The 143,682-nt window shown below is 46.0% G+C and overlaps 2 protein-coding genes and 1 non-coding gene across 7 annotated transcripts; 1 reads left to right on the forward strand and 2 right to left on the reverse strand.

Moving 5' to 3' along the window:
• Positions 1 to 10,674: 10,674 nt before the first annotated feature.
• On the reverse strand, positions 10,675 to 43,485 carry TAF5L (TATA-box binding protein associated factor 5 like). 5 transcript variants are annotated; one of them, XM_090263407.1, is made up of 5 exons: positions 43,268 to 43,479; positions 31,493 to 31,637; positions 27,812 to 27,916; positions 20,536 to 21,260; positions 10,675 to 14,437 (listed from the first exon to the last, which is right to left on the reverse strand). In XM_090263407.1, exons 2-5 carry the CDS (start codon positions 31,632 to 31,634, stop codon positions 13,640 to 13,642), a joined length of 1,770 nt encoding a protein of 589 aa, XP_090119533.1. In that variant the 5' UTR covers positions 31,635 to 31,637; positions 43,268 to 43,479; the 3' UTR covers positions 10,675 to 13,639. The 5 variants fall into 5 exon arrangements, with proteins under 5 accessions (XP_090119533.1, XP_090119535.1, XP_090119534.1 ...); XM_090263409.1 differs by lacking the exon at positions 43,268 to 43,479 and adding an exon at positions 42,977 to 43,046; XM_090263408.1 differs by lacking the exon at positions 43,268 to 43,479 and adding an exon at positions 42,470 to 42,962.
• On the reverse strand, positions 33,362 to 33,528 carry LOC149992458 (U1 spliceosomal RNA). The gene has a single exon (XR_016508349.1). It is a non-coding gene; the product is annotated as a U1 spliceosomal RNA (small nuclear RNA).
• A 116-nt stretch (positions 43,486 to 43,601) lies between the features above and the next one.
• URB2 (URB2 ribosome biogenesis homolog) lies at positions 43,602 to 68,691 on the forward strand. Its single transcript, XM_090263395.1, has 10 exons — positions 43,602 to 43,885; positions 45,590 to 45,728; positions 47,543 to 47,719; positions 49,397 to 52,721; positions 55,545 to 55,705; positions 57,793 to 57,903; positions 59,880 to 60,122; positions 62,781 to 62,868; positions 65,796 to 65,935; positions 68,233 to 68,691. Exons 2-10 carry the CDS (start codon positions 45,603 to 45,605, stop codon positions 68,428 to 68,430), a joined length of 4,569 nt encoding a protein of 1,522 aa, XP_090119521.1. The 5' UTR covers positions 43,602 to 43,885; positions 45,590 to 45,602; the 3' UTR covers positions 68,431 to 68,691.
• Positions 68,692 to 143,682: the final 74,991 nt, after the last annotated feature.

Here is a 143,682-nt window from a genome sequence, read left to right on the forward strand (position 1 = left end):
AATTATCATGTTTTATGATTTATAACAGGTTCTGTGTTAAGTAATTTATGCACATGATTACAGAACTTCTTGAATGTTTTTTTTGTGGGGAGGCGGTTGTTTTTAAACAAATGAAGAAGCTGTAGCCCAGAGCTGTAAAGCAGTTTACTCAAGATCATTTACATTGTAAGTGATGCACCAAGATTTGAATTCTGGCAATCGGTTTCTAGAGCATGTGTCTAACAGCCAAGTCAGTTCCTTTACACGAATTTATTGATCTAACATAATTCCAACTAAACACTCAAAGGATTTCTTTTTTTTAATGTACTGAAGTGAATCTAGAATCTAAGAAAATAAAGAAGCTTCCCATACATGCTCCCAAAAGTGTATGGAGTAACAGAAAGAACAAATAAAACCATACCTATAACATAATTACACACCTCAAGTTACCAGTAAATAGAAAAACAAATACCAGTTTCTACCAGAGCTCTCTTTCCAGCTTCTGCCACAAGACTTTAAACAGAACTGGGGAAGGACTCCAGAAAAACTGAAAAAAATAAAAGAGGGGATAATAGGGAGAGGTGTTCTAAAATTCACCTAAAGTCACAAGAGACAGAAGAACTTCAATGAAAATATGTTTTGTTTTGTTTTTAAGAGCTCTAGTGGATCAAAACACTGACTACAGGGACATTAAAAATGAACTGGACTCAAGGTAATTGCCCCAAAATGAAAAAAGGGGAAGATGGAAAAGGACTGTAAAAAGCAAGGATAAGTTTTTTTGGAGATTGAGTGGTACACAGAAGAGGGAAATAAAAGGAATTTAGGATCCTGTAATTACCAAAATCAAAGATCATACAATCTTTTCCCACTCCCTTCAGAAATAAGACATCCATTAATTAAATTGCACTTGACTACTCCGACCAAAGAGGGCACTCTTGACTTAGCAATCTTGCAACCTAACCCTAAACCACCAACACTCCACAGAGAGTTTTCATCAACAGGAGAAACTATTGTAAGTAGGAAATAGAAAGGGGAAATAAAAACATATCAGCTGATAAAAATTTCTCCCCCTCCAAATGAACACAAAGCAGAAAATAATTGTAATGCAATACACAAAATTAAATTGAGTATCTCCAAACAAGCATTTGGGATATGAAAAACACATTGAATCAGAAATTAATAAACAAAGAACCAAATAGATTTTTAAAAAATAGTAAGAAAGGAAATGCATTGATTGAACTTAAAAAAAAATTGGAAAAAAAATCATGTCAGAATTGAAGACTTAAATGATAAAGTGCCCAAGGAAGAATAGTTTCAAATAAAAAATTCAATAAGCAGCAGTGAAAAGAAGCAGGAAAACAACTAAAAGAATAAAAATGAGAAAGAAAAAGAAAAAAGGCCAGAGTGTAAGCAACTGAAATGAAAAATAGGTAAAGAAGGTCCAGAATTATTATAATTGGAGAAGCAATCAAAACAATAGACCAGAACTAATATGTCGGCCTATAATCCAAGAAAACATTCCAGAACTAAACACAATCTGAATCTACTATTTAAAGAGCCCACAGCTACTTGAGAAAACAGACACAGAATGAGAATGAGTAATTCTAAGACATACGGTAAAATGACCCCATGAAGCAGGACTCACTTCAGTGGGGCTCTGGGGCCCGCCAAGTTGGTTCTTTAGGTGTGTCATTTGTGCTACTGGGAGGGCGATGCTCTAGCATGGTCTGAAGCAGTCACCAGGTGTGTTGTTCCTGGGACCCCGTGGGAGGGGCTCTGGTGCAGGCCAAGGTCACTTGCTGCGTGCGCCTGACCCAGGGCCACTGGTGGGAGCTACGAAGTAATCTGCAGTGGGCTGCTGCTTGTGCTGAGCTTGGCGGTGCCAGAGAGAGAGGCTGTGAACCGATTAAGGAAAATATTTTGCCATGCCAATTTCCTGGCTTTATTTGGGACAAAGTCATCAGATCAGACAACGTAGAATAAGACAAAAATAAGAGTTGAGTTTTACAGAAACTTGAAATTTGCCATTTTACTTGATTTTGAGCATTATTTTAAATAAATTGAGTTTAAAAAAGAAAGAATTTTTTTTGATAAGCTATATCTATAGCATTAATGTTCATAGGAATTTCTTGAACTGTTAAGCACATTTACCAAAAAAGAAAACAAATGACTTGACAGGTAGGCTTAGCAGATATTTAAATAAATTGGAGGAAGGCCAGGAGTTAATTTTCCTTCTCTTTTTCTCTATTTTTGGACTTATTCTCCCAGGGCCTTCGACTTTGATGACATAGTTCTTACAGCCAATGGTTAGCCTGTTTTTTTTTTTTTTTAGATTTTCCCTGGCTCCCCTACCCCTCCACCTTCTTGGGAATGATGAAGAAGTGAACCATGAAGGGTGAATCCCTTGAGGAGGAGGAAGGAGTTTTTCCTCTTCTCCGCCAGTTTTGAATAATAGGTACTCACAAGACTGGCTTCTCTGTTTACTGAAAAATGGAGGTACCAGGTGAACAAATCTGAAGGGTAAAATATTTACATCACCCAGTCCTTATAACTTCCTCTAAAAGTGGATGTTCCCTACAAACAGAGAGGGCTTAGTTGAAGTTGTGCTAAATGTAGTGGGACATTTTATATTATCTTTAATTTTTTTTCAACTTTTATTTATTGATTTTAGTGAGAGGAACATTGATTTGTTGTTCCACATATTTATGCATTCATTGATTGATTCCCGCCCCCCATTGGTTGATTCTTGTATGTGTCCTGACCGGGGACTGAACCTGCAAACTTGGCATATGGAAATGACACTCTAAGCAACTGAGCTACCTGGCCAGGGCTTATGTTATCTTGAAATTCCTGGACTACATTAGCGTCATGCTCTTGAGCTTGTAGAATACCATATCAACAGATAAGTGCTACCTACACTGCATCACCTCAACTGATCTGCTAGAAATATTTTAGGTGTTTGTTTTTTGTTAACAGGCTAGATCTATGCTATTAATGTTCATAGGAATTTCTTGAACTTACCAGAAGCAGACAGATCTTAAGCAAACAATGGTGATATTCAGCCTACAAGCCAATATTTCAATTCAATGACATCTGAGTACTTACTGTGAGTAAGGCCTATTAATTGAAGAATGGAGGTGGCAGTGGAACACCATCTCTAATTTGTCACCTAATGTCTGGCATCTAGCATACGCCTGACACCAAGTATCTATTCTATAACTGGCAACTCTTATTGGTATCACTGCTGCCTTCTTTTATTTACCCCTGCCTTTTACCCCCAAATGTCCCAGAGACCACCACCACCAGCAACAAAGGCCCAGAAGAGTCTCTTAATATTTTACCATATAGCTTAGTTTTGGCTTAATATTGATTAGAACGGAAGTGCCAACCCTGCTGCTGTACTGCGGGCCGCACTGAAAAGAGAAGAGGAAAAACTCCTTCCTCCTCCTCAAGGGACTCACCCTTCATGGTTCACTTCATCATTCACAAGAAGGTGGAGAGGTAGGGGAGCCAGGGAAAACCTACAGGACATTAAAAAAACAAAAACAGGCTAATGACTGGCTGTAAGAACGATGTCATCAAAACCGAAGGCCTTGGGAGAAGAAGTGCAAAACTAGAGAAAAGGAGACAGAAAAATTAACTTCTGGTCTGCTTCCAGTTCATCTAAATATTGCTGCCGAGGTTGATGAGACTCTGGCGTCCTTACCGAGGGGCTGTTTTGGCTAGTGGCAGGATGCGCAATGCACACAGACAGAAAGAAGCCCACGTCAGGACCCCCCAGCTGCCGTCAGCGAGCAGGCCTCCGGGTGCTCTGGCTGCGGCGGGTGCAAAGCTCACGGCAGTGCCGCGCTCGGTGTTCGGGACTCAGGAGCACTGACTGTGCTGGCAGACCCAACCCGAAGTCCCTGTTAGGAGCCGCACGCCCCAGCCCTGTGCTCTGGGGGCAGGATCTCACCCTTCTCAGCCTCAAGTCAGACACTAAGCGATGGTCATGTTTGGGGAACTCTTAGCACGGAGAGAAAAGGCATGAGGCTTAAAACCCCTGCGGGAGCTGGCAGAGAAGAGAGAGGGAGAGAAGGGGCGAAGAGGGCTTTTCAATGAGGGAGCCGAACGAGGGGGTGACAGATTCTCAGTAACAGTGCACGCGACGGGTCTGAAACTTTTTTAATTAATAAGAAATGTTCCAATTAAGGAAACGGTAAAGGTAGGCTTTTGACTTCTCTGTTTTATATAACTAGCCTGTAACAAAGATGGTGGCTGTGAGGGAGGTTAAGTGCACAGCACATTGACTTAGAACCTGGTGTCTCCCCAAATCACTTAATTTTATTCTTCTTTGGTAAAATATAAGTTCACTTTCCTAAGATGCAGATGTTAGACGCGCGCCCCCACACAATGGAGTGGAACTTGTGGAAATCACTGCTGAGATGTTTGATTATAAATCCAAGTGCTTCCATACCGACAGATTAGATAATCTTTTGCATGTTATGTTTCAAAATGTTTCACGTAGTATACTATTTTATTTAAAAAAAAAAAAAAAAAGCAAGCGAACTCATGCATTAGTGTCTGTGGCTCTCCTCCTTGGCGGTCTTGCAGGTAATGGAGTTGAGGCCTTCAAGTCCAAAGGACTTGAGGAAACTATTGTTTTCTCCCACGCCTGGCTATGCGTTCATTTACTCATTCATTCAATAACATTCGAGCGCCAAATGTAGGCCAGTGACATTATTTGGAGGCAGTACCCCACCTTGGAGTTTGTTTTGGTAACAGCTTTATTGGGATTTCATTTGCATATCACACAATTCGCCCACTTAAAGTGCCCACCCCAATGATAGTATATTCACAGAGTTGAGCAGCTATCACCACGGTCAGTTTTCATCACCTCATTTTACTTTTTGATTTTAATTTTGATTTCTTTAGGCGAACTCGTTGGCTTGTCCCTATTTTTGGTAAGAGATATGCTAATTTTTCACTTAATATTTCTATGTACATATTATGGCACCATTTGACTATTAAAATTTAAGTGTTTTAATGTTACTTCTCTTCCATGTTCAATTCTTTTTCCCATATTCACAGAGGAGCCAATAGGCTCAGAGAAGCCAAGTAACTCCCCATGGCTAGTGCACCTCACCGGCGGGCCTCGCCGCTCCGGGCCTCCGTGGTCCACATTCTGCAGCTAAACCCTGGGCCCCTCACCCTGGACCAGCCAGACTAAGCAAGTCAACCTTCTTTCACTCGAAAAGGCGCAGGTTTCTTTCTTACAGGTCTACACATCTCATAGTGTCTGAATTCAGTGTCTGCTCCATGGCGGGGAGTAACTGTACAGCCTACCTCTTCTCCCCAAAATCAGACTGGAGCAAGGCTGCTGGGCTAGAGGAGACTCCAGTCCAGCCGCAGGGTCAGGATTACCGGGACTGTATGTACCTAGACAAAACGGCCAGCATCAGCTGAATTCTCTAGTCCCCACCACCACCCATGTTTTGAAAGAACAATCTCAAGTTCAGAAAGGCTAAGCAACTGTTCCGGTCAGCATGTCTACTGTCAAAGCTGTGTTGTGAACAAAACCCAATGCAGAAATATTACTCCAAGTGAACGGAAATAAATCATATTGGTTTATAAGCTCGTGCTTTGATTTAGCACCTTCCTCTTTTTCCCTTTCCTTTCCTTCCTCCTGCCTGTAAGCCTTGAGAAAGGGTCAGCCCCCAGGACTTCTGACCTTAGGCCCCCACCATGTCCTGTCCACTGGCCATGACCTTTGTCTGTACTCCACCCACTCAGGACTCCTCTCAGCGGCATTCAGACGAGCCCCCGTGCAGCAACATCCAGTTGGCATGTAATGGCCTCACCAGTGCCCCTGAAACTAACCCGTGGGTTGTGACTAGTTAACTATAATACTATGAGAAATTATGTACCCCAGTATATCACACATGGAAATCTTTTTTCTTTATTTTTATGCACTACCCTCTTGAGTCTCACATGTAATTATAAGTGTTTCTGGGCATTTCAGGAGTAAGGGGAGGGGAGGACTTACAACGGAATGACGCCTTGCACCTGCTCCTGTCCGGCAGTAGCTGACACTGAAGTGAGTTGTTAGTCCAGATGTACTCCATCCCTGCAACCACTCACTGTTTCGCCCAGCAAAAACTATTTAAGGGCCATTTAAGGAAGAAACAAGAAGCCTAGTTATTTTCTGAAAGTCTTCTGTGGGCACCTAAGATAAAGAAGGTGCCAACATCAAACCTTGCTGAATGGATGTCCGTGGCTTGGGAGAAAAGCCTGGAGATAATTTCAAAATGCTTCATCACACGTGCATTTGAGGGCACAGAGAAAAAAACTTAGATACCGACTCAAACACTTGGACTCAGTGTAAATGTTTTAGGAACACCAATACAATGAACTTCACTCACGTTATAAAAAGTATTTAAGTCTAAATAAGCAAAATAAAATAGAATGTCCAAGCAACAAGAAAGCATGTTCATCATTTGATGACAGTTTAAAAAAAGGTATGTAAAGTAATGGTGCCCCTTATAATCACTGAGTCTTGGATTCAATATAACGTAATCTATGTGCATACTGGGTCACATATACTGTTGGTTGAATTCTAAAAGTTTGAAAGCCCCTGCTTTTGGAACTTTCATTAAAACAAACAAAAACACAGCAAACAGGCCCACAAAACAAATATTTCTTGATTCCACATGTCTCAATCCCTGGTCTTTCAAGTGTTTCAAGATGTGTCTGTACAGCGAGCTTCACCTCCCACTTCCTCAGCAACTTTTTACTTTAAGAAACATTTAATCACAGTGATATAAAACTTCTTTGTAAGACCTAGCAAAGTTCTCAAGTTCAAATGGATAACACCCCTGGCCTCCTGTCCGGGTCAGGAACCTCTCTCCCCCGTAGAGTTTTGTTGTCTCTGGACACATACTGAAATACAAAGTTAGTTTTAATTTGAACTCTAAATGAAATCATTCTGTAGGAATAATTTGTTTCTCTTCACTCAACACTGAAGGTCCCTCCTTAATTTCAAATGCACAAAAGCAGCTGCAAAACTATTGCCTGGGGAGCGTTGGAGATCTTGCTCCCCTGGCACGTGTCGTCAGTTTGGCTCAAACTCTCATAAACATTCTCGGCAAAGCAAAACACTGAAGGTACATCCATGTCGTTGCATGTAGCTCTAATCTGTCCATTTCTCTTGTAGAGTTTACCATGCTATGACTATTCAATAACGTATTTATCCTTTCAGGTGCATTTAGTTTGGTTCCAGCGTTGGGAAATAATGGACCGCGTTGCCGTGGACATTTTTGTATGTGTATCCTGGCGGATGTCAGCATGCGTTTCTGGCCCCACGCAGGGATTGCTGGTAGTAACAGAGGATCCCTTTGTTCCACTTTGCTGTGTGCCACCAGACTGCTTCTCGGGACAGGTTACAAGTTTACATCCTCACCTCTGTAGGACGGTCCTGATGGACTAGCACTTGGCTTTGTCAGGCTCTTGCAACGTTGTTGGTCTGATGGGTGTAAAATGGCATCTCATTGTTTTAAATTTGTGTTTCCTCAAGTCATACCAGGTTAAGTGATTTTTGTTTGTTGGCGATTTGGGTTTTTGTGAAAGGTTTCCCTTTAATACTTTTGCCTTTTCCCTACTGACTCACTGATTCGTGCTGCTTCACGTGTTTTAGAATTCTGGAGTTGGCTAGACACTAGTCTCGTGCGGTTCGAACTAAATGAACAAAATTTAAAAATTCAGTTCCTCAGTTACGTTATCCATGTTTCAAATGCTCAGTAGCTACATGTGGCTGGCAGCTGTCTTACTGGACAGCAGAGAACACCTGCACTGCACAGCCGGTTCTAACGTACAGCTCTGCTCTAGACATTTGTTGCTCAAGTGTTACGTGTATCTCCTCACATCCATAGCCTGCCCGGTACTTCTTTCTGTGGTTCTTTTGATGAATGGATGCTTTTGAATTAATCTCCCCTTTTGGTTAGGGCTTTTCGTTTCTTTAGCAATGTCTTCCAATCCCAAGGTCAGGAGGATTTTTTAAATGGTTTATATGTCTGCCTTTCACATTGAGGACTTAAATTTACCTGAAATTTACTTTTGTGTGTACTGAGGTAGGGGCCCAATTTCATTTTCTTCGTCTGGATAGCCAGTTGTCTTAGCACTATAGTAAAAAGTCTGTCCTTCCTTCACTACTGTAGGTCACCTATTACAAATGAAGTATCCAGATCTATTTACCTTTCCACTTTTCCTTCCCTTCTGTGCACTTTCTGCTTCCATTACTCAAGCAGAAGTGCTCCTGCTAAGTGTTTTTGGCCACCACCCCACTAAATCTAATGGGTATTCTTTGATCCTTACCTTACTTGGATTCTTGGTGTATCAGCACAGCTGACCGCTCCTATTTTGAAGTGCTCTCTCCTCTTGGCTCTGGGGACAGTACCCTCTCATTTTCTCTTTGTTGTCTGGCTGCTCCTTATCGCTGTCCTGAACTGCTAGAGCACTTCAAGATATAGTCTTCTAAAAATTTTTTAAAAAGATTTTAATTATGTATTTTCAGAGTGAGGGGAAGGGAGGAAGAAAGAGGGAAACATTGATGTGGGAGAGAAACATCAGTTGATTGCCTCTTACGTGCCCCCAACTGGGTACTTGGCCCACAACCCAGGCACGTGCCCTGTCTGGGAATCGAACTGGTGACCTTTTGGTTCACAGGCCAGTGCTCAATCCACTGAGCCACACCAGCCAGGGCATCAAGGTATGGTCTTGAAGTCACAACTCTCACTGTATGTTTTTATCCTTGGTAATGCCATCTATTTGCAAGGTTTCTAATTCCAACTGCATGCCACTGACTCTTGTGGTGATTACCAGGCCTAATCCAAGCTGGAGAGGTTCGATGAGGTTTCTAGACCCACCCCTACCCCCAGCCTTGCTCTTAAGACTGAGGAGTAGAAAGTGGTAAGCTCACACCCCCCACTAGGCATGAATGAAGAGTGTCTGGCCCTTGTTGCCTTCAGTGGTCCCTGCACCACCACAGGAAAAGCATGCCTGTGATAAACCCAATCCCGTGATGGAGCAGAGTGGAAGCTCAGGACCAAGGGGACCTTCCTAGTGAGTCGCACATGAAGCCCACCTGACCTCTACTTCGGTACATGAACCAGATTCCTCGTCTTCAAAACCACTTGGAGTCAGATTTCTGTCCCTAGCAGCATAAAGTGCCGTAAAGAACACAACTCCCTAAATAGCATGTCAGCCCAGACCTCTCCACTGAGCTGCAGGCATGACTCCACATGCCACTCAACATCTTTCCCTTGCTTCTCACGAAGCACCTTAAAGTTAAGAGCCCCAACGCTGAACTCTTGACCTTCCATCCGAACCTCTTCTTCCTCTAGTATTTTCATCACAATAAATGGCAACCTACCCACCGAACTGTTCACGCCAGAAACACACAGGTCATCTACGATTCCGTTCCTCCCCACCCCACCCAATGTAAGCCTGGCCAAACCCACCCCTAACACAGTCCTAGATTCGTCCACTTCTCTCCACTTCCACGGTGGCCAGTCTAGCCCATGTCACCCTCATCCCTCCCCTGGACAACTGCTGTGGTCACACTGGTGTCAATTCTCACTGTTACACCCGCCAGAGATTCCTTACAGCTGCCAGCGATTAAGAAAAGCAATCAGTAAGTATTTCGTGTCCTATAATGTGGCAGTTAAAAGGACAGACTATGAGTAGGACAGATGGGCTAATTACCTTTTGTTACATGAGGAATTAACTCTAAACTTTAATGGCTCAAAACATCATTGAATGCCTCCCAGTTTCTGTGAGTTGGGAATCCAGGCAGACTCCGCTAGACGCCTGTCACAAGCCCATCGAGACGTTGGCCAGGGCTGTAGTCTTATATGAAGGCCTGACCGGGGCAGATGCATCCAGGCTCATTCGTGTGGTTGCGGGCAGGATGCAGGTCCTCACATGTTGGTGGGAGGCCACTTCCAGTTCATGGCCCCAGGGATCAGTCTATAGAGGCTCGCCACATGGCAGCTGGCTTCCATCATTCAGCTGCGCCCTGACGTGCTTGGCAGACTGGGTGCAGGAGCTGCTTAGTTATCCTTATGATGAAGTGCAATTCTAGGTCTATGTCCTCCTGTGGCCAGTGACATCAATGTGGGAATCGGACTGCATCACTTCCCTATGCTACATTCTTCAATGGCTTCCATCCCTCCTGGGATAAAAATCACGCTCTGGACAGTGCCCTGAGCCCTGCCAGTTACCCAAGCCCCTGTCATGCTGTTCTGTTCCTGCTCACACTGCTCAGCCCCACTGGACTTCTCTGAGTGCACAGGGTCTTCCCACTTGGGGGTCTGGACCATTCCTTCCTTAACTGTGCATGGCTAACTCCTGTTCACCCTCCAGGTCTATTATTTCTTCGGGGGAGGCCTTCTTTGAATGCTTAATCTAAATTACATCCCTGGATATAGTCTTCCATAGCATCCAGTATAGCATACTCACTGGTGTTTTGAAATTATATATTCATGTTCACGGTATTATTTCATTAGTATCTGCCTCCATCTCTATAAACTATAAACTCAATCCATGGACTGTATCAGGTTTGCTAACCACTGTTTTTCCACCCACTAACACACTGTCTGAGGGCATGACACTCACATATTTAATATAAAAATACTTTTTAGGCATTTCAGACAATCATACTGAAGTATCAAAGTTGTCCTTTAATAGAGCAAATTGACAAGGAACAGCTTGAATCCTTAAATTCTATAATGAAGACTTTGTTTACCACAGGCAGCTTCAGAGTTATCTGGCTGTTACGTAGGTGTGATAATGAGGATTTCTGGTGTGGGCTGAGCATAGATTTAATAGACACTTTTCTAAAACATGCAACTGAAAGCCAAGTTGAAGTACAGACTAAGTTTTTAATCCATATACTTAAATACCAATCTGGGCAATAGCAAAATGAGAAGCCTACATAACTCAAATATTTTTTATACAACCAAGACATTTTTAATACATTAATAAAACAAATGAAAAGCTAGTAATCATATCCTTAGTAGCTGGACCTTGAATTTAAAAACTTTAAATTGTTTCCTGTTTTGTCTCTATTCATTACTTTCCTTTATCCTAATTTCCTCTTTGTTTTGACCAGTCTACTGCTAAGTTAAAATTACAGTCAGATTTTTCTGAGCCTGACAATCTAAAAAATTTCAGCTGTTCCCCCCACGCCCCACCTTATACACATTGCAGAGATTTATCATTGTGGTTCAAAATAACTGAATATTCTAAAGTTTCTTTATTCCAAAAATAAATAATATAGCTTTTCTCAGCTTTAGGTATTTCAAATACAAAATGGTGACATCACCAGGCCTGTCCACACCACAGGGTTGCTCTGAAGATAAAGCAAGAGCAACCTGAGCAGTGCAACCATGTCCTCCGGGCATCTGTGGACACAGTCACACATGCACATCCCTTACAACCGCTCCTAAGATCTTGGGGGAGTTGTGACAGGCATTCTATAAAGTTCAATGACCCCACATTAAAGTTAGCTCACAAAAGAAAAAAGAAAAAAGCCAAATACACAGATCTTTAAGCGCTTCAATTGAAATCACAAAGTATATACATGATCGATAATGTGAAGAATGACCAACCTAATACATTTCTGTGTTTAATTAAAGAAATTCTGCATTAAAAGACAAACACAAAATATTCCAAATCAGTGATATTTCCACTTCTGAGAATGATTCAGTCCAATTTATAAATTTCATTATTTCTAGCAAATACACCATACAATCTAACTGAAGAATCCTCTTATTACAGCTAAGAATACATTTGAATTCTAGGCTTTTCCTGTAGACCGTGTGGAAGGTGATACTGTCTGGCTAAGTTGCCAAAGGATCCTTCTTACAATGTCTCAAATACATATTTTTATCTATAAGAAACATTTCCTATTATTTAGCACCTTAGGCTCAAGTAAAAAAAGATTTTTGGCACAAAATTCTAGAATCTTCCTATTTAATTTCCTGATAATTCTGGTGTCCTTGCAGAATATTATGTATTGAAATGCATTTTTAAAATTCTGGCATCATTTAAATCTTTGAATGAGTCCATTATCTGGAATTGTTCAATAAATAGTATGAATTAAATAACACAGTTCTTATGCCCCTTAGCGATTTCATAATGTGGTCTTTCAAGAAAACTGGAAGTAGAATCTTACAAAATAACTCTTGATGGCAAAATATATCTCGTCTCCGGTCAGCAACTGGCAATCTTGGATGTACACATAATATTAAATATTAATAATCCATATGAATGCCAAGAGAATCATGATTCAGAGTCAGCTGAACGGACTACAAAGCAGGTAAGAATGCCCCTCCTTCAGGGTTCGTCTGACCTACATAACTGCTGTAACCCAGAAGGGGCGACCACGCACCCCCTCTCCTCACAGTTTAAATGAGATGCCAACACTTTTTTTTTTTGAAACTAAATACATTTTAATAGAAAACAAAATACAAAATAACTCTTTTCAGAAAACAGAAATATTTAATCCTTTTCCCACAAATTAGAGCTTGCTTCACCCTCAGAGTTTTATATGCATTCATTCATCCTCACGATTTTTCACAAAGGGCTTATTAAACCGTTATTGCAGGAGGTGGGAGCTGATGAGCTCCAGGAGAAAAAGACTGAAAAAAGCCACACTTCGGAGTAAATCCTTATTTGGAAAGTCAACATTTTCTCATTCTATCTTTTGACTTACCGCCTCAAATTATTTTCATTTCTTTATGACAATATGTGGCCTTTCAGGGAAAACGGTTCATAGAAGCGCAGCCACGAAGAGAATCTTTCTTCCCCACCATCACTTCAAGAGCCCAAGACTTTCTCGATCAGTCCACCCACCCACTGCTAGACACACGTCAGCTGCAGTGACCAAGCTGCCACCCAGAAACTGTCCCTTTTCTCACAATTCACTGTGCTACGAAATTCTCTGAATTCCCTGAACCTCAAAAATTCCAAGTATCACAGCCAGTGTCAGGAGCCAAACCTGAAAGATGGGAGCAGAGCAGAGCCCTCTGCCAGTGCTAGGGTTTCTCTTCTCAATAATAATAATAATTACTATAATTATAATAACAATAATAAAAAAAAAATCCTGTTCTCTGTAAGGATGCGAAAGGAAGGACTCTTTCCAGGATGGTCCTGGCCTCCTTTCCTCGCCCCCACCCCTGCATCTTTACACAGGTGCAGGTCCCCTTCCGTCGGTGACCGATGACACGCGACCCTGCAGCACTGCTCCACCTGGGAGCCCTCTGCGACCGTCCTCGGGCCACGCACAGCACCCGGCCAGTCAGCAGCATCGTGGTCTCACAGGGGAAATGAGACGGACACGAAGGTGCTCGCACGAGGATGCAGTGGCATCTCTGTAAGAACTTGCCCTCTGACCTCCAGAGCATCCTGACTCTTGATCTCAGGTCCGCCAATCACCATCTGTCCTCCCCCCGTCCTTTGACACTTGGGGGGCTGAGTGGAGGGGCGATGTGCTCAGGACGTCTGCACAGGAGAAGGGGGGGAAGCGGGGAGTCTTTCACAGTCAGTGATTCAATCATAAGACTTGCAATGCAGAGGCCCTCTACTCCACGACTGCCTCAGTCCGTCACGATGACGACGACAGTTAATGTTCCTGATTTTCCTGTGTGATTCCAGTCACCAGAAGGAGGTTGCAGGCCATGAACTGCACACTCAGCACATTGCTCATCTGCCCGGTGTACACGCCCACGAGCTCGCCCGAGGAGCCGTCGGCCGCCGCGCTGCAGTAGGTGTTCCTGATGTCCCAGACGCGCACGGAGTTGTCCATGGACGCAGAGGCGATCAGACTGCTGTCCGGACTGAAGGTGAGGCTGGTGATGTTGTCCGTGTGGCCTCTCAGTTCTTTGTAAAGGGTCCCAGAGGCCAAGTCCCAGAGCTTCAGCCGCTGGTCCTCGCCGGCCGATGCCAAGTACTTACCGTTGGGAGAAAAGGCGAGAGAAAGCACAGGGCCGCGGTGGCCCGTGAAGAGCCTCACCGAGTTCCCCTGCTGAGCACTCCACAGCCGGACAGTCTTGTCGGTCGAGCCGGTAGCTAAGTAGTTTGAGTTCGGGTGGAATTTGACGCAGTCCACGTCTGCCAGGTGTCCTGCATATATTCTCAGCGGGTACGTCCGATCAAATGACCACAGCCTTGCGGTGCGGTCGTGGGACCCGCTGGCGAAGTACAGGCTGTATGGGCTGATGTCCAGGTCCCACACAGGGTAGGCATGTCCTTGGTACAACACAGTGTTGGTGAAACTCCCGAGGTCCCAGTACCTGATGGACATGTCTTCGGAGCAAGAGAGCAACCCTGAGCTGTCTGCGAGGAACCTCGTGCTGTACACTGGCCCGCAGTGTCCCCGCAGTATCCTCATCTCCGTGCCCGCAGAGTCGTCCTCATCCTCCTGGGGACGCCGGCAGGGGGTGCGAAAGAGACACAGAAGAAACATGTTTAGTGGTTTGCACGGAAAGCCAAACCTTCGAGGGTGGGGAGACACTGCTCAGGAAGCAGCATCTACCCAGTAAATGACGGTCGTCTTGCCCTTACGGGCGACCCCAGGGAACCTACAGCTCACAACCGCGTAACTGAAGACAAAGACCCTTCCGGCTTACAGACCGCTTTCCTTAAATTCATTTTGCAGCCAAGAATATATCAGATCAACAGATACAGTGATGACTGTGGATCTTACTCTTAGGTTGAGGATAACAGATTTCACAAGCTGGTTAAAAGGCAGCCATCCTATGGTAACTTCCATTGCCAATTCTGATATCTGCCACTCAAAGGTTACTTTTGCATTTATGTTCAGTTCTTAAGATTCTTTTATTCTATGGGCTGGCCAGGTTTAGCTGCTTTATAAGCCACACTGCTCTCCACTGGCGGCTCCCACACCCGGGGTGGTCAAGGGTGAAGAGGGTGAAGGCGGATGTGGTCTCAGTTCATGATTAATGCAGAACCACGGTAGGAGTTTAGACAAGATCAAACCTGGACATACTCGATCAGTAAGCCAGAAAGGTGCAGTTATCAATAAATTACACTCCCTCCCTGTGACCAGGTATAAACTATTGGTGTCTAAAAAAGAAATAAAGATCAAGTTTGAAAACCATGACTCTCTGGAGGGTCTCAAACATTTCCCCAAAGTAACCAAACAAGGCTGGATTCAGAACTGCTTTAAAGCCAAGTGACTCATGTGATTCTTGGAAATGATTCCTGTGTGTGGGGACAGAAGAGGAGACAGCTGCTCATGGTACTGGGGCTGAAAGCCCCCTTCCTCATCCTCTTCCTCACACTATCTGTGTTCCACATCCATCTGCCCTTCGCCCTCTCACAAGCAAGCTCCTTAAAACTACAGCTGCCGCCTCCTGGAATCAGAAGTTAAAATGGGTTTTCATTAAATACTGGAAGAATGAGAACTAAGATGAAGATTCTTAAATCAACTGACTTTGTTGGCTTAGAAATAAATATCTTTGTGAGCTTTAGTTTCTCGTCCAGGAAAATGGCATCCTTTTAACTTCTACTTGAAAAATATTAAATTCAAAATAAAACAAATGCCTCCAATGTGTACATATCTGAGAGAAAGTTAAGAGAAAATAAACGTGGATGTCCATGAATACTCAAAATGGCTATTTCAGACACTCAACACTAAAAATACATAAACATTTGGGAGCTTAAGGTTCTACTGAGTGTTACCAAGAATATTCATAGTTTTCCCTTCCAAAGAGGTTACAACAACTCTTTCAAATTTCAAGAATGACTCATTGCCCTACATCAGAAAGTTTATTAAGAACTAACTGTAGGAGCAAAGAACAACCCCGGATGGATTCCACAAAGATCCTCTGAAAGTTTACAGTGGAGTGAGGGGCACATTGTATCTCTGGGGCTTAAACAGCCTTCATCTGGAGCAGGAGGTTATGGGAAGTGGTCACTGCCCCCTTAGCGGGGACCTACGTGGCACGCTCAGAGATGGGGAGAGTGCACCAGGATTCAAGGAGTCAGGCTGGCACTTCCCAAGGGTCTTTCTTTTTCTTTTTTAAATAAGGAATTAAAAAAAAAATTATTGATTTTGAGAGAGAGACGGAGAGAAACATTGAGTTGCCCTTTCACTTATTTATGCCTCACGGGTGGGTCGATTCCTGTATGTGCCCTGAGTGGGAATCAAACCCACAACCCTGGTGCATCAGGACGACGCTCCTACTACCAACTGAGCCACCTGGGCAGGGACCCCAAGGGTCCTGATGACTGGTGTCACCAGCCCATGGAGAGGTGCCTGGTTGACTCTACAGAGCGAGGAATGGGGAGACCAGAATGCTCCTGCTGGCTATCGCTATCAGCTCTTTGCCAGGACCACAGCTTAAAACAACCAGCCTCGTTTTCTTCTGTGGCTCAGTTCAGTCCCCATCCCACAAGGGCCTCCCTCGGCAGAGCCGAGATGAAACCCTGACCTGGCGCTGATTCTCACATGCCCAGCCCACAGATTCTCTCCCTCCTTCCTCTCATCTAACAGGACTACACCCCAAACTCCCTGCAACTGACCGGACCCTTTGCAGTAAATGGGCATGCATCCTAAATAGGAGTTTTTAATATATAAAGTGCACTTGTGTAATAATAAACTATAAAATTTAATTATAAAACATGCATAAAAGAGAAAAAACAGAGAAGTAAACAGATCTTTAAATGCTGCCTGACACGCCCCTGGGCCCTAGTGTGCTGACCCCAGCTTTAAACCATGTAGTCCCTAAAATCTCAGACTAGTTATGGGTGTCTGCTTCTGTATACTAGGGGGTTCCAGGGGCCTCAGCTTGCACTCCAGTCTCTCCCAGATCAGGAGTACTGGGGAGGGGGTGGTGGTGGTGGTGGTGGTGGTGGTGTGTGTCTGGTATTTAGCCTTGGGCTGTTCTCCAATTAGTTGCCACTGGAACTGAAACAAATTAAATGTGGCTGGGTCTGGAAGCCAGCTAAGACTTGGAAGCCAGCGAGGTGCTGAGTCTACGTGCGAGATGACAGCAGCCTGAACTTGGTCAGAAACGGTGGCCATGGTTAGCGTGAATGGACGTGTGCTCTAAGTGTGAAATACACACCAGATTTCCAAGGCAGAAAGGGAGGAAGTACCAGGTTTCATGAATAATTTCTTAATACACCTTACATGTTAAATAATAATACTTCCCCCAACTAGATTAAGTAAAATACATTATTAAAATTAATTTTGACTACTTTTTGTTACTGTTTTAATGTAGCTAGTAGAAAAATTTAAATTACATATATGGCTTGCATTATAATCCCACTGGTCAACATAGATCTAAGTGACAGTTTTACATGTAAATTACAGAACTGAGTGTTATTGACGACACGGAGTTCTGTATTTTCCAAAGTTAAAGATTATACCAGATCGGGGAAAGAACGTGCAACATTACCCGTAGGTGTTGTGCTGTTAGGCCAGGTGGGCGGGAGCTGGCAGTCGTGTACAGGTAACTGAGAGGAGAGCAAACCTTGATTTGGGAGCTGTGGCTTTGTCATGTTGCTCACGCATTAAAAACATGCAGCTCCCAATCAATGATGACAAAGGCTGGGTACTGTTCCTACCTGCAGCCGTGTCAAGGGTGGGAGCGCGGGCCTTGGTCTCCACTCTGAGTGTCTGAAGAAGGGGCTGCTGGTCCTGGGGGTGAGGACTGCTACGCCCCTTAACACATTTTCAAACGTTAGTCTAGATTACCTTCAAGCTGGAGATAACTGAAACTACAGGGCAGTGCGGTAAATCCAGTTCTATTTGGCAAAATTAACAGGTTTTTTATGTTTATGGGACCTTTTGGTTCCTGTTTGATTCTTTTAAAAAACCGAGATGTAATTCATGCTATTAAATTCACTCTTTTAAAGTGTACAATTCAAAGGTTTTTAGTATATTCACAGAGTTGGGCAACTATCACCACCATCCAGGGATGGACCATTTTCATCACCTCCAAAAGAAACCCTGGACCCATTAGCAGTCACTTCCCATTCTCCTGTCCCCGGCTCCTGACAAGAACTGATCTACTTTCTATGTCTATGGATGAGCCTATTCTGGATATTTCCTAGAAATGGAACCATACAACACGTGGTTCTTTGCGACTGGCATCTTTCCCTAGCATAATGTTGACAAGGTTCATCCATATTACAGCACATTATGATATATCATGTATCTTTATTCCTTTTCATGGCCGAATAATATTCCACCGTATGGATATACCACCTTTGTTTACCCATTAATAGCTGATGGACATTTGGGTTGTCTCTTGCTTCACAAAGATTAGGGCAGAGATTGCAAACTGGCTTTTTAAGCTGGTATGCGTGGTGCTGTCTAACTTCCTACCATCTCTTTGGTCCAGGTGGCTTGACCATTTATTTTTACCTGCTTGGCTTCCACAGGTATGTGAGTTTGTGGCCTTTGCATTAAGAGCCTTGACTTTAATGGTGAATTCTTCAAGGAAAACAGGAAGTCAAAATTCTCACAGAAGAAACATTAAAAGCCAATTATCGGAACTAATTTATCCCTTGCTTTGCCACAAAATTCTAGACAGAAACCAAAAAGAAAACTTCTGCTAACTGCTGTGACAAAATGGGTGGGGGTGTAGAAATCACAAACAGGAAACCCCTCAAAAACAAGAGGAGGGCCTCAACTTTTAGTTCTAAAGTTTAAAATAAAAATTGTTCTCAAGGCAAGCAGACGCTAGAATCTTCACTACTTTCAATACGGATAATGATGAGTACACCAGAAAGACACGTGAGATGACAAACCGCTCCTCCGATGCCCTTTGCTCTCTGCCAGGTGGACAGCACCTTCCACCACGCACTCAGCTGCACACGGATGTCATCCTTGACCCTTCCGTCTCCGCAGCCCCTCTGCCCAGTGACTGCGCTCCTGTCTAACCCATCCGCTGCGCTTCTTTCCACCTCCGGTCACTGCCCCAGTCTGGGCTACCATAAGCTCCCGAACACAGTGGCACCACACTGCTTCCTGTTTTGTCCCTCCCAACTGCAGCCATAAATAATTTCTTTCAGTTCCTGGAATTCATCATGTTCTTCACCTCGGGGTCATCAAATACCTGCCCATTGATGCCTGGAAGCCTTCAGAGAACAAGTCACAGAACCAGGGGAGAATCTTAAAATTTTTTATTTTAGTCTAATGCTTTTTCCATCTTTGTATCTATCTTTGCTATCTTCCTTTATATTAATTTTTAATGCCTAGAGTATTCCCTAATTCAGTAACATCAGAACTAATAAGCCAGTAAAATAAAATTTTTGTATTTACAGAGAAATGTAAGAAAATGGGGACAGTATTCCTCAGTTGCCTGTGAAGAGCCCCCAAGAGGCTAGAACTGTCTCCAAGGGAAAGAGAAATCTGGAAAAATCAATACATGTGCAATAAAAAAGAAAAAAGGATTTTAGGGAGTGGGAGTACTATAAAATCCTAGAAATCAAAGTTAGTACATTAGAACTTAGATTCTTTCTTCATCATAACAAACTCCTCTAATTATATATACTGTCTCAGTTTAAGAAACAAAATTCCAAAGGACATACTATTAACTGGAAGGTGACTAAGAAAACAGGAACTGGAAAAAAGAGCTTAATTTGTGCATCCAATATTAATATCCTATCAGCAACTGCAAATGAACTCAAGTAATTTAAAAAATAAAAAATCCTTCATTTCTCAACCCCATGCAAAGACGTTTCCATCCAAAGCAAGCGAGCAGGGCCATGTGCGTTTCAGTGGGGACGTGACAGAAATATTCTAGCCTTCAACTTGTGTGGGCCACTCTCAGGGAAAGTCAACTCTGTGAGGGACCATCTCTATCTCCCTGCGCCCACGGGTTTTCTAAGGCAATTCTCAGTGACCCAAAACTCAGGCCACTTGGCCTGCCCCTTTCAATGCCCATCTGCACACACAAAGCAGACAAGATCATTACGCTGACCGATGGGCGAAACGCCAACTATCCTTTCTGCGCACTTTTCAGAATGCAGTTTGGAACAGCCTGGGCCATGAAGCCGGAGGGCTCGCACGGCCTCGGAAAGGCTGCCAGCGCCTGGTGGTGGCGGGAGCACAGAAGCCAGGGTTCGCATTTACTGTTGATGAGACTGGAAAATGGCACACTGTTTATCGCCATTTAAAATGCATGTACTGGTAATTGTTTACGTTTGCACAAATGCACGTGCCCATGAGCTTACTGTAAATCTCAGTATTAGCCGAAGGCCTTTAATTAGGCTTAGCAATGTTATCCACATCTCAGATTGTAACCTATTCTGACCATTCATTAGTAATATTCAGTTAATGCTGTTAAAAATAGTTTTGATCTTTTCCCAGGCTAGGCATGAGCAGGAATTCAATGGCTACAGGTTACATGGCATTAGTTTGGCTTTAGCTATAGGATGAGGGAAATAGAGAAGTCCATTCTCCATCAGATCAGTCAAGTTTGGAAAGAACATTTTAAGCAAATTAGCAAGGCAGGTATAGGGAAGAAAAAATGATATTCATACCTCCTCTTCCAGAATATCACATGCCAAGTGGATGCGGGACACGTCTACTTGATGGGGTTCTGATTTTAACTTCTTGGATCGCAAACTCCATAGCTTAATACAGGAGTTGTCAAACCCAGCAGCAAGCAGCTTGCTGTCTGGGGAGATTTCTGCAGTGTTCAACAGCTGCTCTGTGTTATAGAAGGCATAGAAACAGATGGTGGTGAGCGAGGGAGGGCCATCCTTGACGCGCTTGATGCTCTCCTGCAAGACCTCCAGGGCAGCCTCGTTCTGCAGAATCGGGGCAGGCATGTCAGTAGGCTCTAAGCCGTTGCCCTCACTTCGGGAGGAGCTGCCGCTGGCGTAGAGTTGGTAATCTGTTCTCTTGGCAGACTGCACGTCCAGATGGATGTGCAAGGTGAGGACTTTGCACAGGGCGGCGTTGTTGTCACTTTGGAGGTAGCGGATAAGGTAGTTGTAGCTGTCTTCTTGGAGACGGACCACGTACTTATGATCTAGGAATGCTCGAAGCTTGAAGTTGGACAGGATGTCTTGGATGGTTTGAGTGGTCTGGAGCTGCTCAATGACATCCTTCTGGCTGGCATTCTGCAGAAACATTCCATGGAAGCGACTGTAAAAGCTTTCCACTGTGCTCTTCGGACTGTTCTGGACCAGGTTGAGATGGAGGTAGACAAAGAGAGGGTAGAGGAGAGGCATCACTTCGTGGCTATGCTGGGAATCAGAATCTATAATGAAAAAAAGCGAGGGCTTTAAAATCAGTATAATCTCCAAGAATAACAAGACCCTCCTAGGCAGCCCACCACTACACACTTTCTCGCCAGGATCCTACTTTCTGAGGCTAATGACTGAAATATAAGCCTAACAAAGAATTCTGGAAACTCCAAAGTCCAAGCCTTTTGACTGAAGAAAGGAACAGCGTGGGCTCTGACGTCCAGCAAACTTGGTGGTGACGTTGGTCACGAAGCAGGAATGTGATGTTCAGAGATGTTAAGTGACCTGCCTAAGTTCTCACAACATTCCAGTAGCTTCTACCCAGATCCTCAAGCGTTAGTGTTTTTTCCCCTCTGAAGGTCTGCAGATGTATTCTTGGGAGACTATGAATTCTTCACAGAAACCTTTTCACTTGATAGTTTAAAAAACAATGAACCACAAGTATATTCAGAATTATCTGGATGGCCACTTAACAAGTAAGAATTGACGTAAGACTTTAGTGCTCTATTTCGTTTTGTGATTACTTCTGGCATCCATCACCTACCGGAATATTAGATACCGAAGTACTTATTTGAGTGGGTTCATTATTATGCCTGGCTACCCAGGCTGGCATGTCCTAATGCTAAGATGACAACATTCAATCACAATTGTCCCATATCTGGAAATGTGCTCCTTTTGATTTTGGTGGTGAACAAGTAAAACTTCTCTTCCGCAGTGATCAGTTACAAACCAGCTATTTCCAGGTCAGTAAGCCTAAACCATGGGCCAACCTAAGACTTGAACATCATGAAAACTATGTCACAGAGCATGTTCAAAAAAGTGTAGAGCTTTCATTGTCATGGGCTAATGAGAAAAGCACAGAGGTCTATCTGACGCTGAAACAAGTGGCAGAGAGCAGGGCCAGCGCAGGGCACAGCTGAGTCGGTTCTGGCAAAATCCATCCACCACACTCAGTCACTGTTAACTTGAACTTTAGCCTTTGTGGGTTTTGCTTATATTTCATTTGTAAGAGTTTAAGTTTCCTACAGAAATATAGTAAACATTAAAGGTTTTATATCTAGTGTAATGTTTGCACATATTTAAATAAATTAATAAAAGGTGATCTGTCAACACTTAGCACTTCTGCTAGTTTTTTTTTTTTTTTTTTTTTTTCATGAAAAGAAATCTACACATCGTTCAAGATTTAAGAACTCTGCGTTAGGGAATCCTGCCTCCCTAATTTGATGATAAATGATACCACCATACTCTCTTTGCTTAATACTCTATTTTATTTTATCACAGGTGAATTATAAAATATATGCATTTTAGAATAAAAGTGTCCCTACCTAAATACATACTTAGAAAATGAACTTTAATAGTGATTCCATTGAACTGGAAGTTAAGACTGTCACCTGGCCACTTGGGACTCCTATGCACCTTCATCAACAGGCAAAGGAGGGGTTACTGTGCTGGCTGGGGTGACCGATCCTGACCACCAAGGGGAAGCTGGACCGCAGTTCCACAGGCAAGGCAAGAAGGGGTGCGTCTGAAATACAGGCGATCCCTAAGGTGTTTCTTAGCCATTAATGTGCCCTGTGGTTAAGGCCCATGGAAACTACAACAACCCAATCCAGGCAGGACTAGCAATGGCCTGACCCTTCCGGAAGGAAGGCTGGGTCACCCCACCAGGTAAAGAACCGGGACCAGCTGAGGTGCCTGCAGAAGGCAAAGGGAATACAGAATACATAATGGAAGAAAGTAGTTATAAATAACATCCAGACCATGTGACCAGTTACAGAAATGAGGATTGTAATGGTCATGAGTGGTCCTCCTCCTTTTGTTAAATGTTTTTGTGTATATCCAGGTATCTTTGTTTCTTTCCTCCTCTTATCCCCTTATCATGTAACATAAGTTATATTGACTTGATATTATAGTATGTAAGTACTGTTAACTTCCCAGTGAGGGGAATCAGGAGAAGAGTAAGCAGCACCCAGGGACTTGGCTCCTCTGGGGAAGGGGTTAGTGCGCTTCCAGCCGTGCTCGGGAGAGCTGTCTTCCCTTAGGCGGAATCACAGCCTTGCTAGGTGTCCTTACTTCCAGGTTAAGTGTGGTTCCAGGAGAGGAACTTGGGTGCCAGGCTGGCAGGGGGTGGCCTTGTGATGGTTAATTTTATGTCTCAACTTGGCTGGGCCACAGTGCCCAGGTACTTGGTCAAACATTATTCTAGGTGTTTCTGTGAAGGAACTTTTAGATGAGATTAACATTTAAAGGAGCAATCTGAGTAAAGCAGATTACCCTCCATCATAATGTGAATGGGGCCTATCCAAAGAATGACCTCCCTGGAAGAAGAGGGAATCCTGCCACCCCCCCACCCCTCCCTTGCCCTTGGATTTGAACTGCAACTCCTCCCTGGGTCTCCAGCCTGCAGATTTGGGAGCTGATAAACTGAACAATCCCAAGAGCCGATTCCTTAAAATAAATCTTTGTTTCTCTGGAGAACAATGTCTAATACAGATTCTGATATTTCTCTATATACTCTATAATTCTTTAGAAGACCTCTGAAAAATTTCTTTCCCAAATACTAATTAAAAGAAAAAAAAGAAAGAAAAAAAAAGAAAAAAAAAAAAAAAAAAGAAAAAAAAGAAAGATTCCATCCTTACTGATTAGACTTCCTATATATCCTATTGGGTTGATGGATTGTTCTCAACACCTTAAAATCTTTAATTTAGGCTTATTTTCCAAATGAGAGGCTTTTTAATTTGGAGAAGTTTAGGAAAAAACCTAGCCATCAAGACAGGGAGGCACTGCCTTAAAAATGTACTGAAATTCACTGCTGTTTCAGCTCATAGTTTCAAAACTGCTTAATTTTCTCTCCTGTCTGAAGAGAGCAGCGTGTTAGATATAAAATAAATTTCAATCACCATGTTCTCTATGTGGGACAAAGTGAAACTCACTTAACTCTCATTTTCACTCCTGCTTAAAGTGCGTATTTTTGTTCTTATTACAAAGTAATAGCCTCTGAAAAGTGTGCTTTTTCTTCCTTCCATACAAGCAGACACTGAATATGTAATGAATGTCTACTTGGCGCTCTACTCGGCTGGTGGTAAACACGAGACAAATGGAGTTTTTCATGGAGTGTGCAGAAATTTGCAGTGGAAAGGACACTCAGTTAAACAAAAACGGAGCTTGTCCGCCCTCATCCTCTCTCGCTTCTCTGCAGCCTTGGACCCCACAGACCAGGACATCCCTGTCCTTCCTTCTAATACCCACCACACTCCTGGCTTGACCTTTCACCTTCCCCGCCTCCACCGCTTCACTTTTGGGCTCCTTTTCACTTTAAAGAATTAGCACTGGGTGTGTGCCCACCTCCTAGGAGCCAGACACTTTACATCCATAGGGGTCTTACACCCTCTCTTCAATATACTTCTGCTCCCCTCACTGGAGCCTGAGGCAGGCTCGGCTCTCCTTCCTCCTTTACTCCCGAGCCTTGGGAGATTCCACCTTGGTCAATTTAAAGATGAAATCAAAACCCTGCTTTCCATTTCCACAACACTGCTGAGTTCTTCCTGGTCCTTACTCACCTCCCTTCTCAGTACAGTATTCCCTCACCTGTCGCCGGTATTATGTTCTAGATGCCCCCACGATAGGTGAAAATTCGCGAGGTAGGAACATTTATTTTAGTATTTTTATATATTTTAAGGCTTTATAAACCCTTCCCACACACTTATAAACTATTACCAGCCCCTTATTAACCTTTTCCACACTTTTATAAACACTACTTATGTTCTTATAAACATATTCTACACTCTTAAACCTACGTAACTTTAACAACATATGTACACAGTACTGCAAAACCCCACGATATAGCGAAAAATCGTGATAAGTAATTAAATATAATATTTTAGAAAATCCCACGATACAGCGAGGCCGTGATATAGAGAGGGACTCCTGTCCTGCAGTGGGTGTTAGGGCGACTTCCTGGTCACCCCTCTTACAAACCACTTGCACATTAATAGACATGTCCGTGGTTGTCCCCATCACACAGGATGAGGTTCAGACTCCAGTGTGTCTGATTAGCTCCCCAATCTGAAAGGCCCATTCTCAACAAAGACGGTTCCTCTATTGTTCCTGCACAAAGGATGCCCCCTTTGCCATCCTGCACTTCTGCTCACGTCTTTCCAGGTACCGGAGTTCTCTTACTCCTCCTTCCAGTTTACGGAAAGCCGGCCCATGTTCCGAGCGCTAACTTCAACCCTCCCTCCTACTTAGTAAGGCCTTCTCGGGTTCCTTCCAATAAAATCATTTTCTCCTTCCCTTCTGAATGCGATTCCTCTATGTACAACATTCAGCAACTGATTTCACACTGGTCTGTGAAAACACTGTATGTTCAAACTTAAACTCAATTGAAAACTTTTACTCTTAGACTTCTTATGTTAGGGTTAGCTTCCCACTTAGATGAGTGACTACGTGTTATACTTTATCTCGGTGGTCAGGAAATACTTGTTCATTTGATTGGGTTGACTGCTCTTCAGAGACCCGAGGGTAGAGAAAAATGTTCCAGGAAAAGCAGTCTGTAAGGAAAAACATATATATTCACCCATTCCAAATAACGTGTGACCAATGGATTAAAGAATTAAAGTATAGAGACTATAACAGACAACTTTCTCAGTTTTTAAACAAGACATGAAATTGCAAAGAAAAAGGCTGACATTACCATATATTGAAATGTAAAGTTCTGGGCAAGGGAGACTAAGAGATAAGAACAAAGAAGGTACCACACATTAGGACAAATGCCGCTGCACCATCAAATACAAGGGGTGGACAGCTATTCTACTTCAAGAGCTCTGAAAAATATTTAAGAAAATCATCAAGAGCCCCAAAAGAGGTAAATATGAACAGAAAACTCTGCGTCAGGATAAATCACGTTAGTGATCAATATACTTAATTGCAATACGTAGCCTGGCATGTAGTCAGTGCTTGACATAAACACAGGCTGAGCGAATAACAGAAGGCCAGGCCTCTCTAGGCTCTCCCCTTCTCGGTCAGCTTCCCTCCACTGGAGTGGTGAGGCAACTCTATCACAGAGACATAATGATCATTTTTTAAAAACCAAGTAAATTAGCTCTCTAAAAACTGATTTAAAAATTTAAAAACTGCTTAAAGCTTTAAAAACCAACGTCAATGATTAAAAGTAACTCATTATTTTCAAGTTCTTGCTTACCTCTGAATGAAATCCTTCTTATAAATTCAATTTTTCTTTTTTTATCCTTAGTGGAGATGGAAAGCAGCTGACCACTGTTCTGAGATATTTAATATTCATATGATATAAGGATCTTAATGGAATTTCCTCCTTTCCAGTTAAACATAATAGACTCTTTTTACCAAATCTTTAACCTCTACGATTTTTCCACTTTCGTAGCTATTTAACAGCCTAGTCTTTACTTATGAACTTCATCACTTAACTGTGAGACCTGAAAGATAACCCTCTCTCGGGTTTTATTCTGTAAACTTTATTTTCTGTAACACTCTGGCCATTTCCCCCAACCACAGAATGCAGGAAATGTGGATTCTTTCCTTTAAAATACTAACCATTAGGAGGGCTACATAAAACCAGGACAACTCTAAGCGTGTGTAAAACTCGGTGTATTATTTTGGTTTACATATTGACACCTTATATACATCTTTGCCATTAAAAATTATAAATATAAGGATTATTCAAATAAGGAAAGAAACATAAGAAAACTAAGTAGTTCAACTATAATTTCCCACTAACCAACATATGCTAATTATCCTTAATCCTTTGAGAGCAGAGAATGCTTTGTATTTCTTACACAGCAAATTGTTTTATATAAAGAAAGTACTCAAAAGACAGACTTTGATTGATAACTAGAGTCAACAGGGTCTCTCTTACTGCAATCATCTTTCCAAGATTAAAGTGATAATCAGGCATTTTAGGACTGGATGGAATCATTTGGCTTCTCCTTGGAAGTGCCTTCTTCATTTCACATACGAGGAAGCAAAGGCCCCAGAGAGGCTGAGTGACTCTGTTTTTTAAAATAAGTGATTAAAAAGTCACACAGTGATCAGAAGAACCGATCTGAACTCCTAGCTACTGATTTTGTGGTCCAGTGGTCATTACACCACCACCAAACTGATCTAAATTACAATTTCTAATTTTTTTTGTCTTGCTGATTCATGAAGGCGATTATCTTACACTTCTGGAAATAAGGGGAGAGACCACTGTGACATGTCCTAGATTATTAGTGATATCAATGGACATTTCAAACCTGCTGCATTTAAATACACTTCTCTACATGGCTGATTTAGCTTTCACTTACTTAACACAAGTCAGAGCCCCTGTGAAGGCCATGGATAAAACAGTAAATAAAAGCCCTAGCCCTTGCAAATTTTAACCTTGCGATTTAACTATCTGAAATTCCAAGGGACTATAAGTCTGAGGCAAGCACTGAGAAAATTACCTTTGAATCTCTAGTACCTGAACAAATACCTGGAATATAACAGGTTCTGAAGGAAATTGGCATTATCCTTTCTCAGTAAGAAAAGGTTCCTAGCGCTGAGTACTTACCGGTGAGAAAATTCCGCAGTCGTCCAAACTGTACTTCATATTGCTGGGACTCTGTCTGACAAGGGGCGGCAGACACTATGTTGACACACCCAGATTCTGATTGGACTGAGGAGGAAAAGACACACAGACAGGGATGGAGAGAGAATTATTAACCCCGTATGTGGCAGGCGGGATGGGTGTGGGGGTTGAGTCTGCATTAACAGCAACTGACATTTCAGTAAATTTTCAAAGTATGTTCGGCTTCCGGTTCAATATGTCATACTGTGACACACGTCTGTCTCCTCTCCCTCCTGATACCCGATGAAATGACAGCAGGGGAGGGAAAGGTATAAACCATGGAATAAACTAGCTGAACGAGAGAGGGTAGGTCCATAATTCATGAGAGACGTATCTAGAAGCGTCTGACCCCATGCTCCAACATTTGACAATAATGGACCTCGATGTGGGTCTATTTTCAACCACTGTGCTGGGCATTTACGTGGCCCTTTCAGTCTGGAAATCATGTCCTTCAGTTCTGAAAATTTTTCCTGAATCATTTCATTAATTCTCTTGTTTTCTTTTTCTGGCACTCCCACCTCTTCCAGGTTAGATTTCCTGAACTGACCCTTTAATCTTCTCTCCCATATTCCACTCGTTTTTCTGCTCTGCTTTCTGGGAGGCTTCCTCAACTTTCAACTCTTCTGATTTTTCAGTTCTACTATTATCTATTTAAATTTATAATTAGGTTTCGCTCTATGAACATTCTTTGTTTTTTAAAAATAGCATTCCCTCCTTGTTTCAAGGCTACGAATGAGGGTATTTTTGAAGTCCTCTTCTCTCTGCTGTTTGCTTTCTTCAAGTTGCTTTTCACGGTTTCTTTCCATCTCTATTTTCCACACTAAGTGGATTGGGCTCTCCCAGGGCCTGATGGTCCCAGGCTGTCGGCACGTAGCTGCAAGGCACCACGGAGCTGATAGAACTCCGTGCCTGCGCTCATCGCCCAGGATGACCTGGATGAGCCATTTCCCAAAGTCAGTGTCTTTAGGTCTCTTCTCTCAGGCAGGTCAGATTCACCAGGGAAGACTCTTTCGACACCCTTCCTGAAGGATATGTGCCTGGCTGCGAGTGTGGGGCAGAGGACTGGGGGGAAAAGGCTGGAGTCTCAATATCCAGTACCTACACAGGCACGTAATCTCCGTTGTGAGAGTTTATGCTTTCTGAAAGGGAAAACAGGGAGGGGAGCACTGGGACTGAGAGAAGCCAGTTTCAATAACAATCTGGATGAAACACGAATACATTTCAGAGGATGCAATGTGGGTGCAGGAATGGCAATCAGCGCAACAGGACTGAGGAAGCCATAATCTACTGGGGGATACTGAGGAGAAGCCCGTGTACTTTTCTAGAGCACAGACGGACAGACAGACAGCCGATGCAGGAGGATTTGCTGGAAGGCTGAGACGGGAAGAAGGGAACTCCCTCTCTTTCCTGCCTTCGCTGCCTGAGTCAATCAATCACCAAGTCCTCTAGTCTGAACCTCTCCCCTCTCCATTGCCATGACCATTTCCGTAACTCAGTCTGCCCTCCCTTCCAGCTCCCTTCTCCTTACCCGGGCCTTCCCCAGCCAGCACGGCCGCCATCACACCGGAAAAACCTGGGATGCCCTCCTGCAACCTGCAGCTCTCCCCCCGCCACCTGTTCAACATCTAATGATTCCTCTATTTACTGACCCCTGACTGTATGCGAGGACCCACGAGACCTTTTGGGAGGCCTTCCTTGACCTGTAGACTAATTTAGATGATCTTCTTTGTTTTTACAGAATCCGAGGCAACGCCCTGCACTGAACGCAGTCGCACACCCTTCCATAATGGCTGATTTGTCTGCCTCATTTCGGAAAGTCACGTTAAGCTATTCAGGAGCTGGGACACATTTTAGCTATCTCTAGAACTTTTCAGCACGGCCTACAGCAGATGTCCAATAATTATCTGCTGAATGAAGACATAATTATTCAGATTAGTCAATTAACAGAAAGACCTAGGACAAGATGTTATGATACATTTCCTGGTGGTTTTCCAGGAACAACAGCGGCTCTCCTAATAAGCCATTCTATCGAACGAAGACAACTCAGAAGAGGGAAGTTCTGGATGTTTCTTCAACAGCACTGGCTTCATTTCCTATCAACAGCACAGCATTACTGTCCCCAGGTTCCAATGAGCACAGGGCAGTAAGAGATTATTCGTGCACATGAAAGGCTGTGATGGCAGGTTTAGAAGGAATTACTCTGGCCCTGTAAACTGGCTATCTTATTAGAAACCATAAGGCAATTATGAATTTACCGAAGCCCACCATCCGACCACGTTTGTGTCAAGCACGAACCAATGGAGTCTGAAGAAAAGGGAGAATGAGGTCGCCTCAGTGCTGAAGGATAAGGCAGATGCCTGGCTGAGCTTCTTACCTGGTCTCAGAGGGGTGGGGAACCGTTCTTCTGAGGACAGCCTCAGGCCCTCACTGCCCGGACTCTTTTCTACAGGCATGGTAATACACCTTTAAAGCAAGAAAGGTCGGGCTCCTTGGCTCGGAAGGTAACAAGAGGTAGCTGAGGTAGCTGTTGCTACCAGTATGAAGGCTGAAACCACTAAGAGATGCAGTAGGTGGTGAGATACTTAGAAAAGCAGAAGGAAGTACAGGTACAGAGAACAGCCCAGCGGGAGCAGGTAAGAGGAACCAGGGCTGAGCTGGAGAAAGCACAGCTAACTCAACTCCACACATTCCCACTCAAGTTCACAATCACCCTAAAAGCATTGCAGTGAATTTTTTTCCCCAAATCTCCAGCGCACAAATTCAATACAGGAAAATTATATCCACATGAAAATTATATCCTCACAAAATAGCGAAGTAACAATTACCTGTTACTCCAGAGCAGCGATTTCCAGCCGGTGTACTGAGGCACAATGGTGTGCCGTGAGAATTTTGAAACCACGCAATACCTGACTACTTAGTCAGGGGCACTGACCTCTTTTCCCTTCGACTGTCAAATAAAAAAATGACAACAGCCAAAACAACAATAGCCACCCAGTGTGAACAAATAAAAATTATACCAATTTTTTTATCAGATTGGCAAAAAATATATTCTTTTGGTGTGCCACAGAATTTTATTAATTCGTTTATGTGTCCCACAAGATGAAAAATGTTGAAAATCACTGCTCCAGATGAATTAAATGCAAATTTTTCAAAAAAAGAATCTAAGTTCCAAACAAAAACAAAATCCCCAGATTAAAAAAAAAAATCTCAGGAACAGCATCGACGTTGCCAATAGGCCCACCACTGGTCCCGAGGTACTCATTCGCCGAGCAAACCCGACTCCACGGGCGAGGCTCTGGGCTCCAGGAGAAGCGACCCATGCACGAAGGGGACAGAGACCCTGGCCCCGTCAGCCTTGCCGGGTAAGAGTGGATAGAAGGAAAAGGCTGCACATGACATCAGCTAGAGGTACAATTAATTCTCCAGCACTCTGAGGGGAGCTACGTTACGACAGAGGTTTGGAAAAGTGGCCTTGGAGCACGGCTGGGAAGGACAGACAGCGTCTGGGAGGCTGCTGGACAGTCTGCTCTCTAGGGTGAGAGCTCCGGCAGGGAAGTCATGGCTCGTGGACCTTGACAGCAGTCCTCCTCCTCCGGCTTGCCCAGCAGCAGCCCCCACGCTTACCTGTCAGGCTGGCTGCCATCTCCTCAGCAGTCTGTGACAGCCGCAGTCCTTGCTTCAGGGGACCGTCCGAGTCCACGTATTGCCGGCGTTTGAGGTAGCAGGACACTGCCATCTGAATCTGTTCAGTGCGCACTCGTTTCATGACCTGGGGGGGCGGAGACCACAGAACATAGAACTATAAGAGATCACGTGCAGAGTTCAGATGCAAAACTAAGTTCCTTAATGATCAACCTGGTGCCCTCTTCCATTGTATCTATTTTCCCAATGACAATATAGCCAAGGTCAACTATGGAAAAGAGAAATATCATAAGTAACCCCCAGAGCACCCCCAACTCCATTTAATGCCAAGATTTCAGTCAGCCCCACTGAACTTTTCATTAGAGATACTATCAAAGAGCAAACACGACCAGTCGAATTCCAGGGCCTTTAATTTCTCCTGCTTCCTCTCTCTGTAAGACAGGTATTAATTAGCAGCGAGCCAGCCAAAAAAGCAGGCAGGAGGCAGTACCAAATCAAAGACCAGAGAAATTCAGAAACTGGGTAAATAGATGTTGAGAAAGCGAGAAGTTAATAATGGGAAAGGGAATGCTGTGTTATCTCTTACTAGTCAGGAAAAGGCTGCCAGCACGAAGTGAAGGATTTGAGCAGTGCGTTCCATTTTTAATCGTATTATTTACCTCTTGCACTCTATTTGTAACTGTAAGTACAAAAAGCATCAAAACAGTAAGAGGGTGTGTATGTGTTAGAACATGTTTCATGAATTATTTTTTTTAAAGTCCTCACCCAAGGATGTTTATTGATTTTAGAGAGAGGGGAAGAGAGACAGACAGGCAGACAGATAGACAGACAGACAGAGAAGGAGAGGGAGAGGACCAGTGATGTGATAGAGAAACATGGATCGGCTGCGTCCCATATGCATCCTGACCAGGGATGGGACCTGCAACCTGCTGGTGTATGGGACGGATGTTCCAGCCAACTGAGCCACCTTGCCAAGGGTGTCTCATGATTTTTTTTAAGAAAGAAGGAAAATGGTGGGAAGTGTTCAATGAGGGTAAATTACTTTTCAGAGTTGAAGCTAATTTGAGGGTTCCCCTGGCAACACAACTATTTTCCTTGACTACTAAGTTTATTATCACGAGTGACAGGAATCCCTGACATTGCCAAGGGCCTTAAACAGAGCGCTGCAGTCCAGATGACCTTCCTAGGTTCACTTCTATCATGTAAAGCTATCTTCCACTTCAAGATCAAAATATGGTGTCCACTTCGGAATGCACGCAACATTATCCACATGCATGTGATTGTCCCCAGCAAGGCAGCCTTCTTCAAGCAAGGGTTTCCAATTTTGGGGGGTGGTAGATCTGTTTTTCATAATCTTATTTGGATGTATTTAACTTTTCAGTTTCACTTACGTGTACTGGCCTTTTTCTTTGTGAGCGCCTTCATTTTTTTTAAAGCTTTAATTCCCACATTTCCAGAAATCTAATTTTTTCTTTAAGCTTTTTAGAAAAATATATCTGTATCTAATTTTTATCCATCTGCAACATCTTTAGTGCAGGAAGTACGGTGAGGAGCCAAATAAACGTTCTCCCCAGATACTGCAGCAAATAAACTGTTCCAAAATCATTTGCAAATAATCTTTCTGACCTGATCTGTGGTGGCCCCTTTAAAATATACTCTGCAGATCTACTTTCCAATCCCCTAAAAGTCATTCACTAGAGTAAACAGTGAAGGCTGGATACCCACACCTCCCCCCACACCACACACAATATTACATAAGATGTTAGGAGATGTTAGGACATCATAAATATGTTGTTTTAAACTATGTGTATAGAAAGATTATATTACCTATGCATTTCATTTCTGGATTAAGAGAGTATGAAATAGCCCCCCCCTCACCCCATCACCACAAATGATGCAGTCAAGTTTCCCACATTTGGGGAAACCGCAGGGGTCAGCACATCCGGAGTGCAATGGATAAGCCTCGCCCTGGGAAAACCACCTTTGTGATCATGGTATCTCCCCTGCCAGGTAAGTATGAAATATTTGTTTTAAGACACAATGAACACAGCAATAAGTTTCCCAGTTCTAAACTATCTTTTCACTATGCATTTGTACCACTTGGTTATGGCGTATTAATTTTCCACTGTATTGATAACATTATTTTTAATAAAGATTATTTAATTGCTAAATAAGGATTCTGATACTTTGAAAGTGGGGATCCCTGCTCTGAGCATTCACCTGTCCATCAATGAAGACAGTTCGGATGCAGCAGTGATCCTCCATGGCCTCTAACCTGGCTCCACATAAGAATCTAACGCGTGTGTGTGCGTGTGTGTCTGTGTGAATAATTTCAGCCTGAGATCCTAATTCAATGTTATATTTACAGGAAAAAAAATACATACTGAGACTAACAATATTGCCCTTTCTCAGTTTGGCCCAAAGTCAGGACTACTCAATCCACCAGCTTTGCTGTCTCCCACCCCCACAGGTAAAGGTGCTTTTAATCGAACTTCAAGAGCTCTTGATCTCCAAACTCTTCCAAAGCAGCCTGATTCCGTATTTTAGCTGAGACTAAAGCTCATCCAGATTTTCTACTGCCAATCTCTTGTTGTCACAGGAAGGTATGCCCGTGTCAACGTGCCCCTCCATGGTCCCAATAAGATGGGAGTAAGCCTTCACTTCTCTAATCAAAGGCAGGAAAACCGACAGAGAACAGACCCTGCAATGACAATGTCCTTATGGCAGGACAATGTGCACACACGTCCGAGGACAAAGACGGGAACGTCACAAGAGTAAGGAGAAAAGAGTGAAAATGAATGGCAGCGAAAACTGGCCATATTTGGGATTGCTAGAAAGTAGTTCGGAAATACTAACAAATTTGCCCAAATTAGTTGTCCCAAATAGCAGTTTCTCTGGACCAAACCACCATTTATAACAGGGATCTTCCCGGGGGTCGGGGGGGGGGGGGAGGCGAGCCAGCAGCAGGAATGCTGGGGTCGACTCTCTTTTACAGCCGCGCTCAAGGAAAACACCAGACACCTGCTCCAGCTCAGGAAACTGCACTGGATTCCAATGCACACACATCTCAAGTGGAAGGAGTAATCAGTGAGAAGAGCTCTGCAGAGGGTGTCCTGGAACGGGGTCGCCCTGAGAGAGGGGGAGAGAGGGGCCTCGGCCTTGGGAAGCCTCAGGGCTCAAGGGCCCTTGCTCAGGTATTCTCAGGTACTAAGAATTCTTATGGGCCTGCCTGAGGAGGAATTGCCCCCAGGGCACTCAGCAGTCCCACGGGGACACAGTCAGGACCGGCTCATCCGGGAGAGGGTGCACAGAAAGGCTGCTCTTTCCTAGAAGTTTATTCAGACTCTACAGATCTCAAAATTCACACGAAAAACCCTGCCTGAGGCCAGCAAGGACCATCACTGTCAGCCTCCCACTTATAACTAAGATGGCCAAAATAAGGATCCTTTGATACTTGTAAATTAACCTTTTGCATGCACAATTAGAAAAAGCCAGCTTTAAAATTAAGCAGAATGATTGGAAAAAAAATAGTTAACCAGTCTCTTGAAGCTTCAAAAGAGGATTTAGATAAATGGACCAGCCTGTAGGTGAGGTGGCAACCCAATTCTTTGAGGTATTAAAAATGGCTGTCCTTATTTTAAAAGGGAAAGGTCATTTGAAACTTGACTTGACAGGGGCAGATGTAAACTGTAAATGCCTCCAGGGCAAAATCTGTATCCTATTGTTGTTTTATAAACCTGAGCTCCCAGGAGACAAAAGACTTTAAAGGTCACTTGATTACTACCTGGACATTCCGTTCATGGGAAATGACATCAAATAAAAGACACTCTCCAACCTCACTGGAAGGGACCTAACCACAAATGGACATCTACCCCTGTCTATTGACATCACAGACGCCAGGTTGAAAAGGCTATGATTGATACTGAACTCAGAATCCATTGTTTGATTGTCTTTACCTGTCTGTTGCCCCTGGCTGGTTTGGCTCAGTGGATTGAGCGTCGGCCTGCGAGCTAAGTGTCGCTGGTTCGATCTTCCAGTCAGGGCACATCAGAGAAGGAAAACTCTGACTCCAAAAAACCTCCACTGCCTTGCGGCATACCTCTTCAGGGGAAAGGCTAAGGGAGTAAACCCCGACAGAAAATCCGGAGCCGGAGTCCCTAAGGCGGTTTGACGTTGTAGTCAACACCACCGGCAACTCCTGCGGCGCACCTGAAGCCAAGCTGTATTGACTCCGTCTTTCCCTTGGACCCTTCAGCTGCGAAGAGACGGGGGGTCTGCTGCATGGGCAACAGCAGACCCTCCATATCACCCTGCCCAGGCTCTGTAGCTTCAGCTTCACTGGAGAGGACACTCCAGCGTCATCGCAAGATGTCGATTCAACACGGGAGGAGACAGATACCGTGTCACTCCCGAGTCGGACTGCACAGCCATTCTCGGCGGTGCAGATAGACTCTTAAGAAGCTACACCATCGTCTCTCGAGACGGACGGCTGCCGACGACCCGTCTGTTAATGATATTACTCATAACAAGTTATACTTGTCCTTTGCGTTTTTCTACATAGTCCAACTATTTATAATTACTGAACATGTATAAGATAATTGTTAATATTCTTTTTGTGGCTTATGTAAATGTAATACTAGATGCCAAGTAACAAAAAATGAGCCAGAGGCAAAACTCAGATCATGAGAGTTCACAGTATAGAAATGATCCAGTCATCCTCCCCTGCCCTCATGAAAGCCATAAGACCTGACTGCATTCCACCTACCAGCCCTTCCCATTTTGGAAAAACTGAGCCTCAATTCAGACCCCAAGGTTATGGTATCGTCCCATCCCCAATGCTCCATAGGATGACGTGAATACTGAGACTTCTTAGGAATGAGCCTTCCTAGTGTCGAGACCACAGTATCTGACCAAAAGGTTGTTCATCAGCGTACCCTTCAGATCAATTTATGAGCAAAAGGGGGAACTGTGGACAGAAAGATAAAGAAGGGTTCTACAGAAAGTAACCTCATGGGTGATCTGATCATAAATTCCTAACTGGACAGGTCACGGTGGGTTGTCATGCTCCAGGCCCAACTTCTTTAGAGAAAGATGTTAAGCCAGTTCTGTCCACTGTGGGTGTGCGTCTAGGTTAACACAGCTTCGAAATACCAGAGGTGAGATATAGCCCTTGATGCAGGTATAGTCAGCCTCCTGAGAAGCCTTCATCTTGTTACCTAGCCTGTGTTTCCATTCTTGCCTTGCCTTCTCCCACTCCCATGTGACCTTCCTTACACCCCCTTCTTCATTTCAAATGCATAAAAGAAGCTACAAAAATGGTTATTCTCCAGAGCATTTGAGATCTTGTTCTCCTGGCATATGTTGTCAGTTTGGCTCAAATAAACTCATAAAAACTGTCAAAAAAAAAAAAAAAATCTGCTGAGAAGTCGGGTCCCCTCCTCCAACTGGCTTCCATACTACTAATATTGATAAGTGGACACATTAATAAAAAACTCCTTAAAACAGACCTTTTGATAGGCTCAGACATGAAACAAATACTGCAATGTCAAGTTACCTGCTTAGCTTTTCAATTATGAAAATATTTTAAATTTAAATTGAGTTTGATATAATTACATCTTTCTTAAAATTTCAGGACTTTCCATAATTTTCAATTTACATAAAATATCAACATTTAAAGGAAAGAATAGATGATCACATACCTTTTCTCTTTATGTCACACTATCAGTATTTCTGGAATTGAAAATGAGGATTTGACACAATATGCATCTCTTTCTCATGTATCAATAGTTGCCTACTGTGTAATACTTCAACAAAGTTGCTATATCAAATCAGGACATGATGAGTTTCCTGTTTCACAGGAACAACTATGAAGGAAAAACCATAGCCACACTCTTCCTCTTCACTGCACCATGACCCCACCTGCATGTTCAGGTGTAGAGGACGTGGCTGGTGGAGCGGTGTTTGGAGAGACACCAGGTGGTCAGCAGCTCACCACCTCCACGGCTAAGTACCACCCGATTCCACTGAATGTCAATAGAGTACTATCTGGACGGCACCGGCCAGACAGAAGGTGGCAGCTTTGAGTACGAACAAGTTCAAAGCCGGTCCAGCAACCTCCCCACCACCATCCTGAATCAGCCCCCACACCTCAGTGTACTGACAAGAAGCCAGGGGTGGTTTTGGTGGTTGGTGGTTTTTTAAGTAAATATATTTTTTCAATGGTAAATTTATGCTTAAAAACAGATTAAAATTATTTTGTACTTTTTGTTAAATGAGATGTCATGGGAAGTGCCTATGAGACACTGAAATACTAGTTCTCTGCTTTTTACTTGTAGTAGTCCAAATGGCTGAAATAGCTATCAAAAGGTCGTTCTAAGTAGGACCTGGAAAGCTAAGCTTTTGCATCAATCTTCATGATGAAGTGTATTCAATTAGTTCTGTGAAAATATAAATCACGGGGAAAACTAAATGAGCCACACTACTCTCAGTTTCAGTCACACCCCATATAATTTTAAAATTATGATGGCCTTTTATATTCAATCTTCACTCAGACACAGAATGACACGAATACACGTGTCCTAAGATATAAATGGCGCATGAATAAGGCTCAGAGTTGGGGGCTCAGGATGCAATGTCGAACCTGAAGGGTTTTTCAGGGGGTGGAGAGCATAGGGGGAGCAGAAACCATGCAACCAGGCAGGCAGATGCCACTAGAAACCGATTTTCTCCAACATCAGCTGGGCCCTCTGTGATATCCCAGTAGAGACTTCCTGCCAATTTCTTTCTTTCCCTACAGCTTCCCATCGGAGGTACTCCAAACCCGTACGTCTCCTTACCCAGCCAGCTGACGCCCTTTCCTGCCTCAGTGGGCCACTTACTAATAACTGAGATTCCTAAACTCTTGCCAAATCTGACAAACACTTCTCCTCACTAGCCTACAGGCCTCCTTCCTTGAAACTCCCTCTTCTGGCTCCTCCTTCCATTCTTGGCCTGATCCTCATTCTTCACATTCCCTTAATCATTGCATTCCTCATCCAAGACGTACGGTCTCTAGGCAGATCACCTTCCTGAGCTCAAATGGAGAAGACATTTCTGCCTGGATGTTGCAAACATCTGAAATTCAATGTGCAGATTTATGCTGCTTTAAAATCTCTCCCTTCTTGTACTTGTCCTGCGGTGCCACCAACTATCCTACAGCAAAAAAGTCATCATCTTACGATTCTTTTTCTCCCTCTTCCCGTTCATTCTAAGAGGCCACCAGCTCCTTCTACCCTACTCATGATTCTCTGTAGGAGCCACTGCTGTGTCTGAGAGCCCAAGTCACTTCTCAACTAGGATGTATGTCAGTATCTTCCCACCTCCAGCCCCCACCTCAAACCCCCCTTTAGAATGCAGCCCCAGTAAAAGACAGATCTGATCGTGTTAGCCCCAAATTTAATATCTACCCTTCACCCACAATGCAGGCTGGCCACTCCTGCCGTCACCCGCCCTTAGTTCCCCAGACAGATGGAGAGTTCAGGGGACAGGGCTTTTCTTATCTTTGAAAATAAAGTGAGCGTTCGTTGTCTAGCTTTTGTTGGGAACTGACAGTTTACTTCAGGTTTATAATTTCTCTAATTTTTATGAACCCAAAAAGCCACACATATTTGATTCCTGCTGCAACACTGTTTTAACAGCACAGAAAATTATTTCTATGCAAAACCTCATTAACATGAAAGAGTACAGGACAATCTATCTGCACAAAGGACAGCTACATTTTCTATGTTTCCACTTCATAAAGAAAAATTTCATGTTTGCTCTATTTGCAAACAGCACTATAGACAGAAAAAAAACAGGATGTTGTTTTTACTCTGAGAATAAGGGAGACTATGGCTTCCTGTGTTTATCATTCTCCCTGAAACTGAATTCAGATGCAGCAAGTGAAGATTTGGAGACGCTTAACTGACATTAAGGTGTGTGTGTACGTCTGGGGTGGGGGTGGAGAGACGGGGAGAGGAATGATGTCCAGCTTCTCATAGAGGAGTGCTGTTGGATGTGACTTTCTGCAATAATAAACCTGTTCTAGTTCTACACTGTTTGGCACGTGGCCAACAGCCACAAAGTGCTATTGCAGCCAAGGAACTGAAGTTTTAATTTTAATTAAATTTTAGTAGCTACATGTGATCAGTGGTTACTGTATTGGACAACAGGGGTCTGGAGCATGGTATTACTTTGTGAAACAATACATTAGCACCTCAGCTTACAAAGATTTGCCCAAACACTTCTGTTTATGAAAGTACCAAATCTCTAAATACTAATACTTTGTTAGTAAAAAAAAGAACTATCTTTTATTATTAACAAACACTGTAAGGTTACTAAGATACAGATACATTTCAATAGATTCTTCCAGAAGGATACTTATTAGACTGCTGAACAAAGAATTATGAATGGAAATTCGCTGTAGTGTTTTCTAAATCTTCCCAGTACATATTCGAAAAGGTAAGCTCAAACCTAAGAGAATTTCACTCTTGCAATGAGAAAATTAAAAAGAAAATTTGTTTAACTTAAATTAAAAAAAAATACTTTTAGGATTGTAGATAAAATAGCCAAATGTCTGCTAATAACCTTTAACTTATTAATTTACATGTATGTATTCAAAACTGTATTACATAAGGCAAGACATATATTAATTCATGAAACAATTTCTAATGACGCCTTCAACATCAGTGTCTCTGTGGTCACTTGAGCCACTCTGCATCATCAAATTCCATTTTCCAGAGCACATCACCTCTGCATCCACCAAATGAGCTGTGTGACAGAGCATTTCTTGAATCCACATAGAGGCTCTCAGTGAAAATCTCAACCCAAGCCATCCATACCCACTTGAGGGGGCATAACTTTTTCTGTTCATCACTAACTGGAGCAATTGATTGCATACCTATCCCAAACTGGCATCAACTGAGGTTGTTTTAGCACAATATATATTTCCCAAACAGCATCTTCTTGTTGGAAATAAAATAATTGAGAGAGTGCCCTGTAATAGGAGAGACCTGAACATGTGGTGCCTTATACTCAGGCATATACAGTAAACAGGTGAAGATCATTTTTAAGAGGGAAGGCTGCCTGGAATGATCTAAGGGTTTCTTCGTGCCTTCTGTTAAGTGCTCTCTAAGCTTCCACGCAAATTGAAACGTCTGTGTCTGCTAAGCAGTCATTTTCCTCTAGGGTCATGGGCAGACGCAAAGCTGCCAGGACATGTGGATGGGCCTTTGCTACTTTCAATCCAATCTCACACAACTGCAGGCATTATTTTTCCAGAAAGCTAATCTAATGTCATCTGTGCTCACCTGAAAACCCTTCTGCTCCTTCCATCACTGTGGAAAACAAAAACAAAAAAACAAACAAAATCCAACCAACCAAACAAAAAAAACCCAAACAAGTAAAACTCAATCTCCACTGCATCATTTCAAGGTTACTCGGACCCACTTTCGTTAGCCTAGCTGGTGGGCACCACCCGGCCTTCTCTACTTCGGGGACTTTGGTCAGGCTCCTTCATGCACTGACGACAGGCCCACACGGGCTACATCCTGGTTTAGCTAAGTCCTACTCATGGTTCACAGCTCAGCTCTTCCTTCCAGAAACTTCCTTCAATATGCCCCCCTCCGCCTCCCCATACCTAACCCTTCCAGCCTGCACACCACTGGTAAGGAACTATTTTAAGTGCCTCTCCTTTACACCTCATAACAACCCTATGAGCTAGGTACCACTTTCCAGATGGGAAAGGTGAGGCCCAAAGAAGTCAGACAAAGTACCCAAGGCTCCATAGCGCCCAAAGGGCAACTCAGGCCACCAGGCCGCAGTCTCTGAGCTCTCACTTACCTCTTAGGGTCCTGCTGCTCAAAGGGTTCTACATGAGTTCAGGGACTTTGGGGGGGCACAACAGTGACAGCTCACTGGATGCGCGTGAAAAGAGCCATCAGGACAGTCACTACCTGAGAAGCTGTCTGTTACATGAAGACAGGCTGGAAACTTGACTTCTAGTCCTGTCTGCTGAGTAATGCTGGTTTAACAGAGGATTCCCCATGTTCCCTCTGGTTAAAGCAAATCATCAAAAACAAAACCCCTTCCTTTTCTCCAGAGATGTTCTTCATAGGTTTACAAAAGTAACCACCCCCCAAAAACAAACACAGTTGCCGAGCAGTTAAAAGAGACCTTTACCCAGTCTTGGAGGGAAAGGAGTACAAGTTAACCTCACACTTATGGGGCAGGGGCAACAAAACTATTCCGAAACACACCGATCTGATTTACTGTTGATCGCAAAGAAAAATCCTCAAGGCAACTTCATCCTTTGGTTTTCTGGTTTCACACCGATTTGCAAGGCAGGAAGAATGTGAAATTCATAAAGAAAATCAAAGTTAGTTTGCTTCACATTTACACAAAAAAATTTAGGCCTACAAGGAATCTTGAAGGCATTCTGACAAAAAGGAAATTACAATAGCTACAATATTTGCAAAGTGCTTCCTATTGTCAGGCATCTTCACATACACTCATCCTTTAAAAGCGCCACCCAAGTTATCAGTTGTTATTCCCTTTTACGGAAGAGGAAACTAAGGCTTATAGAGGTTACAAATAGTTACATAGTTTCAACTTCAGGTCTCTGCCCTTACCAAGCCCCCCCCCACTACACTAAGTTTCTCCGAGCTGGAAGATGTGGCACAAGCTCCCCTCCCCACTCCCATTTTCAAGCAGAGCTGTCACCCTAGGCTGGGGAACTCGGCGGCGTCCGCCCCCCACCCCACAACTCAGGTATTGGACACATTTGTATCATTTAACAGGAGACAAACTCTGCTCTTACAGTTCCTCCCATAACAGCGCCCCAATGCTCGTTAGCGGGAGTTAGCACTCCAAGATTTCAATCTGCAAGGTCAAAGCTTAGTTAATTTAAGACGAGCGAGCGCCGCATGGGATTGGCAGACTTACCTTTTGATTCTCGAATCAGACAGGCTGCGGGATCCGCATTATAAGAACACTTTCACAACTGATGGGAGAACTGCCCGAAGCTTTCCTGTACTCCACTTCCGCTAAGTCTAAGATGACACCACTGTTCTAATTATCAGCTCACTTCGGACCAACGCCTTCGCTAATGCGCGTTCAAAGCCTCGGAGCGTCGCGAGTACCGCCGAAGCGCCCAACTCCTCTATGGCTGTCATGAATTTCAACCCCCTTAAAGGCAACCTTGCAGGCAGGTATCCTCCAGCAACAACTCCTCTAACTCGAGATCGCCCCTGTCATAAGCAGAAGCAGAGGTTGATTTCTCATCCATCCGACCACCATCACCATGTGCGAAGTTTAATGGTGAGTTCGGCCAAAAGACATTTCCTTTTCCCGTAAATGAAAAAGAGATGTGAACCCGTGCCCCTGCCTAGCTGCCCAGCGCTAAGGACGCCTTCCCGGCGGGTGCCGCGGAGCCGCCCCGGGAGGACCCACCCGTGCAGCAGCGCGGAGCCCCTCCACGTACAGCCGCCGAGTGCAGGCCACGCCGCCCGCGGCCGCCTGGGACTCGCAGGCCGAGGGCGGAGGCGCGGCCGCCGCGCCCGCGCACGGCCGGCTCCACCCGCCCCGCCCCCACCGCCCCGCCGGCGGGAGCTGCGGGCGCGCACCCCGCCTAGGCCTCTCCGCGCGCCGCCCGCGCTCCCTCCCTCCCGGCCCCCGCCGCCCGCGCGCGCTCTGCTCGCGATCCCCTCCCCGGCCCTCCCCGCCCGCGCGCCCCGCACTCACTGAACATCCCAGGCGGCTCCGGCTCCTCCCGCCGCCGCCGCCTCCGGGATCGGGTTGCTTCCGCCTCCGTTGTCTCTGCCGCAGGGTCTCGCTCCGCCGGCCGGCTCAGCCGGGCCCCCGCGCCCCGCGCCCCGCCGCCCCAGCCACGGCTCTGGGCGGCCGCTCCATGACTGACTGACACGGAGCGGGCCGCGGGCTGGGCCGCTCCGGCCTCCAACGCGCTACCGTCTCCACCAATGGGCGCGGCGCCTCGGCGCTCCGCTGGCGATGCCTGGCGTGCGCGCCGCCCCGCCCCGCCGCGCCACTGCTGTCGGGCGGAAGAAGCGCGGGGGCCGGTCCCACGTGGTGGGGCCACACGGGAGCCCCGGCTAGTCCCCTCCTTGCTCTGTCCTTGCCCGGGGACCCCATCCTGGCCGGGCTTGGAGCGGAGCTCCCTAACGTGGGAACTGCGCTCCGTCCTCGCCTGCTGTCGCTACCGGCGGCGGGGCCAGAGGTGAGCTCCTTACCTGGGGACCGCCTGTTGGTTGGTCCCTCCCCGGGTCGGCCTGGAGGTGAGCACCTAATTTGGGGGCGACCCTCCGCCCCCGTCGGCGGCCCCTACCCAGAGTGGACCCCGAGGTGAGCTCGCTACCTGGGGGCGACCCTCCTCCCGGGACCCCATCCTTCCCGGAGCTCTGTTCCACGCGAGAACCCTCTGGGCTCGCTCCTTCCGCTAGAGTCGGAGTGTAGCCGCTCACGAGCAGCCTTTGCCTGAGAAGTAACGGGGCTTTGCTGTCCGCCTGGTGCTGTTCACACCCCTTGCTAAGCCCGCTGGAGGGCACCCAGAGCCGAACGAGGGTAGACGCCGGGAGGGTGCCTGGTGCGTCTTTGTAGCCAATTCTGCAAATACTTATTAGGTGCTTTCTAGCTTTGGTGATAGCTACAGACATATTGAACTTAGAAATTAAGTAACCAGATGTTAGGCAGCGGACATTTTGACAAAACAGGAAAATGACAGCGTTTGACGGTTCCTGTTCTTTGTAGTTAAGTGTAGAAAGATAGGAAACTCAACGTAAGTGTCCTTCACCCGGTGTTTCTCATCCCCCGTATTCTGAAGACAGGTCTGTAGGATTTCAGGCCCCATAGATTTTTTAAAAAGTGCAAGTGATCCATCTGAAAAGTTTTTAGGTTTGACACTTTTCATATTAGAATCATAGAACTACGATTTTTTTTTGTATTTCCCTTATTTTGTTTTTTATTTACGATAATTTTATTTCAGTATTAAGTATCATGAAAATTTTTATCTTTTGGAAAACTGACATGTGTACTTTCATGTAATGAAAATGGCTTAACCGGATATGTGTCTCCTTTTTACTATGAATTTTAGGAAACTCAGAGCTACATTAGCCTCAGTGATATAGAATCACAGGTGGTCATATGTTTGCTTTCCTTCTTGGTTCTTGGTTTTATTGTATCTTAACGGTATATTTTGCAGAGTCTTTTTGGAAGCAGTGTGTCTTTGTACATTTATACATTAACAAAGTTATAGTGGGAAGTTACTGATGCAACCGAAATAACAGTACTCCCATTGAGACTGGGTGTGCACGACTACATTTCCTTTGCACTTGGAGGAATATTACTTTCTCTAAATACTGCTTATTTAGCTCTTTGAGCTACTTCATGGAGCTGTTTCAATATGTAATACATAGTATATTTTAGGAGATTTGTGTAGAAACTTAACCTTTTCAACCTAAAACCATGTATGAATGAATCTTCTCTTACGAGCAATATGAACACTTCCCAGTTGAATTCATGCAACTCACCTTTGAGGATGTGAAGCTTGATCACAGCAGGAATACTCGTTCTTATGTGTGTGATCCATCTTCTGCCTGCTTTTGTATGAATTTTTCCCAGAATATTCTTGAGCCGTAGCAACTTATGTATACAGTAGTCCCTCTCTATATCGCAGTTCACTTATCGCGGCCTCACTGAATCGCGGGATTTAAAAAAAAATTATATTTAATTATTTGTCGTGGATTTTTCGCTACATCGTGGGATTTTGCAGTACTGTACAGTAAATACTAAAATAAGTGTAAGGTTCCTACTTCGCAGATTTTCAACTGTCATGGAGGGGTCTAGAACATAATACCCGCGATAAGTGAGGGATAACTGTAGACTTATGCCCAGCAATTCTGTTGATGTGTTTTAATCATTAAAGGAATATATATATATATATATATATATATGTAAAACATATATTAGGCAATAAGATATGTAATGTTCATTTTCTGTTGCCTGTTGAGTTTGACCTTAATATAATTTTTCCATTGTTTTATATTGTAGATAAAGTGTAGCAATGGCTGCTGTTTATTCTGGCATTTCCCGTAAGCTTAAAAGCAAGACAACTTCCTGGGAAGAGAAACTAAAGCTAGCTCACTTTGCTTGGATTTCCCACCAGTGCGTTCTTCCAAATAAAGAACAAGTAAGTTTAATGTGAAACTTACACTTTTATAACCTAATACAACTACCATTGTGTAGTTGACATTTAGTTAAAATTTTAAAAGATTAGAAAAAAGGTTGGGGAAAGATACATGGTTGGGAGTTAAAGTCATGTTTGAAAACAAGTAATGTCAGGTGTTTCATTAACAAAGGTTTTCTGTTGCAGAACCTCGTTAAGCATCTCTTATAATCCAAATTAAGTATAGACATCAGTGAACAGGTTGGGAATTAGGTTATAGGAGTTTGATTCTGAGTGTGTTGGTGGCTCCATTTGTTTGTAAACCCAGGTGATGCTCCACAAGGTTGGGAAGTAGAGAAGCTTTAGTATTTACATTAAGCCATTCTAGAAATGGATTAGGGACCAAGAAAGACATTGCTCTTTGCGAACATTTGTCAATCTTATTTGGTTAAGTGTATTTAGATGAGCTCATGAAATTGGGTTCATGTACACCTATATGCTAGTATTAAAGAAGACAGCACAAAAGGTGTTAAAAATGAATTGCATTTGTTAAAATGATGATGAGGTACAGTATGTAGAACACTAGCATATTTAGTAGTTTCTAAAACTGGTTGTACCTGACATTCTTGACAGCTTGACAGTCACCTGGCAGGTGCTGCACGTGATGAGATGAAAGGGGAAGTTATGGCAGGCATTTTAAGATTTTTACTTTTCAATTACAGTTGACATTCAATATTATTTTTTTATATTAGTTTCCGGTGTACATCCTAGTGATTAGACGATCATATAATTTGCAAAGTGATCCCCCTGATATTTCAAGTATCCATCTGGCACCATACATAGTTATTATAATATTATTGACTATATTTTCTATGCTGTAGTTTATATCCCGTGACTATTCTGTAACTGCCAATTTGCTTAATCCCTTCACCTTTTTCACCCCAGCTACCCAACCTCTTCCCCTCTCCCCTCTGGCAACCATCAGTTTGTTCTCTGTTATCTATGAGTCTGTTTCTTCATTTATTTTGTCCTTTAGCTTCTGCATATACGTGAGATCATACGGTATTTGTCTTTCCCTGTCTGACTTACTTCACTTAGCATAATGCCCTCTAGGTCTGTATGTGCTGTTGCAAATGGTAAGATTTCATTCTTTTTTATGGTCATAGCAAGCAATTTGATCAAGATTGCTACACCCCTTATCCTGAGAAGTTTTTTCCTTTTAGCATCTGTCGCTGTTCATACTGTTATTGACAGTTCTGGTATTGTGAGCTGAGGCCTCACCACCTTTTCTCGCATTTATGAATAAGGAAACATGTCACAATAATGGAAATTATATATATCAGACACTTCTTTTCATAAAGCACTGTGCATTATTTTACAGAAGATTTTCCCTGTCTTCTAGATGAGGTAAATGGATTTTGAGGTTAAGCTACAGGTAGGTAACATAGGAAGCCAGAATACAAACTCCTGTCTTTTAACTCTGCAGTTTTGCTTCATTTTGTTGCCGTTTTGAGCAATTGTTGTGTCTCTTAACTTTTGAACTTTAGTATAGCTATATAGAGACATTAGAAGAAACTGTCAGAGTTTTACTTGAAACTTTTAATTGGCCTCAGATGAAAACAAAATTGTTTTTATTCTGTTTCTATTCTTTACTAATAAACACTTCAAGACAACAAAACATTTATGAAATATAGTATTACCAAAGGTGAGTTTTAAAGGAGAGTTTTTAGCCTAGCAGTTGGATTTGGTTGTACATGAAATATCTCTAAATGTCCAGTGTTTTTATTTATTGGTAAATAAATTCATTTGTTTTCAGAGTCTGTTTCTTCTAAATTTAGGTGTTACTTGATTGGGCAAGACAGTCATTAGTTGCATTTTATAAGAAAAAACTTGAATTGAAGGAAGACATTGTTGAAAGGCTTTGGATCTATATAGATAACATTCTGCATAGCAAAAAATTACAGAACCTCCTCAAGAATGGAAAGACAGTTAACCTTCAGGTTTCCCTAATCAAGGTAATAGTTTCTTGTGTTGTCCTGTATGTGTTACATGTATCTCTGTTGATTTCCTGTCAATGCTGGTGGCGTATTTGTTTTAGGATTAATTATGTGAAGATGGAGGAAATATTAAGGTAGGGAAGAAGGAAATAATATTAGAATTATAATAATGATTGGTATTCATTGACTGAGTATTTTATATTCTGCACTGTGCTAAGTACTTTGTTATTTAATATTCAAGACAAGCTTAGAACTTTTTCATGAAATGGTTGTGGATTTCCTTTTTAATTGGAAAAGAGAGTGAGAAAGTGATGCTAATTTGTGATCCCCCACCATTCTGTTGGACTGAAGGGAGATCAAAGGCCAAAATATAGATAGGAATTTCCTCTGATCCTTGACTCAAAGTGACTTGAAGTCTCAGGTCAGAATTATGAACTTCATTGTCAAAACTGAGTATTTGGAAATACTCTGAGAATAGCTGGTGACAATGAAAAACACTAATGATGATCACTGAGCCTCATAGAGGTTCAGTAACTTACTGAGAGCCACACAGCTGGTGAGTGGTGCAGACTGCCTGGTCACAGAGCCTGTGCGCTTCACCCCCACACTGCCTCGCCCACGCCTGTGCAGGAAGAAAGAGAAAACCAGCAAACTCTGGGAACAGAAGAATTAAATAGCTGGGCTGCCTGATGATTTATAGGCTTTAGTGGTTCTTGAAATTATGTTCTACATTGTATGCCACTTCTTAGAATAACAGACTGGTGACCACTGACGTGGATTATTCTGAATGGTCTTTGGGGAGACTGGGAAGAAAATCTTACGACATCTCTATATGTTATAACAAAGTCATAGTAAAATTTATGTGTGCTTTATAATTACATAAAATATTAATTCTGTAGTACATGCATTTATTGTATAAATAAATTACACTTATTTGGGTATAAATGTGGGAAGAGTGTTGCAGATGAGTTGTGTGATCAGAAGTATTTAGAGATCACTGTAGCAGTGCATTGACATTTAAATATCTGGCGTTTTTGTTTCAGCTTTTCCAGAGCCAGCAGTTCCTTGAATGGAGATAATCATACCTGTCATTGGGCTACTGATAACTTAGCACCTAGAATAAATTTGATTCCCAGATGCTGTAAGGCTGGGAGCCAGTCACTTAGCTTATGAGTGAATTTTGGAATCTGCCCAGCCCTCATAATTTCTGTTGTTTGTGGATTTCAGAAATTTGGAGGCAGTATACTATGGGTTTGCTGCATAATATATAGTAACTGAAAACATTAGCTTTCCTGTTTTAAGAGTGCTTTTTGCTTTTGCTTTAAAAACGAAAGTAGTATAATCAATTACAAAAATGTAATTTTGACTAACCGAAGGCCATTGTCCATGGACCTGTGGTACCTAAGCTGAATTGCAGGTTTAGAATCTTTAAAGTTGAAGCCTTACAAAACCCAGCTCTTTAAAAAAGGTTAGCAGATTTACAAAGGTACCGTTCTGATCCCTTTTCTGAATTTATATCAGTAGGAGAAGGATGTGTGAAGGAATTAAAAAAGATTCAAGCTCACTTAGATATGGTAATCTGGCATTTTTATCAAGATGGGGGCACGGGGTGAGCTGACTGATTCTGTTGTATTTTTTGTGTGTATGTGAGGGTTTAGGGTCAGTAATGACTTTTCTTTCTTTCTCAATGTTCAGATCATAAACGAGAGAATAGCCGAGTTCTCACTTTCGGGATCCCAGAGAAACATCTGTGCTGTGCTCAGCTGCTGCCAGGGCATCCTCTCGACCCCTGCCCTCGCCGTCATCTACACGGCCAGACAGGAACTGATAGTGGCCTTGCTGAGCCAGCTGTGCTGGGCCGCTTGTCGGCAGCCAGAAGGAGCCGTGGTTGCCCTGCTGTTCGAGGTCATTCATCTGGCCCTGGGCCATTACCTCTCGATCCAGCAGCAGCAGGCTAACCCCAGGCGTGCCTTCGGAGAGGTGACTGGGCACCTGCTCCAGCCCTGCCTGGTCCTGAGGCAGCTACTCTCGGGGGGCACGTGGACACAGGCTGGCCAGGGCCCGCTGCGGCCGGCGCTGAGCCGGGACCTTCGGAGTCAGATCGAGGCCGTGCTTCGAGGTGGAGCTTTCCAGCTCGAGCTGCTCTCGTCCTACAAAGAGGAGCTCTTGGACCAGCAGCAGGGAGACACGAAGATGGGGGCCATGAAGAACCTTCTGGCTCCCATGGACACTGTGATCGCCAGGCTGGTAGATGCCAGCTACTGCGAGTCGTCCCTTCATGCTGCGGTTGTGGCCAACTCGGTGGCCTTGCTGTACAAGCTCTTCCTAGATTCTTACTTCAAGGAGGGGAATCAGCTTCTCTGCTTCCAGGTGCTTCCCAGGCTGTTTGGCTGCTTGCGGATTTCACAGCTGCAGGGGGGGCAGCCATCAGCCCTGTCCACGGCAGACTGGACCACAGAGCTCCTGGTCGTAGAGCAACTGCTGAACTCAGTGGCGAGCAACAACATCTACAATATCGCGGCCGATAGGATCCGGCACGGAGAGGCTCAGTTCCACTTCTACCGCCGTGTGGCCGAGCTGCTGATAAACCACTCGCAGGCGACCGTGCCGGCCTGGTTCCGCTGCCTCAGGGTTCTGATATCCCTGAATCATTTGGTCCTGGAGCCAGATCTGGATGACTTGCTGGCTTCAGCTTGGATCGATGCGGATGTAACAGAGTTTCGAACCAAAAAGGCCCAGGAGGCCCTTATTCAAACACTCTTCCAGACATATGTTAAGCTCCGACAAGCGCCGCGGCTGTTTGAGGAGATTTTGGGGGTGATGTGTCGTCCGGCTGCCGAGGCGCTGAGGCAGCCAGTGCTGGCCGCGGGCCCCTCCTCAGTGCTCCGTGAGTGCCTCCTGGAGTTGCCTCCAAGTCAGATCTTGGACACCTGGTCCCTGGTGCTGGAGAAGTTCCAGTCTTTGGTCTTGCCTTATCTGCGGGATGATGCCGACATGGCCTTCAAGTCGCTGTCCCTGAGCTCACTGCTGCACTGCATCATGTTCAATATGAGGAGCCTGGACAACGGCACCCCCCTGCCTGTCATCAGACGGACTCAGGGCGCCATGGAGAGGATGCTCCGGGAGCTTGTGAGGCCCCTGCTGGACCTCCTCCTGGAGCCCGCAGGCCCGGAGCTGGAGCTGTGGCTGCAGAAGGTCAGTGACTCGGCGCTGCTGCTCTCCCACACCTGGGCTCAGGTGGACACCACGCTCAGTTTAAACTGTAGCCAGTACCACGCTGTGTCTGGGGCCCTTTCCGGCGTTACTCCGGAGACCGCAGACCTCCCTCCGTTGCTCCCGGGTGTGGAAACACGCCATTGGAAGAAGATAGAAAAGATCACAGCTCAGTTTGACTCGATCGGTCGGTACTGCTTAGAACAGCTCTACTTGCAGAAAATGAAAAGGACTTTGATGCAGACTAGTTTCCAGTCTGAAGAAGCCCTCCGTTCTTTGAGGGATGATGCTGCCTACATCCTTGCTTCTGGCAGAGAGAGCTTGACTCGGGGATTGACAGCTTCCTGGGATGGCCAGGTTGGAACTGTGAATGCAGTCACATACCCCATAGCTCACTGGCACTTGATTGTGTCGAATGTCACAATCTTAACATCCTCCCTTTGTCTAGATGATGTCAGGTACCTGGCCAGTGTCCTCCTGGGAACTTTGCCAATGAGCAAAGTCCAGGAAGGCTCAGCAGATGAAGAGCCAAATATCACACTTGCAAAAATATCCGAGGCCATGTTCCACAGCCCTCTCTTTCCAGAAATGCAGTCCCTGTACTCGGCTTTCCTAATGGGCCTCACTGAGAGGTGTGCCCGCGTCCTGCGCTCTGGTGCCCGGAGAGCCCCGCGTCTTCTCAGTCAGCAGCTGTCCTGGCTTTTTGAAAAGGACCCCGTGGGTGTAGCTCATTGGGAAACAAGATTTGCCAAAGTTGGACCTGAAGGTGCAGGATCAAGAGGAGAAATTGCCCAAAACTTACTATCCTTGGTCAAGAGTGACTTCCCCATTCAGCTGGAGGAAGGGCAACTAGAGAGCATCCTGGGGCTCCTGGAAGTTGTTTCTGCTCTGCAGCTGGACAGCCTTGCGCCTCCCTGTCACGTACACTATTTCCTTCTGTTACTGTCCACGGCCATGGCCAGGCTGGGAAGCTCTTGCTCCTCCTTGCAGACCCTTACCTTTTTGATGACTTGCTACCGGCTTCTTGGTTACCTGCAAAGAGGGAAAAGTGCCCATTCAGTGCTCAAGATCATGTATGCCAGTGATATTTTTGAAATCGTACTGACCTCATTGTTCAAAGCCAGTAGTGGGCTTCTTATTGATAGGGATGACCCCTCTTGGTTGGAATTCCTCCAAGTAGTGGGGACATTCTTAGAACAGCTCATGCAGATGCTTGTCCAGATGAAGCTCAGCTTGGTGCTCAATTTTGGGAAAATCATTGCATTCCTCTCCAGGTACAAGGTGTCCACTGAAGCAACTTCAGGCAAACAGTTGAAAAACCAGGATCCTCTGGGCCGGCAGCTCCTTCTGGTGTCTTTAACCAAGGTGTGCCAAGTTCTGGGGCCTTTCGTCAGAGAGCGGAGGCAGCAGCCCGAGGGCCTGGAAACACTGCCAGGGTTGCTGCAGCAGGCGGTGCTCCAGATGGGCGCCACGCTCCGGCTCTGTGCGCCGCACGGGGCCCAGGGCCTGCACTCCGCCTTCCTCTGCTCTGTCTGCTCGCTCCTGGAAGCGGACGCGGGCACGCACTCCAGGCCCAGTGGGACAGAGGTGTCGCCAGTGACAGACAGCCTGCTGCCCTCCCGCCCGGCCCTCTACCAGAGTGTTTACTCACAAGTCCTGTCCGAGTTGCCGGCCCTGGCAGGGAACCCGCAGTCCTTCCAGGCAGCGGTGCGGTTCTTAACTCTCTTCTCTTCAGCCCCAGAACTGCATCCCAAGAAGACTTCTGTTTTTACCTCCATGTTTCAGTCCATGAGAAAAGTTCTCACAGGTAAGATGTGTTCCCTCGAGCTAATTCTGTGCTCTAGAGCTTTTGGTAAAAGCTGGCAAAAAGGCCCTCGAGGCGAGTTGCTGTCCGTCCCCTTTTAGGAGCAGGTGTTCATTTCAAAGGTACAACAGGTGAGCGGGGAGAAAATCTCCCTTCCAGGCCCCTTCCCCCACGTTCCTGTCCAGTCCTTGTATTCTCTGCACGGATTAGCCCTCGCCGTCACAGTTTCCCTGTGTTTGACAACACAGTGGCCTTCTAGGTATGGGGTTTAGTATCGTAGTTTTTCACTGATTTTGGAGAAAGGCCTAGTTTTTAGTTTTCAGATCTGCGCTTCTCTTTCCCAGCTTTTATCTCTCCTGGCCATGGATGGTCAACAGAGAAAATTTCATTCTTATGAGTAGGCTCTTTATCTCGGAGCCTCCAACAATGGACTCCATAAATATATAATATCTGCCAACTACTGGAAAGTGACAATGACTTAATTTAGGGGGAGCCTCATAAAATTCCTTGGGGGCAGGACTGCACCCCCTAGGTTTCAGCGTAGTACTGGCCCTCATCGTCACCGTGGGTGCTAATTAGCTTAGACTGGCGTCATGTTTTAGTGGGATATCACAGGACCGCTCCGCCAGCCAGCGTCTTCATGCACGAGGATTCCCTGTGCTGGTCCCAGGTCAGAGGTTAATGGGCCAGGTTTTAGTCCATGTATCATATACCACAGCTGGCGTGGGTTGGGTTTCTTTTTGTTTTGGTTGTTACTGGGGCTGAGGTTAGGGTGAATCTTTGGAGGTGAGGTTGGTCAGCCAAGCCTGACCCTCAGAACCTGTGCCAGCCTCTGTTTCCCGGTGGTGAAGCCGTGGGTAAGGAGGAGCCCCAGATGCACTCAGATATGAACGTGTGGAAGGGCCTTGTGGGGGGAGCAAAGCCTCCGGGGCCAGCACCAGGCTGGGGTGTTGAGGCCTGCGTACCGCCACCGTCTCCCTCTCAGCAGCCTTCCTGTCTGCCGTGACTGGGGGTGGCCTGGAAGGCTTCGGGGTAACACGGCCTGTCTTACGCTGCCCGCGACTCTTCGGGAATGGTGCTCGCCTTCTTGACAGAGGCTCAGATGCAGTCTTGTTAACACCCAATGAACGACCTGAGAAGAGGCAGCCGGTGGCCTGATGCTCTGGCCCCACGCCCCCTGTGGAGCAGAGTGCTGTGTCCTGTAACCCTGCAGCCTCGTGAGGCCAGGGGTCTCTCAGCACTGACTGTGTGTCCCTGGACTGTGTACCTCTGACCTCAGGGACGGAGCTTCGTTCAGGGCGGTCTGAAGGCAAAGCCTGCTGCTCCACGGCCCCCAGCTACAAGCCAGGCCTCACGCCTGAGCTGCTAGGCCCCGTGTGGAGGAGGAACCAGAGTGGTGAGGTCTGGAAGAAGTGCCAGCCGAGGAGGAGCCGTGGTCTTGGGTGGGAGAGGGAGTGGTAAGGTGCCTGTGAGGGGCTGAAGGGTGGCCACCTGTGTCCTCGGGTGATTCTGCTGTTTCACTCATGAAATCGACAGAATAGACTACCTTAATTCAATTACAAAAGCCGTGCCTGTTAAAACTGCTTCATATACACATGGAACTATATCCTGTTTGGAGGTGAAGTATTGTTTTTTTTAATTGTTTATTTTATTTTTAGAGAGAGGGGAAAGGAGAAAGAGAGGGAGAGAAACATCACTGTGTGGTTGCCTCTCACTCACGCCCCCAACTGGGGACCTGACGTGCAACCTAGTCATGTGCCCTGACTGGCAATCGAACCAGCGACACTTGGCTTGCAGGCCGATGCTCAATCCACTGAGCCACAGCAGCCAGGGCGAAGTATTGGTTTTGACCAAGTCAACAGACACACACGCTGTAGGGACGAGGGGACGATGACATGCTGTGACATGAGCTGGCCTGCGGGGCCAGAGGTGGGGGGGCTGCACACAGGCACAGTGTTTGTCGGCCGTGGTCCTGGGAGGCGAGGCAGGCCAGGGGAGGTGGGTGGGGGGGCGGGGGGTGCCAACACCGAGCCTTCTGTGTGGTCGACATCGCGGGGCCGGCCGCGGCCGTGGGTGCTGCTGCATCCATTTCACTGGTGAGGGGCTGAGGCTCAGGGAGGCCACGAGTCTCAGCTGTTACAGCTTGTTGGAGACTGGCATGGCCCTTCTGCCCTCAGTGCTGTCTGTCATAAGTAGAGACCGGGACATAGGAAGGTCCCCTGGACATGGTTAGGATGGAGCCCACATGGCGACACTCGGGCCTATAAGTGGCAAAGGGCAGGAATCTGGCCGTTGAAACGTGGCTGGAAAGAGAAGCTGGGGTCAGAGGGCAAAGGGCCGTGAGTGTGCTAACTTTGTGGTTGGTTCTGGAACTGCGGGCCCAGGGACCCAGGGACAGTTAGGAGGCTATCCTGCTTTGAGTAAGTGACACCTGGGGGACTATAACAGGTCGCCCTCAACAGTTTAGGGTTTTTTTCATCTCTTCAACATGCCCATCTGTTTGAAAGTACGAGCCCACCCCTGAGACACTGCTGGTTTTATAAAAGAATTCAAGGACAGCAGAAAAAACGGGAAAGGGAGCAGCAGTCCCATGCCTCCCACGGTCCAGAGCGAAGCCCTCTGAGCGGTGCCCTTGTCCCCTCGGGCTCCTGTCTGCACCATGTGCGGAAGGAGCCGTGAACGCGGGTACACTGCCTGGGGAGCGTGGCTATGCCCCTGGCACGGTGGAGTTAGTGGCCGTCTGCTGTCTCGTCCCATGGCCGCTCAGCTTTATTTCACCTCTGATGTCTGTCACATCGTAACAGTTTTGATTTCTTTTCCATGCAGATCCTGCAGTTCCAGTCCAGGTGATTCAGGATATTGAGCCTCACCTGGGAGCCTTGCTCACCCACATGTTAGAGGTGGGGACAACAGAGGACTTCAGGGTGATGATGCAGGAGGTTCTCCAAGGACTGGATGTCAGGAACGTGTGGAAAGCAGACCAGCCGGTGGGTCGCTCCTTCCTCGCTCGCCTGGCAGGCGCGGGAAGGACAGTAGCTCCGAGGGGAAAATGGAAGATGCCGTTGTCGCCCCTGTAACCAAACAGAAACCGATAGAGACTCTGGGCAGAGGGGGACTTTATAGAGGGAGCTCAGGCTCCTGGAGGCCTTGTGTTTCCAAGGGGAACATTTTCAAATTACAACTAGGCTCTTATTACGTGAAATACTAAATATTACATACTCAAAATAGACGCATGAAAAAAAGTTAAACTCTGCTCATCCTTTGCTTAAGACCTCTCCCATCATACTTTTTTGAAAATTTTTACTTGATTTGGTCAACAGCCTGGATCCCATTTGAGAATCACTTAGGCTAGCAAGCTGCCCGTCAGTCCCTTGCACCTCTGCTCACTTGGGCGTTGCTAACCAAGCCCGGCACTGCACTTGGCCTTGGTACTTCGGAGAGCCTCTGCATGGAGCCCACACAGCAACATTCGGTCCTGTGAATGGCCCTGAGCTCCGGACTGCTCACACGTTCTTTCTTGCACGGGAGGAAGAGGGCCACAGAGCTGTCATGGCACCAGGATCATAGGCCAGGTTTTCTGGTGCTGAACTTCCTCTGCCTTACAAGTGGCTTCTTGACTCCTGGTTGTAATCAGCACAGGGGTGGGGTTTGATTTGGGTGGGAGGGGAGCTGGAGAGGGTCCTTTAGGTTAGAATGGGGCAGTGGAGAGGACTCATACGTGAGTTTGAGGCCCAGGCTGGACCAGGCCAGTGTCTCTGCCGCCCACAGCGCTGGCCCATCTCGAGCAGGTTTCGCTGTGGGTGTCTGCAGCAGGGTTGGACCCTGGCTCTGAGAAGGCTTCTGGGCTTCCCTCCAGCAAGCCAAGGAAGAACAAGCCACACGTTTCTACTCAAACCAGTCGGATATAGTCAGAGAAGGTTCATGGAGGTGGCAGTGAGACTTGGGCCCAGCATTTAGAGACTCCTGGGGAGGATTTGGGTGGGGTGGCCCAGAGTGAGGGGGCAGTGCCATGAAGGCAAGGAGGAGGGTGGGGTGGGCACAGCACAGTGAGCAGAGGACGTGTGTGCGAAAGTGGACGGGCAAGGGATGGGCCCACGGGCAGGTCTCGGAGCACAGGCCCATGCGCAGGCCCGCCTGTGGTGGAGGAGAGTGTGGAGTCAGGGGAGCCAGGGAAGGAGGGTGGAAGCAGAGGGCAGGAGCCAGAATGTGTGGGTTGTGGGCTTGCAGTGTGAGGGGAGGACAAGGAGCTGATAAGAGACTGAAGTTGGTGGCCTGAAGTGCCCAGCACCGGGGCAGGTGCACCCAGTGAAGGTAGTTTCCTTCCCACGAAAAGCTCCTTTCTTGTTGTTTAAAACCATCACCTGTAATAGCAGCACCTGATCCGGTTGTTTTACTTTGTCTACGTTACCTTCTGGCCCCCCGTTTTATGCATAAGCATTGATAGTTCTTGCGTAGGTAAGCTGCAGCTAGCCTCCTCTCTCAACACTGTCTCCTGAGATGGGGTCTCCGTGTAGATCGCTGTCCCATTTGTGGCCATTCATTTCACTGTCCTGACACCTTCATGTGCTTGGTGGCGAGCGAGGCTGTCGAAAGCCTTCAATTTTGCCCCAGTTCTGCTCCTCTCACTCGTTTATTCCCTGTTTGGTGATGGGGGAGCATCACACTCAGGACCTGACCCAGCCTGGCCACGCCCATGCCCCTGACACCTGGGTTCTGTTTTTTTTTTGTTATTATTTTAATTTTTTTATCCTCACCAAGGACACTTCATTGATTTTAGAGAGGGTCGGGATGGGGAGAGAGTGAGAAAGAAACATTGATGTGAGCGAGAATCATCTTTGTTTGCTTTCTCGTATGCACCCCAACTGGGGATCGAACCTGCAACCTAGGTATGTCCCCTGACTGGGAATTGAGCCTACCATCTGGTAGGGACGATGCTCCAACCAACTGAGCCACACCAGCCAGGGGTGACAGCTGGGTTCTAATAGGCTCTGCTCTGTGACTTCGGTACCAGTGACTGGCTTCTTCCTAAGAGAGAGCTGACTATTTCTGCTAAGTTTTGTCCCTTTTTCCTTAGGCCATTTTGTCATCTGTGACATTGATCAAGTTGCTGCTGAACTGCCCATTCAGTGGAGAGAAAGCAAGTCTGTTCTGGCGTGCATGCCCCCAGATAATCACGGCTCTGACTGTGAGTATGGCACCTGACTCCCCTCTTCCCGTCCAGATGGAGGCGGTGTTTGCTTCTGCCATTCTCTGGTTTTATGCAGAGTGATCCAGGGGCTGCGTCCTGAAGTTGGCTGTCAGCCAAGGGCAAGTCTGTCCGTAGGTGTCCTGTCGTTGCCTGTCTGTACTACACATAGGGTCATCGTAGAAGATGTGGCGCACAGGGGGTATGTAGGGCTGTTGAGCATTAGGAAGCATTCGCTTTTGGTTTTTTACTGGGTGACAGTGTTGGTTTTAATGGCATTAACATCCAGGAGGTGTCCCGTCAGTTCTGGCTGGTAACTTTGTCCAGACGTGAGAAGCTCCTGCCTCGCTGGCCGGGCTGTTACTCTCCAGACAGGCAGCATCAGAAGGAATGTGGTGACAGAGGAGGCTGCTGCGGAGGCCTGCTTAAATTAGATGAGATGAGAAGGCATCCTGGAGCTTTCTTTGTCCCCGCAACATTTTGTGGTCAGTTTAGTACATTCATTTATTCTGGGTGTGTGTGTGTGTGAAGTCTGATACATTGAGAAAAAATATGACTTTATAGAATGATATAGTAATGTTGCAGACAGATTATTGTTATAAGTCCACCCAAACGTTATGTATTGGCCCCTGGTGACAGGACTTTCTGTTTCACTAGAACAAAAGCCGACTTGAGACTGGGACTCAGTGTTTCTGTTCTCTGAAGAGTCTGGTATCAGTATTTTACTTCAGTTCAAAAGGTCAGCATCCATTTTACCATTGTTATCAGCTCTAATGCTAGCTAGTGCTGAAAGAATTGCCCTGGGTTAGCATATTCTCAGGGTGCAGGGTCTAAAGCTCTTTCTTAAAAAAAAAAAAAGTTTATTAATATTAGAGAGGAAAGCAGGTGGAGAGAGAAAAAGAGGAACATCAACGTGAGAGAAACATTGATCGTTTGCCTCCCATACATGCCCCAACCAGGGATCAAACACGCAACCTAGGCATGTGCCCTGACTGGGAATCAAACCTGCAGCCTTTTGGTGTACAAGACGACGCTCTAACCAACTGAGCCACCCAGCCATGGTGTGACTTATTCTTCTCTCTTGTTTTTCTGTCTTGTTGCTTAGTTGTTTTCCTGGGAATCTGCTTTAGTAGACAAATCCTGTCTCTTCCTGTGTGTGGGCTGGGGGGCGGGGGGCACAGGAGGAGGTGTGTGTGTGTGTATGTGTGTGTGTGCGCACGCGGGGGGAGGGGATGGGTAGAGTAGGAGAAGGGGGCCCACTAGAGGGGCCTCGTGGCTCATGGTCAGTGTTGGCTGTGTGCGTGCTTGGTCTGCGCTGATATAAATACCAGGCTAGAAACGGCTTAGATAAATCTAAATGGGCTCGCACGGAGTCAGCACAGCCAGAGCACCCAGAAAAAGATGAGCATTGTGAGAGACGGGCCTCAGGAGCTCTCAGCAGAGGTGCTGGTTACAGGTGGCTATGTAGGAGGGTGGGGGTCGCAGGTGAGTGCTCCCAGGCTACGTAGGGAAGGCTTTGCCACCCAGATCTGGAGCCTGTTCTCTCTGTGATCTAGGACAATAGCTGAACATCTTCAACTAGAGCTGATTGTTAAGAAATGTAACAAATGAAGTTTGATTACAGACATGTAGAACTAATGCTCTTTTTAGAAAAATATTGTTCTGTTGCGTCTGATATGACGTTTTCTTGTTCTGAGAAATTAGATGAATCAACTCCCTGATGAGAAATTACTTCTCACGGTAGATGAATCCCACAAAAAGTGTGGCCCAAAACAGCCAAGTCCATGGTCACCCTGAGGGATAGGACACTGGCCTCCTTGTCACCTCAGCCTCCCCACCGACCACATCAGTGTATGTGGGAGTTTGGACGTTCTTACCTCTGTCACTTCAGTTCTTACCTCTGTTGGCTTCAGCTTTTGTCATTTCTTTTGAGAATCACCTTCATTTTCTTTCCTTGACTCCTTCCTGGCCTGTAGCTGCAAAACCGAGAGGCGTGCCAGGAGCAGCCGGCGGCCCTGGCGGTGGTGGAGCCCATCTTGGACGCGCTGGCCGCCCTGCTGCGGCATGGGGAGGAGGCCATCCGCAACCCGCACCACGTCAGCCTGGCCTTCAGCATCCTGCTCACGGTCCCCTTGGAGCACCTGCAGCCCACGGAGTACGGGAGCATCTTCCCGAGGGTGCACAACGTGCTCTTCTCCATCCTGCAATGCCACCCGAAGGTGAGGGGGAGGCGCGCCAGGGTGCCAGGCAGCTGGTCCGTTGTGTGCAGGGTAATTTTGCCTTCAGGAAAGCAGTAGTAAAATGTCACTGTTGCAAGATAATAAAAATAACGATTTGCTAAGTAAACAATTGGCTGCAGTCATTGCCAGGGCCAGAGTGGCTTCTCAGGCACAAGAATGCTTGACCTTCCCACTGGGCCCTTTGGGTGAGTTTATCTTTGTTCGATATGACACTTGGAACGGTGTACGAGCTATTTAAGGAAACTCATTAGGAATTACTCTTTCTGTAGATCATGTATTTAAATGGCACTCACTGGCTTAGCTTTGTTCTTGGGTTTGTAATTCAGAAGGATCTAGAGAGCGAGGTATCCTAAGTTCCAGTGTTTAGCATGCTGCCTTTTAAATTAAACTGACACTGGAAACAAGTGCCTTATAGAACAGATTTTAGTTCGGCCAATATTTATGTTTTTGTTTTTTAAAGATTTTATTTTTTATCTTTAGAGAGAGGGGAAGTGAGGGAGAAAGAGAGGGAGAGAAAACATCAATGTGTGGTTGCCTCTCGTGCGCCCCCAGCTGGGGACCTGGCCCGCAACCGAGGCTTGTGCCCTGACTGGGAATTGAACTGGTGACCCTTTGTTTCTCAGGCTGGTGCTCAATCCACTGAGCCACACCAGCCAGGGCCAGTGAACATTTATTGAATATTTGCTATGTGTCTCACTTCACCGCTACAGCAAATTTAAGTAGGTGGTAATCCCATTTTATTGATAAAGAAACAGAGTCTCAGAGTCGCTAAATAACTTGACCGATGTCATCAGCGAAGATTCAAGACTGGATTTCTCTGGCCAGTGTTCTTTTCACTGCGCCATCTCTGTACGTGGGGTGCATGGGATATGGAAGAGAGACCCGTATCCACAGGCACATTCACATAGTTTTGAGTCTTTTAATGTTCTGAGGTTAGAGACCTGCCAGCAGAGCAGTTTTGAAAACATTTATTCTCTGGCAAAGTAAGCACTCATGATACTGGGCCTCACTCCAATGCCTTCCTCATGTAACAGTTGCTTTTGGCCCTGTCTGTCTTGTCCACATCTTTGTTACTACATCTCTCTGCAGACTGTTAGAGTTCTATGTGACTGCACAATATAAATGCAGTAGCAATCAATTACAGACTGAAACTGCAGGCCTTGCAGAAGATTCAGGATTTTATGCAACTGATGAAAGTAATGTTGACTGTGTAAATCTGCAAGACCAGTAACAAACGACCGTTGAGCAGAAGTGGGCTGTTGAATGAGAGAATTGACGAGGATATTGATGTGGTATTGCAGTAGGGGATGATGTGACCAGTCACAGCTGCTCACCCACATCTAGCCCGTCAGGTAGAGAGCAGGATGAGGGGCCCCATGTGGTGCATGGTCAGGATCGGCAGTGCGCGTAGTGGGTCTGAGTCGATAAAAGCACCAGGCCAGGACCTGCTGAGGTGGGTCCGAAGGCGTCAGGCACCGGGCAGCGAGCCCGGGTGGAGCGCTCAGCTGAACGATCAGCAGCCGGTTCTCAGCATGTCACACGTTACAACTATTTCATTCTCACGACTGGTTTTTCTCACTTTGCAGATGTGGAAGCAGGCAGAGAAGGGTTGGGTCATCTGTCCAAGATCTCATGTTAAGCCAGGCTTGAACTCAGATAGTCTGGCCCTGGATTTGTGCACTTTTAATTATATGATAGCAGAGGATTAACAGATTTCTTGGAAGATCTGATGAATGTCTGGAATACTTTTGCAAAAATGACCTTTTTCTGAACACATTGCAGAAGCCGATCATTTGACGAAAAGAATGTGATGTTATGTTACCAAGAATTAGGTTGGATAAAGTATATGAAAGAGAAGAATTCCGGCACTGGCTTTACTGTTCGTTCGTTCTAAGAATTAGAGCAGTGCTGTCCGGGAGACGTTTCAGTGCTGGGAGGAACGCTCTGGATTTGCACTGTCCAGCTGGTAACCGCTGGCCACACGTGTCTTGACCAGTTGAAATGTGCTCTAGGAGCTAGATGACTAGGAAGTGAATTTTAATTTTAACTCATAAGTAGCTACATGTATGTGGCTTGTTTGTGGCTGCTTCACTGGGCAGTATGCTGTTTTGATCATGATCTAAGGATGGTTGAGTATAAAAGAAGCATGTTTTATAATTTTTGTATCATTTCCCAAGATAAAGCCCCAGCCAGCCCTTTTCATTACTAAAACATGAGATGTTTTGATCCTTACTTTAAATGGGTTTGCTTTATGTAATCTTTTTTCTAGTACCAGTTATATTTAAATACATTGGCTGTTGTTTCTTATATTATTTATCTCTACCCATTTCCAGAATACACTAGTAATAGCTTACAGTCGAAGACACAGATTTAGCAAATTCTAAAGCAGGATTCCCACATTACATTCTTAACGTTATACAGCATGGAAGCCCTACCTCCGACCTTAAATGTGAAAGAGTCAGGTAAGGTGGGTGAGCGATTTCCCCAGAAAGTCCAGGGAAAAGGAGGTTGCCCCAACTGTTTTGAGCATCCTGATAGATGAGATTAAGAGGGAAATAAAGATGAGCTTCTTTAAAGAGAAATTGAAACAAACAGTTACCTACGTATTTTTATATCTCTTGTCTGTTATTGTTGCAGGTAATGCTGAAAGCCGTCCCTTCTTTCTTGAACTGTTTTAATAGGTTGGTGTTTTCAGTTATCCATGAAGGACGGCAGAAAGATAAAGGTAATGGAGTCACGGTGTCAGCTACACGATTTCAGATATGTTTGTCTTGCAGTGTCTCTGACCACATATATTACTGAGAGTAAAACCACCCAGTTGAGTTTAAGCAAGAGAAATATTCAGATCATCAAATGAATACTCAAAACAATTTTTTGAAAAATTTTAAACTGTCACAATTTTTTACTGTATCTAGAACAGTGAACGCATTTGATATTTTCTAATTGAAATAGTTATTTTTCCTGGGGGATAAAAGATCTAGAGTCAAGAAATACTTATTCTCATAAAAGGGGGATGTAAAAGTGACTACAATCCCATTCTCGGTCTTAAGGACTTCATATGTATATATATATATATACATATACATATTTTTTTTTTAAATATTTATTCTATTAGAGGGGAAGGGAGGGAGAATGAAAGGGAGAGAAACATCAATGTGTGGTTGCGCACCCACAACCGGGGACCTGGCCCACAACCCAGGCATGTGCCCTGACTGGAAATCGAACTGGCAACCCTTTGGTTCACAGGCCAGCACTCAATCCACTGAGCCACGCCAGCCAGGGCAGGGCTTCATATTTTAATGGGGACCTTACAAAGGAACGGGCAGTTGTGGAGCCATCTCACTCTATAAACGGGGTGAGTTCCTCCTGCTCCCTTCCCCCCATTCCAGCCCCGTCATAGCCAAGTCTTGTTTGTTTACCAGTGATGCAAGCTGCCATTGACAGTAGCATAAATTACATACATGGCTTGTTTTCCAGCCTTGGAGTTTGTTGATTTCATGCTAAATTTCTAATTCGTGGAAGAGTCTCATTAATTAAACATTTGCTTACAAAGTGAGACTGTGGCACTATTTCTAATTGGCATAGTGTGGACCAGCCTCACGCTGTCCGATGTGCTAAGCATGAGGATAGGGTGTGAGGGGAGCCCTGGCCTCAAAGGAGGGGCTTATAAGTCACCTCGGAGGGTGTCAGGGAAGACCGTGGGCTGGGGTTCGGGACTGACTAGGGATCCAGGAGTGGCACTCAGCTCCTCCCCCTGCCAGTGGGACTCAGTCTAATAGGGTCAGACGTGTAGATTTAAGCTGTAACTCCTTAAACCAGCTAACTTCTGTGGGAAGGGAAAAGATGTAGTTAACACTGCACTGTAATTCCCAAATTAATCTGCCTACCTGGGGGGTCAGTCTGGGATTACACGGGCAGGTATTTGGGTCTCTCTCATGCCTGGTGCAGAATAAGCCTCACTGTGATATTGTGAACATGTTTAGGAGCAGGATGGGAAGCAGGCTCCTGGGCCCACTCTGGCCTTGGGCAGCTGGTGGCAGCTGACCACAGGGCCGTGTCACGGCCTCTAAGGCCATGTCTGAGCTCTGTGGCTCGTGAGGGCCGTCTGGGCAGGAGGTGGGACATGGCAGTGCAGGGGAGGTCCTGGGGCCAGCCTCACCGGGCTGTGGAGCGGAGCCCTCGTCACGCGCTGGCACGGGGGTGGCCTGAGTGCCCTTGAATGTGTGTCCTTTGTTCCCAGTGAGCACAGGCGTACAGTGCTCCTGCTCGGCTGTGTGCTGCGTGGCCCTGCGGCCTCCGCGTGGGTGCGAGCCCAGGCGCCTCCAGTTGGCCAGGACTCGGCTCTCTGCCGTATCCGTGGCCTCACCGAGTGGAATTTTAATTACTGACTCCCTTTTGGTTGGCACCTGATGCCCTCTTTACTGACCACACATTAAATCTGGCATTCGCATTGTGAATTGCCTGCGTATGTGGAGCAATCTCAAAAGAGAGAAGGCAGGAATGCTGTATATTACACGTTCAAGTGCCCCACTAGAGTACATTGCCTGTTGAGAGAGCCAAGTGAATGTTAACAGTTTACAGGATTTCGTGAAATTTCATTGAACTAGAAAAATTGCAATTGCACATAGAGATGTTTGTATGCATGATCAAGGTCTTAAGAAAGACACCGTATGTTCTAAAAATCAGATTTACTAAGGCATAATATACGAGGAACAAAGAGCATGCATTTAAGGTATACAACTTAATGCAATTTCATAGGTAACTACATGCAGGAAACCACCACCACAATCAAAATACAGAACATGTGCATCATCCCCAGAAGAGTCCCTTTGCAGTCCATTCCCTGAGCCTGGCGCCAGCCCTAGGCGGCCCCTGATCTGTTTTCTGTCACTGTAGTCTGTTTGCATTTTCTAGAATTTTATACAAGTGAGCATATCGCTCTGGTGAATGGTGAAAGCCAGGGCGGGTTCTCTGGTCTGTGCAGGGGCTCCCCACGCAGGCTCTGTTGTGAAGGCCTGGGGGGCAGCTGTAACCTGGGCCGGGGGTGCCATTTCCGAATTCTCGATTTAGCTCCCTTGCTTGGTTTAAATTCTTGAGTGGGGTTTCTTAAGGGTCTGGATGGCCCTGGCACCTTAAGGTGGAAAGAAGTAGGGATCAGAAATAACTCTGGGAAGATAGTAATGATGATTGAGTCTTACATACGTATTTGCGTAAAAAAGAAAAATTCTACACTTTCTGAAGTGTAAGGAGGCAGCGACATAATTAGGCCATTTTATTTAAAATCATATGTTAGAAACCATTTCAGAGAGAATTTTCCATTTTTTTCTCCCATTTTAAGCCTGCCTTGTAGAAATCCATCTTGCCTTTAAATACAATAGCTATTCTTGATTTCATCCTAAAAAATCTTGATTAGTCTCAATAAACTCTTAATACAAACCATGTACTCTTGATTAGTGTAAGTGTTCTTCCCTTTGTTACGGAGATAAATATTTGGACACGTCCTCTCTCCCTCGTTCTGTGCGCAACATAAGCTAATTCAAGGGCGGGAAGAGTGGAGGCTCTGAGTAATTTGGGGCCACAGGAAGGGCATCACGTTGGAAGAATTAAAGCACATGGTCTGGAACTAACGGTTTGGAAACACTGCTTCTGTAGGGAGCACAGATGGCCTGCCGGTGGCCCTGGAGTGTGCCCGCCTGGTGGAGAGGATGTGCAGCCACGTCGCAGCTCAGGCCGAGGGCTTCACAGTGGTCGCCCCCTTCCTGGTGGCCCAGTACGTGACGGAGGTGCAGAAGGTAAGCTGGGCCGACGGCCTCCCACCAAGGGCTTCCGTGTGGGGTCCCTGTAGCAGGGCTTCCCAACCGAAATGGCAGGGGCCGTTTTGGGCCTGCTGCTCCTCTGTTGTGGCAGGGTGTCCTGCCCGTCCCCAGGTGTGGCGTAGAGCTGTCGGGGATGGGACAAAGTGACGTTCAGGGGGCTGTGGTGCTGTACATGGAAGACACTCAGTAACTGTTAGGTCTCCTTGCTCTAGTGCGAATCTTGGGGCCTGTTCTGGTTAGTTTCTTGAGTGGTCCCCAGGTTCAAGAACAAGAGTCTGTTTTATCTTTCATTTGTTTTTCAGTTTAGTAAAAAACAAAGTATTCCGTATGCATTAGAGGCTCCTAATGAGAGAGCCACACATCTTTCTAAACCAGAAAGACATTGCTGACATTCGTTATGGCTGGAGAGCAAGTACAGCTGAGGAAGCCCCTTTGCCCCTGTCCCCTGTGTTTCTGTGGAGTGGGGTGCTCGTTCAGTTCAAGCAGATGACCTGATAGGACCGTGTCTTTCAGCAGAGGCAGCGACTCTGCAGATCTTGCCCCCTCCATGCAGTAATGTGTCACAGTGGAGATGAGTAAAGGAATTATGGTCACTTTTCTCTTGTACCCATAGATCGGATTTACAGCTGTCCCTGTATGATGGCTTAGAGTATTAAAAGCTGCTCAGAGATGTTTCATTTATTGGCCAGTGATCTTCATGTTGTAGGACTTGACTTTTTTCTCTTACTTTACAATAAGTTGTCTGAAACTTAAAGATGTGATGGTCGTGTGGTTTTGGTGCCACTGGCCTCCTGTCGCCCACCAGAGCGCTCTGCTCTGCGCTGCACTAGTGAGGTCCCACCCGTGTAAAGGAACTGTTGTGGGCTTGGGTCCCGGCCTCAGTGTTCCCGCTGGGGAAGTCGTTTCACGCCTTTTTGCCTTTGGAAGTGGAGTTATTTGTTTAGTGTGTGATGATTGAATGAACAAATGAATGGTCACCTTAAAACGTGCTCACCCTGCCACTGGTGAGATTAAGGACTTCTTTTGTTTTTCATTTGTCCTTTTTGTTTTATTTTTTCTTTCCCTCCCCAATGCCTTACTGTGAAGTCACAGATATGGCAGTGCACCTTCCATCCTTGAGTGTTTTTACTTATCTAACAGTCCAATTTAAGGTGGTGGTCTGCCACACAGTTTTTGAACTGTCAGTTGAAAATGGTCATGACTTTGAAGAATAGTACCTTTTTAGTGGCCAACACAAATGGCCTCTTTAGCAATCTGCTGCCCAGTGGTTGCCTAGGTGACGCAGACTCCTCCCAGTTAATAAGCTCTGCCCCACTGGAAGCTGTGATTTGTAGATGACCTCTTGTAGGTCATCATGACATGAGTCAAGAATCAGCCACAAGCCAGGCCTCTCAGCTGGGACCTCTCGATTGCTTTTTGCTTTCAGCTTCTGGGCCATTCAGACTCTGCTCAGCGCCAGGTTCAGCTGAAACCTGAGTGGGGCCTGTCTCTGGGCCTGTTGTCTAGATACTAGTCTGAATCTCGGATCTGAAACTTTGTGCATGATATCTAATACGGCTGCATTGGGGCTGGACTGCCCACCCCCCCTGCTGTGCTCCAGATTTTAGTTAACCCAGAATTTCAGGAAAGAAATCGGTCCCTTTAGGCACAGGGACCAATCCAACCATTCTGGGGCAGTTAGCAACTTCGGGCCCGTTGTGCTATTATTGATGGAAATAAAGTTATCCATTAAGTGGTAATCAAATCACTTCTGATGCAGGGTGGAGTAAGGTGATCTAGTTGCTAATCACCTGTCAGTGATCTACTTGGAGAGTGTCAGAGCTGCCTGTTCACCTGTCTGTTCACCTGCCTGCCCTGCCCTGGGGGGAGGGGCCAGTCACAGTAGTAAACATTGCTTCTGGTTAATGTAGCTTCCAATGGGACTGACCATGTGGAAGAGTTTAACACCATGTGCAGGCGGCTCTTCCTATGATTTTTAAATGTAGAGTCCAATTTTTAAATGCCCCCGTTAAACACATAGATATCATGTTCGTCTTTTCAAAGCTGCCCCTGGGGTGTTTTATTCCAGGTCTCTGTTCACTTGAGTTGGCTTCTATGTCCCCAAAATATAAACTTTTAACATATGAATATTCAGTCATGTAAGTTGCATGCAACATGATATTTTAAAAGAAGCATCTTTTCTCAAGTTGGAGGCGGTTGTTGGAATTCCGTCAGGTCTCCTGTGGGCCCGGCCTCAGCCTGTTTGCTCTGACGGACGGTGTGTCCTTCCCCAGGTCACCCTGTCCCCGGCTGTGAAAGGGCCCCTGCAGGAGGGCATCTACCTCCTCCTGGACCTCTGCACCGAGTCGGACGTGCAGTTCCTGCGGGCCTCGCTGCCGCTGGGAGTGAGAGACGTCTTCAAGGAGCTGCACCACGACTACGTGAAGTACCACAAGGCGAAGCACGAGGGGGAGAGGCGGTACACGGTCTGAGGCTGTGCGGCAGGAGGCGGCGTCGGGTGTCCCACTCACAGTGGGGACGAGTGGAAACCCTCCTGGGACTGTTTAATGTACATATTGTATTTTACAGTCATGTTGTCAATGCGGAGTATTTTTTAACATATTTCTCTGTGTAGTAAGTATTGCAATAGAACCCTGAAAATAACATCTTAGAATGAGGTGCATTCAATAAAAAATGGCTGAGCCTCTCGTGGCCGTCCCAGAGGCAGTTCCGGCCTCATCCCCTCTCTCCTCGAGGACCTCTGTAGAACTGGTTCTTTTACTTCAGGCACATGGCTCTGTAATTAAGTCCCATTTAAATATCTTGGCCTTTTATCTTCCTCAAGTAACATGGGAAGTATTGTTGAAATGGCACTTTTTCTGAGTGCCTTCTGATGGAGCTGGGAAAGCTGGAGCTCCATGGCTCCGTGTGAGCGGAGGGGGCTGCTCTGGGCAGGGGAGCGGCCCCCGCTGGCAGGTGGGTGCCCGTCAGTGCCGGGGCGGGTCAGAGCGTCCGTTCTCCTGCCTGTCTTTCTGCTTCAGCTCTGAGTTTATTTTAGAATGTTTTTCCCTATTTAGTCTAAGAAGTACTCCTAATTATTTTTTCTGATTACCTAAGCAATATATTTCATTATAACAATCTCAGAAAATACAAAAGGAAGGGAAAACAACTTATTTTTTTAAGGGAAAGAATTTTAAAAGCATTTAGTTTTTCAGCCTCTGCTCTCCTTGGAGTACTTTGTTTCACCTTTTGAGATATATATAAATGGCTAGGTAGTTGCCAGATTGGATCATAATTACAATTTTGTTTTGTTTTAGCTACCTTTTTTTCCTGTGTAAAAGTTCAGTAACATCTTTGGATCTATAAAGGCATTTGGCATATACCTTTTAATGGCTTCATAGTAGCCCATTTACCAGATGTAGCTGTTTCCTTTAATCCCCAGGGTCTTTCCGAATTTCCTTGTACACGTGGTGCTTGCAGCTGAGTCTCTCCTCTCTTTATTTGCATGAGATGAAGTTCCATAACACGTATTGTTGGTCAAAAAGTCCTATCACTTTTTAAAAGTTTATATAAATATTGCCAACTTGCCTCCGGAATGTATACTAATTTATTTTTCCACTAGTGAATCAACTTCAATATTATTGATTTTCTTTGTTTTATGCTTCCTTGATGACAAAATATTACTTTGTTTTGCATTTCTTTAATTACTAAATTATACATTTTTATAGTACCACTTTTATTTCTTCTATAAATTATGTTTATGTAATTATGTTTATTATGTAATGCTTGCCTGTTTCTGAATTAGGATATTTGCTTTTTTCTTACTATATTTGTGGCATTTATATTCGAATTCTCATACCCCTTTTTTAGTCAAAATATTGACAAATTATTTGAAGGATTGTCTGTAAACAAAAGGCATTTTTTTTAACACAACTTTTTAAAGCACATGGACACACATGTTTGGAGCAGATAATACAAAAATGGATTTATTTGACTACCTAAGAGAAATAGCGTATTTTTTATGCCCCAGATTTGCTGGTGTGTCTTGCGTTGGCGTGCTGAGTTGGGGAGCCAGTGCTGCTTCTCCTGCCGCTTGGTCTATCTGTGTCCTTCCCTCCGTCTACACAGCATGTGTGTGTCTTACACAGTGTGTGTGTGTGTGTGTGCAGAGCCTTTTTCCTAAGCTCTGAACACCAGCAGTGGATTCAGGCGGTCTGGCATCGTCTTTTTGCTTAATGCCCTGTATTGACAAAATTTGCCTTGTGCGCTGAGTTCCCCCACAGGGCCCTCTAAGAGCGACTGATGACATTACCCCTTGTCCGCACCCGGAGATGGTGTGTTGGAGCAGGCAGGTGACCTTTCAAGGACACAGGTTGTAAACAGAGCTGGAATTAAAACCACAGTTCTGGTTTTGCCCTTTTGGTCCAGGGCCCAGACGGGAGGGTGAGTGCTCTCAGAAGCCCTCGTGGAACTGGGCCATTTTCTCCGCTTGAAGTTCACAGAGGCTGGAGGTTAGCAGTAACGCGATTTCCCCGACTCTGGAGGGTTCTTGGGGTGCAGGCACACGGAGCAGTTCCCCAGGCGGACTGACGGTGGTGCTGCTGGGCCGCCGCCGAAGGCCCCTCGCTGCTTGGAAAAGGGAGCGCAGAGCCTTGGGAGAGGGGGGCGAGGAGCGAGTCCTCGTCCTTTCTGCAGCGTCCCCACCCCTGAGAGGGGCTGTTCTGATCTCATCGTCACGGCTCTTTGAACTCTCAACCTTCCTCGGAAAAGAATAGTTTTCAACTATTTTGTTGAATAGTGGGGAAGAGGAAACATTTTTCTCTGTGGTGATAATGCTGTGTTCATTTTTATTTGCTAGAGCGGGCCTCACGGGCAAAGAGGGTTGGCCCGGGCAGCGTGGGGGCGGAGGGGGTGGCAGTGAGCGAGGCCCACCCGACCTGCCGTGGCGCCACGCCCGTGGTCCTTCGTTTGACACGTGGGCCTCACGCTCCTGGGTGCCGGGCCAGGCTCTGGGGCTGCGCTCACGGAGCTGCTTTCTGCCAGGGGACACTGGGCATCCCAGAGGCTGGTCCCAGGGACGGGAGGCACAGGAAACAAGTGCAGGCGCTGGGAGCGGGGAGGCCGTCCTGGGAGGTGACATCTGAGCTGAGGCTGCCAGAGTGATAGGGACGGATCCTCAGGGAAGCGGCTGTGTCAGGGAAGGGAGCGGAAAGGAGCCCGTGAGGGCAAGGGGGAGCTGAAGACACCCGGGGCCCTAGAGACGGAAGCGTCGGATCAGCGGGGGCGAGCCAGCACACCGGAGGAGCCTGCAGTGGAGGGCAGGGACCAGCCAGCCGAGGGGCCGGGCGGTTACTACGGGTCCCTTTCTCTTTCAGAGCAGTTCCCTGGGGCCGTGGCCGAGAGAACGGTGTGGGTGGCCAGCGCAGGCTGGCTCCTCCTTGTGTTGGGCTGGGGGCAGTTGGAGGGGACAGCAGAACTAACTCAATTGTTCAGTTCCCCTTCGACCTCCTCTCCTCCTCTCCCTCCTCTGTGGTCACCAGCTGCCTCTGCAAGTCCCTCTCAAACTTCCCGGTCCCACTGATTGAGTCACCTTGCCTTGCCCCGAGTTGACAGCCTGCAAGGACAGACTGATTCTGTCGCATTCATCTTCCAGTGTCCAGCTCTCCCCTAGGCTTGCGCTCTCATTACCGCGTCTGTGTTGCTGCGTCTGCCTCTGGCCACCCGCCCACACACTGTTCCTGCTCAGCCCCAATGATGGCGCCTCGCCTTGCTGAAAAATCTTCAAGGGCTGTTCCTCTTCTACAGACGAAGCCCTTATCCCAGAACCAGGGGCTCTGCTCTGACTCCAGTCCGTCTACCACCTTCCCAGCTGTCAGAAAGGACCCTCCCCAACGTGGGCTGGCTCCCTGCCGTCCTCCAAAGTCACGCCGCTCGTTGGGTCCACACGGAGCTGTACGAAGAGAGGCGAGGTGCAGAGGCTCTGGAGCAGGCCACGCGGGGTCTGATGCAGATTCCCCAACTACCTGACAGACTCAGAGCTGCTGTGTATACTGCCCAGAGCTCCTGGCTGAGGGAGCAGCCGGGGCCTGTCACCTGACCTAGCTCTCTGCCTCCCCAGGGATCTGCACCTGTCCAGAACAGGTGCCTTTCTCTATCAGCTCTGAGGGGCTTCTGCTCACCTGCTTTTCCAAGTGGCCAGTGGGTCCCTCACGCCACCCATGCTGCCATGCCCTGTGACCCAGCCAGGACACCCTGATGAACAGGTTAGACACCTGCTCGTGAGCGGAGTCGCTGCTTGTGGGCCCCCTCCCTTCCCCACCCGCCCCGGGTTTCCTTCCACACTGTTTCTTGGAGGCAGGTGGTGTTGCCTTGGACTTGCTGTGCATGCTTGGGCGAGGATGTGGCCCCAGGGTCTCCCCGTTTCCTGTTGGCTCCCTCAGCTCCCTCCCTGCTTCTGCTGGGTGCCCCCAGCCACACCTCAGTGTCAGGCTGCCTCTGTTGGGACAGGACCCTTGGGCAACGGGCCATGGTCGGGCCACGGTTCCCACCTTGGCAAACAAGTCCATCTAACTTACGGAGTGTCTGACAGCCTCTGTGTTTTTATTTGTTAACTTACGAATCTATATATGTGTGCTTTCATTTAGCAAACACTTACTAGTTTTTCTCTCTCACAGGAAGCACTTCCTAATTGTGGGGCTCCTGGAAGGGACCTAATTTCCCGAGTTTCACTTTCTCCTCTGTGAAATGGAGATGGTAATTATTTACTGCAGAGCAGCCCTGCGCCTTACAAGGTAATGGATTTGAAAGGATGTCACCCAATACCAGCGAGGAGAAGGCGTTCAACAGGTAGGGGTGTTCTTCCCCGCCCATCATGCCGGCCTTCCCCAAGCTCTGGGATGGCGCGTCCCACGGAGGATGCTCTGGGACTGTGTTGCCCAGGGTCTCTTGCCACCACGCTCTGCGACTCCTTTTCCTCCTAGATCACATGCCTCGTGAATTTGTTGAGAGAATTATGTTAAGTACTGTATGAAGAGCACTTTGAACAGTGTCTGGCCCATAGCTTGTTCCAAAAATAGCATCTGTTATTATGATCATTATTATTCTATAACCAGTGATAGAGAAGTGAGCTGAAATCCCACCCTGCTTAAGAGCAAGTAGTATTTGCAATGACTTGTGTTGGTCCTTTGCTTGTGGCTGGTTGGGAGAAATCCTCCTAGTTATTGGAGACCTTAGGCTGAGTGAGGGTGAAGTCCTGATGATGTGGGAAGGCCGTCCGGGTCTGGGCCTGTTGAGTAGATCAGCACCCTCTGCTGCGATCTTGGTGGGTGGGCTCCCTATTGGGGTCCTGATCAATGCTCTAGTTTCTCTTAAGTTTCCATCCCACTGCTGCTGGGTCTTTAGAATAAAGATTGTGCTAACAAAGGCCCAGGAGTGACTTTTCTGAACTATAACTCTTTCTTTTGAATGCTGAGGATGCAATATACTTACGTGATTCACAACCAGGATTCGGAGTCACACCCACTCAATTAGAATCTTACTTGTCTTTCACTAAACTATCTGTGTGGCTTTGTGTAAATTACCTAACCTCTCTGTTCTTTGGTGTCCCTGTCAGGAAAAGTGGGACAGTTATAGCACCTACCTTATATGGTTGTTTTAGGGACTAAATGTGATAATGTATGAGACTTTTAGTATGGTCCCTGGAAGGGAGGAAGTGCTATTATTATAAGTTCAAAAAGTTTGTCCTCAAATTTTTATTATAAAAAATTTCAAAATTATGGAAATATTGAAAATGTAACACAACAAACATCCATATGCTCTCCACCTAGATTCAGAAATTATAAATATTAGACATATTTGCTCTCCGTCAACCTATTAATATCCATATATGAAATTTTTGCTAAACACTGTGAAAGGAAGCTGCTCCTAATAATAAGGACATTCTCCTACATAGCCACACTGCTCTCATCACACGTAAGAAAAATCAAAATAATTTCATAAAATCATCCAATGTCCTGTCTCTTTCAAATTTTTCCAGTTTTCCCAAGAAGACTCGTTGCATGGTACCAAAGTATCACCCCAACGGTTATTTACTGAGTTCAAACAGGGGTGGGGAGGGAGCTTTATTACTGAGCGATCTGGCCATGTTAGCATAAACATAATACCACTAGGTATGGTCTGCTTACCTGCCATCATTTAGAGAGACTGTCACTAAAATTTCTACCTGCAGTCTAATCCAGCCACTAGATTGGTGCTGCTCAGGATGGTAATCACCAGCCAGCCATGCGTGGTTACTGGGTCCTTGAAGTGTAGCTGGTCCCAGTTGAGATCTGCTTTCAGTATAAAAGCCCCAAGTTTTGAGGACTTAGTATTGAGGAAACAGTGTAAAATGTTTCATTAATAATTTTCAAAATATCAATTGTGTTGCAATTATAAGATATTAGATATGAGTTAAAGTATGCTATTAAAATTGACTTCACCTGTTTTTAAATTTTTAAAAATGTGGCTACTAAAAACTTTGAAAATGTAGATGTGGCCCATTGTATTTCTATTGAACAGCACTGCTGTCGACCTTGCAGAGGGGAAAGGAACTGAGGAGCAGGATAAGTGACATGAAGAAATAATCTGATAAAACCAGAAGTCTGTGACATTCTAAAAATCTCTCCAAACAGTGTCGTGAAAGGAAGAAAATGGCAAAGAGATCTTTTTAGATTTAGTGGCTGCAGAGATAAAACAAGCAATACTTGCATCTGGATTGGGTCCTTAAGGGAAGTAACCAAACATCTCCCTGCACTATCACCAACTAAAAAGTCCTAAGAGACCATCTTAGACCCTGTTATCACCAAGGATAAGTGAGAACTGGATGGTGAAGGGCAGCTGTGCATTTGATGAGGATCATCCAGGTAGCTTAAGAAGACTGTTCTTAGAGGTGGTTCTTAGGTTTCCATGGAAATTGGAATGCTGACATTTTAAGATGTCACTAGGTGATCAGATGAGAGCCCTTCCATCCCCCTGGGACAGAGAGGAACAAGGAGAAAGACATTTCTGTTGAGAGATCACATGACATGGAAATGGGGTTTGGTTGGTTTTCTTTTTCTTTTTTTTTACCCTTACCTGAGGACATTTTCATTTGCTTTTTCTTTTGTTTTTAAAGATTTTATTTATTTGTTTTTAGGGAGAGGGGAGGAAGGGAGAAAGAGAGGGAAAGAAACATCAAATGTGTGGTTGCCTCTCGTGCGCCCCCAGCTGGGGACCTGGCCTGCAACCCAGGCTTGTGCCCTGACTGGGAATCAAACTAGCAACCCTTTGGTTCACAGGCCGGCGCTCAATCCACTGAGCCACACCAACCAGGGCTCACTTGCTTTTTTTTAGAAATGAGGGAGGAAGGGAGAGAGAGACATTGATGCTGGGACCAGAAACCGTTTGTGTCAGGACCGTGGGCTGCAAGCACACATGCCCTGACTGGGAATCAAACCCACAATCCTTCAGTTATGGGATGATGCTCTAGCCAGTGAGCCACACTGGTCAGGGCAGGTTTGGTCGGTTTTCTTTGTGAGCACTGGTCTCGAAAGAATCAGAAGTTGGGTTTATGATAGAACCAGCAATAATAAAATACATAATGAAATTTAAGAAAAGCCTTGACCTTCCTAGCCATTGTTCTCTTTGAGGTCGTTGGCCTTGGGACGTTAGACTTAGGTGATAGCCCTAGTTTGGGGCTACATAGGGTATTTTAACACAGAAAAGAAAAAGACCTTTTGGGTTTCTAAAGCGGACACAATTCTACTGGAGTCACAATATCCTGGGAGGTGGCCAGAGGCGGTGACGCTACAGACGTTCCTCTGAAGGTTTTGCAGGTGCTTCGTCTATGTTTGTCACCTCTTCGAAACAGTTCATTTTCTCAGAGCTTTGAAATGATTTCTACTCTGTTTTGTTTTAGAAACATCTAAAATGAATTTGATGTCAGCTCTGGGCTTTTCGCCATCCAAATTACACATTTATTGAGAATAGCTATGTCTATAATTTCCACAGAACATGAAAAGGTTACTTAAGAAAATTGATAGGCAGGGCAGTACCTACCTTTGATTATATTTACAATGTATTTCTGATTTGGGCTTTTGGTAAAGTTTTGTTATTATATTTTCCATTGTAGCATATTGTCAAGGGGTCTGTTCCTTTTCTCTCCGCTGATATTACGAATCTCAAATTGGAGATGTTAACTCAGAAACACCAGAACTGTCTTATTTTTTATTGCTAGGGAAAGACATTTGGGGGTTTCTGTGTTTATTTGCCCTAAGACTCTGTAGTTCTTGGTGACTTTGGTAGCACCTCCTATTGCCCATGGATAGCTGTGTGGACGTGTTCTGCTGTCACCTTGCACCTGCTAGCTGGCGGGAGTCGTGCATATTTAAGCCACGGGGCTGCACAGTGTCAGGCTAGTCTCCGGTTGCCTAGAGACGTGCCCGTGGTAGAAACGCCGAGGGGCGCTTGGTGGCTACCCACAGGGGCAGGGCTCACAGCAGGCAGGCACCTGACACTGGGTCCCTGTGTTCTGGTGATAGCATTCACTTGGCAGTTTCGGAAACTTTATTGTCCCTGTGAGCCCAGCCTCAGGGCTAACTCACAATGGCATGATCACCAAACCTGAAAGAGGTCAAGGGACAAGATCTGTGGACAGTGACGACCACATTTAATCTATTAATAAAGGCACCAAGCTGCACCCAGTTTCAGGGGCCTTAGGAAGCTGCTACATCATCTTGAGTGAGAATGATATTTGCGCAAAGGGAGCTGCATGGTCCCCAAGGGTAGTTCACAGAGGTCTGTCCACACCAGCTCTCTGCACCTGAAATGCTGACAAAAACCGGTGAATCTGCTTGGACTTAACACACGTGGCTTTCCAGTCCACGCCTCTGCGCCTGCGCCCAGGCTGGTTTGCTCTAATTTCAGAGTGGTTCCGAACTTCTGTCCCTCCTCCCCCTGCTGTGACACATTGCCTGCTGAAGTTCATGGTCTACCAGAGCTATGCTCGCTGCCCCGGACGTCTAGCTGCAGCTCTGCACCTTGGTCTTCACTCAGCACCATGTTGAAATGAAAGACAATGAAAGAGAGACACATTTTACAAATTGCAAAAAATCATTCACAAACTTCAATATTTTAACTTTTATTTGTGCCAGATTAGCCAGAAAACACCTATGAAGGATGCTGACGCCCCTGGGACCAATTCTGCGCTCTGCCCCCAGTGTCTGTCCCCTGCTCCACAGTAACAGGCTTTTACAAGCTATGTGGCCACTGACCATGAAGGCTGTACTTTCTAGCCTCGCTTGGTGGCCACACAGACATGAGCTGGACCAGTGCGCTCATCTTCGTACCTGTTCCCTTAAAAGAAAGGGAAATGGGTTCCCTCTCCTGCAGACTAGACTGTAGCCACCTGGGACCATGCAGACAAGGCAAATACCCTCAGGACAGTCGGCGGCCAGGGGGAAAGCCTGGGTCCTGTGTCTGGACTGCTGCACCTGCTAAGACTGGCCTATCCCTGCTCACCAACACCTCCAGCCCCACCTTCCCGGGCAGTCAGGCAGAGCCATGGTCACCTGGGACAGAGGTTCACTCCTGGGCTGAAGCATGCACAACCTTGCAGTGTCTGTTCCTCCTCTCCGGGTCAGGAGAGGCTTGACGTGCAGTGAATTGAAGTCTCACCGGCACACCTGGATCCTTCTGGAAAAAGAGAGAATGGAAGGTTTGGGTGGAGGCCTCTGAGGCCCTTGCCCAAGCCTCCCCACCCCCACTGGGTTGCGAGGTGGTTTCCCATTGCTTCTGGGTCCCCAGCGTGGGGCTTTCTGCTGCTGCCCCTCAATAAAGCTGGGGACAGAAAAGCACCTGGCTCCTCAGTTACTGGGTGACCCACACCTGTGCTTCAGGCACCTGGCCTCTTGTTTCAGGGTCATCCTTGAAGTGGGACAAGGCGCTTGGGAGCAGGCGCCTCTGGGTCCTCCTCCTCACTGCAAAGTAGCAAAAGATCCAAACCAGGAAAGGCTTTTGTTGCTTTATCAGCAGAATCTGCCAGGCCTCGGGACTTGCTCGGCCTTGTGCTTGATTGACAAAAAGATTGATTCGTGAGATTTAACAGAGGATAAAACAGAGCGCTTCATGCTAGAGAAACCTAATTCTAGTGAGATGGTAAGCAAATGATTTCGGGATAAGCGAGGTCGCAGGACGGGGCATGTAGGGAATCCTGTGCGAGCACAGGGCAGCGACTTTCGTAGTTGAGTCGTGAACATTAGCGGTTAGCAAAATGGAAAAGGAGGGACACCAGACGGAAAATTCCTAGCAGCACCTGAATTAAAGCCCAGGTTTCCTGAGTTCCATTCAGGGTTTTTCTTCTCCACGTTCCAGGCTCATCATCTCATTGAATCTGGTGGGGCCTTTTTCTAGTAAGTTTTGTTGGGAATTGAGGCATCTGCCTCTACTTGAAGATTCTTCTATTAATAATGGCTATATAACCAGTGCTCTAGACCATCACTTCCCCGGTGAGAATGTAGTCTAACAGATTCTGTGTCCTGGTCTTTCCCACCAAACTGTTCATCTTCCTAACCCCTTTTCCAACACATGCTAGTAAACTATTTGTTTCGTGGCTTCTATAAGTGAGGCCCTGCCTTTTTTCATGAGACAGACTCATCTGAGCGTTTGTCTAGGCTTAGTTCTAAGGAGTGGTCTCTCCTGGAGGCGCAGATGTAGGCAGCCCCCCTCGTGACCCAGTCAGTCCCCCTGGAGTCAGACAGTTGAACTGGGGAAAGACCCTTCCAGCCCAGCTGCAGAGTCAGATCCTGCCTCCCAGCGCCTGGAATTGGGACACATCCTCCTCCAGGGTCTGACGTGGCTACTTGGCATGTCCGCAGATGGAGCCAGACGCAGGGTGAGGATTAGTGAGACAGACGGAAGCAGGCTGATATGATGGGGGAGCAGAAACCCTGAGCCATCAGGGAGACCCAGTACCGGGAGAGGAGGGAGCAGGGAGGCGGGGCAGGCATACAGAGAGAAGCTGAGACGGGAGAGAGAGAGGTTCATTCAGCCATTCCCTGGTTTCCTGGAGGCCCCGCTGTGCCTGTTAGATTGCTTACATCCTGAAGGAAAAGGGTAAACCTTTGGCTTGAGGTAGTTTGTGTGGGTTTCTGACCCTTCAACCAAAACTGCCCCAGGTTCCAGCAGTCCCGCATCATTTTCTCCCCAGGCTCTTCGGCTGATGTTTCCCCCCAGGTGCTGTCCCCGTTTGTTATTTAATCTCCGACTGAAGGATAGCCTGCCTGCTGCAGCGGCCCCCCTCCCAGCTGCGGCTTCTCCTGGGGAGGCGGAGAAACCTCTGCGGGATTATGTCTGTTCCGCAGAAGCGGGGGGTTCGCCACCTGCTAGCTGGCTACAGACTCTGTCGTCCACCTAGAGCATAGCGACAGACTGGGAAACGAGCCGACCCTGAGCCAGGGACACCAGGTGCCCGGTGCCAGCTCTGCCTCGAACTGGCTGCTGATTGGAGGCGCCAGTGGCGTTCAGCTCAGTGGGGGCTTTTGATGCCCGCCTTCCTCCTGCACAGGGTCCCACGAGACAAGCGTGGGAAAGCTCTTTGGAAAAGTACGGAGTGCGGAATGCTGGCATATGTGAAGAGCTTATTTCGCTAGCGGGAGCTGGAAGGGGCTAACTTCTCTCCCGAATGTCCTTCCAAAGGCCCAACGCAGGACAGCTGCAGGCAAATGCGAGACAGGTGATGAAGCGGGCCACAGCCGGAGGGGCGGGCTCACCCAGTCTCTGGACCAGGGCTCCCCAGGCCATCCTGGCAGCCAGGGCTGAGGACCTGTCTGGCGTCCCCTCTCTCCACGAGGGCAGAACTTGGGGAGGTTGGCCTGTGTCGGCTGCAGGTGGACGGTGAGTTCAGAGCTGAATGAAGACGCAGCATGAGCCAGAGAGTCGGGCTGGGCACAGACACACGCTCATGCTCCCCTTTCCTGGTCACACTGTTGGGGACCACGAGGAGACCGCTGTCATCAGGACTAACAGGCTGCGACTGCTGGGGCCTGGCGGCCAGGCGGTGAGTTGCCATGGCAACGCCTGGGTTAATTTGCACTGGGTGTGGGCCACGGTGGCTATCACCCTCCTCCCTTTGTCCCCATGAGACCCTCCCTCCTGGGGAGCAGCGCACCTGGGAGAGGCAGTCAGATCTGATGAGCCTCTGTCTGGTCTTGTGGAGACAGAGTGCTTTGGGTTTTTCCATTAAAGCTGAAGTCAGGCCTTTAGTTTCAAGGTTTGCCCCCAGCACCTGAAAAGGCAAGTGGTAGGAAGTTACTCTTTTGGTGCAGAGGTGTATGAACGTGCAACAGAATTTAGCATATTGATTTTGTATCCTGCGACTTTACTGCGTTTGTTGAGTTCTAAGAGTTTTCTCGGTGGAGTCTTTAGGGTTTTGCAGACAGAGACTGTTTTATTTATTTCCTTTTGATTTGGAGGTCATTTACTTTTTTCTTGCCTCGTTGCTCTGGCTAGGAATTCCAATCCTAGACTGAATTAAAATAGCGAGAATGGGCACCTTCGCTTTGTTCCTGATCTTAGAGGAAAAACTTCCAGCCTCTCACCACTGAGTATGATGTGGGCTAATGTCTTCTCATATGTAGCCTTTATTGTGTTGAGGTACATTTCCTCTAACCATCTTTGCTGAGAGTTTTTATCATAAATGGATGTTGATTTCTTCAATTGCTTTTTCTGTACCTCTTGAGATAATCATATGATTTTATCCTTTATTTAGTTAATGTGGTGTGTCACAGGGATCGATTTGTGTATGTTGAATGATCCTTCCACCCCTGGAATAAATTCCACTCGATGATGGTGTATGGTACTTTTAATGTATTGTTGAATTTACTTTGCTAATATTTTGTTGAGGTTTCTTGTATCTACGCTCACTAAGGATATGGGCCTGTAATTCTCCTTTATTGTGCTGTTTTGGTATCAGGGTAACACTGGCCTTGTATTCTCTCCTCTCCTATTTTGGGGAAGAGTTTGAAAAACATTGGTATTCTTTAAAAATTTGGTAGAACTCATCGGTGAAGCTGTCTGGTCCTGAACTTTTGTTTATTGGAAAGCTTTGATTACTGACTCAATCTCCTTACCAGTAATTGGTCTGTTCAGATTTTATATTTCGTCATGCCTCAGTCTTGGAAGGTTGTATAGTTCTAGGAATTGATCCATTTCTTCTAAGTTGTTCAATATGCTGGCATATAATTATTCATAGTAGTGTGACCTTTTGTATTTTGGTGACATTCCTCTTTCCTTTCTGATTTTATTTATTTGAGTCCTTTCTCTCTCTGTCTCTCTCTTTTTTACGAGTCTTTATCTTTCATTTTGGTGAGTCTTTATCTTTTACCTTTGTTTAAAAAAACTAGCTCTTAGTTTCATTGATCTTTTTCTCTTTCTTTTTAGTCTTCCTTTTATTTGTTTCTATACTGATTTTTGTTGTTTCCTTCCTTCTACTGACTTTGGGCTTCATTTGTTTTTCTTTTTCTAATTTCCTGAGGTATAAAGTTAGGTGGTTTATTTGAGAACTTCCTTGATTCACGATGTAGGCATTTATTGCTATGAACTTCTGTCTTAGGACTACTTTGGGCTGCATCCCATAAGTTTGGGTGTACCGTATTTCCATTTTCATTTGTCGTGGGTATTTTTTTAAAAATTTCTCCTGATTTTTCTTTGATCTATAGTTTGTTCAGTAGCATGCTGTTTAAGCTCCACTTACTTGTAAAATTTTCAGTTTTCTTCTTGTAATTGATATCTAGTTTCATACCATTGTGGTTGGAAAAAACATGTGATATGATCTTAGTCTTCTTAAATTTATTAAGACTTGTTTTGTGGCCTAACATACAATCTATTTTGGAAAATGCCTCATGTGTGCTAGAAAAGAATGTATGTTCTGTTGCCTTTTGATTGCATGTTCTGTATATGTTAAGCCCAACATGTTATTTAAGGGCAATGTTTTCTTTTTGATTTTCTGTTTGGATGATCTATCCATTGTGGAAAGTGGGCTGTCGGAGCCCCCCTCTACTATTGTATTGCCGCCTGTTTCTCCTTTTACATCCGTTGACAGCTGCTTTATATACTCAGGTGCTTCTATTTTGAGTACATAAATATTTACAAATGTTATATCCTCCTATTGGATTGACCCGGGACCTGTTTATATATATATATATATATATATATAAACCCTCAGTCTGACATTTTTCAAACTATATAGGTAGTATGGATTTGGCCTGTAAACCCAAGGGAGAAGTACCATATGGCTATGAATCTTAGGACAGACAGTATTTTTCCTCCCTGTGCATCCAGAGCCAATGTGAATTAGCAGTTTTCCTCATAGTATGTTGCTGGTGAGCACAGGTTTCCTTCTGATTCACCCTTGCTTTGAGAGTATAGCCCTTTGGGACGCTGGCATGATGGGGGTATCTTCTAATAAGTTTCCCACTGTGGGCAGACCCAGGTCTTTGTCTTCTGTGTCTAGTGGTCCCCGGAGGGTGTGAAAACTGAGACTAAAATCCACGGGTTTAGCAAATGCTTCCAAGGTGGAAACTGGTTTCAGTTCCTCTTTAATTCTCGCTTTCTTGAGTTGTTGCCCTTCAGGCATCACTTAATTTCTCCCAGTAGTTGTCTGCTTAGAAGTCGTCTTACATAGCATCTAGAACCGAAGCTATTTTACGACGTAACATGGAAGGAAGGTTGTAGGGGTGAATTCAAGGTAGATAATCTGCTATATTTTCAGAAACAAAAGATTTCTCTGTCTAGAGATTTGTGGGTTAAGATAGTGTTTTTCAAAATGTGGTTCTTTATTATCCTCATCAGGGCTGCTTATTTAAAAGTATAGGGTCCTAGGGCTAATCAGACCTATTGAATCAAAGTACTTTTTCACAACTAATTTTGATTGTTTTGATGCACATGCTTATATGAACATCATTAATTTTTTTTTTTTTTTTTAGAGAGAGGAAGAGAGGGAGAGAAACATCAGTGTGAGAAACACTGATTGATTGCCTCTCACATGGGACCCTACTGGGAACCCCGGGGAGATATATACCCTCAGTCTGACATTTTTCAAATTACACAGATAGTATGGATTTGGCCTGCAAACCCAAGTGAGAAGTACCATATGGTTATGCCTGCAAGCCAGGTATGTGCTCTGACCAGCAGTCGAACTGGTGACCTTTCACTTTCCGGGATGGCGCCCAACCAGCTGAGCCACACAGGTCAGGGCTCACTCCACTAAGTTTCTTATGAAATGAAATAATTCTCCTATAACCTCATTGGAGTATTGTGGAGATTAACTAATGAAAAATTGTAAAGTTGTTTAAAGAATGCTAAAAATTACTATTCTAGGAGGGCACCAGCAGAAGTCAGTGAGCTACACTAGAAATCTATTAAAGCCCTTAAATGGACTTGATTGAAGGAATTAGTCAATAATTACAAGGTAACAGAAGCTCAGGTTTAATGCATGTGGCAATGCATTTCCCAGCGGAGTGTCGAACTTAAATTAATTCGTCATTGTTTGCCCAGTTAAGTAGCAAAAATGTGTGTAAACTTTGAGGGGAAAAAAAGCACCAGATTTTTTTTTTTTCAGGTATTTATGAAGAGAAAAAATTTAGGCCTCTTTAAATGGGACAAAAATTCTTTAATTTTATTAATTAGTAAAAATGAAGTATTCTTTAAATTCTTTAATTTTTCTTCTATTGGTGTCCAAGTAAATTTTGTTCACTGTCCTTTTTCCATACACTTTAAAACATATATATCACACTGAGGGATCTAAATGAAAGGTGGCAGTTTGATAATTACTTCCAGATATTCCCTACCTTCCCAGGTGAATGGTCCTGCCATGACATTTTCAGGAGCGCTGGGAGGCTGATGTCATTTTCTTGTGCCCCCATTTGTCTAAATAACAGGTAGTTAGTCTTGAGAAAGATGAGGATAAGACATGCTTTAATTTTTTAGGGAAGTTTAAGGATCCCACTCCCACCTTACCCTACTGATTGGAAGTGTGGAGATGGATTAAGGACCAGCAAACAGCTTGATTGCTGGGGGGGTGGTCAGACTTCCCCAGGAGAAACGAAGAGGTTAAAACATTTTGTTCCTTCAAAAGGAAGCACTCGTTTGTGAACTGAACCCCTTTGCTAGTGCTCCTGAACCCCTTTTCTGCTTTAGGACACTTTTTTCTCTTCCCTCTCATGGGGCATGAGTGGGTGGTAAGGTGTATCCAGAATGTCTTCTAACCAGGAAAGAAATATCTCTTCTCCTGTACTTCATTTCTTTGTCCATTTCTGCCTCGGTGTTTCATCCATTATTGAATGTAGGTTATTGAACTGTTCAACCATTATTGCTGAATTGTTTATTTCTCCTTTCAGTTCTGTAAGTTTTCCTTTGTGTTTTAGAGCTTTCTTATTAGGTGTATAGAAGTTTATAATTATTATACCTTCCTGATGGATTGTTCCTTTTTTCATTATAACATGTTTTCTTCTAGTAACAATTTTTGTCTTAGTCTATATTGTCTGCATAGCTACTTCAGCTCTCTTTTGGATACTATCTGTATGTTATATCTTTTTTATCCTTTTACTTTCAACCTGTTGTGTCTTGAATCTAAAGGAGTTTGAAAAGCCTAGTTCTCTAGATAGGAAAAAATTAAGGACGGAGCTAAAATCTGTGGGTCTGAACAGTCTTCTATAGAAATCTTTGGGACTCCATTGAGAATGGGTCTGGGGACTCTGGACTTTCTAATTTCAGCCAGCGGTATGGCCTGCTCTGTCCTATCCCAAGGTTTTCTTCACACTTTACTCTTCATTCTGTCTTCCAAATTCCTTTAACATGTGACTGTGAATCCTGGCTCATTTTCTCCACAACATATCCCCTGATCTGTCTATTCATCCTTCTCCACTACCCTTTCTTATTGTTAAATATGCTGTTCCTTTCTGTCTTAGCTCCTCAGTTGGAGTTCTAATGTTACTTTCTAATTCTGAAGACCACCACATGGGTCCAAGTATTACAGTCTAGAACGGGGATAGTGTCATTATTCAAAGTCAATTTATTAGTTATTATATAATAAACACTAATCTTGGTAATAGCAACGTTTTTATGGTAAATGTCAACTACACAGTGGTAGTTTACAGGGAACCTAGAAAAAGAAGATTTCAGAAGCAAAGGGTTTGTGTTTATCTAGGACTGTCTAATGGGGAGAGAAGGAGACTTGGAATTTAGAAGAGGTAAAAATGACAGTCTCAATGACAGGGTGGTCCCTGTTTTATCTCCGAGAGCGGGAAGCAATCACCGTGTCAAGCCCAGCCCCTCTTTGTCATAGCTGAGGTGACTGTACAAGACGACACTGTGGTGAACTGAATTCTGATCCCAAACCTTACAAGCCGGTGTAGGGAGGGGCCCAAGGAAACGGGAGCAGAGGTGACGTGGCCAGTTCAGGGCAGAAGGCTTTGGAGCCAGTCTAGTTTGCTGAGTTCTCTGTCCTGCCTTGGTCACTGCCTGTGGTGACACGGACCCTCTCTCAGCCTTCTTCCCTGAGTCACTTCCAGGAACAAAGTGTATTTTGTTGTTTAGGCCACTGGCAATTTTGCGTGGTTTACTAATGTAGCATCACCCAGCCTTTCGGCGAACGTGACGTCCAATTACAACTTACCTTCTCTCACTGGGACGCCCAGAGGTGTTCAAACTGTCTTCCTGAGAAGCTGCACTAGTTCCCATTTTCACCGGCGGTGTATTGCTGACTCAGTTTCTCCACGTCCTCACCAGCATTTGGTGCTACCATTTTTTTTTTTAGTCATTCTGATAGGTGTGGAGCGATACCACATTATAGTTTTAATTTGCACTTCCCTAACCGCAAATGTCGTTGAGTGTCTTTTCATGCACTTATTTGCTGTTTATATATCCTCTTCGGTGAACCGTGTCTTATATTTTTGGCCATTTAAAAATTGATGTGTTTGTTTCCTTCTGTTGAGTATGAGAGTTCTTCATATATCCTAGGTACTCGTTGTTAGCTGGGTGGTTTTGCAAATATTTTCTCTCCGGCTGTAGCTTGTCTTTTGATCCTCTTAACAGAGTCTTTCACAGAGCAAGAGTTTTTAATATTGACGAAAATTTTAAACATTTATCAGTTTTCCCTTTTATGGGTCATGCTTTTGGAGTCAAGCCTAAGAATGTGTTGTCTAGCCCTGGATCCTGAAGATTTTCTTCTAAGTTTTTTCTATAAGTTTTGTAGTATTTATTGTCTTTTACATTTCAGTCTGGGGTCCAGTTAGAGTTCGTTCTGTATAAGGTGGGAGACCAAGGTCAGGTTCATTTTTTTTTTTTTTTTTTTGCTTACAGTGCAAATACTTATATGCCCACATGCTCCAGCACCGTTTGTTCTTCCTCACTGAATTGCCTTTGTGCCTTTCATCAAAGATCAGTTGGGTGTATTTGTGTGAGTCTGTTTGTGGGTTCTCTGTTTTGTTCCATTGATCTATAAGACTATCCTCCCACCAATACCACAGTCCTGATTATTGTAGGCTTGGAATTGGGTAGTCTGATTCCTCCAGCTTTATTCAGCTTTTTAGCTATTCAAGTCTGTTTGCCTTTCTATATAGAGTTTAGGTCCTGGCTGGGAGCTCAGTTGGTTCAAGTGTCATCTGGCTACCCCAAGATTGTGGGTTTGATCCCCGGTCAAGGTACATACAAGAGTCAACCAATGAATGCCTCAATAAGTGGAACAACAAATCAATATTTCTTCCTCTCCCAGATCAATAAATAAAACAAAATTAAAGTTTGGAATCATCTTGTCTATACTTACAAAAAGTCTTGCTGAGATTTTGCTATGAATTTTGAGTCATTGTGGGGAGAACTGATACCTTTAATATGTTGATTCTACCAATCCATGAACACAGTATGTCTCTCCATTTAGTTAGAGCTTATTTAAAAAAAAAATTTCATCAGCATTGGGTAGTTTTCAGCATACATGTTTTCTTCTTCTTTTTTTTAAAAGGAAGCAAGCATTTCTTTTTAAAAGATTTTGTTTATTTATTTTTAGAGAGAAGGGAAGGGAGGGAGAAAGGGAGGGCAAGAAACATCAGTGTGTGGTTGCCTCTCGCATGCCCCCAACTGGGGACCTGGCCCTCAACCGAGGCATGTGCCCTGACTGGGAATCGAACCAGCAGTCCTTTGGTTCTCAGGCCGGTGCTCAATCCACTGAGCCACACCAGCCGAGGCTCAGCATACATGTTTTCTTAGATTTATTCCTAAGTGTTTTATTTAAAAATAAACACATGTAACAGAAAACTTACCATTTTAATTGTATACTTTGTTGCCATTAAGTGTACTCATAATGTTGTATAACTGTTACCACTCTCTTTTTCAAGAACTTTAAAAAAATCATTTCAAACTGAAACTCTGCACTCATTAAACATTAACTCCCCTTTGCCCCGACCCACGCCCCTGGCAACCACCATTCTATTTTCTGTTTCTATGAATTAGACTACTCTGGATATGTTATGTAAGTAAAACCTGTCCTTTGTGACCGACTTATTTCACTGAGCATGTCAAGACTTATCCACATTGTAATGTGTCAACTCTTCCCTTTTTTAGAGACTAAATAATATTCCACTGGATTATGGAATGTATTAAAGTCATATTTGGCTTCTCCATTCACCCACAATGGACGCTTGGGTGGCTTCCACATTTTCGCTGTTGTGAATAATGTTGCTATGAAATATGTGCGTACAAATACCTGCTTGAGTTCTTGCTTTCGTTTCTGTTGGTTATATGCTCTGATGGGTAATTGCTGGATCATACGTAATTCTATGTTTAACTTTTTGAGGAACCACCAAACTGTTTTCCACAGCGGCTGCACCATTTTACATTCTTACCAGCAGTGTGTGAGGGGCCAGTTTCTCCACATTTTTGCCAACACTTGTTATTTTCTGTTTTGTTTTTAATAGCAGTCATCCTAATGGCTGTGCTATCTCGTTGTGGTTTTAATTTGTATTTCCCTTGTGATTGATTTGGGGTAACTTTTCATGTGCTTTTTGACCATTTGTGCATCTTCTTTGATGAAATGTTGATTAATATAAGTCCTCTGCCCATTTTCAGAACAGGTTATTTGTTGTTGAATTGCAGAGGTTCTTTATGTATTCTGAATATTAACTCCTTAGCAAATAGATGGCTTGCAAATATTTTCTCCCATTCAAAGGATTGCCTTTCCACTTTTTTATGTTATTTGATGCACAAAAATTTTAAAATTTGATGCAGTCTAATGTATCTATTTTTCTTTGTTGCCTGTGCTTTTGATGTCACATCTGATAAATCAGTGCCAAATCCAATGTCATGAAGCTTTCCCCATATGTTTTTCCCTAAGAGTTTTATACATTTACATTTATGATCCATTTGCGTCAGTTTTGTGTATGTTGTAAGGTCTGGGCCCAATGTCATTTGTTTGCATGTTTATATCCATTTTGCTGAAAAGACTGTTCTTTTTTCATTGAATGGTCATGGAACTCTTGTTAAGAATCATTTGGCTATATATAGGAGTTTATTTCTGGGCTCTCTATTCCATTACATTCATCCATAAGTCTGTCTTTATGCCAGTATCACACTGTTTTGATTACTGTAGTTTGTAGTAACTCGAAGTGTGAGAACTCCAATTTTGTTTTTTGTTAACATTGTGTCCCTCGAGATTCCGTATGAACTTTACAATGGTTTTATTTTTTTCTGTAATAATTATTTTTGGAATATTGATAATGGTTACATTAAATCTATAAGTCATTTTGGTTGGTATTGTCATACTGTCTTCCCAACCCATGAAAACTGTATGTTTCTATTTATTTGTATCTTCTTTGGTTGTGAGCAACATTTTGTAGTTGTCAGTGTTTAAGCCTTTTGCCTCCTTGGTTCAGTTTATTCCTAAGTATTTTATTCTTTTTGGTGCTCTGGGAAATGAAGTTGTTTTTTTTAATATCCTTTTCTAATTGTTTTCTTTAGGGTATAGAAATGCAATTGATTTTTTTTGTGTTGATTTTGTATCCTACAGCTTTGTTGAATTTATATATCAGTTCTAACAATTGTGTGTGTGTAATCTCGGGAGTTTCCCGCATATAAGTCCAGGTCACCTGCAGACAGAGAGCATTTTACGTCTTGCTTTCTAATTTGGATGCTTTTTTTATTTTTTTTTTCTTCCCTGATTGCTCTGGAAGAAAACAATTTCCAGTTTAAATTATACACAGAGCTTTTCATTCTCTGAGGAAGTCGCGGGTCCATGCCGCAGCCTCCCGTATTTCCGCTGCCTCCCTCCTTCATGTCCATGGTGTGCGGGCGCCATGGCCTCTTGCCAAGTGACGTCATCACTTCCAAAGTGGTTCTCCCTCCTGGATCTGACTTCCTGAAACTTCCATTCTTAGCTAGACATTAGGATCAGCACGTGGATTGAACCATTTGACAGTAAACAGAGAACTAGTGAGTGCTCACATCCGCTCACCAGAGGCATTAGTGCCGCAACGGGAGCCTTCTGTTTGCCTAGTGGGAGTTTCCCCAGCAGGTGGACTTCCTGGCTTCCGGCCACAGCTGGGCAGCATGGAGCTCTCCTGGTTGCCTTCTGGGGGAGATTAGGTTTTAGTGCTCTCATAAAAGCATTTTTCTTCAACTTCCTACTGTTGCAGTGTGACCTCATTGTTTCCCAGGGGTCCCTCTTGCATTCCCAAGGCTTAGAGCTTGCCTTGTTCTTGCTTTGTTCTTTGGATTGATTTGAGACATTCTTCTAGGTGCCATCTCTCTCCATATTAGCTCCTTGTCCCCAATCCAACCTGAGGAAAGCCATCTCAGCTTTGGCCCCACATTCACCTTGTGTGGGTCCCACCGTAGCTAGAGTGGGAGGCCCTTGAATAAAAACTTGGGGCCCCGGTGGGAGGATGGGCCTTGCTAGTCAGCCTCATTGACCTCTCTTCACTTTTAACTGAACTCCATGCATATATTTGGGCTTCAGAATTTCTTGTCTAACTACCTTGGCTGTTTGTTTACAACTTTAAAAAAGAAACAGAAGGACTGGTTGATTAATATTAATAGATATAAATATTAATATCCACCACTCCATAACAGTTATTTGGTACAGGCACCAGTCTGGATACCTGACTTCTTTTAAATATTTACATGTAGAGTCCAGTTATTATTCCTATTCTACTAATGAGAAACCAGGCACGTTCAAGGTTTCTTGCCTAAGATCTCTGTGCTGAATACAGATAAATTATGTAGTCACCTTCATTCCTTTAAGTGCCTACCCTGTGTCTTTTGCTTTGGCTGAAACTCAGGGAGCAAGAAGCAAGAGATACAGCTGAAAAAGTCCTGACCTGAGTAATTTACTCCCCAGAACTTGGAATTCTCCCTAAGGTACCCCAAATCCATATTTGGGTGTGACACAAAATATGACTTTTTCATTTACTCTAACTGGGTTTTTATGAATTTAGCTACACAACTTTATTTTTAAATGTCCCCCCACCCAGTGGAAATCAGTTCTTTCTGTTGAACTTCACAGCATTCGGTTACATTGTGCATTGCTAAGAACTTTGGGTTTTTCTGCAGGGAAAGTAATTCGCAAATGCAAATTATTATGATTATCATTCCCTCCTCTGCTCCCAACTCTACTCTCTAACCTTGAGCAAGTCGTGCCGTGCCGTATCTACTTGCTCCCAGTTCCCCGTCTGAGAAAGGGAGATAATAGAGAATACTCCTCCAGGTCGGGACTTTCCAGTGAGAGGTAACGCACGTGTGTATGCACCACACAAGACCTAACTACTGTCATTAGATCCCATCAGGATTCATATCAGTTATACACAGTTCTAAGTTCCCTGGACACACATCATGATCATTATACCTTGGACAAGTCTAGGTATACTACTGATACTTAGAAACATTGATGAGGCTAAAAAAAAATACAGTTAAAATGTTGAATGCAGAAATCAAGAACAATGCATTTAAAGGGTTCAGGTTCACTGTGTAAACTTTGGTGCAGATATATATTAATAAGCGACCTACCTATCTTTTATAATTACAGCCTCCTGGGAAGCACGGTCACCACGCCCATTTTACAGAAGGGAAAACTGAGCCCTAGGGCATCTTCCCAAGGTCATGCCATTTCTCTGAAAACATCTGGCATTAATATGGTGCTGTGGCAGCTGTGCCAAGTGCTGGGAATATAATGCAGAGCAGAAAAAGAGAAGACACAGTCTCTGTCCTCAGGGAGTTCACGGTCTACTAAGAAGATGGCCAGCGATTAAAAACACTCAAACACAATGTAGAATTACAACTGTGATTGGTTACCCAAGGAAGTCCAGGGAGCTGGGGGAACATAAAATGGGGTAAGTGACCTCATCCAGGGCTGGGGGAGGGCTTCCCTAAGGAGAGGGGATGGACTTGCGATCAGAGGGACAAGGCTGGTAGGGTGAGGAGAAGCCTGTCCTAGGCAGGGAAGCCGCAGCCCTAAAACGCTGAGGTGGGAAGGGACATGCCTGGTTAGAGGGGCTGGAAAAAGGCCAGCGTGTTCAGAGTGCAGAGCATGAGGGACGTGGTGTGTGATGAGACCAGGTAGAAGGGGTCTGTTCCCCACTGGGACTGGGGTCCCCAGGCCCTGTGAGGGATATTGGTCCTTTTCCTACAAATAAGAGGAAGCTATTATTATTTGAGATCATGCTGGCGTCAAGTGGCAGCCGGGGCGTGGGGGTGAGCTTAGAGCAGAACTGGAGGAGAAACTCCTCAATCACCCACCTCCACATTGGGGGTCACCGAAGCCCAAGCTGTGGGGATTAGATAAGCTTTTATCTAGTTCTGGTCCTATTTCCTGGCTTTGCTGGGTACACTTTAAGAGCCCATCTTTCCTTGTCAAATATTTTCTGTTCTTTTCTTATTTTGTGTGTGGGGCCTGTCTCTAGAGCTTCCGTCCTGACTTGCAGATGGAGTCTAGTGAATCGAAATAATCTTGCCACTGCTTAGCCTTTGGAAGGAAAAAGGGAGGGCGGGTCAAAGAGGGGGGGAAAGGAGGGGAAGAGAGAGAGACTTGTGGGGGGGAGGCTAGGGAAAGGAATCATCCTCTTGGGGAAGGGACCACGTCACCTTAAGGTAACCATCAGTCTTTGCTGGCTAACTCTTCAGCTCTATTCACGCATGGAGTTTCTTCTCCATCTTGCAACTTCCTTCCAATCTAAAGGATCTGTGTCCCTTAACACTGCTCCCTGATAATCCCCAGAGAGCTCTCCCTAAGCAGGCTACAGCTGTCCTGAGTGCATGGAATGGCTTGGCCCGTGTTGGGGTCAGGATGTGGCTTGTGGGACAGCTTGGGACTGAATCAAACAGGCAGGCATCTGAATGGGCAGGCTGACAGCAAGGAGTGACCTGACGGCTTGGCTTGGAGGGCGGGAGGGGGTGTGGAAGGAGCTTTCCTTGGAGGAGGTCAGATGGGGTAAGAGGACGCACTAGGAAGAGAAGTGGCCCACAGAGAAGGAGACGGTGGCAGGAAGGCAGTGGTCACTGGAAGGCAGGACTCAGTCCTCGCCGACCAGGACTCACAGAGAGAGCTGGTCTGCATGGAGGCTCGCTGCTGAGTGTGTCCACTTAGCATGGACTTCCTGACTCACAGTGCCTGCGTTGTTCCTGAAATGGGGGATGGGGTGGAGCCTGGTTCCATGGGGACAGTGGTGGCATCTCCCCTGGTTCATGATTAAAGGGAAATGCACCAAAATGTGAATCTTGGTTATTTTTGAAAATGTGCAGTGACTTGTTTTTCTTTAAGTCCATCACTCGACACACCTACAGGGAGTATGAAAATCACAAGTCCGTATGCTGTGAACGATTAGGAGGCTGTTTGTAACCTCATTGCATCGCAATGTTTTAACACCAAGTTCATGCATTAGCAACCTCTTTTCTTAGCTGCATGCCTCACGGAGGCGATTTTACACGACTGGCTGCTGGAGAGGTTCCTCATTCTGAAATATTTATGTATGCTTACAATCAGAAAAAGCACCAAGATGATTATTGTCTTTAGCAGCTGGATGGATTGGCCCAGAGTGGTTTGAAATGATGTAAACTCCTGCGCCGGGTAGGCCACCAGGTTTTAAATCTCATCTTAGGTTTTGGACCTCACTCTGGTGAGGAGCAGCAGGAGCATGAGGTGACCACGGTTCTCTGACACCACGGACAGTCTGCCGGGGGACAGGATGTTTGTCTATGTGTGATCGTAACAGCTGTCCAAACGCTGTAGAGGTGTGTCGTCCCCGCATTTTATAGCAAATCGAGACTCTGAGGGGCTCAGTGATCCAAGCCGTGCAAAGATGTAGCTGCTGGGCTCTGGCTGGGTGGCTCAGTTGGTTGGAGCGTCGTCCTGTACACCAGAAGGTTGTGGGTTTAGTTCCTGGTGGGGGCGCGTATGGGAGGCAGTGGTTTGACGTTTCTCTCTCATGTCGATGTTTCTCTCTCTCTCCACCCTTCTCTCTCTCTCTCTCTCTCTCTCTCAGATCAATAAACATATCCTCAGGTGAGGGTTAAAAAGAAACACTGCTGCTGGGATGCAAGTTTGAACCCAGATTTTCTGACCCAAAACCTTGTTCACTCCCGTTCCCTCTGTTCTTTTTGTTTATTAATTATTTGAAATGGCTCAGAGGTGCATATGGCTACCTGAAGTGGAATGAAATAGAGCTCCTTGCTTTCTTACCTCCCCTAAAATGAGGGAAAAGGAGGACGGGGTTCCGACGGGCAGCCACCCCAGCAGCACGACCCTGGTCTGTGTCTGTGCATCCCCACCCACTTCCTCCAGCAGCAACGGCTCCCCTGTCTCCCCGCCGGGTGTGAGACGCGAGGTGCGCTCATTAGCACCCCACTGCCGGGTACTGTGTGGGTGCTTTTACAATAGCCTTTATCTAATTTGATTAGTTCAGATTATATGGGGGGGAATCTTTACTGAGATAACGAGAGCAGCATCAGATATAATTTTCAGCTCCTCTTTATAAAAAAGGCATTAACACCCATACGCATATGATTTATTGTTGTTTCTATTGTAAGGCAGGGAAAGGGGCGACCCCCATGGAAGCATTTGGGACGTACAAGTGTGTCTGTGAGACAAGAGATTTTTATTATTATTTTTAAATCCTCACCTGAGGATATGGATATGTTTATTGAGAGAGAGAGAAAGAGAGAGAGAGATCAGAGTGAGAGAGAAACATCCATGTTTTGCCTCCCATACACACCCCAAGCAGGAATCAAACCCGCAACCTTCGGGCGAATAGGGCGACACTCTAACCAACAGAGCTACCGGGCCAGGGCAAGATGAACAAGTTTTGATGTGGCCATGCCCAGTGAGCTCCATTAGATTCCATCAGGAAATGAGGAATGCAGGTGGGCAAGGGCTCATCCTCCTCCTGGCCTGAGATTGCTCTCTGGCTCTTCTTCCTGGAAACGTGGATGGAAATCAAGGGACTAAGGAGAGGGAGGCAAGTAAGCGAGGCTGTGGGTTCAGGTGTGCGTGTCCTGCACTGGGTTTGAGGACAGCTGAGCTGTCCTGCAACGTGGGGGGGTCATGCTAAAGGGGATGGTGCTATGATGGGCTCATTTGTGGGTGGAAGGGAGCTGAGAGTTGAAGTTGGGTGAAGGGCCAGCTGAGGAGCTGGGGCGACCCCATAACAGAGGTTTGGGGGGGTGGCCTCAGCTGGGGCTATCTAGGGCATGTGACCAACATTTAGAGGAGGCAGAAGTGGGGCTAGGGCCGTGAGAGGGGCCCACCAGGTACAGACTCTGTGGGGGGCTAACCAGAGTGTCCCCACAGTTGATCTGGGCAGCCAATGCCAGTGGGATCTATAGTGATGGTGCCCAGGGAGTATCTCTGAGGAGCCCCGTGGGGTCCAGGGAGCACCCATGCCTTTGCTGTGGGCGCAAGGCCTGTCCTCAGCACCCTGCAAGGTGCCCACTAACAGATGGGCTAGAGAGAGGACAGGAGAGAAACCCTAAAGACAGGGCATTTACCTCCAAGAAACGTGTTTCCCTGAGAAAGACAGTTTGAAACTAACCACACTGAGCTTCCTTTATTAGGTGAGTTTAAGTCTTCTGACCTGCAGCCCTGCCCTGTGAGTCAGCCTTGAACGGGCATGGGGGCATCAGAACACATTCAAGCAGTGCTAGAACATTAAGAATGCCGCATTTCCCCCTGCACACCTGAGGTTGGTGTGGAAGGATTGCTACCCCTGTTGCACAGTCTGCCATCGTTCAGGGCTCTAGCACAGATGAAACGGAAAGATAAGAAGGAAGGCAGGAAGAACATGGTTCCCTTCCCCAGGGGGGACCCTCTTCCAAACAGTGGGTTCAGGAGAAGCCAGCCCAGAGGTCAGCTCGGTGGGTGGGAGAACATTGTTTGATTTCTCTGGCTGGCTGCCTCTTTTCTGAACAAAGGAAAGACCATGCTGGACTCCCTGAAAGGCCTCTCGGCTTTGAGGGTCTCATTCTGTCTTTGGAGGCCAGAGGAGCCCAAGCCGGTGGTGGGAAAAAAGGGACCTGGGTTCCCGCCGCTGCCAGAGCCTTGGCCGGAGCCCTGCATCCCTTTGCAGTTCATTTTCAATGCACTTTTTCACGGCCAGTGCTTCTGCTGTACCAGCCCCAAGCTCCTGTTGCCTTGGCAACAATCTTTACCTCCTGGCGTTTGAAAGGGCCTCTGTTATGTACTCATCCCTTTCATCTGCTGCTCCTCGAGTGTGCTCGGCTTCTTCTATCTCCGTTCCAGGTGTGATTCCAGCTCCAGCTGTGGCTCCAGCACCTCTGGTCACCTGCAGATGGGCCACACAGCTTCCCTCATCCCTCCTGGTGAAAACAGAACAAAAACAAAACACAAATCCCAGGCCCCTTCTAGCTCATCTGCTGGCCTGTGGGGGAGGACAGAGGTGACATGTGGCCTAGCTGGTGGCCCAGAGTGGCTTGCTTCAGTTCTCAGAGGAGGCAGGCTGGCTTACATACCCAAACTGAGATTGTCGCACAGCACAGCCCAGGGTGGCTCAGTAGTCAGGAGTTCATGGAGATGTTTAACCCTTTGACTGCCAATGTCGCTCTGAGCAATGCTGAAAAATTTTCCCAGAAGTACCAGCATCGCTTCCAGCAATTCTTTTTTTGATGGCTATACATGTAAATAACAATGGAATAATTTGCATTTTATGTTTTGTTCTCTTTTTTTGTACCTCAGGTTATATATTGATATAATTTTTTCTCATGTTGATCCAAATTTTGAATTACACATGGCACTCAAAGGGTTAAGATGCAAATGAATGGTGGATCTTCTCAAACAGAAGAGAGGTTTATTTTCCTCTCATAGACGCTCAGGGGCACACAGCCAGGCAGGCACGGTGGTCTCCCACACCGGGGTCCCAGGAACCTTCCACGGCAGCCTTCCATTTTCAAGGTCACAGCAGGGTGTGGGTGGGTGGCTGGGCCTCCAGCATTTCCTCTGCACTGGAGGGTGAGGGGGTGAAGTGCAGCTTGCCTTGTCAGTCTGTCTCTCTTTAGAGAAGCCTCCCTAAAAGAATTTCTCGGCACACCTCCATTGAAGCCTCAGCTGCTGGGTCTTATTCCCATGGTCCCCCACCCCATAGTTCTCAAGGTTGACAGTCCTGGAGCCCTCTGCCGGGTGTCTGCAGCACTAACAATATAGGAGTTTGTAGGGGACAGAGGTCTGGGGCAGTAAGTGTTCCCTCTGCTGCAGATGAGGACACCGTGTGTGGGGAGGATGCCCACAGAACTTCTGCTGACAGGACTGAGCTCCTTGGTGGGCTCATGCCTGTCACTGAGGCTTGTCCTGCCGCAGAAGGACCACCCACACTTCTACCTAGAACTCGGAGGTGGAGGAGCCACAAGTCTGTGCCTGCAGGGCACTGGGTGTGATGTGACCCCTGCGGGGCAGTGGAGGCTTCTCAGGTGGTCCTCTGTGAAGAAGCCAAGTGCATTAGACTCAGAGCTGATGGTGGCTTTTTGGCAGCAGGGGCCCAGTGGTGACCTGAATGCAAGATAAACAAGATCCGCCCACAGGATCAGCATTCCAAAGCTGTTTGTCATCAAATTGACAGCAAATTAAAGGGGGCAGACCTGCTTGTCTGTGCCAGAGTCCTACATGCCCCGCCCCCAGGGCTGCACATGTCTGAGCACAGGCACATGGGGCACACGGAGTTCATGAAAGAAGGGCGACCCCACTGTCAGGTTGGTCAGCAAGGTAGGAACAAAATACAGTCCCCCAGATATGGCAGACACTGCCTGACCTCCCCTTCAGCCAAAAGCAGTGCCTGTGACATAGGCCGTTGAAACTGGAGGGGACTTTGAGGTCCTCTGGCCCACTCCCTTCATCTTCAGATAAGAAACTGAGGCCTCATTAGGCCATCTGGCTGACCCAAGGACGGGGATCAGAGGCAACAGGACCAAGACTGTCAGCCTCCTGCACCTTCCTGGTCACTGACAGTTGTAATGCCTGTGTGTTTGGGGCTAAACTGTGGCTGGAATTTGGTCTTGACCCCAATGGAGGGGCCCTCATGCCTTGCCAGTCTCATTAGCACTGGCTTCTTTATTAGCAATGCGACAATACTGTTTCTGGGAAGCAATCCTGGAAGAAATAGAAAGTGCAAGAACTACTGATTTGGCCAGCCTCACAGTGGTACCTAAATGCTAAGTATGTGCTATTAATTTTACAGCCCCGGTGGCAGGCTGTGCATCCCGTGAGGTGCCGGAGTCACTGGTGCGCTTAGCTGTGCTCGCAGCTGCAAGGAATCGGCCAGGCTCCACCTGCCAGCCCGGCCGCCAGGCGCCTTGCCTTGGTTCCCTTTCCTCCAGCAGGAAGATTGGTGTGCGGTTTGCACAGCCGGCCAGGCTGCCAGGTGGCTCCCGATGTCCCTTGGAGGTGGTCACAGGCCACTAGGTGGCTGCACACAGAAGTAGTTTAATTTTCCCACCAGGACTTGACTGGACAGTTAGTTCCTGATTGTCGCAGCTTTTCTTTGCCTTGCCAGGTGGATTTTTACACATCAGTGACCAAATCTTAGTCTGCCCACATATGTATAACCCAGTGCTAAAGAAAAAAATGTCAGAAGCTTCTGGATCCTCTGCTCACTTTATGACTGAGTCACTGTATGAATACAGGCCTGTCCTGCTCTCAGGTCACTTTGCAGAACAGATTTGAGGCTCATCCAGCTCATGTGTGCTCAGGAAGGAGTGGCTCCTGCTGGGAATGTGCTCTGGCTGTCTTCGTGCATTTATTAAGTGCCTAACTCTAGGCCCAGACTCTCTGCCCTCATGGGGCTGAACTCCAACAAAGTATGGTGACTGGACACAGGTCACTACGAGACAGGCCGCACCGGACTCCTGCTGGGGGAAAGGAACAGGGAAAGATCACATAGGAGGTGACAAGGAGACGGCTGAGCTGGCCCTTGAAGCATAAATCAGAGTTTGGCCAACAGCAATGATGGAAGAGGGCATTGCAGAGAGAAGGAGCAGGGAGAGTTATTAGTCAGTTCTCTAGAGAAACAGAACTAATAGGCTGTGTGCACACATATGGAGAGAGGGAGAGAGAGAGAGAGAGAGAGAGAGATTGATTTTGTGGGCAGTGGCAAGTCTAAACCCTGCAGGGTAGGTCAACAGGCTGCAGGCCAAGGAAAAGCTGCAGTTCAAGTCCAAAGGTGGTCTGCTGGCAGAAGTCCCTCTTCATGGGGGGGACCGCAGCTTTTTTCTTAAGACCTTTAACTGATTAGATGAGGCCCACCCACACTATGGAGGGTAATCTGTTTTATTCAATGTCTACTGATTTAAATGTTAATCTTATCCAAAAATACCCTCACAGAAACATCTAGAATAATGTTTGAGTGACTATCTGGGCACCGTGGCCCAGCCAAGTTGACACAGAAAATCAGTCATCACGGAGAGCACATTTTGTGAAGTCAGGAGAGCGTGGGCGTGTTTGGGGACAGTGAGTGATCCATGCAGCAGGAGTGGGGTCTGGAGCGGGTGGGGTGGGGGGAACCAGGTCTGCGAAGGGGGTGAGAGTGGACGGTGTGTGTCACCGGGGCAGTTTGTGAAGCGGGGGGCAGATTGGTGCTGGTGCGTGTAGACTGAGGGGAGGCTGGGCAGTGTTTTAAGGAAGAAAGTCAGGAAAGGTGGGGGTGGAGGCTAGTGACAATCTACAAGAGAGCTTGCCTTTCCCAAACAGCGCTCAGCTCTGCCTCCCTGTACCTACCCTGAGGCATGTGCGAAGCAGCCTTAGGCTCCTTCCAGTCCCGCCCCTCCCCCCCCACATCACAGGCTCTCAGTCTGAAACTCAATGTGCACATCCTTGTGTGAAGAACAGCTGTGTTCTTTGTTCTCCTCTCTGAGCAAGGCCATTTTTGTGTTGGCTGCCAAACTTGGAGATCTGCTTGAGCATGGGCATCACCATACACATGTTTTAAACTGTATCCCTGGTTTTATCTACTTTTTCTTGTCCCATTTGCTCCCCTCTTCCCCCACTTACTTGCTTTTAAGTCTTGTTATAACGTATCACCTTCACAAATTGCTGCAAATCCTCTTTGGAATGAAGGGGTTATACAGGGATTAACCACCACCAGGACTAGACAGCTCGTGGGAGGAAGTTTTTACTTTGGAGTCTAAGATGATTCCAAACCTTCGTCAGATAAAGAAAAATCCAGAGGCAGGCTGGTCCGGGGGTGACTGTGAAAATGAGTTCCATTTTGGAAGGGAGAGTTCCACCAGGCCTTGCCCACACCTGCTGCCCAAATGATGTCTGCTCCCTGCAAGCCTGGCCTTCCCTGGGCTCTGGAACAAGGAGAGCTGACCATAGGTTGGTGTCCACTTGAAGCCATTCCCTTCCAGTGAGGGGTGTCCAGACTGATCTGCTGGCTGCCCCCCAGAGTGTGGGTGCCAGATCCTTATGTGAATACAGCCCTTCAGCCTCTTCGAATTCGCCCATGACCATGGCTCTTCTGCCCTGGCTCTCCTCGATGCCCTGATGCTCTTGAGGAGTTCAGTCCCTTTACCCCCCAAACCAGGAGACTTTGATTCTGGGGTCCTTCACCTCATCCCAAATGGTTCTCCCTGGTTTGGGACCCAGGTGGACCAAATGTTCTGCTACGTCAGAGTTTCCCGGGCTATGAATCCAGGTGTGCACCTTAGTTTTCTGTGCTGCCTTGGATTTGGTTTGGGATCGCTTGCTTCCCCTGTGAAGGGACACCTGCCAAGCTGGCCTGGTCAGTTTTTCCAGCCCTCCTTCTATGGTGGTTGCAGAATTGTCCCCTGCCACTGCCTTCTTCCAAAGGTAAGCTCTCAGCCTACCTCACAACCAGAACCAAGATGCATGTCATGAGTTTGAGATTCCAAAGCCAATTTAGGTCAAGGAAGGTGTCAGGCATGCAGGAAACCTGAAGCGACAGAGGCTGGCGGGAGCAAATAATGCAAATAATATTGCCTTAGGAGATATCCTCATGGAAGGCATTGACGTTAGGCATGGGCAAGAATTAAATCACTCCACGACTGACACTGGGGGAAGAAGAGGGCAGAGCAAAGAGGTCACCTTGGGGGCAGTGTTTCTATGTTGGGGACAGGAGAGGGAAGGAGGTCAGTGAAGTAGCCACGGGGGGTGGGGTTGAGAAGACCCAAGGAGAAGCAAGGGGAATGGAGGCTACAGGAAGCTAAGAGAGGAGAGAGTTTCAGGAAGGAGAAGGCAGGGAACAGTGACAAATGCTGCGGAGAGATCAGGGCAGAGGCGGAGGGGCAGGAGGAGGAAGAGGAAGACGGCACACTGGCGTGGTCGCTGGGGAGCATTGAGGGTGTGGGCTCAGTGGAATCATGGCCAGAAGTCTGATTGGGTAGAATTAGGACAGGAGGAAATGGTGAGAGAATAGGGGATTTATGAAAAGTCCACATTTTAAGAACTGCTCTGAGGGGAAGAAGGAAGAGGTCTTTTTTAGGGAGGAAGACACTGTGGAAGAAATGTCAGAAAGCCTCTTGTTCCTGGTTTGTTCAATGACAAGCTGAACCTGCCCTAATCAGAAAGCCTCTCTGGGGCAAGGAGAAGGAACTCAGTATTGCTCCCTTCAAGCCTTACGGATCTCTCTCACAAGACTGCAAACCCTTCCAAAATCTTCTGATCAAAGGCACAGATCTCAATATCTTGAACACTCTACAAGGTGACCGAGGGCAGATTTTTGACTCATAAATAGAAAAAAAAAAAAAAAAAAAAAAGATAGCTTTGAACTGTTAGCAGTGCCAACCATTTGGGCAGGAGACACAGTTCTGATCTCTAGGAATTTGTCATCCAGGACCCAGATGGAATATTATTTAAATATTTTCCGTATTCTTATATTGAGTGTATTTATGTAGACAATGGAACAGGATGTTGGGGAAATCTGTGGCATATGGCCATTCAAGCAGAGATCACATCATGGAATTAGAAATGGCAGTTTTTGACTGCACAAGAAGAAAATTTGACAATTTAAATTCTTATCCAGAAACACAAGTAGTTTTATCCACTCAAGAGCAATTTACTTTTAGAGTGACAGAGTAGCAGTGGAAGTCTCATCTGAGTGTAAAGTCTCATCTGTCTATAACACTTAGAGATGTAAGTCACAGGAGAACCAGGTTTTGATGCCTATAAATGGTCTTTTGTGTTCACGGATCAAACTGCAAAACAAAGTTAATTATGAAAATATTAGCGATGTTTTCATATTTGGGGGTTACTTTGTCAAAAGTATAAGTCCAGGATGAATTTTCTTTTTAAGTTGAAAAACCAAAAACATATTTTTATTCCTATGCCGTGTGCTCTGAATCCAAACTCTTGAAGTTCAAGGCTCTTTCTAATCCAGACTTTTCTTCAACTTGACGTCCCCACGCGTGGCGGGCACGTGCATTGCTGTCAGCCGTTCTGTCTCCTGCCAGGCCCAGTTCTGCTCTGCGCCTCTGCTTCTGTTGGGTCCACTCCAGCTCTCCATCTTTAAGTCCAAGACAAACAAACTACACCCCAGTGACCCATAACGGTAAGCACCCACCCCTTTTGTTCTATGTGAGGGGCTTCACTGCAGAATCTTTTACTCACGACCTCACTCCTCCTTCAGTCTGGTTTTCTCTGGTCCCATTTTGGCTTGTATCTGGTTTCTGTCTCCCCTCCTGCCTTTTACACATTGGGCTTAATCACTGAGTTTTATTTTCCAGTTCGTCCCTCGGCACTTCCCAGTGGCCTCGGCTGCAGATTAATTCTCGGGCTCTGATTCTCTCCAACGAGACACCACATCCTAACCAAGTGCCGGTGAGCTCCACACCATGCACTGCCCTTCGAGGCTAGTGCCCTCGGTCCCCAGGTGTGTGCATGTGCTCAGAAGTTTTCCCCATTAGGAATGACCACCTTCTCTCTCATCTAACCAAAACCTTTCTTGGGCAAGTTGGCTAACCCCGAAGAGCCTCCATATTCCTATCTTTAAAGTAAGGATAATGACTGTTACAGTCATACCTCAGTACTCATCGGCTTCAGAACGCATCAAACCCTGTCCTTGTCGCATTTTGATGAGAAAAAAAAGTTTCAGCACTCAGCGCTTGCTCGGGATTCATTGCACTCGCTAGAACTTGTATGAGTCATGATGCCACCCAGCAAGAGAAAACGCTTCATTGTTCGGTACTCGTCGGTTTCAGCATTGGTCATGGGTTCTGGAATGAGTTAATGATGATACCGAGGTATTTCCAAATGCTGCTGTGAGGATTTAAGTGACAAAACCATCACATTGCATTGAGCAGAGTCCTGACACAGGTGTAGCGCTCAATAAATGGGTGGGCTTCTCACGTCTTAGCACTGCTGGGGTGGTCAGAGCTCTCCAGCCAGACGACTGGTGAGCTCTTCCTTCTCTAATATGCAGTAACACTTAAATCTGAACCCCATCATCGAACATTCAATCGCATATTAGCTCATATCATTTTCTTGATTCCCAAACCAGATTGCAAGGAGATAAAAAATAAGGATGATGCGTTGTGTTTGTCTGGTGTCTCCTACAAAGCTAAGCACATAATGAATAATTTTTGACAGTGGAGAAGTAGAGATTTAAGGACACCCTGAGAGGTCTTGGAGAAGATACTTTTGAATTGTGCCTATAAAAGGGGTCTTTCCTCAAGAGATAAGCAAACACTGGGACAGCTCTGAGCTCACCAGAGGGCTTTTCAGAAAGGACTCCCCTGAGCAACAATCTCCATTCAAAGATGGGATGTTCATCCTTCCACACCAAACTCCTCTCCCACCACCTCCCCACTGTCGGCACTGGATCTTGAGTTATAAAACAGAAGACAGTACTTTCTCACAAATAGAGGGGAGGCCCCACACCTCAAAATGCTGTTAATGCCCCACATATGGCTATTGGTGGTCATAGTGGGATGCAGACATTCGTCTAGTCTTGACGTCACAGGATTCCAGTGAGTCCTCCCTTTACTTCTCAAGAACACCCCTGTTCCCCTTACTTGAGTTAGTCGTGGGTTTCTGTTCCATGCCTGGAATGCCCGGGAAGGTGAATCGAGGAGCTGGAGGGTCTCTTCTGGATGTTGAAAAGCTATGTTGCTGACTATTGAATTCCTTTAACTGTAGAACTGAGTTAAGCCACTGGAGGAGTCAGACTTGCGCTCCAGAACACGAATGTCATGAACCCTCTAAAAGTAATAATACACAGAGCACATATCAGGAGGCTGGGCCATGGGGGTATTGGGGGATGGCTAAGAACACTGGATGTCTGAGGATGATGCTGAGCCCCCCTGTATCATGCGTCCATTTGGAGATGTCTACTTTTCCTCCTTTTCACCTTATTTGTCACCATAAATAATATTTTTTGCAACAAGTTACCCAGGGAAATGACAGTTGGAAGCCGTTTTCAGGAAGTTTCTGGGAGTGGGATCCCTGGGCTGGGGACTCTGTCACAGGCGGGGCCTCATATTAGTGGAGATAGATGGCAATTTTGAAAGGCATCAGAATGGGCTCTTGATTAGCTTTGAAAGGCAGCCAAGTGAATGCTAACCACCCTCTGGTCTACTCATGTATTTAAGTTTTCTTTCTTTCAGTCAATCTAATAACCAGCATTAACAGATTAGTTAGTACAGCTATTCTGAATATTTCTAGGATGTCTGCCTTTCTTTTTTCTTTTTGCATGAAAAGCCAGAGGAATGGGGCTGAAGTCATTATTCCTGCCGCGCGGGAAAGCAGCATCTGCTGGAGGAGTGATTAGTGGTGCCATTGAACGCTAAGCCCCTCTTTCAGCAATTACAGCACCTGCGATTACGAGCTTGTTGAGAGTTGGTTTGGGTAAAATTTTGCTTATTTTCTGCTCCACAGGAAATCAAATTCTGTTCCTTTGCCCAAAGCAACTGCAGCTCTAAACCCGTTCGGGGCATCGGCTATTGAGATCAATGGCAGCACAAACACAACCGGACCACGACGTCTCTCTTATGAGCCGAGCGCTGCCTCCCACAACCCTCCGCAGTGTCTGATTAAGTGAGCAAACTGGGCACAGCCATCCATCAAAGCAAATCAGTCAACCCATAAATAAAACGCCGGCTCCCTCAGGGGATGGAGAAGAATTTATCCCTGTCTCTCATTCTTCTGCTCCGTACAGAACTCCTGCAATGCGTACGGTGGCGTACACTGCCGCAGCAGGCCACTGGAAGTGTGGCCGTGGTGACTTCCAGGGGAGCGCACAGCTGCCTTTCTGGGGACACTTCAGGAGACAGCTTAGAAAGAAATGGTATCTCACGGGAGAAGGAATCTCTCAGTGTATTCTGTGTACAACAGATAGGGACCACATTTCCTGTTCCCATGTCAGGAAATATTGTCTTACAAAACGGAAGAATGCTTCTGGGGACCTTACCTGGACACAGGGTTGCTATGGACATTGTGTACAACAGATGACCTAGCATTTGGCTCCAATCCCAGCCTCATCCCAGGTTTTGTCTCTGGTGTTTTGCCCTGTGTGGTTTGTGAGTTTATAGAAATTCTTCTGTGAAGATAGCACACTTTTCTAATTATTTGGCTTATTCATATGTCAACTCAAAAAAGAAAGGGAAAGAATCATCCCTATATGTCTGTGTTGTATTTATTCACGGATGTTTGTCTTCCTCGCATAGAGTATGTCTTCTCCACTTGCATGTGCTCAGCATCTGACATGACTCCCATGGGTTGTCCAAAGAAAATAACTTAAGGGGCTCAGAGGTTAAAGGCTTCACTCCACTTACATGTCAGGGAGCACCTGAAGACCAAGTAAATCCCCAGTCAAAGCCGGGTTGGAGTTCTAGAGGGTGCGAGGAGGGCAGGCAGGTATGGGCTGGTGCTTTGGGTCTGGTGAAAATCTTTGTCCTTAACTGCTGTGACACTTGCAGGTGGGGGCTGTCCTGGTGTTTGTGCACCTGTGTTCAGGATTGTTGGTAGTCTCATCCTGCTACCTGTTAGAACAGTACTTCCGAGAACCGTTTTTGCAAATCTGTTCTGCTTACTGCAGCTGACTTTGCAGGTTAGTCAACAGTCACAGGATAGGACGTAGAGGAAAAAGGAGAGGTTAGTTGAAGACAAAAGAGAAACGGAGGGCCCTCTGTGACGCCCGTTGGGAGACTTTTTACAGAGTAAATTTCTAATAAATGTTTGATGGATGTATGAAGCTAAGACCAGAAAGGTCTAGGGTCCATGTCTGAAATGCATAACAGTTTTCTCATGTAACAGGTATAAAATGATATGGTCAGACTCCTACAAAGTTTTCCAGTCATCTGGGTTGAGAAGGAGGGACGAATAGGAACTTACAGGAATGAGACACATCTATAGCCTGATGCTGATGAAATAAGCATTCCATGAAGTCTCAGAAGAGACAGAGAGGGAGAGAGAGAGAGAGAGAGAGGGAGAGAGAGAGAAAGAGAGAGAGAGAGAGAGAGAGAGAGAGAGAGAGAGAGAGAGAGAGAGAGAGAAAGAGAGAGAGAAAGAGAAAGAGAGAGAGAGAGAGAGAGTCTGGTCTCCCAAGAACACATTCTGCCCTAGCCCCACTCCTATGCCCTCTGGCTTCAGAAAAGTTGGTAGAAAGCAATACCCAATCCAGAAATTGTAACTCTGAGGGGAAGGAAGAACAAGAGATTCTAGGGAAGGTGACATGTGTACCAAGGAAAATTTATTCTTACTGTATCAAAAAAAAATAGAAGGTTTGAACAGAACTGTCCATATTAAGCCTGAGCAAGATGAAAAGAAATGGTCTGGTAACTATGCAAACTTGCCAGTCCCCCACCCCCCAAAAATAGCACCATTATATTGCCCTGAAAATACAGAAGAAGAATCCAGTCTGGAAGAAAACACTATCCTTAAGCCAGAAGCTTATTAGCCATTAGTGTTTCAAACTACAGGTCAGCTTATAAGAATATAAACTTATTTTTAAAAGAAGAGCATAGGGAAGACATAAAGCCAGATCCATAGCATTCCAAGGAAAAGGGCTACTCAAGCATATTGTCCTAGTTGTTATTTAAATATTAAGACACTAGGTGAACACTTGCAAACAGAAAATTTAGAGTATGTGACTCTTAAGCTCCTTGGTAAAAACTTTCCAGGGATAAAATTCCACTACTTGAGAGATGAATCAAAATGAAGAATTTAGAAATGAAAACGCTGACGATTGAATTCCTTTAAGTGTAGAACTAAGCCACAGGGTGGGGGTGCGGGGCAGATTTGCCTCCAGATCATGGATGTCATGGGCCCTCTAAACGTAACCACGCACGGAACTCATATTGGGAGGTGAGACTTCGGCGATATTGGAGGACAGCTCATTGCTCATAGCAGGCAATCGACATCGTCTGAAACTGGAACGTGTAGTTTTAAAAAATGATTCCAAATTTTTAATGCTTTTGTACAATAGCTCCCCTTATCCATGGGGGCTTATGTTCCTGTTACAGCAACAGGGGAATCCAAAAACAAACCCCAGAGTTTGCGGCTGGGAGATAGGCAGCAGGAAGCAGCTTTCAGGATGCCCTTGCATGCCTGGAGCTAGTGGCTGGATACTTTGTTGCAAAGATCCGCTTTACTTCCAAGACTCAGGAAGATGGGAGGGATCTTGGACTGTGGACTGGTAGGAAGAAGCAGACAGAGCCTACGCAGGGTTCTGTGAATGGTCAGAACTGTTTGCAACACCCACTGCGTGAGAGGACGAAGTGGGAGAGAGGAGGCAGGGAGGAAGAGAGAAGCAGCTGCAGACATTTTTGGGTTGGCTCTGGCTCTAGGAGGCTCTCTCTCTCAGGCTCTGTCTGGCCCTCACGCCCTCACTCTCTTGCTCTTGTGGGCTCCCTCCATCTGGCTTGGAGCAGGGGTCTCCAGGCGGCTTTAAGAAGAGGCTCTTGCCAGGCTGCTTTGAGAAGGAGAGGAGATCCATGCGGTTTGCAGGAAGAAGGCAGTTTACAAGGAGGCTGAGAATCCAGGCGGTCCCGCATTGAGAGCTGGAGGGCACCACAGCACAGAAAGGACCTCCCGAATCAGAACTGAGTGATTGGCAGCTACTGGTAAAGCTGAACTGTGCCTAGGAAGTAGGGAAACGGGGTTTCTGACTTTCCTAAGACTGGCCAGGTCTGGGAGGGGGAGGCAGGACTTTGTGTAAATAAACAAATTCTTTTTCTTTTCACCAAACTCTGGTATTCAGAGTTAGGATTCTGGCGGCGGGCAATCGGGCCCCTAACTAAACAGCCCGTGGGTTCTGTTTCAATCGGAGCAGCCCAGGGGTTCTGTTACATTCCGAGATCCCCAACACTGAAGCCTTGGCTAGCACTAAACCCCATATATAATGTTTTCTTCTATACATACATACCTATGGTGATTTATAAGTGTGATTTATAAATTAGGCATGGTAACAAACTAGCAATAATAACTAAAAATGAAATAGAACAAATACAACAATATGCTATAACAAGTTATATAAATATGGCAGTATTAAGTAAACTAGAGTTGCCTGAACGCAAGCACGGCAATACTAAAACAGTTGATCAGATAATTCAGACAGCGCCTAAGTGATGGATGGACAGGAGCGTCTGCATCATGGAGATGCTGGGCAGAAAGATCACTCATGTCCAGGGCAGGGCAGACAGAGCAGGCAATTCCATCATGTTGCCCTAAACAACGTGCAATTTAACACTTAGGAATTGCTTACCTCTGGAATTTTCTGTTGAATACTTGCAGATCATGGTTGACCTCGGGTCACTGAAACTGTGGAAATTGAGACCACAGATACAGCAGGACTGCTATAGTCTTTCCCCCCTTAAATATGATGGAATAGTTCGGGAACAAACATCTGGGGAGCAGGATTTTCTAAACATCTATCCAGCTCTCTGTTTATCCACCCATCAAACTGTCGTTTTACATGTTGGCCAAGGGAGGTGTTTGGGGTGATGTCACCAGATGTCAGCACTGATTATTACCGGGTACTAGGATTTTGGCTAATCTGTTATTTTCTCCTTTTCAGTTTGTTTTATTGCATCAATTTTCAAATAATGATTCAATATTTATTTTATAAAAACAATAAATAATTATTTTGACCAAAGAGTAGATAGTCATGTTCTTTTAAGATTCTTACCACTTCTGCTTGTCAGGGCCGGGTGACATGGAAGGCTATGGGTAAGCGTAGGCCCGGGATCTATAGTCCATGCCTGCTCTCTGGGCTCCTGCTCTGTGCCGGACTCTGCGCTACAGATGCCACAGACGTGAGCGAAACTCCATGCGGCTCCCAGGGGGTAAGGGTTTCAGGAACCTGCAGTCAGTTCCTTGGAAGAAGTTTGACCAAGTCGCTGCAGAAGGAGAGGGGAACCATGAGAGTGTGAGGCCTCCCAAGGGGGTGATACTTCCTGTGCAGAATTGGGGTTTGGGTTGCAGATGGGGGATAGCATGAACGAGCCACGGGGAGGCATTGCCTCATGTGGGGTGCTGCTGGACAAGGTGGACAGCTTGGGGGTTGGGCGTTTGGAGAAGAGAGGAAGTTCTGGAAGTCAGATCCCACTCAGCCATTGGGATTTGCTCTAATTGGTGCTAATAGAATGGACACTCGTGGCTTCTGTACAAAGGCTCGTTAAAGCTTAATTGTGTAGCTCTGCTGCATTTGAGGCTCTGCTGCATTTCAGCTGTGTGATGGCAGGCAACTCCCCTCTTTGTTGGACTCCCATTGCCTGTCTGTAAACACCTGGGGGTGGGTTGACCTAGCTCTCCAGGCTGTGCTGCAGATTGAGCGAGAGAAGCTGTGTGAGAGGACCCTGCCAGCCGCGGCCCCGCCTACCCGGCCCCAAACCCCGGGGAAACCAGCTCTCCCAGAAGACACTGCTCGCTGTGTGCCTGGCCAGAAGGCTCCACACCTGTGTGCTGAAGGCCACGCAGTGTGTCTCCTCTGCCACCAGTGTGGAGCCCGTGAAAGCTGAGTCGGGATGAGCATGTCGGGGCCTGGGGCTTGGGCCACCACCACCTCCATGTTTGCTGTCCCAGGGGCTCAGGATACCGGTGGGAACCCTGGTGGGAAAGGGTTAACAGAAGAGCTCCAGCCCTTGGCACCCCCCCCCCCCCAGTGTGACCACTACAACTCATCAGCCACTAACAGAGCCCGCTGTCAGAGTGGTGGCTGAATGGTGGCCCCCACACTCATATGCTGCGGGCCCAACGCCAGGACCTCAGAACGTGGCTACGTTTGGAAATAGGGTGATTGAAGAGGTGATACAGTTGAGACGAGGCCGTTAGGTCTAACCCAACAGGACTGGGGTCCTTCTTAGACACGCACAAGGGGAAAACACGTGAGGACACAGGGAAGACAGTCATCAGCTGGCCAAGGAGGGAGGCTCAGAAGGACCCAGCTCTCCTGGCACCTTGATCTTGGACTTCAGGCCTCCAGACCTGTGAGACAGTGACTGTTTGTTGTTGAAGCCCCACCCCTTCCCCATGGTGGCCCTCTGTAACAGCGGCCCCCGGAGAGACATCCACAGTCTGACAATCATGACTCCCTCATTTCCATGAGGAGCAGGGGCTCTTGCATCGACGTGTGTCTGTGGCCCCTGCACCTGCCCTCCGTGGGCGGCCAGTGTTCTCATGAGGAAAAGGGGGTTCTTTCCAGCTCATTCCAAACTACGTTCATCAGCTCCTTAAACCCCACAGCTCTCCCTCCCTGAACCTCTCCCTCTGCGAACCTCCGTGTTTTCTCATCGCGCCACGCATGTTTGGCTTGTGGCCTCGATCAGGGAATAAACTCTCGTGTTGTTGGAGGAGGCGGCGGCAGCACAGTTTGGTTTGGGAACCGCGGCCTCAGCTCCCCAGCTGTGTCACCCTGAGCTTGGGCTCCCTCATGTGCGGGCCCCGCTGGACGAGACAATCAGACTGACGTGACCCTGGATCCCTGGCTCCTCTCTTGCCTCTGGTTGGATATTCCATTATTCCATGCTGCCCCTCCCGGTGCCACCACCGGCACCGCGCACGGGCTGCCTGCCCCGTGGTCCTGCCTCTGGAGCCGGAACCAGGTCCCCTGCCACCTGGTGTCCTGTTTGGGCCCCAACCCACCCAGGCTGCGCCTTCACACCGTGCAGTTGCCTGGCTGATGTCTAGTCACCAGGTCCTACGGGAGGACCTTTATCTTACCTGCACACACCTGCAGGGATTGTCCTTGGACTGCCGTAGGTAACCCTCTCCCTACAGCTGATGACTGCCGTCCATCCTTGCGCAAATTCCATTCCCGTGGGGCGGGGCAGAAGCCGGGATGGCCGAGACCTGCTACAGACCGCGAGTCAAAGGGCCATCGAACACCCAGTGTTGCTGCTGCGCCCAACAGGAGTACGGGCTGAAGCAGCGGAAGGACGTGTAATTACATCAGAAGTAGGGGTGCTCTTTGAAGAGAAGCAAACACTTAAATACAGTGAAAGTGTGTTGGTTAAAAAATAAAACCTCTATGTTTTCAAATGGGTCGATTGCAATTACTTTTCTTTGAATTCAGAAATCTTCAGCTAAATCTTTTCTTGAACGATCTATGACCATCCCCGTTACAGGGAACAAGAAGGGCAACTTTTGCAAGGCCAGTTAAGGAGCACCATCGAAATGTCCGCCCATCACGAGGGAACAGTCCTCCAGGGCCGGCCAGCTGGATCGACTTTACCTGTGAGCACCTGCCAGCCAGCAGCCAGGAGTTTTGGTAATGTGACATTAGAGACTTTTCTTTGCTTAACCTTTTTCTCTGCCATGATTTACTATTGAATTCTGGAGCAGGAGCCTGGTGGCCTTTGGGAAATGTGATGTGGTGGCCGTTTGGGCTCTTTCCAAAGGCACACGTAGACTGTCTTTACATCTAGGTGTGAGATGCAGTGAGCACCTACCCAATGTCAAAACCTAAATCTGAGCGATGCCCCTTTGTGGCACCGTCATGAATCTCAGACTGTGAGGTGGATAAGCAGGATTTGAACCCAGGGCCTCTCCTTCAGCCCAGCCAGCTCCCAAGGCTCTGGTGGCCCTGCTCACTGCTGGGTCAAGGATTTCAACTTCTGCACCTCTATGAACTTTGTGGTGCTTGAGGCAGAAGACAATTATGGGGATCCTCCTTAAGAAAACAAGCAAAAATTATCTTAATTTGAACACTTTGCAGGGGCCCATCCTGGGGACTTGGAAGGGGGCAGAGGCTCTCAGGAGTGCTGGTGGCCACGTGTTCCCAGGCACATCACAGGGTGGCTTCTGGTCACAGCCGCTTGGGTCTTCTTTCTTCCCCACCTGCCTGGGGTGCTTACACCTTCATTCTTTCTCCAAGGTTTAGTGTCAGATAAAAAGATAAGCTTGGCTATTTACCCTGGGCCTCTGCTTCCTCTTCTATAACGTGAGGGGTTGGGATGTTACCTTTTAGAAAATGTCTGAAATATGTATTCTTGGCTCTCCCAAAGTGCTATTCAATGCCTGTTTATCAGATCTCTGACCCAAATTCCTGACCAATCAGCAGCCCAGGTTTCTATGTCTGATTCCAGCACAAAGTTTTGGGGTGCTCCACTGCAGACTTGTTATGATAAGTAAACAAATCCAACTTAGATATTAAATATCTGACCAGAGGAGGTGGGTAAAACAAGGAATCATTGTACATTGCAAGCACGAAATTCATCCTAATTGATATCAATGAATTTTCATAACATACTGCTAAGTGAATCCCGGCCATGAGACTGCATTTATAGTATCATTTTTGTAAAATAATATACTTTTCACGCCCACGTCCATACATATAACTGAAGCATGAATGCCAAGCATGCTGTGGTCATCTCAGAATGCTCTTGGAGAAAGGGGCCTTCTTCTGGTTTTGTTGGCCTGCATTTATGAAAAGATTGCAGCACAGGCTATGACCAGGGCACACAGTGGCCCACGCCTTAGCTCAGCCCAGCTTGCTCCAAGCTTATAATCAACTTTTAATTAAGTAGGTACGTTATTGCAAGACGCTTTCGGGTTCACACGGTGAATTTAGAAACAGCAGGCGCTTCCAGCCAGTTATTGCAGTGATGCGGGAAGAATGATTACTTTTTCCATTTTGTGGTTCTGATGGCGCTTCAGGAAATTGAGCTGAAAGTTTAATGTTAAGTGGCTTCATGAACAGCATTTTTATTGGAACCCAAGCCTTTGATTTCTGAGATGGGAAGCAACACTGTTCCACTCAGCTGAGAATTCTCTTGGACGATTAAAGACGCCAAATCTGGTTTAAACAGGAGCTTGTGTGGGGACCACATACCCAGATGACCCCCCGAATTGCAGTCTCCCTGCATTTAGGCAGCTTCCTGAGGAGCAGTCAGTTTCATTTTTGAAATTGTATTTCTGAACAGCAACCTATTGAGCAGCCGAAAAGTAATTGTCAAAAAATAATTAAGAATAGTGACCAAAAGGTCCTAATGTTTATGTTGTTTTACTAGCAATAACAGTAAGTTTTAAAAAATCGGCTTTGTTTTCATTTAATTTAATTTTGCTTTAATGTAATTTAGTTTTGTTTTCATTTAATTTTACAGTTGGCAAACTACTTTTAAAAACGTTTTGTTTACGTAGGATTTACATAACCATATATTGAAATTGTACAACTCAATGGTTTTCATAAATTGAGTTGTGCAATGATTGTCACAATCTAGTTTTAGAGCTTCTTTTACCCTAAAAAGAAAGTCTATGTCTGTGAGCAGTCAGTCCCATTCCCCTCGCGAACCCATCCCCAGACTTAGCTGACCACTAATCTGCTTTCTGTCTCTGTAGGTTTGCCTGCTTTGGACACTGCATGTAAATGCAATCACACACTATATGGCCATTTGTGACTGGCTTTTTTCACTGAAGTACATAATGTTTTTGAGGTTCTCCATGTTGTAACATGTATTGGTTCTTTATTCCTTTTTATTGCTGAATAATATTCCATGTTATGAATATAACACATTTTTTTTTTTTTGGTCCATTCATCAGCTGATGAACATTGGAGTTGTTTCTACTTTTTGGCCGTTGTGAGCAATGTCGCCACACAGAGTTGCGTGCAGGGTTTTTGTGGATATGTGTTTTCATTTGTCTTGGATGTGTATACCCAGGAGTAGAATTGCTGGATCGTATGGTATGTTTAACATTTTGTTTATCCACATGGTTGCACCATTTTACCTTCCCATCAGTACCATACAAGGGTTCAATCTCCACATCCTCGTCAGCACTTGTTACCGTGGGTGGGGCTGGTATGGCATTGTGTTTTTAGAGTTGCATTTTCTTAATGACTAATAGCATTGAGTATCTTTTTATATGTTAATGGACTCTTTGCATATCTTTTTTGGAGTACTGTCTATTCATGCCCTTTGCCCCTTTTTTACTGGGTTATTTGTCTTTTTATTATTGAGCTGTGAGTGTTCTTTATATATTCTGGATACACATCCCTTAGAGCAGTGATCTGCAACCCTTTTCATCTCATGGCACACATAAGTTAATTACTAAAATTTTGCAGCACACCAAAAAAAAAAAACAAAAAACAACAACTATATTTTTTGTTGATTTAGCAAAAACAATATAGGTATAATTTTGATTCATTCATACCAGGAGGTTATTATTGTGTTGGCTGTTGACATTTTCTTATATGATGATCTAAGGGAAGAGAGGTCAGTGCCCCTGATTAAATAGTCAGGTATTGCAGTTTTTAAAAATCCTTGCGGCACACCTGTGTGCTTAATCTTCCTGAAGTCCAATTTATCTGTTGTTTTCTTTTGTTGCTTATGCTTTTGGTGTCATATCTAAGAAGCTATTGCCTTATCCAAAGTCACAAAGATTTACTCACACATTTGCATCTAAGAGTTTTATGGTTTTTTAGCTCTTACTGTTACAGAAACAGGGGTGTTCCAGAAAACCCCAGAGTTTGCGGCTGGGGGATGGGGTGAAGGAAGCTGCTTTCAGAATGCCTCCACATGCCTGAGACTGGTGGCTGGTGTCTTTCTTATGCAAAACGGCTTTAATGCATCCAAAGCCTCAGGTAGATGGGAGGAGTCTTGGACCAGGGGACGGTATGGAGAAAGCACACAGAGCCTGCGTGAGGTTCTGTGAATGGTCAGAACTGGTTACCGCACCCACTGCATCAGAGGACGCAGTCAGGGATTTAAAAACAAGCGGCAGACATTTTAGCCAGGCTGACTGTGCGGATTTAACTAAGGTTAAGGCGGACTGTGCGGATTACAAAAGGACTAACTATACAGTTTACAAGGAGGCTGAGAATCCACGAGGTTCTGGATTAAAAGCTGGTGGACCCCATAACACAGACGAGGTCTCCCCAATCAGAATTGAATGATTGGCAGCTACTGGTAAAGCTGAACTGTGTCTGGAAAGTAGGGAAAGGGTTTCTCTGACTTTTCTAAAACTAGCCTGGTTTGGTAGGGGGGCGGCAAGGATATGTGTTTATGGGTGTTTTAAAGAACATAAGACTTAACAACAGAAATCCGCAAATAACTAAATCTATATAACTGTTAAATAAACTATTCTTTTTCTTTTCACTAAACTCTGGTATTGAGAGTTATAATTTTGGTGGCGGGCAATCGGGCCCCTGAGTAAAGAGCCCGTGGGTTTGTTTTCAATTGGAGCAGCCCAGGGGTTCTGTAACATTACCACTATAGTTCTATACTCTATTTTCAGTTAGTTTATGTGTATTGTGTAAAAAGAAGTACAATTTTATTCTTTTGCATGTGAATATGCAGCTGTGCCTGCCCTATTTGCTGAAAAGTTTATTCTTTCTCTTGGCCCTCTTGCCAAAAATCAAATTGACTATAGCTATCCATTTATTTCTAGACTCTCAATTCTAGTCTGTTGATGTATATGTCTATTATAATGTCAGTACCAGTCTTGGTTACTGTGGCTTTGTGGTAAAATTTGATAACAGAAAGTGCGAGTCCTCCTACTTTATTCTTTTTCAATAGTATTTTTGGCTATTTTGCATTTCCGTACACATTGTAAGATCAGGCTGTCAATTTCTACAAAAATTCCATTAGAGATTTTGATAGGGATTGTGCTGAATCTACAGATTAATTTGGGGAATATTGCCACCTTAACAGTATCATGGCTGCCCTTCCATCTCTTTAGAGAATCCTTTTCAACAGTGTTTTGCTCTTCTTTTTATTAAATTTATTCCTAAAATTTGATTTTTTTATGCTATTATAAATAAAAATTGGTTTTTAAATTTTATCTTTGGGTTGTTTGTTACTAATGTATAGAAATACAATAGATTTTTGTGGATCGATCCTGTACCCTTCAGCCTTGCTGCGCTTGTTTATTAGTTCTAATAGTTTATTTCAGCGGATCCCTTAGGACGGCAAAGTACTTTTATACACATTATTTCATTTGATCTGAAGAAGAGGACTGTGACCTGGGTAGGACAGGCATTAGTCTCACAATTTTACAGATGAAGGAGCTGAGGCTTAGTGCGGCAGATAACTTGCCCAAGACCTCACTGTTAATAAAGTGCACAGCCTTGACTGAGTCTCAGGACAGAGTCAGAAAACAGGCAGAGGGACCACAGAATCAAATTTCTCACTATCCCAAAGCCCTATAGTACAACCTGCAAGGAAAAAAGAGACTGGAAAAATCAACAATAGCCAATAAGAAGTTCAAACAAATTGTTTCAGGATAGAAAATAAGGCAGTTACTGACTAGTGGAATAAAAGGAGCCTTAGCTTAAGTGTCTGGGGAAGTGCTTAAGAAATTAATATATTTATAAAATCATTTATACATATAAAATGAAATGATCTGTCTAGGTTCTAAAAATGCTCAGGACTTGGAAACTACAAAGCCCGACAGAAAATGAGGGTGAGGTATGGAGTGGGGGTTCAGTGAGGTTTGTACACGAGGTAGTCAAACCCTCACACCCCCTCTCACATCTGCAGCATGGTACCCCTCTGTTCACCTTGGAAAGGGGGCATGGCAGGGTGGTGTGGGGGAAGCAGACTGAAGGTAGACCCTTGCTCAGGTCCCTCCTGAAGGCTGGCAGCCAGACCTGCACTCTGACCCCCCTGCCAGGTCTGGGTAAGAGAACAAAGGAAAAGACCTCTCTCTAGAGAGATGGCTGATGACATTTGGGGTCCCCGCCATTGGAAAACACGGGTTATCATCAACCACCCTGTGGAGAGACCTACTGCCTGAGCTCTTCCACACACACGCAGCTCACGTTCAGCGTTTTGTCTGAATATTTAATATGAACCAATATTTGAGGGCAACCTTCAATATCAAAGAGGGAGATAAAAGAAAACAGATAGAAAAAAGGAGTCTAGAAGAAACAGATAATTCAGGAGGCAGAAAACTAAAAAACAAAAACCTGCCCCCCAAAACAAAAAACTGAAAAACAAAACCTCTCAATATCTTTAGGGACTATGAAAGGCCTTTTGGAAATTAAAACTGGGATATAAAAAATAGACTATGAATATAAAGACTTAATTGGTAAGACTGAAGGATAAAGTTGAGGAAAGATCCCAAAGAATCTGAATTGGGCAACCAAAACCAGGCCACGCCAGGGGAAGCCGTGGAGACTAGAGATGTGATGCCGGCGTTTCAGGGTCTGCTGAAGAGAAACTGCAGGAAGGGAGCACAGAGAAGGTGGTGGGGAAGAAAGGATCAAAGCCGTGACATCAAAAAATAAATCTTCCAGAATAGGAGGGTAGAAGACAAAAGCTGACAGAGGACACTGGGTGCCCACAATAATAAATTTCTTAAAAAGTATCATATCGTCATCATTTAGGATTACTAGGAATAGAGAAAAACTTCTAAAAATTTCCAGGGGTGGTGGGTGACGGTGGGTGAGTTTGTGTGTGAGTGTGTGTGTATGTGTGTGTGTAGTATATAAAGGATTTGAAATCAGAATGTTTCTGGATAAGTGGCCTGGCCCTGCGTGGGTCTGTCTGGGGCCACTCGGTAGTGTGTGGGTCCTTGACTTTGTGTAGGAAAGATTTCACAGCACGAGTCCAGGTGACCATGAGGGTACATTTATTAAAGCTGAGGCCAGCAAAACAAGAATGGGCTTAACGCAGAAGAAGCAGCGGGAGAGCCTAGCCTGGGCTGCCTTAGCTTGGGAAGGCAGAGAAAGGGGGGTCTTGGGGACAGGTTCAGGGGATATTAACCTGGGACAAGTGCCGCTGCCCGTTGCCTTGGAGTTCAGGAGCATGTGCCTGTGGGGGAGAAGAAGGGGAAGAGAATGGGTGGGCTGCTCCCCAGAGGGTGCTGGGCCCTTTGTCTTGAGGTTTTTATCTCTCTCTTGCAGGTAAGAATCTTAGGGGAAGTCTCGGGGGAGGGTTTCAGTAGAATAGTCTGTGTTCTGCAGGTGTGCTGTTTCAGGGTGTAGTCTCCTCTGATGGTTCAGTGGCAGGGCAGGGGGTCTTCAGTCATTGTAGCTGGTCCTGGCTTCCTGCATCTGGTTTTGCTCTTTCTGGGCCTGAGGCTGAAACCCGACTGAGGCCTGGATGTCATCTCTAGGGTAGTGACCTTCTGTATCTGTCTGCAAGTTGCTCAGCCAGCTTGTTCAGCTCTCTGTCTCAGTTTCCCCATGCCACTGGCCAAGGAATTCTCCTAGCTTGTTATTATCCTGTGTCAAGAATAGCATTGAACTGCTTAAGAACAAAACTGAAAGACAGAAGATAATGATAAAACACCTTCAATATTCTGAGGGACAATGACTTTCAACCAGAGTTCTACCCTCAGGCAAACTATTAGTCAAGGACAAGGGCAGGAGAAAGACATTTTCAGAAAACGAAAGACTCAAATATTTTGCCTCCTATGTACTGTCCTTAGGAAGATGTGCTTCAACAAAAGGAAAGTTAATCACAAAAGAGGGAAGTGGCGGGACACATGGATGACAGATAATTCAACACAAGGGAATGGCCGAGGGACGTCTCAGGGTAATGTTCCACCTCCAGATAGGTGCAGGGGTTAGAGCGTTCAGAGAGAAATTCACCAGCAGAAGGGAAAAAAATGGAGCCTCTGCATTCGAATACATATAACATTATTGATTTGGGGTTATTTTGGGGAAAAGTAGCTATTGGCACAGAGAAAAATCTGACAAAAAGAACAAAGCAATGATTAACTCCAGGCCAAAAGAAAGGATTGGAGGAGAGAGGAAGAGTGATTATAAAGGACTTCCTGGCTCAAGAGGGAGTCATATTTCATAGTCATTGTAACGTAAACACTGCTAATAGAGGTAATCAGAGCTGTGCTCTATGCTGACAGGGGTAGAGAAGGCAGGTGGATGGCAGAGCAAGCGACCTGCATCCTTGCCTCCCACAGTAGGACGTCAGTGGGCAATGCCTAAAATTGACAAATTAGGATTTAGCAATATCGAGGCATGTTATTTAGAAATGAAGAGGTTAAAAATACGGGAGAAAGCTAGATAATGTGAGAGGGCTTGCGTCTGAGGAGGAGCCTGGGGGATGACAAAGGGGAGAGCATTGCTGATTTTTATTATTAGGCTTTTGGAACATTGGACTTTTAAAGCCATTCACCTTTATTGTTAAATACTGAATTGAGAGAGAGAGAGAGAGAGAGAGAGAGAGAGAGAGAGAGAGAATATATTGGTTCTAGGTCCTGTGTCTTCCATGTGTCTCATGATTGAACCACAGTTTCCTCTTCGATGTGCAACTTTCCGTATCACGGTGTCCCAGAACTGTGCCCTCCCCTCCATCGGCCACCCCTGCTGCAAGCCACAGAACACTCTAGAAATCTCTATTTCCCTTCCCTCAGATCGCTGCGGGGAGCCCAGTTCTAGGTCTCACGTCCCTGTGGGCAAGCCCAATAGCCACCTTCAAGCCGGCTGGGGCCAGCGCTTTCTCCAGAAGCCAACCCACTTCCTGATAATGAGGTCTTTCCAGCTTGTTTTTGGCTGTACTGGGGAACAGAGGTGTGGACAGGAAGTCTGAAGTCAACAACTTAGGCTGTCTCTGGGTGAGACTTCATGTTTTCTGTTTATACAGCCGTGGACAGGGGAGTTGTTGCGGGGAGTTGCTCTGCTGAGCTGCAGAACTAGGATCCCAGGACTCCCTGTACACGGGACCTGGGGGCTGCGGGCCTCACCTGGGGGGCTGCGGGCCTCACCTGCGGGCTGCAGGGCTCGCCTGGGGGCTGCGGGCCTCTCCTGGGGGCTGCAGGCCTCATCTGCGGGCTGCAGGGCTCACCTGGGGGCTGTTGGCCTCGCCTGGGGGCTGCGGGCCTCATCTGCGGGCTGCAGGGCTCACCTGGGGGCTGCTGGCCTCGCCTGGGGGCTGCGGGCCTCATCTGCGGGCTGCAGGCTCACCTGGGGGCTGCAGGGCTCACCTGGGGGCTGCTGGTCTCGCCTGGGGGCTGCGGGCCTCATCTGGGGGCTCCTTTGACTGGGAGTGATGCAGGCTGTCTGGAAGGACCACCAGAGGCCCTCTTCTCCTAAGAAATGTCTGGTTTGCTGGGCTTTGGAGACTCGGGCTGGACACAGAATCAGCCTGGTGGTTGGCCCTGATTGGTCTCCATGGAAGCGCCCCCTCTCTCCCGACGTATCAGGCCAAACCAACCTGCCCCACCCCCAGCCCAGCCACCTGTCAGTGCCCACATTTGAGGACTGACACCTGGACCCAGCCAGGGTTGCTTTCTCCACAGTGGCTTCTTTAAAGGGTCGCCCACGGTGTCTGAGCTTCTCTGCTGAATGGGAATAACGTAGAGGTTCTGAATAAAGCCTGCAATGCTCCTAAGAGATAGGTTCCCCCGTATGTTGTTGTTTTTAAATGAGGCACAACTAAATATTTCTGCAGGATTCAGGAACAAACACGGAACGGGCTCTTACCTCCAAGAGGTGCTACCTTCCACCCATTCCCATTCTTCCCTCAACATGTAGGAACCCAAGTAATAAGAAAAGAAACTCAGGCCCAAGGATCACCTCTATAATCATAAGTGAACACCAACTAAGTTCCCTTGTGGTATAATCAGGGAACATCTTTTTATTTGTATATTTGCATTCCATTGTCCTTTTAAAAGGTGGTCAGTGGTGGAAGTTCTTTGTCTGGATAAAAACTGGGGCTATCCCATGAGTTTCTGCTGGCCCTTGACTAATAAACAGTCCTGTTGTTACTTTAAGTCACACACACAGTCTCACTTTAGAAATTAGACTAGCCAGTCCCATGTCATCACAAAAAATTCCAACTTGAATCAAAACAGTTGGCTATTCCCTCTCTCCAACTAGATCATGCAGTGGGCTGTCAGGAAAGAGCCTCTGCCCCCTCCGAGGCCCCTCAAAAAAAGGGCCATTGCATAGTCAGCCCACACAGAGGTGGTAGCTGAGAGAGGTGCCTTCTCTTCCCAGCCCCCCCAAAACATGAGCTCTGTTTGCTTCTCTCTCTCTCCTTCTGACTTATACCATTTGCCTCTGCTGCCCCAGGTACTCACAGCTGGCCATGCCAGAGGTAGAAATCGAGCCCAAGAGATAGAATGTAACTTATTTCCTGGGCACCATTTTCTACCACCCCCACCTTTTACCCAGAGAAGCTTAGCCTTAAGTTCTTCTCCAGACCAGGAATCTGACATGCCTGCCCCAGGCCCAGATCTTTGCTGCCAGCCAGGCTTAGAGCAGATGCTGAGACTCAGGGCAAAGGCCTCCTTGTTCCTTTAGGCTTAGCCAGTCCCTGGGGTGGGGACTCAGATCCTGGCCTGCCTACAAAGCCCTGACTGGCTGCTCTGTTGCCAAGAGAGCTGGTGTCGCAGGTGCTGGGTACTCAGCCACCTCCCTTCAGACTCCCACAAGCTGAGAAATAGGCACAAGGGGCGTGATGGGGTGAGGAGCGCGGCTTTATCAGCAGTCTCTGATTAAGACCAGCTCTGGGGCTCGGCCTGGACTTGAGGCCAACATGGAGTCTCCTGCTATCTATGGCCACCGTGGAGTGGAATGGACACAAGCCCAGCCAGTTGCTGAGCTGGTCAAGTCTTCTGCACAAACAGCGGAGCAGAGAGCACAGAGAGCGGTGGGCTTTGGGATCTACCTGCCGGAGTGGGTATCTGAGTCCTTCCTTTTACCACACAGACCATGGGAAGGCTCCAGTTAGAGGGAGAACCCCAGAGAGGGGCTCCCTTCTCACCAATTCTTGGGAGGGCACTGATTCCTCTCCCTCCGGGACAAGGCAGTCACTTGCCCTCTTCTTAATTCTTTGTTTCCTTTGCTTTCTTTTCAACCCCATAAGGTTTTCTGCAGTCAGATACAATAGCCCTCTGGGTAGGAAGAGAGGGAGTAGAAGTGGGGGGGGGGCAGTGTTTGCAGAAGAGGAGGTTGATCTGAAACAAGTACATGTGACTGAGACCTTGCATGAGCATTTGCAGGAGATGCAAAGAGGACACCGTATTCTAAAAATACATGGGATGCACTTGACCCCCCAGAGCACTCTCCCTTACACCCAGCTCCAGCCCGCGGTGTCTGTGCCCGCACTGCGTGCAGAGAAACAGGTACCCGTCTTCTTTGGCGTCCTCCCGTAGTTCAGGGGCTCCTGAGCATGGTTCCCAGCACAGTCACGGCAGCCGTGTGATTCAGACCAACGCCCATTCCGTGCCCAGCCTCTGATTCACATTTGAAGTTGGCCAGCTTTCTGGGCCGTCTAATATAGGAAGTTGGGGGCTCAGGTTGCCTTTGATTTCAACTTTCCTATTCCCACCTGGCTTTACTGAGAGCCCAACATTTCCCTCCAAAAGTTCTGAAAAGCTGGGACACCTGCCCCCTGAGCCGCTGCCATGGGTCAGCTTCCTTGTTGCCGCTGATAGCTGGAGGGACAGCACTATTTCTCCTGTGACTAAGCAAAAGAGAGCTGAGTCCAGCCCCTGAAATTTTCCTTGCTGGTTCTGCTATGGTGCTATTGACTTCATGAACAGAACGGATCGTTGCTATTTGCTCGGCATGAGTAGTAACGACAGGGGTAATGAGAGCATCCATCCTCCAGGCTGCTCCCCGTTGGCAGCTGGAGGGGAAGCTGGGAAAACGGGCTGGATGAAATAATGGGTGTAAACGGATGCAGCAAGCTGTAAATCAATACAGGCACCAGAGGTTACCGTAGCGAAGGGCATTCTATATCTTTTCCTGTTTCCCTCGTCTCTCTCAGGGAAAAATGAATTTCTATTCAGTAACAGTGTGGATGATCTAAAAGCTTGTCAGATGCAAAAACTCTCACCAAGTTGCTGGCTGGGTAAAGGAAAGGCAGGATATAGTGCATAGTAGGCCCTCAGTGATAGTGTTCGTTGCGTAAATAAATGGAGAAGAACAGAGAGGTGCTTCCTGAGAGGCTTGAAGGCCCCCGGGTCCTAGCCCTGGCCAGGCAGCTACGTCCGGACAAACGCTGGCTGGGCTGAAGACGCTGGGCCCCTGTTCAAACCCTGAGCTGTGGACAGTGGACCCCAGCCCATTTGGCAAAAAGCACTTTAACTACAACAAACAAATCAATACAGAACTCTGTTTAAGATTCTAATTTAAATTTAAAAATAGAACGAAGAAGATTTCTGGCTACAGTTGCTTGTTTGTTTGAACCGGTACCCGTATCTGGTGGTTCTGGTGTTTCTTCCTTCTCGCCCTCTTCCCTGGGCTGATGGCCAAGATTAAGGATTTCAATCAGATATTCTCTTTTAGAAATTAACAACCCCTAAATGAAAAGATTAAAACCTCCCTGTAGGTTGCCGCATTGTTAGAACCAGCTAGCCTTTCTGAGCTCATCAGTGTGGCCCGCCCTGGTGTTATTGTATTAATCTTCCCAATACCTCCAAAGGCATCGGTCACTCTCATACTTTTATCACAATTTCTCACTGCTTACAAACATTTTAAAATGAAAAAATGAAAGCTTAGGGAGGTTAGTGACCACTCCCAAAGTCCCTCAGTTTGTGAGCCTTGGAGCCCACCATGCATTCAGGGACCGACTCAGAGCCCAAGGGGTCGACCTGCAACTGAGGCACGGGGCTGTGCTCAGCTGGGCCTACTGAACTTGGGAGCATGGAATTAGCCAGAAGAAAGAGGGAGCCAGGCAGGTAGACTACCCTGAATGGCAGTGCAGAAGGCCAGAAAGTCATGGGCCGGGGCAGCAGGATCTGTGAGATTCAATTCGTTGAGCACTTTCTATAAAGTTTAGGCTATCGGATAACACGGAGAATCAAGTTGCAGTCTTTCCTTTGTTTCTGGATATTTGGATAGTTTCAGGTAAGCCTATTTTCTTGTTTGCTGTTTTTATTCATACACATTCATTTAGTGTGTACTGTGTCTGTCATTATAGCGAATAGGGTTATTTCTTTTCAGCCCCAGGGTCTGGCACAAAATAGATGTTCAATAAATGCTTGTTGAACATGATCTTGAATTGATTAAGGTGGAAAATTGCCTGTGAAAACAAGGTCTTCTGGGAAGAGGTTTGTTAAGGGTTTTAGGCCAGCTGAGCTATCATCCGGCAGAGTGTGAGCTGCTTTCTGGTGGCACTTGCTAGTCTAGTCATACATGGACTTGCAAATTTATAATGACAATGAATGGGTTTCTGTTGACTAACTTATTTACCTCCTTAAATGTCTAACTCCCTCGTGATAGTGCTCCTTGATGTGGCAGAATTGAGTAGAAATAGACTCTGTGGAAGGTTTGCCAAACTGGCCACATGGATGGGGGTGGGGACGGAGCAAGTACGGTGAAATGTCAGGCCTTCTCTGCAGTTGGGAGGCAGATGTAACCTCAGCTGTGGTCACTCACATGGGACAGCACTGAAACTGGCTCGAGAAGGAAGCCAGAAGTCCCGGGCAAGGGACAAATCGGGAACATTTCTATTTTATTGCCTTCTTACATGGCAATAACATATTAATATATATATTGGTTATAAAAACCCTGCATGATTATTGCAGGAAAAATGAAAGACAAGCCTTGAGAAGAAAATAAGAACCAACTCTTATTTCATCACCCCAGGGAGAACAGCTGTTAATATACACGCCTTCCCTTGTGGCCTCTTGGGTATACATACGACTTTGCATTATATTGTGAACACTTTCCCATGTCATTAAAAGGTAAACATCACTTCACATGGCTGCAAAATATTCCATTTAATATTTCATCACAGCTTATTTGACCATGTGCTTGTTTCTCAATTTTTTTTAAAAAAGATCAACCTGAGGTCAGGGAGATGCTGGCTCTTCATTGGGTGCTCCCCTAGGATTCAAGGACAAGAGGGCAGTGAATGACATCATCCAGCTGAACAACACTGCCCTGTCCTCAGCGATGGTCTAAGGCATTGCTGTTGGGGGGGACTGCTACCTGGGGGGCCTGAGCGGTGCTCAGAGGACAGTGTTCCCATCTACTGCATGCAAATAGGGCTCGTAGGCTGTGAGCAAACAAGCCCTTGCTTCCCAGCTGCCATGACGGAGATCTGTTAAATCTCATCAACACCAGCATGTATAATATGGCAACTGAGTCAGAGAAGAACCATAATGCAATAAGGGTTGAATGTTCTTTCAGCGCTGGGTTCGGAGAGGACACCCTCATTGGCAGATTTCTCCCTGTAGTGTGACAGGCATGTGATCTAATGAAAAGTGTATTCGTCTTTGTTCCTGGTTCCTGGCACAGAGCTCCTAAACCCCTTGGGGTTTCCTGGGAGGGTCTTCCGTTACTCACAATTAACCTCTTCCACTCACACCTGAATTGAATAGCAATGAAGTAACTCAACACAGAGGAGACCCTAGAGAGCTTATGCATGGGGGCCGGTCACCAGAAGAACCAACCACGTGATTTGAAGGTTAGAACTATTAGCCTCCAGCCCCCTAACTTTTGGGAGAGGAGCTGGAGGTTGAGTTCAGTCACATGGGCAATGTTTTAATCAGTCACGCCTACATAATGAAATTTTAATAAAAACAGTGAACACGTCACTGTGCTGGGTGGCAGCACCCCCAGACTCCACAAACAGCCTCTATGCCTGTCATCCCCCATCCCTTGCCCCACGTGTCTTTCCCTTTGGCTGTTTCTGAGTTGTACCCTTTATAATGAAACTGGAATTGTAGAGCTTTCCTGAATTCTACGAGTCATTCTGGTGAATTATCAAAACTAAAGGGGGTTATGGGAACCCGCAAACTTATAGCTCATTGCTCAGGTGTGTTGGTGACCCCTGCGACTTGAAACTGATATCTGAAGTGGGACAGTCTTGTGAGGCTGGACCTGAACCTGTGGAGGTCAGAGTAATTCCAGGTAGTTAGTATCATAATTGAATTAAGCTGTAGGACACCAAGGTGGCCTCTGAGAATTCGTTGCTGTTGGCACTACAAAGGGTCATCAGCCTCTCACTGACATCATCCCACTTTCTTCGCTTTGATTCTGTTCTTCCCAAACAAACTTTGATAGACTTTTCCATGGTGGCCAGATCGAGTTGACTAATCAACATGTTTGGCAATGGTCTTTCTCAGTGTAGAATAAATAAATTGGGGCAGTCGCTTCTGCGTCTCTGGGGAATTGTGCTAGATATAGTAGCACCACCATGCAGGAGGGTCTTTCCTGGTTTTAAAACCAAAAGTCTTCTGCCTTGGGAATCCCTCCCCCCAGCCTTGGGAACACTGAGACTATTGGTCACCCTACCACTGGAACAAGAGCCTTCTGACAATCAAACCTGAGTACAAGAACCTGGGTTTTGGGGACAGTTGTCCAATCCCAGTCACACAAGTGCATTCCTGGCACATGAGAAGCCTGCCAGGCCCTTGAGCAAGGCTCGCCATCTTGACAGAGGCTCATGAGATCCATAAATGTCTAGAAAGCAGATCTAAGGCCTGATGACTGTCATTGCAACCTTTTGTACAAGGAAGACACTGCTAAAAGCAGAGGAGTCCAGTAATGAAGCTGGTCCCGGCCTGAGCAGCGGGCCTCCAGACCGTGTCCCCGGCACTGGCCGCTGCTGTGGCTCTCAGAGATCGTCCCTGGAGCCACGGTTGTCCACTGTTGGTGAGCATAGCGGGATGGGGAGCTGTAAAAAGGCAGATTCCTGGGTGCTATTTCCCTGCATTCTGATTTAGTACTTCCGGGGTGAAGTCAAGGGTTCTGTAAATACTTTTCATAAGGTCCACCACTAATGGACCATGCCTGTTTCCACCAGCATTGGTGGTGGGCTGTGGACCACAGTTTGAGAACCATGACCTTGACCAAGTAAGAAAATTGGATGTTTTCAGACGTGCAGTCTCCATAAATATATATAGAATATATATTCTAATCAATTAAACATTTGAGTGCACCTTGATGACTATGCCTTTACAATATTTTCATATAAAGGCATTTATAAATCAGATAACATTCTTTATAAGACTGTTTATTCCTTCTTTGAAAATTTTTATTTATTTATTTTTGGAGAGAGAGGAAAGGAGGAAGGAAGAGAGGAAGACAAACATCAACGTGTGGGTTGCCTCTTACGCTCCCCCAGTTGGGGACCTGGCCCACAACCCAGGCATTTCCCTGGCTGGGAATCAAACTGGCGACCTTTTGGTTCACAGGCTGACGCTCAGTCCACTCAGCCACACCAGCCAGGGCCTATTTTTTTTTTTTAATTACAGAAAATGAGCTCAGAAGATAGGAGAAGGCTATGTCATAAACAGTGTTTTCTGCCACAGGCCCTTTTGTGGGCCTTTCCCTCCCTGTTCAAGCCCCTGCACGAGGGGTCGGGAGAGTCACTAATAAGCAAAGCGCAGATTGCTTTTGCGGCGGCCAGGGTGGGGGCGGGGGGGGGGATGCTGTATCTCTTGTGAGTGATGCAAAGCCTTTAGCCTGTCAGCTCTGCCTTCAAGGACGACTTTGGGGGCCACCCGCTGTGTCTGCTTTCTTTTTCCCTTGCAAGGCATTGCAGGAAACAGGCGAAGACAGATCTGTGCTGAGCCCCCATCAGCTTGCTGGTGGGATTTCATGCGTGGGGAGCTCTCATTCTCCTCTTCAAATCTCCTTGAGTTCCTCCCGGATACTTCAGGCCTCCGCTCCTTCCCTGCAGCTCTGGCTGCCAAGCGGTTTGCTGGGGTTGCCTATTATCAGAGCAAAACAAACACCTTCTGTCTCCAGCCTGGTGGTTAGCACGTGTGGGAAGCTGACGAGGCTGATCGGGCTGGATTAGGCATCGGAGAGACCCATGTGTCTGCCTGTCTTCACCTACTCAGCCTGCACCGCATAAATTAAATGACTTGTTTCCCCCACCTTCCCCTAGATCAGTGGTTCTCAACTCTCCTAATGCCGCGACCCTTTAATACAGCTCCTCATGTGTGGGGACCCCCAACCACAAAATTATTTTCGTTGCTACTTCATAACTGTAATTTTGCTACTGTGATGAACTGTAATGTAAATATCTGATATGCAGGATGTATTTTCATTATTACAAATTGAACATAGTTAAAGTATAGTGATTAATCACAAAAATATAATATGTAATTATATATGTGTTTTCCGATGGTCTGAGGCGACCCCTGTGAAAGGGTCGTTTGACACCCAAAGGGGTTGCAACCCACAGGTTGAGAACCGCTGCCCTAGAGCCTTTAAAGTTGCTTACCAGCTACCCTGCTGGGGGCCGGTTGAGGGTAAGTTTCCTCATTTTATAAGGAATGACCGTGTAGGACCCCTGCCCTGAAGAAATGGGAACAACCCTGGCTGCCATCGCCCACTGAGGACAAACCAGGCGTCCTTTCTTTGTGGAACACATACTAGAGAAATGTCTACTCCACGCAAAGGACTCGGTGCTCCAAGTGACCACAAAATGAGTCTGCAGCGCAGAGAGGGGCCTGTCCTCAAGAATCCATCACTTATCTATGCTTTCTTCTCCCCTCTGGAGGGGAATTAAGAGTCTGTGTTGGCTGTCCCATCCCCTGCCATGTGTTAGCATATCCTCAAGATCTCTCAACTCCTTTGTGTCTCTTCTCTGGTTCAATCTGCACACTCACTCCCTGGGAGAGTGACAGATGGCACCTTTTCAGTGTATTCTTTTACAAAGAGAAGCACAGCCAGGGTACCTGGGCAGAGTCCATTGATGTTCAAGGGTGTCTAGCTCATGGATTCTGGATAGGACAATGTTTTTTGCCTTGAATTTAGGGAGTCAAAACCCCCCTCCCCCTTATTTCATTGTTCAGGGAGCAAGTCCAGCCCACTGAGCCTGCCAGCAAAGTGGGGCTCCATTTGACCATCTGCTCTCTCCCTAGAACTTGATTTCTCAGGTGCCACCAACCAAGTCAAGAAGACAAGAAACTTAAGGAAGTGGGAGTTGGGGATTAAGAGACCAGATGACCCAAAATAAAAGAGAAAATGCCAAAATTTGAGAGGAAAAAATAGAAACTAACGAGATAATGAGGAGAGACCCAAGTGAGAACATGCACAGAGAATTCCAGGTTAAATTGTACTTCTTACCCTCTAAGTATAGACAATATATTGTACAGAGAGTCCTTGCTGTGCATGGTGTTAATATGCCTGGATTTCAGTTCATGCAGTTAAGTTAAATAACTGGTACCTCAATAACACAATTCAACTTACAGTTACCCCAGTATATTAATTATGAGTAATTGTATAAAGTAGCTCTTCATAACTACTAGATAAATAACAGAAGCACATCATGAACAGTGACCAGCCACGGCACATCTCCAGCGTCTGTGGGTGATCGGTCAATTGCAGCTGCCATTCCGTTCTTCAGTTTATGCAGACAGCAAAGGGGTGGCCATGTGACCTCCTTATCTCCCAGCGATAAACCCATGTGAAAAATTGACAAAAATGGATCATTGAAAGATGGAGTTGGCCACTGAAGATGAAAATGCAGGAAATGGAAAGCAATAATGCTTAAAATTGTGATTGGAAGCTATGAACATGACGACAGTAAGGTGCCATTAGAAGAGACCTTGGCCTGCCTGGCCTACAGTGTAAACCACATGGACAAAGTCCGCTGAATGTCAAGAAGAAGGAGGTGACACAGGCAAAGACCTGCACGTTAAAGGTACCCTTAGAGATATTTCATGACATTAACAACATGAAGGATAAACTATTGGAAGCTGATCCAGCTGAGAAAGGTGTAGGAAAGCTGCTGAGTCAGGTGGCCAGTTTTATAGCTTATTGAGTCAAATAAGCAGCTGTTCAAACTCCTCTTAATAAGTTTTTCTACAAAGAAATGAGCCACTGTCAATGTTGCTCATGTTTTACATTACAGTGTGCTAAATAAGGGTTTGACTAGTTTTTATATATGTATATGTGTGTGTATATGCATAGATATATCCAACAGCGAAAGAGCATTTATTTAATGCTCTGACAAAACTGTAACAAAGTCATTAAACAATCATCATTTTCTTATTGATTATTGAGCTCCTTCGCATGGTCGCAGCTGGCGTGGTTATTTTTCCAGCCCAGAATTCCTGTGCGAAGTGGGGACTGCCCATGTACATGTGGGTCACAGGTTATGAATGCCCAGGTGACCAAAGTTAATCCTCATCATTGTAATCGTTTGCAGATTTTAAGTAACCCGATCCTGTTGTTTTGCAGAAAAAGGAAAGTCTGTGTGTGCGTGGGATTGGGAAGTTGGCAGCTGGCCTCTCCATCTGGCGAGGGCTGGGTGAAATGACCATGAGCCCCTTAATCCTCTCCCCGATATTTCTGCTCATTCCTGGCGTGTGGACTGGGGCAGGGTCTTGGATCCTTCAGCTCTTCTTTGCTTCTGGGTTTCAACTTCCTCCAGGGTCACCTCAGCCTCTGGTTACTGACTGGGACTTTGCCCTTTCCTTTGGTTCCAAAACATGGAAGCCACTTACACAGGGCTTTTTTTTTTTAATTCAACAAACTTTATTGAGGGTTTGAGGGGTCATGAAGAAGTCACACAGACAAGTTTGCAGCCCTGCGCCATTTGGGTCATCCTTCTCTCTGTGCCCCCCCCCAATATTTACAGCACCTTCCCCATTGGCTCTCAGGGGTGGGGGTGGGGACAGGGAGCTCCCCCAACTTTCATCTACTTCAAATATCTACCCAAGTGTCTTTGCTAGTGAGGCCAGTTATCTTAAGAGCAATTATGGTGTCAGCTGGCTAATAAAGTTTTATATAGTGTCCACATAAGAGAGAGGAGAATGTGTACATGAGTGTTAGCCTTTGGTGGACATCTCTGGGCGGTGAGGACTACAGATGATTCCCATTTTCTTCCTTTTGCTTTTCCACAATGAGTGTATTTTATAAAACTTGTACAATGTACATATGTTAAATTTTAATAAGAAAGAAACATTGAAACCAGCTATGGGCAAGACCACAGGGGCTGTGAGGGCTGAAGGGGGCAGAGGAGGGGCACAGAGAACAGGGGAAGGAGACAAAGAAACAAAGAAAGGGGAAATAATCACACCATCACTTAAAGGTAATGCAGTTTGGCTCCATTGTGTTCCCGCATTAGGAGGTTGACTAACAATTACATGATAATTATAACAATTTTAGGTTCTTCTGTGCACTGTAGCTTCATTATCCTCCAACGTACTGTGCTTGTTCCTAACAACCTGCAACCACAAGAGGCAATCAAGTAGATGCACCCTTTATTTTGGCAATATTTTATACTTGACTCAGAGACAATACGGTTTCCGAATTGCCTGCATACGTTAAAATCAGAATTCCATTGCCTCACCCCTCTGCACTCTATTCAATATTGTAGTTGCTTGAAGAAGGACCAATCAGTTGGGACCAAAAAGATCGATGTGCGTTTCCAAGGACCATGCTCATGCCATCCTTCTGTCCCACCTCACTCTTGGCCTTTTTTCTTTTTCTTGCAACGCAGCTCAGCGGTGCTGGAGACTTGGGGGCTGCTATTACTAGTGCTGGGCATGACCCCAGCAGCTGGGGTTAGACATGGCAGAGATCGGCTGAAGGGGAGGGAACAGTGTGACGCCAGAGGACAGGTGAGTGGGTTCAGACCTGCAACCACTCAAGGGCTGGAAGGAAGAGTGGACAGCCAGTGTGTGCCAAGCAGAGGGATGGCAGGAAAGAGGTGGAGGGGATGCACGGAACCCCTCCGGGCCATGCTCACAGCCTTTTTACCTTTGTCTTGCTCCAGGCGTTCCTGTTCGGACCAGTAGACAAAAACAGACAATCGACTCTTCCTTCCTCTGTATCTGCTTTTAGTTGGCTGTTGAATTTCCCTGAAGAGAGATGCACTTACTGACCTTTCCTCACCTCCCATTCGTTTCTCTAATGTGCTGGCGGGATTCATTCCCACTACTCTGCACACTAATAGAATGGCTCTTTTGCTCTTGCTGAGGTCAGTGCTAATGTCCTGTTGTCAAGCCTCCATTCTGCCATCTCCTCGGTGTAACTGATATTATCTTCTCCTCTCATACCTTCTTCTCCTCCTTCCTATATCTCCTTCTCTATTTTTTTTATATCTTCACTTGAGGATGTGTGGATACATTTATTGATTGATTGAGAGAAAGAGAGGGGGGAGAGAGAAATATCAATCAGTTGCCATATGTGCCCGACCAAGGATCCAACCCACAATCTAGGTATGTGCCCTAACCAGGGATTGAACCTGCAACCTTTTAGTATATGGGACGACACTCCAACCAACTGAACTACCTGGTCAAAGCTCCTCCCTATCTCTTGATTAATGGTTCAGCAAACCCCTGGTTGCCTGAGTTATAATCTTTGGGGATATTCTCAACTCCTTCTTTGCCAATGTTAGAAATCTCTACAGAATTCACCCTCTCTATCAGTTGTGCTACTTCCTTGATTTAACTCCGTACATCCTTCATGTGAATTGCCTGTCCTCTGATTCAGCGACTATTTTTAGCTATGAATTATTGATTTCTAAGGTAATTGCATCATAGTCTGTAACCATGGTTAGATGGTGATTCCTTGAAGTTTGTTCTAGTTTGCTCTAGTTTGTGATCAATTTTATGAATATTGCATATATACATGGAAAAGCATGGATATTCTTCGGTTGCTGAGTACTGTGATATGCATGTGTCCAGCAGATAAAACTTGCTCAAATATTCTGTGTTGTTATTGGTTTCCTGCCTACAGAGAGAGGTAGGTTAAAGCGTCCCAGTATGATGGTCTGTGTGTCCACTTCTCTGCGTGGTTCTGTCCATTTTTACTCTAGGTATTTTAAAGCTGTGTTATATAGGGCATGCAAGTCTGGAATTATTAAATCTTCTGATGAACTCTACTTTTTAATATCTTTATCTTTGGTAACACTTTCTGCCTGAAATTGTGATATAAATGTCATAATGCCAGCTTTCTTTTGGTTACTATTTATCTGGTATCTATTTCTCTGTCATTTTACTTTCAATCTTTCTGGGACCTTCTGTAAGAGGACCTTCTGTAACTTCATGTGTAACACAGAAGGTAAAGGTATAGACTCTCAGAGGAGTTGGCTTAGGTTCAAAATATCGCTCTTTAGCTCAAGTTATATGACCTTGGGCAAGTTATCAACATCTTCATGACTAGGTCCTCTTAGCAAAATAGTACCTGTCCCACTTGGCTGCTGGGATGAGTTAGTGTATTAATATTTGTAGTGTAGTGAGTGCATGATGAGTTTATTGCTGTGATTAGATGTAGCCCTCACAGGTGAGAGATTGCTGGATTTAATAGTCTGACCATCTCCATCTATTAGTTTAAGAGTTTGGTCCATTTATTTTTGTTTTGATGTATTTTTAATTAATTTATACTACTTTATTTTGTACTACTTGTCTTATGTCTTCTGTCCACTTATCCTCTCATCCCATCCTTTCCTGCCTTTTATTGGATTGATTGCATTTTTTCCCTCCTCCTTTCATTTTTCTCCTCAAACAGTTTGAAAGATACATTTTAGTTCTATTATTTTAGTGGTTGCCCTAGATATTTCAACATCTATGTTCAACTTAATAGTCACCTAGAGCACTGAAAGAAAACTGTAAAGCTCACGAAACATTGTAACATCAATCATGCCCCTCCTGACTATGCCGTTTGTCCAGGACTTTTGTCCATCTTGTGTTTTTTTTTAACCCCATGATTAAGCACCGTTGCTATTGTTTTATACAGTTAGTAATTATTTGTATTTTTCCCACATCTGCCATTCCTTTGCCTACCATTCCTTTTTGTACCTCAGACCATTTAGGGGGATTATTTTTCCTATTCCTAAACTATATCCTTTGTAGAAGCTTCCCTGAAAGGGAATCTGTTGGTAATAGATTCTATCAGTATTGGTTTGTCTGAAATGCTTTTGCTTTGCCTTTTTTTTTCTTAAAAGACTGGCAGGAATTTTAATGCTGCCTAAACATTTACGTGTATATCCCCTCCCACAATTGGGCAGAGCCACATGACTAGTTCTGACCTGTGGACTGTGAGCAGAAGACACAGGTGCCATTTTGGGGCGGAGGCATGGAGAATATGCAGCATGACTCTTTGGTTCTCTTCCTCACTTCTTTGGTAATTCTGGAGTCCATGCCCTGAGATGGTGCAGCCATAAGGTACAGGAAATCTAGATTCATGAGTCCCTGGATGGTGGACAGCTGCCTTGGAGGGTCACCCGATTTTTAGGAGATTTGGGTTAAGCATGAAATAAACCTTTATGAAGTAAGACACTGATATTTGGTTTCATTTGTTACTAGCCTGTTCAGTCTTCTATGACAGATGTGTTCCGTTAGGACATTAAAAAGTTTCTTTCCTGGATACCATTGTTGTCGCTGATTCCACTGAGTTTGTTATTCCTTTGTCAGTGATCTGTCTTTTTCTCCAGCAGCTTTTAATATCTTTGGAGGGGAGGGAAGGTGTCGGTCTGGGCGTGCATTTCTTTTCTCTTAATCTGCTTGAGATTCCTTGGTATCACTGAATCTTGGGCATGGTATCTTTCATCAGCCTGGGAAATTCTTAGTCATTATTTCCATACAGAGTTCTCTCGGTGTTCTAGAAAGATGTGTTCTGGATCTGCTCTTCTTATTCTTTATTTATCTTGATATTTCCTTTTCATATTTTTATCTCTCTCTATTATTTAGTGTTCTATTTATTAGTATTTATTTTTCAATTTATTCTTTCCTTGGATATATCTGATATGCTATTTAACTCATTCACTGAATTTTTAATATCAATTATGTTTTTCCTTAATAAATGTTCTATTTGGTTCTTTTAGGATCTGCCTAGTGATGTTATAGCCTCTTATTCTGTGATTATGTATTTTTCTGATATTCCCTTGTATTTCTTTAAACACACCCTTATTTTGTTTTCTGTATCTGATGATAGTACTACCTGTTGTTTTTGAAGTACTTATTTTATAATTTGTTGCTTCTGCTGACTTTCTCATTGTGGATTGTTTTTTCATATATTTAGTGACTTTTGACTGTGAGTTCAAGTCCTTTGGACTTGACAGAGATGTGTCCTCCAGGGAAAATAACACTCCCTTCTGCCAGGATGTGGGGGTAGTACCAAGCCAGGATCCCTTTAAGTGGATATTTGCCTTGTGAGTTTTAAGGCCATCTGTACAGGGGGAATCCAGACTCCAAATCTCTGTGTGTGAATTAGTAGCCAGGAATTTTCAAGAAGTATATATTATACTTTTTTTCTACTTATCTTAGAACCAAGGCAAAAAAAGACTGCTTTCTCCTCTGCACCTCTCTGCAGGATGGGCTTTCCCCCAGTTCACCCATGAGACCTTTGGCCTTTCAGAAATGCTGGCTTTTCATGGGGGTCCTTTCCCTACACATGGAATCTTCTGACACTGCTCTTGGTCACCAGGGATGGAAATGCCTGAATTTCAGTGCTCCCAGATGTGTGTTGTCATCTCAGCCATGCATTCACAAGGGTCTCTTAAACATTTTCTGATCATTTTTAGGTGTCCTCCACTGGAAACGTGCTTTAGAAAATGGAAGTTTCTATAGAGCCTGTGTGGTAGGTTTCGTTCTAGGCCACGGGGACCCAGTTAACCACAGAGACAGTTACCCCGCTCTCTTGGAGTTTGCAGGCAAATGGGAGAAGGCAAAAAACTGGAACTATCAATAAGTAAATGTGCAGTAATAAACAGTGATGAGTGCGCAAGACAAATATAAAGCAGAGACAGGAGATAAAAGAATGCCACGGGTCAGCAATGGGAACCGATTTTAAGGAGGTTGGTCCCAGGAGATATTGCTGAGCATGTCACCTGAGGCGGTGAGGGCCAGGTGTGTGGAGAGTGGAGAAGGCCACTTCAGGTAGGAATGTGACATGCTGGGGCTTAAAAATTCCCACTGGTTCCCTTGCCTCCAAGGTGAAGTTAAAACCCTCAGCATGTGCCACTACTTGGGAGAGAGGATGACTTTTCTAGGAAAAGCTGGCCTAGATATAGAGCCACTGCATCTTAAGTATATATCACGGCCCCTCCCTGACTGGCACATGCTAAGGCTCTGCCACATGTGCCGGAGGACCTGCCCCAGGCAGCCGTCCACGCCTCGGTTTCAGTTTGCTCATTGACGAGTTGGGAGCACGGGACTGACAAATTGGGAGCACAGGACAAGGCGACCTCCCGGACCCCGGCCTGAGCATCCCGGGCTCTACACTCTACACACAGCACGCGGCTGCATTTTATTAACTTGGGAAGAATTTTCCATCAGAATCAAACATTTTCTGTTTGTTTTTGGCCTAGTCATGGACATTTTAGTGAAGTCAGAGGAAAATAGCTTTACTGACTTCTAAATGGTGACTGGAAAAAATAATAATCTTTTTTTATTTTATAAAGTCTCAGGTTCTGGCAGCCTGAGCATCACTGTCTGAGGAATGGAACCCCGGCGTCCCCTTGTGCTTGAGCACTGGCTGTTTGGGCTCCGAAGCAAGGAGCCTGCAACCTGGTCCTAAGTCCCTTTCTCCCAGAAGCATGGAGTCGATTACCCGGGCTTCACCAGCCTCTTGCCCCCTGGGAAGCAGAAATGAAATCAAGTCCTTGTGTTTGGAGGCGCAGAGTGGAGAGGACTCGCCAAGTCTTGGGCGGGGCTGGTCTCGGAGCCAGGGGTAGGCATGAGCGGGCCTCTTGACTCCTTGTCTAAAGCCCTGTCACCTAGGACAGGAATGAAAGTCCCATCATGGAAGTACTCTGGCCAGAATGAGACTGTGTGGAAGACCTTGCAGATCGTTAAGTGCCAATACCAGCAGACGCTTATGTGGAAAATGATCTGTCTGCATTGCTGTCTCCATAAACTGTCAAATGCTTCCTTCTTCCACGGCTACTCAGGCTTTTTTCTCTGCATTAGCATGCAGATTAGCCTCTTCCCCTTCAAAGGAGTCAGTTTAACTGGAAGCATTAAATATAATGAAGTAGACATGCCTTAATGTGAAAGCAGGGCACCTGGCGCTGTGGCCCCGAGGACACAGGAGCGCTCCTGCGGCTGACAGACTGCGTGCGGCACAGCTTTAGGGGATCTTAAAGCGCCCAGTGAACAGTGGCTTCCTCGGCCTGAGGCTCTGGCCTGTCTGAGGTATTCCGTTAAACCCTGTGTTTCCCCCTTTGATCAGAAGATGTGAACAAATGGCCGACTTGCCTTCTCACGCGGCCACCACCAACTTCCTGCAATGACCGTTGCTACGTGTCCCCCTAGCAGACTGAGCCGTCCCTCATGGCAACTGAAGCCCCAGGTAATTAAGTATAATTCTTGACCTGTTCCAGTGAAATGCCTTAGAAAGTATATCATGAAACTAGGTCCTGTGCAGAATGATTGGCAAATGGAGACCGCACGTGAATACAGTCTTTCTTCAACATGTGATTCACATCCAGTCCTTGTGTGCCAGTCACTGAGAGGCCGAGTGTCTGTGTGAGCCTGGACGCATGTGATCTTCACGGGCACGGCCCTCTGAGTGCGTGAGCCAATTCAGTGCCCTGAACGGGCCGTGCCTCTTGGTTACCATGGGGGTCTGGGGTCCTCAGGAAAGGGGAGCAGTAGGACTCCAGAGATGTAGGAGGCGGAGGCCTAAGGGCTGGAGGAGCCCAGTGCAGTGGGATAGAGTCGGGCTGGGTGTCAGAGGGGGAGGCCAACCATCAGCAGTGGCCCAGGTAAGCTTGGCGCCAGGGCGCCCTGCAGTGGGCGTGTGTGGCAATGAGAGACCCTGTCCTCCCTCCCTCCGGGCCTTATTGGGCTACAGTGGTCTGGGGCTCAGGGAAGGACCCGCAGTGAACAAGACTGACCCTGAGGGGTACAGGACATGGGACCAAAGATGTCCCAAGGGTAGTGCCCGGTGGCAAAGCTGGAAGATGGGCCAATAGAAAAGATCAGCATGGGGAAGTATCTGGGTTTAGTAGGAAAGGCCAGGACTTCAGTGACAACAGGGGTGAGAGAACCGGGGTGGTGGGGGGTTGGGGGGTTGGAACAAATGTTAGGGCGGGGGAGGGGAGGCTCCTTGTGCTCTGCAGCACAACCGCGGGCCTGAAGCTCCCACGGAGCTTGCGTACTACCTGGTTTCACGATGTACTTTCTATGGACTCTCACTGTCTGTGAGTCGTGCCCTACCTTGTGGCCAGGGCCCACTGGAGCAGGGCGGACCCAGGCCGGGCCAGCCGGATCCTCTTCCTTTCAAATGTGTCCCATGAGATATAGGTCCCATGTGTGTGCCTCCAGGCAGCCGGGCAGCGCCAGGCCTCTGTGGGGCAGCCTGAGGCCTGCAGAAGCTGCAACACCGAGAAGGGCGTCGGAGACCTGGAGAGGGGCAGGGTGGCCTGGGTGCTCTCCGCTCCCCCTATGAAAAGGGGGGCAGTTGTTCCCGGGCTTCCTGCTCTGAGCAGGGAGCTGAAGGGGTTGCGAAAACTGGTAAACGCAGGTGTGTGTTCTCTCGAGTCCTCACTTCATAGGATGCTCTCTGGCCCAGTTTCATTGAAATAATACGTGGAAAGTACTTGGCATCCCATAGACAACCATTAAATAGTTGTCTAGAAAAAAATTTAAAAGACAGAGATCAAAAACCATGCTGCTGGGGTTTAGATGCAGAACACAAGAAAACTAAAAGTGATTCTCCCAGAGCCCTGGGCTAGCAAGAATCAATGCACATAATTTAGTAGTAGAAGTGGCTGTTTGTCTTGATGTATTAATAAAAGTGAAAATGGTCCTAATGGTCTGATTAAAGGATTGCCCCATTTGTTCAAAGAAAGAAACATTTTCCTTCATTATCTCTACTGGGAATGTGTCGCCAAGGCTCCTTTTAAGTGACTGAATAACATAATGGGTAGTATCTTCAAAGTGGCGTCCCAAAGAATTCCAGCATGGTCACATGTCCACTTGCAGCAAATCTCAGTAAAAGGTTAAGCTGCATGGGGAGCTCTTCTTAGAAGGATATCCTTACAGAAATATTCTTTGTAGCGCCTGGGCTCCACCTCCCTCCCACACTGATGTTCCCCCCTGGGCTCCAGCAGGGGGCTAATGGCTCAGGCTGGAGTTTTCTCTTCAAGCCAGATTTTTCTTAAGGGGCAACGCCAACTCCTCTCTCCTGGGAGGCTGACTTCTAGCAAGAGCAGTTGAATAGTTTGCCACTCATCCTTTCCGAGTGAGGGGGTCTCCTCACCCAGCCCAAGCAAGGTCTGGCTGTTAGAGCTCATCCGTGGTGGCCTGGAGAAGGGTACTTTCGTTGGGCTGGTTAATTCTGAGTCCAGGGAGCAGAACACAGCTGTCAAGTCACAGTGACCCCTGGCCAAGCAGTTCTGCCCATTCAGAGGCAGGCTGCTTGGTCCTTGGCCCCCAGCCTTACTAGTCTTCTCCATGCAATTGTCAGTGGTTGTTACCCTGAGGAGCTGTAATGCAAATGTGATGTGGGGGCCTCTTTCCTGGGAGTTCTGATTAATTGGACTGAGGAGGAGACCCAGTATCAGGAGATTTCAATGTGCTGCCAGGGCTGAGAACCATGCAAAATGATCAAGTTATAACTGCCTCCTCTGTTTTCCTGTGAGGCCGAGTCCTTAACACAGAAATGCAAGAGTGGCGGTGGGGAAATACATTTCATAAAGTTAGAATCAAGTTTTTTTTTCTTCCAGAAAAGGAAATGACTGTGTTGTGGTCGCATGTCATATTCTTCTTTAGACTAAAAAAGAATTATTTTTACAACATCGATCTATCCATCCGTTTACCCACCCATCCATCCATCCACTTATCTATCCGTCCATCCACCTACTCATTCATCCATTCATCTATATATCCATCCATCCATCCCTTCATCCGTCTATCCATCCACTTATCCATCCATCAACGGATCTCACCCATATACACTGTGCACCCAAAGCTGTGCTGGGGGTGGAGGAATAAGACTGGACAGAATCTGGGGCAGGGCTCTAGGTGTCTTATGTTTGTTCTGGTTCAGCACCTCCTAGCCAGATATCTTTAGGCAAGTCCCTTAACAAGCTGGGGCACAGTCTATGTGATAAATGAGAGCATTGGGCCAAAAATATCAAAGATCTATATTTCTAGAGGTCGATGGGTTTACAAGTCATGGATTCTGCCATCAAAAACATTTGCAATGTGGTTTCAGATACAAAACACACAAATACATTTAAAAAAATAGAAACTTAAGGATCACAGGCATCTCACTTCAGGCAGGGATTTGGGGCAAGGTACCTGCTGGTATGCTAATTGCTTTCCTAGAATTTCTAGGGGTCCCTTCATGCACAAAGGTGCCTGAACTGGCAGAGCCGGCACAGCAGAATGCATAATTTAAGTTGTTTTTGCAGGGGAGGTTATAAGCTTGTGCTATTAACAGAAAGTTACCCAAAATCTGGAAATAAGGCCACAAGGATACTGCGTGTGCTTCCAATGTCACCAGAAAGCTTTGTTTCCTAGGCCCGCCCAAGGACTATCTACGCTTCTAGGAGGAAGGACCAGTGCTTGACTTTGACATTTAGTATTAAGTGAGGGCCCAGATTCTGACAAGTTCCACATTCCTTTGTAGACGTTCATCCAGCAGAGCTGCAAATAATCCCTGTCCAGTGAAAAGGGGAAACCACTGATTTATTGCCCTGTAGGACATTAACCAGATTTGTCTAGAATGTTAGAAATCTACCCCAATGGACTCTATAAATCTCAGCACTCCAAATGCCGTGTGAACTGGCCTCACAGACTTCCCGGCGCCCCCTTCATTGATGAGCTGAATAAAATCTCGGGTAAATGTTTATTTGAATGTTTATTCTAGTTCGTTTGGGAGCCATGTTTTAAACTTTTTTCAAAATTTCTTCTGGATAACACCGATCCAACCTTTCTTCCACGCCCATCCCCTCCTGGGGTGATGTGCCGGAGAAGGTCCCAGCTGAGGGGCGGGGAGGGGCCCTGCGAGGGGCTCTGGCCTGCCTCAGCTGAGACCACAGCAGACTCAGCAGCCAGAGGGCTCACGGCTGAGCCACCTGCACCCCCTATTCCTGAAACCCGGGGGGAAAGGCGACTCCCATTGCACACGCCTGGCCCCTTTCTCTCTTCCAGGTGGTTGAAAAGTGCAGACTTAAAGGGGCCCTGGGTGATCAGTTTTTCATTTAGCTTCGTTCTTAATGGCCTCACCCAGGAAGTCCAGAACAATGCAATAAAAGTGCCCCTGACCCCTTGCCAGGTGACTCACATTGACTTTTGGCCACCAGGTAACAAGGGCAGTAGTAGAGATGGTAGGAGTGAAACTCCATGAAGACCATTTAGTAGCACTGGGCGAGAGGCGCTACTGCGTTCAGGTCACTTGTCCCGGTCATTGTACAGCAAAGAAGCTGTGCTAAGAAGACTGCTGGGGATGAAAGCAAAGAATTTTCTGGGAAGATAGCCACTGGGGTGTTATTACAAAACTTGGGACAAGCCTAAATGGTCAACAGTAGAGTACTAGTTAAATAAAGGATACAGAGCCATAAAGTAGAATGGCATGGAGACATTAAAATAAAAAAATAATTTTAATAAAAAAGAAATATGGTCATCAAAAGCCCATTAGAGAAATCTATATGATGCTCTCAGTCTCCTAAATAGAGTTTAAATGTGCATGAAAAAGTGAATGGAAAAGAGTGGGAAGAAGCAGTACCCAGATGGCAAGAATGCAGGTGGTCTTTGCTTGCTCATGTACATTTTTATGTCTTTAACACAAGCACACATTGAATCCTTAACAAAACAAGCCACTTAGATGAAAGGTCTTTGTTTTAAAGTCTTGCATATCGTAGATAGTTGGTTTTGAAATGTCACCTGCAGCAGGCCCTTTCTACGTGTCTGGTGATGGTTTTATCTATATGCAAAGGCCAGAAGCAGGACTAGTTTGCAGAATTCTTACAAAGCCAGCCTAACTGTGTCCAGTGACCCCAGCCCTTTGCCTTCACCTGGCTGCACTGACCACAGACAGGGAATGAAATCATCACTCTGTAGCCATTGTCAGTGGCCAGCAGTGATGTCCAACAAGTACATGGAGCCAACTCTCAGATGGATAATAGGCTCCAAGTGTCCTCCTGTAAGCTCCTTCTGTCCCTAGCATCTCATTCATGTCCCCAGGCAGTAGAACTTCCCCAGAGCTCCTCGTCACTTCCCACTGCCATCTCTGTCCACACTAAGGCATGATTGTGCTTCCAGATACTTCCACCAGCACTTTCTGGTCCACTGATCTCCCCTGGGCTGCTTCCCCTCACCACTCAGGCCCAAGGCAGAAATCTACAGAGACAGAGCTCTGCCCACCCTGCCCACCAATTTGTGGCCCGAACAGCTCTTTTGGCTTCTGAGTGGGCAGTATCTTTGCTTAGGTCAATGTCTTATTTCTGACTTTTTCCAAGGACAATGGTTGGAACCTCCTTTGGTCAGGTTGTTTTCTAGAACAAGGAAACAGTGGCATCTAAAATTCATTCAAGTCCTTGTCACAGAGGAGCCAAAGTAAAATAAAAGATACATAACATGTACTACTTAAGTATTATTGGGTAAATACTTCATAAAATGACTTTGTAGTATCAGGTGACATGGGAAAGGCGTCTCCCTTTTCCAGATGCACTGAGGTTTGGTGACTTGCTCGAGGTCATGAGCCAGCTAGAGGCTGAGCAGGATTATACCCTTAGCTGTCTGCTCCTCACCCGCCCTCAAGGTGATACCTCCTTGTGACATTGAACCAGGAGACAGGGGTTGATTGAAGCTCCCAAGTGCCATTGGGTATGGCCACCTCCAAAGACTTTCCATCCTCCTCTTCCCAGCTCTGGGCTGCCTCCAGCTGTCAGGACAGCTTACCTTCAGCCCCAGGAGTGCCCTGGCTGTGCTGGAGTCCTTCTGAGTCTATAGCCATGAAGCTTCAAAAGGGGGGGGGCATTCTCCCTCACCCCACTCTTTCCTGTGTCTCCACTGGGGGTCTTGGAAAGCAGAGCTTGAGACCAGGTCTTTCCTGACCCCAGAGAGTGGCAGGAGGAAGGGGCATGATAAGAAGGGAAAGCTCCCCGGGGGGATGGCTGTCCTTGGTCCTGATTTATGTGAGCAGCTTCTCTTAAAAAGAGCCATTTATAGTCATCACCACCCAATACATGGTTCATTTTTATTTTTATTTATCCCTTTATTTTTATTCATTTTATGTTTTCAATTACAGTATACATTCAGCATCATTTTGTATTAGTTTCAGGTGTACGGGATAATGTTCCCTTTGATATTACTAGTACCCATCTGGTACCATACATAGTTATTAAAATATTATTGACTATATTTCCTATGCTGTGCTTTATATCCCCCAAACAACAATGAGGTATCAACTCGCACCTGTCTGAATGGCCATCATCAATAAATCAACAAACAACAAGAATTGTCAAGGATGTGGAGAAAAGGGAACTCTTATGCACCGTTGGTGGGAATGCAGACTGGTGCAGCCACTATAGAAAACAGTATGGAGTTTCCTCAAAAAAATTAAAAATAGAGCAACTTATGACCCAGCAATTCCACTTCTTAGGGTTCATCCAAAGAAACCCCAAATAGTAATTTGAAAAGATATATGCACCCCTATGTTCATTGCAGTGTTATTTACAATAGCCAAGATACGGAAGTGACCCAAGTGCCCATCAACAGAAGAGTGGTTAAAAAAGTAGCACTACATATATACGATGGAATATTACTCAGTCATTAAAAAGAATGAAATCATACCATCTGTGACAACATGGATGGACCTAGAGGGCATTATGCTGAGTGAAAAAAGTCAGACAAAGACAAATACAATATGATCTCACTTATATGCAGAATATGTAAGTGAACAAATGAATCAGAAATGACACATAGACAGAGAACAGCCTGACGGTTGCCAGAGGGGTGGGAGTGAAGAAGGTGAAGGGACTGAGCAGTTCCGATCGGCAGCGGCCCAAACGCGCTGTTTAACTTCTTT

Source organism: Furipterus horrens, unplaced genomic scaffold (assembly GCF_987537825.1).
Source record: "Furipterus horrens unplaced genomic scaffold, mFurHor1.1.pri manual_scaffold_15, whole genome shotgun sequence".
Lineage (NCBI taxonomy): Eukaryota > Metazoa > Chordata > Mammalia > Chiroptera > Furipteridae > Furipterus > Furipterus horrens.

Coding starts and splice junctions, on each gene's coding strand:
- URB2 (XM_090263395.1), top strand. CDS start 45,603: ATGGCTGCTGTTTATTCTGGCATTTCCCGTAAGCTTAAAAGCAAGACA. Junction 60,123..62,780: donor TCCTGCAATGCCACCCGAAG/GTGAGGGGGAGG, acceptor TTATTGTTGCAG/GTAATGCTGAAAGCCGTCCC. Junction 62,869..65,795: donor AGGACGGCAGAAAGATAAAG/GTAATGGAGTCA, acceptor CTGCTTCTGTAG/GGAGCACAGATGGCCTGCCG.
- TAF5L (XM_090263407.1), bottom strand. CDS start 31,634: ATGAAACGAGTGCGCACTGAACAGATTCAGATGGCAGTGTCCTGCTAC. Junction 27,917..31,492: donor GATGGCAGCCAGCCTGACAG/GTAAGCGTGGGG, acceptor TTTCCTCCTCAG/TCCAATCAGAATCTGGGTGT. Junction 21,261..27,811: donor ACTGCGGAATTTTCTCACCG/GTAAGTACTCAG, acceptor TTTTCATTATAG/ATTCTGATTCCCAGCATAGC.